The sequence below is a fragment of the Thamnophis elegans genome, chromosome 11, assembly GCF_009769535.1.
Source record: "Thamnophis elegans isolate rThaEle1 chromosome 11, rThaEle1.pri, whole genome shotgun sequence".
In the NCBI taxonomy this organism is placed as follows: domain Eukaryota; kingdom Metazoa; phylum Chordata; class Lepidosauria; order Squamata; family Colubridae; genus Thamnophis; species Thamnophis elegans.
The window spans coordinates 13,252,785-13,374,680 of NC_045551.1; the positions used below are offsets into that span (position 1 = coordinate 13,252,785).

The window sequence follows — 121,896 nt, forward strand, 5'->3', positions numbered from 1 at the left end:
TGAATTTAATCAGGCATTCTTCAAGTGTGGAATCCAGACTGAACTGGAGGAGATTTGCACAAACTAGAAAAGCCCCACTGCTTTTTACAAGTATAAGCCTTTCTTGGTATCAAAGCCATTGCAGGAGAGGATAGCAAAAGCGCTGCAACCAAGACAGAGAAATGTGCTGAGGAAAGTAGATATAAGGACCATTAAAAATAAGTTTCTGTTACAGTTTATCAATGCAAAGTATGAAGCTCTGACACGGCTGATTCTTTCTCATGTCTCATATCTTCAATAATTACCAATTTACTTCCCACCTTCCACAGGGAAGCTATGTTTCATTTCACAGATGCAGATGCTCTTACAATTAAATTGGAGAAGAATAATCACAATGGCCTACCTATTTCCTGGCTACTTTTCCTTCATTACCAAATTTGGCATTCCTCTATTCCAATATATTTTAAATGTAATCCTTGGACTCAAGGGATTCCTCTAGAACTAAGGGTCTGTGAAATCAAAATTATTTGCTAACCTATATGAAAAATAATAAAAGTGGTAGCAGTAGCAAATGTGTCCACTTTAATTTTTAAAATGTTTACTTATTTATTGTTAGATTTCTATCTCACCTTTATTACTTTATAAGTAATTCAAGCCAGTAAAATAGCTAATAGCAATAGCAGTTAGACTTATATACCGCTTCATAGGGCTTTCAGCTCTCTCTAAGTGATTTACAGAGTCAGCATATCGCCCCCACAGTCTGGGTCCTCATTTCACCCACCTCGGAAGGATGGAAGGCTGAGTCAACCTTGAGCCGGTGAGATTTCAACCGCTAAACTGCAGATAACAGTCAGCTGAAGTGGCCTGCAGTACTGTACCCTAACCACTGCACCACCTTGGCTCCTAATACTCCTTCCTCCTCCTATTTTCCCAGAAATAACCACCCTATGAGGTGGGTTGGGCTGAGAGAGAATGATGGGCATGAGCCTAAAGTCATCCAGCTGGCTTTCATGCCTAAGGCAGGACTTGAACTCACAATTTCCTGGTTTCCAGGCCAGCACCTTCACCACTACATCAAACCAGCTCTCAATATGATAAATAATATATTGATAAATAAAACCTGTACAAATAAAAATCCAGTTGAAGTCCTGGTAATTTTTAAAAGTGGGAAGTTTTAAACACTAAGACCCATCCTAGTCGTCACTTATAAAGCCCTTCATGGTATTGGACCTGGGTACTTGAGAGACCGCCTGCTGCCAATTACCTCCACTAGACCGATTAAATCCCACAGATTAGGCCTCCTCCGAATTCCATCCGCCGGCCAGTGTCGACTGGCGACTACCCAGAGGAGAGCCTTCTCTGTGGCTGCTCCGGCCCTCTGGAACGATCTCCCCGTGGAGATTCGAACCCTCACCACCCTCCAGGCCTTCCGCAAAGCCCTTAAAACCTGGCTGTTCAGACAGGCCTGGGGCTGAAGAACTGTTGCACCCGTCTCGAATTGGTATGACTGTTGTGCATTTTAAATTATGTATTGTTTTTGTGTTGTTTTAATTTTTCTGTTTGTATCCCCCTTCCCTGGTTGAGTTGTGAGCCGCCCTGAGTCCCCTTCGGGGGAAAAGGGCAGCATATAAATAAAATCAACATTCAACATTCAACAACATCCTGAGGAGGAAAAAATATATTCACCAAACACACAAACAGATGGAAGAAAACAGAAAAGGTAATCGAAAGAGTTTGCTACTCGATCTCAACATGACAATATTTTGGAATCCCACTTCCCAACTATTCTATGATTTTGAGAAACTCCAGTGGCACTGAAATGCTGGTGAAAGGCCTTTGCCAGTCTGGCTAACCCCAAAAGGACCAATCAGGAGCTGCACTTCACCTCTTCCCTTCTCCCCACCACAGGTTCATTAAAGGTTTTTGTTTTCCCCCAGGAAAAGCAGGCTACATTTGGGGGGCTGCTTCAGTGTTTGATATTTCCCCCTCAGAGAGTCAGGGGGCTTTACAGTCGGCGTCAGAATGTTCTGTCAGTCTGAGAGGAGCACTTTGAAGTGCTTGTGGTCTGAACCACATGTGCAGGCAAGATGTGCCTCTCCAGCAGCGGCTGTTGGCTCCTGAGGATCTTAGTCAGCTCACATTCCCAGAGTCATGTGACAAGGATCAATACTGCTTAACCCTTCAGCATTCTCAGAGTCTTCCTTTGAAAAAGTGAAGGCAATTGATGTTAAGGGGACCATAGTAGGATCCCTAAAACCATAGAATAAGTTGGAACCGGCTTCAGAAGCCACCAAGTTTTCTTACGCTGCTGTTATGACACTTCTAGAGCCAGAACAAATCTTTTAAAACCCTCAGTTTTGCTAGCCAAATCAGAAGGGTTTTCCAAAGTTTTGCTCTAAGGGATTATAGACATATTATATACATTCAATTAAAGTAGTTTTTTCCCACCCAAATTGGTGTCCTCTGGATGTGTTGGATTACAGTCATGTCATTTCCAGCCAGGATGCCTATGATGATGATTTTACTAAGTTAAAACTAGTCACCTTCACGCAAGATGTTTGGCATATAAGTTGAATGAATGAATGAATGAATGAATGAATGAATGAATGAATGAATGAATGAATGAACGAATGAACGAATGAATTAATTCTACTGAAGTAGTTTTAAGAATGCTGCACAAGAATGTTGGCATTGTATGGATGTTTGGCATATAAGTTGAATGAATGAATGAATGAATGAATGAATGAATGAATGAATGAACGAACGAATTAAGTTGCTGACTCAATTTGCTAAAAAAATTGTAAACCGCTTAGAGAGGGCTGAAAGCCCTATGAGGCGGTATATAAGTCTAATAAATAAATAAATAAATAAATAAATAAATAAATAAATAAATAAATAACTCTACTGAAGTAGTTTTAAGAATGCTGCACAAGAATGTTGACATTGTATTTAAGATGATACTGATGTGATAGTCACCGCAAGTATAAATAAGGACAAACCTCAGGCTTTTAGGATCTTATCTGTGTGACTCTTATAGTCAATGTCTTCGAGCCAAGTGTGAAAAGGTAACACAGACAGCAGATCGCATTATATACTCCCCTCCATGGGACCCAATGATCTATATCTTCAAATCAATATCTGAAATATAGACCAACAATACTTCTAACTAATTCTTCCCAATAAGGAACCAGGATCTCCAGCCTGGAAATCATTGAGATGATTGTTAGATATTCCTCCCCGCTGACAGACTGCAAGAGGTTTCCACCAAGGTCCTTTGTTCCGGCGGGAACAGAGGTTGAATCTCATTGGCTGAGAGGTCTGACAGATCCCTTTTAAAAGGGATCCGACCATTCCTCAGCCGGATGTTTACTTGACTTGCAATAAAGAGCTGTTGTTTACTGAAGTCTTTTGTGCCTCTTTTACCTGAGCTAGCAATGATGGTGCCACTTACCATCGTCATCTTCCCCCTCACTTATGGCTCACATAGAAAACCATGCCAGGCTTGTTGGAGGTTGAAGGAGGTCGGAGTTCCCTCCTTTTCACTGGATTGGGGAGAGACTTCCAAGACCTGCTGTGCAATCCGTGTCTTCTCTATCAGCTTTGCTTCTTTGCCTTTAGCTGGGCCAGGGCTCATGACGCAGATGCTGGATACAGGGCAGGATAGTTGGCTGCTTGATGGCCTTCCTTCCTGCATTGGAAACAGTCTCCCGGAATTCAGTGGGTCTTCTCATTAGGGACCAGTGGAGCACCTCCCATCTCCACAAGGCTGTGGGGTGTCTCTCGGGTGCTTGGCAGGGGCGACCCTCATGTGCAGCGTGCTGTCAGAACTCTATCAAGTCTTGCTCCATGTTAGTGGCCAGCTGGCACCACGCCCAAAAGTCATTAGGCAATCCTATTGGTTCTCACGCAACACCCGGCCGGTGGGAGAATTGCAGAGCTCTGATTGGATATTCCTCTGACAGTGCAGGTATAAAAAGCTGTCAGAGGGACCACTTGCGTTGCTAGTTATTGTGTCTGTTAATAAAGTCCGTTGCTTCAAACTGACTCTGGTCTCCTCAGTGCTCAGATTAAAATACATCCCCCTCTCAATTGTTGTCAAGCTGAGAGCGAATAAGCAACTAGGTGCAGGTCCGAATCACTTTTGACACATTTTTTTGCATTGTAAGATTTCATCATTTGCTCCCTGAAGATGCCTATGGATTATTGTTATGGTTCATCACACAGCCAGCCAGATGTTCAGACTGGATTTCACATTTCTATCCACCTATTGAGTCCTTCTCAAAGACCTGGGTTAGGCAAATGTTGATGTTTTATTGTGTTAGAGGTATCATCGCATGGCGTAAGTTATTCCAAGTTGACTGATGGTCAATTTGTCAGTGCCAGTGGTGTTCAAATTATTATTACTACATATTATTATACACACAAAAATGTAATAATAATAACCCACAGGTTTCAAAGAGCAGCAGTAATAGTATAATATGGAATCTCAGCATATGCTTCTGATCTATTTTCTGATTGATTGATTGATTGATTGATTAGGTGCCATCAAGTTGGTGTCAACACTTAGTAACCATATAGATAGATTTTCTCTATGACAATCTGTCTCTAATCTAGTCTTCCCAGAGTTCGCCATCACCACTAAGTCCCTCCAACTTACTCCTGGCCATCCTCATTGTCTCTTTTCTTCCACTTTTCTCAGCCTGAAAGTTCTCCAGAAAGGTATTCATTTTATTTATTTGTTTTGCAAACTTACATGGCTGTTCAACTTAGTCAAATAACTCAGGGCAGTTAACAAGACATAAAAACAAAACATACATATGAAAGAACAATAAAAGCTAAAAATATTCAACTCTTCAATCAGCACTGGGCAAAAACATAAACTGGACTCCACTAATATCCTGGCCCTAAAGCCTGAGGGAGGAGCCAGGTTTTAAGACCTTCCAAAAGGTCAACAGGTTTGAGGCCACCTGAATGCATGTGCATTTTTTTCTTTTCTGCTGTGCTATATTTGAAATTCTGCTATCTTGCAGATGCAAGTAATCCTTTTTAATGCAGTTTCCCTTTGGATGCTTATAATTACTAATGGATTTTCCAGCAGGCATTATCGTTTCTGTTATGGAATTTCTACAAAGGGAAATAAAGATCCTGCATAACACTTAAGTACATATAGAAATAGTTGCGGAAGCAAAATGCCAGGACAAGTATACCTAAGTGGTTTTGATAGGGGAAGAGGAAACACACAGCTTTCCTTTCCGGATATGTTGAGTTCCCAGAATTTTCATCCAACATGGCTTTTGTATCCAATATCCCCCACACCCCCATGGGACTAGGTAAAGGGTGCTACCCTGCTGACTGGAAATTTTGGATGTTGTAGAAAGCAATAAAACTTGCTTAAGTGAAGTAAAAGTCATACAATGAAATTTTAACTGCAACCCTAACTCCTAGAGCCCTAAAGCATGTAGCCGTCTAATCCCCATAGTGAATTACAAACCTGTGCAAAAGATAATTTCTCAGCCTCTGCCATGCTAAAGTAGTTCATTTGCAAATATCTCCACTGCTTGTTCATTGTTTATTATGTGGCAATTCACATCATATTTCAGTAAAAAGGAACAAAGGTAAAATACAAAACATAGAATATAAAATCTGAAACCTTAACAGGAAGATTACAACTGTATAACTAAATTGCAAATATAATTTTATACTTCATTTGTTGCAGCCAGGAAATCAGTGAAATATCCATTATAGGCTCTGTTTTGACACTCTGTCACTATGTGACAGAGCCAAGGTGGCGCAGTGGTTAAATGCAGCACTGCAGGCTACTTCAGCTGACTGCAGTTCTGCAGTTCGACTGTTCAAATCTCACCGGCTCAGGGTTGACTCAGCCTTCCATCCTTCCGAGGTGGGTAAAATGAGGACCCGGATTGTTGTTGGGGGCAATATGTGTAAACTGCTTAGAGAGGGCTGAAAGCCCTATGAAGCGGTATATAAGTCTAACTGCTATTGCTATTGCTATTGCTATGTGTTGGATAGTTTGTTTTTCGGACCCTAAGTCACAATTCGGTGATGATATTTTGCCCCACTTATAGAGGGCACCTGCGCATTTACCATGAGCAATCTGAATTTGGTTCAATGTTGTTCATATTGCATGGGGCTAGTAAAATCCAGATGGTTGTTCCAAGATGCAGGAAAAGCTTTGATATTGTGTGTGTGGGGGGAGATTTTTTATCCAGTGTTGTTTCCCCTTGTTAGGAGTGTTGAAACCATCTTTTACAAGTGCTTTAGCAATAGAGATGGCTGGGTGTCTAACTCTCAGTCCGTTTCACTCCAAGCATGTCTTTCAGTATTGGCCCTTAGGAATATCTCCACTGTTTTTGTCCTCTGAAGTTAGAACCCAATTGCCAGACATGTGCAGAACATTGAAATGTTGAAAAAAAGTCAGCATTATATTTTAATGATTTCCTTTGTTGTCTTTCTTTAATGAAAAGGATTTATCCATTTGACCATTTCAAATGGAGTCATATTCATGCGTGGATTGCAGAACAATTGCCTCCTCCTTTAAAAAGCTCTGTACACCTGCAACTACCAGACTACATCTGTTGCCGAATTTGGATCTTTGTAATCAATCCTCCCACCTAGCCATGATTGGATGATGACGGGAGAAAGGGAACTAGGAGGTAGAGAAAGCTATGTATCTCCTCCGTTGGCTGCAGGGACCATCTTGTATAACACAACCTACTGAAATATAGTTTGCATTTACTCAAAAGATCCAAGGCTGTAGCAGGTGAAAGACAGGATTTTTTTTTTTTTTTGGTTTTAATAAATTTTATTTTAAACACATAAGCACATCCACAGAAACAAACATATAACTTAAAAACAACATAGGAACAATAAGTTCCATCGTATATCATACCGCAGTTCCGAATCGGTTTCTTTGCGGTTAGTGTTTTCTCTACTATACATTTCTATCTTGCATTCATAATCTCCTTGTTCGTTATCCATTTTTATGTACAATTCTTTATTTATTTATACTCAGCTATTTATGACCAAATATTATTTACCTATATTATGCTTTATATTTTTACTGTCATTTATTCTCTTACATACAGTTATAGGTATATATTCACATAATTATTCTTTTTCTTTGCCATTCTTATATTATTATTATTCCATTTGAAAGGTTATAAGGTATGGTTTGAAATGCTTTGTTTACCATCCTTCGCACCTGCTGTGAGACCACCTTGTTTTCTCTTTCTTTTCTTTTCTTTTCTCCCTCCCTTCCTTCTCTACTTCCTTCTTCCCCCCTCTCCATCCCCTTCTTCCTTCCCTTACCTCTTCCCTACCCCTACCCTTTTTCTTCTCCTTCCTACCTTCTCTCCTTCTCTTTCTTTCTCCTCCTCCCTCCTCTTCTTCTTTTTCTCTCCCTTCCACCCACCTTTCCTTACCTCTTTCTTCTTCCCTTACCTCTCTTCCACACTTCTTCTTCCTCTCCTACTGGGAAGACAGGGTTTAACTCAGTGATAAATGTTTAGCATCACCCTCATCTGAAACCAGTCATTATATATATTATCAATGGGAACTCTATCCTGCTGCAGAGTTGAACTATCTCATGGGGAAGGATGGAGATGGAACAGAGACCTATTCTCCACGGTACTGTACTGCTTCATGGCATGTAAAATATTCTACTTCCATGCTTAAAATGTATTGGGAAATATACATGATTGAGCCTTAGGAATAAACATTCAAAGCCTGTATGGTACAGTGGCTAAGATGCTACATTAATCAGGAGAACCAGGTTCTAGATCTCCCTTTGGTATGGAGGCCAACTAGGTAACCTAGTTTGTGATTATCAGATGTATATAATCAAATATTAATTGCATTTTGTACTAAAACAAGGATTAAAGGTAAAGATAAAAGTAAAGGTTGAATCCGACTCTAGAGGGTAGAGTTCATTTCAATTTCTTATACAAGGGAGTGTTGTCTGAAGACATTTCTATGGTTATATGGCCAACATGACTATACACCAAGGTGCACGGAATGCTCTTACCTTCCCACCAAAGTGGTACCTATTTATTTGCATGCTTTTGAACTGCTAGGCGGGCAGAAGATGGGGCAAGTAATGGGAGCTCAACCCATTGCATGGCATTCAGGTCGGACAACCCAGAACTATCAGCTTTCCAGATGACAAGCTCAGCTGAGCCATCACATCCCCAAAAGGATTACACAATCCCAAATTGCCAATGAAATCGAAACTAGATTGAAACTAAACCTTTTCAAATATTTTGCCAATAATTCCTTAGATTCCTGATTTGAATTGTGAATTTGCCTTTTGTCTTAAAGAATAATAACTCCACATTTTGAGTTGGAAAACATCTTGGACATTTTCTGGATGGGGTTTTCTTTCTTGGCCAACTTGCCAAAACTTTTGTGGGTGGGATTCTTTTTCTTTTCTAGTTGCTCCAACAGCAAGCAGAGAATATGACTCACACTTGCAATCTGATTTTCTGCTTTCATGATTCACCTTTATGGATGAATTTACGTTTCTCTCAAAAGCCTTGATCAAACAGCCACTTTCTGCTGGCTTCACTACTGAGGGGGAGGTACTCTCAAGGGGCTGTCTTTTGGCAGCAAATTTGTACTGAACTCAGAATTTGCTATGATTCATCAGCCTACTTAGAAAATAATAACATTTTGACTGTAAAGGTCAGCTCTGTTAAGAAGGGCCAGATCCCACAATGCTAAAAATATTATCATCTTCACCATCTAGCTTGGATTCTGGCCTTTGTAAATAGGATTGTGTTAGTCTGTGGATTTCATTATGATTTTTAGTATTGTTCTCTGGTCCCTTACAAACAGGCCAGCACCTTCTTGTCTTCGTGACAACTTTATTCAGTATTTTTTCTCTGCAAGCTTGAAAAGATATGGTCCAGTTTCATTCTGTACCAGGACTGCATAAGTCAAAGGCCGTATTTCTTCATGAGAATGTAAATAGAATCCATATACTAGCAATATTGATGTCTAAGTTCAAAGTATGTGGAATCAATATCAGAGTGGACAAACACTCTGTTCTATCTCTCGTTTTATACTATCCCATATTCTACTCTTCCCCTCAACCTCTTTTCCCTCATCCCCTCATCCCTTCCTTTCCCTTTTATCATTGAGCAACTCATAGTCCTAGGGATATGTCAATCTGTAAAAATCTGATCTGAAAAATGTATTGTATGCTTTGGTGAGCAGTGTAAGAATCCAGTTTGATACCTGTCTGCCAGTATGGTTTCAGTGTCTGAACTTGCTTTATGATGTTTACAAGGCCTCTGAAAGGTCTGTTATCTGCTTTTAAATATGAAGTAACATGGAGTTCTGTTCCATGGCTCTTCGCAAACACTTGGTATGGTAGTTTTATTTGTATGCCGCCCTTTTCCCTGGGGGGACTCAGGGCGGCTTACAATTCAAAAGGAAGGGAGGACATACAAATTAACACATAAGACAGTACATCGTTAAAAACACAACATTCATACAATTCGGGTGGGTTGAGGTCCTTAGTCCCAGGCCTGTCGGGATAGCCAGGTTTTGAGGGCTGTGCGGAAGGTCTGGAGGGTGGTGAGGGTACGAATCTCCACGGGGAGATCGTTCCATAGGGTCGGAGCTGCCACCGAGAAGGCTCTCCTCCGCGTGGTTGCCAGTCGACACTGACCAGCTGATGGAACTCGGAGGAGGCCTAATCTATGGGATCTAATTGGTCGAGAGGAGGTAATTGGCAGTAGGCGGTCTCTCAAGTACCCAGATCCACTACCATGAAGGGCTTTGTAGGTGACAAGTAGCACCTTGAAGCGCACCCGGAGATCGACAGGTAGCCAGTGCAGCTCATGGAGGATAGGTGTTACGTGGGTGAAGCGAGGTACACCCACGATCGCTCGCGCGGCCACATTCTGAACTAGCTGAAGTCGCCGAATACTCTTCAAGGGCAGCCCCATGTAGAGCACATTGCAGTACTCCAGCCTAGATTCCGGGATTACCCACTGAATCATGCTATAATGCAAGTAATATAGGCATCCAGTAAGTGCTGATATCAAGGAGTACCAGGGCAACTATTGCAAATAAAAAACTTTCTTCTAGACTCTAATGAACATATAGAGATAGCATATCCCCCGGCTTTCCCAATTTCTTGTTAGAAAGAATGAATGCTTGCTTTTACTTTGGTAGGACAGAATTATTCACATTTATCACTGCCAGATTTTCTTTCTTTCTTTCTTTCTTTCTATCTATCTATCTATCTATCTATCTATCTATCTATCTATCTTCATCCCTAAATGCCATAGATGTACAGATTATAAAAACAAGGTGAGCAAATTGAGTTAAAATTATAAGATGAGATAAAATAGGGGTGTTTAATGATGTAAAAGTATGTAACAGCATTATGAGGATAGCGGGAAATTTGAATCCGTCTTGCACTGCATCCAAAAAAAAGGTTCTTATGGGGGGGAAGGGGAAACAAGTGGAATTTGTATAAAGGTATACCTCTAAAAGAAAAGCTAGCAATATGGGGAAAAAATCTTTTTTCTTTGAGAATACAATTATTAATGCCATTGATACTAAATGGCAGAAATACACTATGTAAAATAGAGAATGGAAGGGCGATAAAGAGAGGGACAGAGAGAGAAAGGAGACGGGAGAGGGAAATAGAAGGAGGGAAAGAGCAGGAGAGAGGGAAGGTGTGGAAAGAGAGGAGAGGAGAGGGAGAGAGCAAGGGGAAGTAGAGAAGAGAGAGAGGGTAGAGAGAAGAAAGAAGGCAGGGAGGAGGAGAGGAGGAGAGCTGAAGATGAAATAGACTATAATATGGTGTATGGAAAGCAGAAGAGCAAATAAAAATTGAAGAGGCTTAAATGCAAAAGGAATTGATATATTATTGAATACTTAAAAAATGCTTGTTAAGATGTGGATTATATTATATGTATCATAAAAAATAAAAAACTTTTGACTCAATTCTCCAGCTAGCCCTTCGGGAGTTTTCCACAGAAGAGTGTGGAGAATAATAGAGCTAAGAATCTGTGGGAGTTCCGGATCCAGAAGGAGAGGCAGGCATTAGATAATCAAGCAGACACTGTAGTAATAGACAAATTAATAGACAAAGTCCAGAAGAGCTTGGGAGGCCAGGCAAGCGAGGCGAAGTGCCCCTCAACGTGAGTGATGTCATGTTGGCCATGCCCACCCAGTCACATGCCCACCCAGCCACACCCGCTAAACCAAGCCACGGCCACAAAGTCACGCCCACAGAACCAGTAGTAAAAAAAAATTGAATCCCACCAATGGCTAAAACATATGAAGAATGGTTACAGGAATTGGGATGGCTAGTCAAGTAAAAAGAAGGAGTAGGGGGAGACATAATAGCTGTGTTCCAATATTTGAGGGGCTGTCACAGAGAGGAGGGGGTCAACCTATTTTCCAAAGCACCCGAAGGCCAGACAAGGAATGATGGATAGAAACTGATCAAGGAGAGATTCAACATAGAAATAAGGAGAAATTTTTCCGACAGTGAGAACAATCAACAAATGGAACAGAAGTTGCCTTCAGAAGTTGTGAGAGCTTCATCACTGGAGGCTTTCAAGAAGAGACTGGACAGCCATCAGTCAAAAATGGTGAAGGGTCTCCTGCTTGAGCGTTGAACTTGATGACCTACAAGATTCCTTCCAACTCTGTTATTCTGAATCTTGTCTCTCTCCCTCTTATTCTCTCACTCTCTCAACACCTGAGTTCAGACTAGCACAAAATAAAACAAATGTTAAGATGTATGGAATTGCCCAACTTTTGAAACAGAATAATAGTCATTTTATTAAATTAAAATAGTTTTGATTGATTTTTTCAATGGTAAAACATTCAGGCATTTAGAATGAGGCTAATCTACCACCACAGATTATACAGATGGGGCATGAAATATACCTTAATAAATAAACTGCATTAAACTGTATTTTTTGCAGGATCCTTGGTGCTTTCTGAGCTTGGCCCTTTCTTGCAGAAGTTTCATTATCAAACTAGATACTGTAACATCATCAGTGCTAGTAGGGAGTGGTATTTGCTGTTATGTTATTTATTAGTAGCTTTCCTTGTCAGTGTTGGTTGTTCCCTGTTTAAACTGTTAATTAAACTTGATTAGAATCAAGATCATGTGAAGTAGAATCAAGATCACATTTTCCATTCATCTCCCTTCTTAATCCTGATATGGTAGTAAACCTCCCTTAAATCCAGCTTTGAAAATTTTTTCCCTTTGGCTAGGTGTGCTAACATATCCTTCATGAGTGGGAGCGGATATACATTTGCCATACTGATTGAATTTAAATTTCTAAAATCAAGACGTAAGCATTTGGAGCCATCTTTTTTCTCTCTAAACAACACTGGGGCTGCAACTTTTGATCGGGCTGGTTCAATGAAACCCCTTGCTAGGTTTTTTTTCAATGAATGCCCTCGGTTCTTCCAGCTTCCTCAGAGACAAGCTATACATCTTGGGTTTAGGGAGTTTGGCTCCGAGTAGGATTTCTATCGCACAGTCAATGGAGCGGTGAGGTGAAAGCTCATCAGAGGCCTTTTTGCTAAAAACCTCAGCCAATTCCTTGTATTCTTTGGGTATGCCCTGGGTTGGCATAGTGTAAGCGGGCATTGCTGTTTCTAGGTGCTCTGCCCCCTCAGTTTCTCTGTCTGCATTCTCAGCAAAAGTCATGTGCATCTGCACTCTTATGGTGCCTTGCTTCCAATTAATTTTGGGGTTCCATTGTTTTCATCCATGCAAGACCCAGAACTAGGGGCCATTCCATGCTAGGTGCCACTATAAATGTAAGCATTTCCTCGTGGTTTCCGATGGCTATCTGTAGAGACTCAGTGGCAAATGAAGTTGGCTCCCCCCTGCTATTGACCCATCTAGTTGGCAAAAAGCTATGGGGCTTTTCAGTTTCCTTACATTAATCCTCAACTTCCTTACCAGGGTTGGGCTGATCAAACAGCAGGTGCACCCCAAGTCCACTACAGCTGAGATTTTCATCCCCCTCTCCCAGTTGGGGATAAATAGTCTCAGGGGCAAAGTAAATGGTTTAATTGGTTTGCTTACCAGTGGTTCATCCTCTGGATCGCTTCTGGATGAGTATGGTTCCTCCTGCTGCAAAGCCGGGGTTTCCTCCTCAAAGAAGGGAAGGGGTGGAAATTCTACTGTCTCCCTGCTCCTCGCGGCCATCTCCTTTTCGCGCTGGCCAGGTTTCGTAGGTTTTCCCCCCAATGGGCAATCTGGTTTCTTAGCTAGTGCCTGAGAACGGCATTCTGAAGCTTGGTGCCCGTCTTTTCCATACTTGAAACAGACTAAGGATTTCAGAGAAGGTGTCGTTTGTTGTTTAAAAGGTTCTTGTTTCCATTGGGGTGGGGATTTCTTCCACATTCGTCCTGCCCAATACTGATTTCTGGCCATCGATCTCTGCCTCTTCAGCAATAAGATACCACTCATGTAGATGGGTTGGGGCACCTCGGGCCACACAAGCATTGTAGAGGTCATCACTCAGCCCATCCTTGAACCAGGATATCGTCTGGCCAGTTCACATGACATGCCAGATCTCGGAATTCTTCAGTATACTCTGCCACTGGCCGGAGTCCCTGTTTCACAACTTTAATGCAGTCGCATGCTTTGCGGTCTGCGAGGGGGTCCTTGAACCGTCATCACAAGGCCATCATGAACCGATCAAAGTCCCGCAGTTCTGGTGCATCGGCATCATGTAAAGTCACCATCCATCTAGCAGCAGCTCCTTCCAGGGCTAGTGTAACTACTCACACTCGGGCTCCTTGGGTTCGAAAATCACACCCATATTCTTGCATGTAGGTGAGCACGTGTGCCACAAAGAATCCCAATTTTTTCAGGTTCCCATCAAATTTTACCCCCAAGGAAGGAGTTTTCCTTTCTAACTGCAGGTTTCGGGGTTGGTTCGGAGTGGCCCCCAACCCTTGCTCCAACTGGGGGGAGGGTTTTCTGGGTTCCTAGATGTTGCTGCTGTGCCGTCAGCTTGATCAGCAGGGACCAGAGGGGGTTAGTTCCCCTGGCGTCACCCCCGTTTGCTGCCCTTCCAACGCTTCTCGGATGCCAGTCTGGCTCCCCCCAGATGTTGAGATTTTCCAAAATTTCTATCACCAAGTGGGTTACATGCCTCTTCAGAGGATCCTCTCTCAGTGCGGCTTCATTTAGCTCCTCCTGGTCAGAGGGGGCTTCTAACTCCAATTTGCACCCTGGTTTTCGGCTACCTCGGGTAAGAGTGACTCCCCTGGTCTTCCCTTCCCAGCCGTCTTTCGTCTTGATTCCGATTGACCAACGGGGCTTTTTGGGGTCCTCCAAGCTCACTCCGTTCTCTCCGCCAGGATACAAGGAGCAGGTCTCTGGTTGTGGAGGGGTTTCTATCTCCCTCCAGCAGTCAGTTTCCCCTTGTTCACTGTTATGCTCAGACATGGTTTGCTGGGTCCCCTCGGTAGAGTAAAATGTTGCCTCTCCTGGTTGACCACTTTGCAGAGAGATGCTGCTTTTTTGTAATGGCTCCTCTCCTAACTTGAGAAAGTAAAGACTCTTAAAATGGATTATTTCAAAAGAAACCTTTAATCAAGCAGGATGGAAACCATTAGAGGCAAAGCAGCATCTGAAACCCTTTAGGCAATACAAGTGGGATTAAGCTGATAATGACCCCTCCCCTTTGCAGAATGCAGATTCTGACCAATACACAAGTGTGAAGATGGTTCCTTAACTCTTCTGCCCTGGGAGTCAATAAAGCACACGTTCCCATGGCTATTTCTAGTTAGACATCAAAGTTATATATCCCACATGGCTACCATAAACATCCCTCCGGAGATGTTGGGACCTTCAGTCTCCCGGTGACAGGAAACCAGTTGTAAAGTTGTAAAACTCAGTTGTTTCAGATGATTTAACTCCGAGGCTCCCCTCCTCCCAATTGAACAGCAGTATCACTTTTAGGGATCTGACAGTTCAATTGCTGGAGATCTTTTTCCCCCCTAATTCCATGGCTCCTTGCCTTCTGGTTGGTTGCTATAATAAAAGTGAATAATCATACTGCCAGCCCTTGTTTCAGTCCCAACAATGAATCCAACAGATTCTATTATCAAGATGCTAAATTAGCACAGACCTGCCTGTAATCTTACAGGACATTATGTTTTTACAAAAGCTGCATTGAAATGAAAAAGAATTACTCAACAGCAGGGGCCAATCAATCTATATAGGAATGGAGGGAGGAGAAGGTATCATCTGGACCGTTCTACTTGAGACTTAAATGCGATTATATAGTGTAGGAGAAGAAGGATATCTCTTGCTCCTGCTTTTTCCTTCTCTGCTAGTTTCGTAAAGATGGAAAATTGAGTGCTGAACTCAGCATCCCATTTTACCCATTTGAAGCTTTGCTTAAGGTTAGGCACGTAATTTATGAAGTGTCAGGCCAAAATGGTTTGGGTAGGGCCCATTTTTATGCTTCAGTTGTGGTTTAATTCTCTTTCTTTCTCCTGCAGTGTCTGTCTCCTTAATCAGCAGACTCATGTCTTCCAGAGTTTATTTGTCTAAAAACAGCCGAAGGCACAAATTCACTAAAATATGTGTGATTCCTGCCTTTTCCTTACTGTTTTTTCCCCTCTCCTGATTAGAGGGGAACTCCCTTTTCTTGGGATTTGGCCATGGAAATACCGTATTTTTGGGAGTATAAGACGCACCAGAGTATAAGACGAAGCAAGGTTTTGAAGAGGCAAATTTAGAAAAAAAAACATTTTGCACTCTGCAAACCTGCCAAAAATGGGGATTTTTTCTTTTTCTTTTTTCAAAAAAAAAGGGGGGGGCATGAATAGCCTTTAGGAGGCTTATAGAGTGCTCCTGGGGGCTGGAGGGGCAAAACTGAGCAAAAATCGGTCTGTTTTTTTGCTCATTTCTGCCCTCCCCAGCCCCCAGAAGCTCTCTGAAAGCCTTCTAAAAGCTATGCATGGCCATTTTGGTGAAGGAGGTGGGGAGGCAAAAAAATGCTGTATTCAGTGTATGACACACCCAGATTTTCAGGCTCTTTTTTGAGGGAAAAAGGTGCATCTTATACTCCGAAAAATATGGTACTTGTTTGCCAAACTGTTCTGCATGAGAGTGTTTTAAGACAGTGTTTCTCAACCTTGGCAACTTTGAAGATGTCTGGACTTCAACTCCCAGAATTCCCCAGCCAGCATTCGCTGGCTGGGGAATTCTGGGAGTTGAAGTCCAGACATCTTCAAGTTGCCAAGGTTGAGAAACACTGTTTTAAGAGAAGGTGGGAGAAAGGTTGCATCTAAGAGGCTCAGAATACAAAGGAAGATTAGAGACCTAAGATCTAATATAATGTCATCTCGGACAGTAACTACACATTAGGATCCTAAAAACTCTTTGCTGGGAAAGAGAGAGAGAGAGAGAAAGAAAGAAATAAAAAAGACAGACAAGAGGCCCCCAGCTCAGTCATCTCCTCAAAGTCCGCTGTGGGTCTGTGTCTCGTAAAAGCGTTCTTGGGACTGAGGCTGTGTTTCCCTTGGCTGGCACACCCAGCCTGCTGACTCCTCTTGACATGCAAAGGGCGGACATTCTGATGAAGATCTTTCAACCCTCTTTGCCAGGAAAACCCAAAGTCTCTGCAGAGAAATCTCAGTAGAAGTTCTTCGTATCAGACTTCAGATTGAAAAGAGGGAAGGTTTTTCCTTGGTTCGGGGGGAGTGGGGTGGGGCGCCAGGGTGGGGGGTCTGAGACTTTAATTTTGAAGCTTAAGTCTTGCCAGTGTGTAAACATAAACCGGCTAAAGCAGTGCCCTGAAAGTGTCCGAATATCTGGCAAGATATGGAGCCAGTTACAGCATGCTCATTGCTTATTGGAATTAATGCTGAACTAATTAATACAGATGGGCTCTGCAGATTTTGCTGTTGCAAGCCCTTTTCTTTTTCATGACATCAACACAACAGAACAAACGTTTCCCAATCTTGGAAATTTCCTCCCTCCTTGAATTTGCTTTATTACTCAAGGCTAATAAATTCCATGCGGAGACTATCATGGCCATATTTGAGGATAATTCTTGAGAGGAAGAATACCAGAATATCCTACAGAGACCTCTGTGTGAGTCAGCCAGAGACCCTAGCAGAGGACTTGGGTCAGTCTCCACTTGTCTGGACAACTCTGCTCAGGACAGTGGTGGGTTTCAAAAATTGTTCGAACCTACTCTGTGGGTGTGGCCTCCTTTGTGGGAGTGGCTTGCTGCCCATGTGACCGGATGGGAGTGGCTTGCCGCCCATGTGACCGGATATGAAGATGCCGACGACACTTGTCAGAACCACCTTAAATTACCTCACACACAGCACTGGCATGCATAAGAATATGATGTAAATTTGTTTTTTAAATGGCATATTTGGTTTGCGTTAAAACAATGTCAACATGCGCAATGTTCTGATTGCACCACAAACGCAGTAGTCATCCTTACCTTTCACAGAGGCACTGAGTTTTATAAATATGAGCATGATAGTGTAGAATAATCATATCCAAGGACCAGTGGTGGGTTTCAAAAAAATCTGGAACCTCTTCTGTAAGTGTGGCCTGCTTTCCGGGTCCACTGGTGGAACCTCTTCTAACCGGTTCGGTAGATTTGACGAACCGGTTCTACCGAATAGGTGCGAACTGGTAGGAACCCACCTCTGGCTCAGGACCCCTATCTGGACTCATTGGAGCAGCGCCAGGGTTGGTGAACAGGAGATTGGATTTCACTAGATTGAATATCAGAAGACTGATGTTCTAAAAGGAAGCCCTTTATAAAAGAAAGTAGAAATGATAGTAATGATAGCAAAGATCCCTATGTGACAGGTAACTTTACTACATTAATTGTGTAAAGATTGCATCAAGTTTGTATGCCCAGAATGTTCCGTCAATTATTCCTATGGTAACTCTGCACATTTTAAATTTATAATAATAAAACATTTAATTAGTTTTGACAGAAGGGTGAAATTTGTCATGTCATCTACTTCAGATAACGCTTATATGAGCCAAACAGAAACTTCCTGCTTCAATCACCAAACAGCTCCAACCAAGTGATTGGGATAAGCTCCAGCACAAGGCCTCCTGAAATGAACCAAACTGCACTTAAAAAAAAAAAATTAAGCACGTAAAGCAAAAGTTGTGCCTGTCTGCTGAGTCAGACTATAGCTCCAATAGGCCAGTGTGTGATACTAAATGGATTCCTTTCATTAACTCTTGGTAACATCAGGGACTGGACCAATTACCATAGGAGCAACAATGATATTTTCAAAGCTTTCATAGCTTCAAAAACAAAAAGATTATGGAGACTAAGGTGCATAAAATTATGCATGATATGGAGCAGGGGTGGGTTGCTAATCCCGTTCCAACTGGTTCAGTTGGAACGGGGCCGGTGGCGTCCTCGTGCACGCACGCAGTTCACGCATGCGTCTTAGCGCCTGCGCGATGCTCCAGCTGCTCGCGGAGACTCGCGCAGGCGCTGTATGTGCCATCCAGCTGCTCGCGGAGAATCGCGCAGGCGCTGTATGTGCCATGCGCCTGCATGGAAGTGCAGTCCGGTAAGGAGTGCGGGCGGGCGGGCGGGCCCTTCGCCGTTCCCGGAAGTTACTTACTTACGGGTTCGCCAACCAACCGGTTCGCGGGGACTGCCGCAAACCGGTTGAAACCCACCCCTGATATGGAGCCAATAAATACTCAGACATTGTTCTCCTTTTATAATGGAGCCCGTGAAACTGAATGGCTGAAAATTCAGGGTAGATATTGAAATGTTTCTTAACATAGCACATAGATAAAGCGTTGAGTTCAATGTTTCAGTGATTGCTACCAACATGGACAACTTAAGTGGGCAATGTAATAAAGGATAAGGTTGTATTTACTATCAGAGGCCATATGCTTCTCAAAATGTCAGTCTTTATCCTTGACCTGCTTGGGAGCTCCAGAAGTTGGGTGACTCATACTTACCGTCTGAAAAATAGGAGCAGACTCTATTTAATCCAACACATTAACTAAGTATGCTCTGAAATTACACTAGAATTAGAAAATATTGCCATGTATGCAGAAATAGCCAAGGGGTTCCTATTTTCATGCAACCAGAGCAATTTAGCTGAGCCCAATTAATAATAGTTGATGTACATGTCAGTTATTTTCATAATTAATATTATATGTACACTTTCCTGCACATTAATTTAACAAACATATTTTATTTGTTAATTCGTATTTATTATCATTTCTTCTCTTACACTCCATGTCATACTCTTTCACGTTTTCTGCTTTTCTCCAGATGGGTCCATTGAAGCTGCCCGTCACAGCTTTGTTCAATCAAGGTTTTCACGTGATGCTTTTTTGTAAGTCAAATAAGATGTAAATTAGGGTGATATATCTGATAACAGCAAATATATGAAGGGTAATTAATATCCAAGAAATTAATAAAAAAATAAAGAAGCACAGTTGGCATGATTGTTTAGAATGGAAAAACCAAGGTTGGAAAGAAGTTTTCAATGTGAGGCAAACTAATTTTTAGTAATGTCAAGTAAGTCTTGGGGAAAATGGACATGCAAGAAAAGAAAGAAAGTGAAAGAAATAAAATGGAGTGACTGTAGACAGAGAAAGAGCAAATTCTCTATGAAATGGTTAATATCACAAAAAGTGTGTAGAAATTGAATGTAAGGAGAGAAGATAAAAATAGAAGAATGCTGGTCTATCTTTGACGGAGATGGATGATTCAAAAACTTGTAAAATTAAAATAAAAACGAAAAAGCAGGATTAATGCTATTGAAATCATCGTGAGAAAAAGTTAAAATATAGATTGATTGGCCCCTGCTGTTGAGTAATTCTTTTTCATTTCAATGCAGCTTTATGATTTGTTTACAAGAAACATATATTAGAAAAAGATCTAAAATATTTGAGTCACAAAAATGACTTTTTGTTCATTTTTTATAAACAATTGTTTATTTATTTAAATTCATTTAAATTTATTCAACAAGAATAAAAAAAGAAATTGAGTTGTTTTCAGTACAAATCCTCCACTTTATCAAAAAAATCATGGCAGGCTTGTTGGGGTGGAAGTTAATCTATAGAGGGTTAAGACTTTGTTATTGAAAAAATATGCTCTAAATGATGATTTTATAAAGGACCCATGGATAGATTATTGGACTTTCAGTATGAAAATTAACATCTCGGGACAGTGGAATTGGATGGTTTCCTCATAAATAGATAGAACTTCTTAGAAAAATATTAAAAATATACAAGGCAAAGTAGCAAAGATTCTTTTTGATTTAATAAATAATTTGGAGCTTGTTGATGTATAGAGATTTAAAAATAGAGACTTCTTATTTTTCCAAGAAATATAGCTCTTTTCCAAGAATAGATATGATCTGAATCTCTAACTATTGCTATTCATAAAGTGTAGATATTATAACAGTTTCTCAGATCACATTCCATTGACATTATATTTTGAAAAGAAAAGTGTCTCTTTTAGTGGAGATTGAATGAGATGTCATTACAAAAGGATATGGTAGTGGAGAATTGCAAAAAGAATTTAAGAGTTTTTCCTCCAGTAATCTTAAAGGTACAGTAATAAGAATAGTTTGGATGCAAATAAAGCTTTTCTAAGAGGATATTTTATATGTTGTAATAGTGAGTTTTAAAAGAAAAAGCAAGATAAAATACACATGGATATTTTTATAAAGTGATGTATTAGGGCACGAAATAAATTATTTAGAGTCTTGGTGGCACAGTGGTTAGAGTGCAGTACCAGGCTACTTCTGCTAACTGCTGGCTGCCTGCAATTTGGCAGTTCAAATCCCACCAGGCTCAAGGTTGACTCAGCCTTCCATCCTTCCGAGGTGGGTAAAATGAAGACCCAAATTGTTGGGGACAATATGCTGACTCTGTAAAACCGCTTAGAGAGGGCTGTACAACACTGTAAAGCAGTATATAAGTTTAAGTGCTCTTGCTATTTAAATATATAAAGGCATTTCAAATAGATGTTGGAATTGTGAACCTTTTGCCATGTTGGTTGACATGTAAAAAAGCTAAAGCAATTGGTGCGATGATTGTAACTTTGAGGATGGGCTTTTTCCAGCATCATTGTAACTTCAAACTGTTGTTAAAGAAATAGTTGTGAGGCAAAGGCTACATGTGGAATCAGAATGGCACTTTGGGGGCATTTCGGGATGATGAGAATATGCTCCCTACCCACTAATCCTTGATCATCCTTGTTGGTTGTCATTTTGCATTATGAGCTGGTCAGACCAGAGCTCAGTCTGTGGTTTATCAGCCATAGTTCAAGAATCTATACTGTATATCTGACAGTATAGAGCCGAGGTGGCGCAGTGGTTAGGGTGCAGTACTGCAGGCCACTTCAGCTGACTGTTATCTGCAGTTCAGCGGTTCAAATCTCACCGGCTCAAGGTTGACTCAGCCTTCCATCCTTCCGAGGTGGGTGAAATGAGGACCCAGACTGTGGGGGCGATATGCTGACTCTGTAAACCGCTTAGAGAGGGCTGAAAGCCCTATGAAGCGGTATATAAGTCTAACTGCTATTGCTATTGCTATAGTATTGTAAGCACTTTCACTTTTGCCCCTTACTGGTTTAGGCAGAAATGGAATGAAGACAAACCAAACCCTTCTGGCCATTGCTTCCAAAACAATGCACAGAGGAATCTGGGAATCAGCATTTGTTGCCTATATAAAGTTAGGAAAGGAAGGAGAGACAGTGTAGGGAAAATTGCTGCTTTCGACTCTGTTCCTCTTGTGACTATGCTATTTTGCTTTTAAATTTATCAGCTTCTTGGGGTTCCACCACAAAACCGCGGTAGACTAAAGCGCACTCGACGAAAGCGCGTACGTGACGTCATCACAGCGCGACGAAAACATCGCGCTGTGAGCGGTAAATTTAAAATTAAAGCAAAAACCTTACCCTAACCCCCCCAAACCTAACCCTAAACCTAACCCTAAACCTAACCCTAAACCTAACCCTAACCCTAACCCTTAACCTAACGCTAAACCTAACGCTAACCCTTAACCTAACCCTAACCCTAACCCTAACGCTTAACGTAACCCTAAACCTAACCCTAAACCTAACCCTTACCTTTATGTGAATCGGCTTGCTTTAATTTTATTTTAATTTTATTTTAATTTATTTTTAATTTTTTTTGTCGAGCTGCTGATGACGTCAGGTACGTGCTTTAATCGGGCGCGCTTTAGTGGACCGCGGTTTTGACGGGTCACGGCTTCTTCATGACAGGATAGAGGGTAAAAAGAGAAGAAGTAGTGGTATATTGTCCTCTAGATAAATTTGCTTAATTCCTCATGCAGTCCTGTGATTGGACTGATGACATGAAGAAGAAAGAGATACCAAAGCCCAAAATTCAAACATGGTTTGTTTACTTATTTATTTTTATCCCACCTTTATTATTTTTAGAAATAAGTCAAGGTAGTTGTGGGATACAATATAATAAGTTGCAATTTTCCATTATATAGACTAGCATATAGCTTATGAACTACATACCCAAGGTACATCCATGTTTAAATTTGCTTTCCAATTGTATTGCTGATAATATCCCATAAGCCTTAACTTTCAAGAAAGGGCCTCTAAATGTACTAAGCATTTAGTACATTGAGGCATTTTTAGCTGTTCTCAAGAGAAAATAGTCAAGCCAACCATGGGCAGGCTGAGAATGTATCTAAATCAAACCTATTTTGATGTTTTTGTCTCCAAAATGTTACTTTCACTTGAGAAATGGTCTTTTCTATGGCTATGTTGCAATTCTTGTTAAATAGGGGAACCGATAAGGGAGGCACAAGGGGGATGAATGCTTAGCAAGTTTGCAAATGGGCTTGACTAGCAGAAGGGCTTGACTATCTTTAAACATTTAGGGGTAATAATAAATTATAGGCAGTCGGAAAGCATGTGACCAGACTGGGCCTATCAACTGGGCCTGGAAAGGAATTAAGTGACGCAGGGACGTGCAGTCACTAGAGGCAAGGGAGGCGGGGCCTCACCAGTCTCCTCAGGGAAAGGAAAGGATTTTAAATAATTTTCTTAAAATAATTAAAGCCAGGGTAGTTGCTACCAGATTTCAAGTCACAGTGGCTTGGTGTCTGCTCTCAGTATTAACTAGGAGGAGGCCAGAGAACTAGGGGCCTCTTTTGCATAAGGATTTTTTCGCCTTTTAAGAATTAAGCAAGGGTTAACAAGCGAAGAATTCCTTATGCAAATGAGGCACGTGTTCTCTCACCTCCTGTAGAGGGCATTTTTAGAGGCTTTTTAGAGTTTTCTGGGAGCAACTAGCTCAGTCTGATTTCAGAGCTCTGGCTTTTCAAGAGGGGAGGGCAGGGCAGGGAAAAGCAGAGTTGAAATCGTCTCTGAAACAGCTGGAAAAGGTGCGTGTGTGGGGAGGGGGGAGGAATTCCAAAAGTTTGATTGGAAGGCAACAGGGAAAGGGGGGGGGGTATGGCAGAGGAGCTGCTTTCAAGCCTTTGGAAAATATATCCAATCCAACTTCTGTGTTTGTGTCTGAGAGTGAATGAATGAGAGAAGGATCGAAATTCTCTGTGTGTGTGTGTCTGTTTGAGAGAGGGGGAGGGAGGGAGAAAGGGAGGAAGGAGGGGGAGGGAGAAGAAAAAGAATGGGAAAACTTATTTTGCAAGGGGGGAAAATGCTGTCGCTTTAAATCGGAACTGAGCAGGCCTGGCTGTGGAATTCTGGGAGTTGAAGTCCACAAGTCTAAAAACAGCCCCACTGGGGCTAAAGCTGACCGCACGTCACTGAAGTGACGTAAGCTGACGGAGGGGAGAGTGATTATAAAAGTATGCTTCTTCATTATTTGGGTGTGGTCTCTAGTCTGTGTGTATTGAGGACCACCAGCTTTTGAAAATGCTTCAATGAAATTGTTTTATATTCCAACAACTTTGGAGTTGAGTCTTACTCCTCACATAGTGAACATTCCTCTTCCCATTTTCCTCACAATAACAACCCTGTGAGGTGGATTGGGCTGACAGATTGACTGACCCAAAGTCACCTAGTTGATTTTCATACATAAGATGGGAATCTGGGAGACCATGGTCTCCCAGACTTTAGCCTACTGCCTTAACGACTAGACCAAACTGACTCTCTTTTTCCTACCCAAAATTAAGACAGCATCATTTTGTTCTTACAGAAGAAACTGTGGATGGTGCTAGCTCTAGGAAACAATTAGTGGAATGGAGCACAGAAATAGAAAAATATGTATTTTGAGCAAGCTTGACCTGTGGTCTCTAAAAAAAATGACCATTTTGGTGATATTACTATAAGTATTCAAAGCATATATATCATCAGGCAATTAGTCAATTTGCATCCAATACAGAGGTGGGTTCCTACCAGTTCGTACCTATTCAGTAGAACCGATTCGTCAAATCTACCGAACCGGTTAGAAGAGGCTCCACCAGTGGATCCGGAAATCAGGCCACACCTACAGAAGAGGTTCCAAAATTTTTTGAATCCCACCACTGTCCTTGGATATGTTTATTCTACACTATCATGCTCCTATTTATAAAATTCAGTGCCTCTGTGAAAGGTAAGGATGACTACTGCGTTTGTGGTGCAATCAGAACATTGCGTGTGTTGAAGTTGTTTTAACGCAAACCAAAGATGCCTTTTAAAAAACAAGTTTACATCATATTCTTATGCATGCCAGTGCTGTGTGTGAGATAATTTAAGGTGGTTCTGACAAGTGTCGTCGGCATCTTCATATCCGGTCACATGGGCGGCAAGCCACTCCCATCCGGTCACATGGGCATCAAGCCACTCCCACAAAGGAGGCCACACCCACAGAGTAGGTTCGAACAATTTTTGAAACCCACCACTGATCCAATAGCAACAGCAATAGCACTTAGATTTATATACCGCTTCACAGTGCTTTATAGCCCTCTCTAAGCCGTTTACATAGTCAGCATATTGTCCCTGACAATCTGGTTTACTGACCATGGAAGGATGGATGGCTGTCTCAACCTTGAGCCGGTGAGACTCAAACTGCTGAGTTCTGCTGACTGCAATTGGCGAAGTGTGTGCAAAGTGAACTTTCAGTAACATCGGCAGCAACCCCGCCCTGGGCAACTTGCATTCAAAATGTGCGTGAAAGTACTTATCTATTTATTTTATCTGTAAACCACCCAGAGTCACTTAGATAATGAGATCAGTGGTGCCTAAATTTGATAGATTAATAGAAATAAATATGCATTTTTTTTAAAAAAAATTGAGGCTTTTAGGAAGAGCATTTTGAACTATTGTGGAAACAGGATGGAACAAATTTGTGGTGAATAAATATGACCAACGTGGAATGTAAAATATTTTCATCTAGTCATAGGACATGGCATTTAGAATTCTGATGATAGAGCTTTTCAAATCGAAATAGATTTTGCATTCCAGTGGTATGCTCTATGTGCATTCTTTCACCAAACTGTCATTTTATTGTGGTGTTTCCCAGCAAATAAAAGGCAATGACAAATGCCCTTCAATTTTAGCTCATGTGTAATGGTGTCTTTAACTCTTGAGTTTAAAAAGGGCCCTGCAAATGCAGATAAAGGTAAAGGCTCCCCTCACACATATGTGCTAGTCTTTCCCGACTGTAGGGGGAGATGCTCATCTCTGTTTCAAAGCCAAAGAGCCGGCGCTGTCCAAAGACATCTCCATGGTCGATCCGGGGGGGCGGAGCCTGTTGCCGAGGAGGGCTCAACCGAGCTCCTCTCAGAGATCTGGTCTGTATATCTAAATAAGATCATAGATATCACCCCTTTTTGGCTAAGAAAGGGGCAGGGAGTAGCTCTGTGTGCTCTGTGTGCTAGGGTCTATTCGTAATTCACAGCCTTTCTCTTTTTTTTGGCTGTGGACAGAGATTAGATCCAGCGTGAGCGGAGCTTTTATCTCCAGCCAGTTCTTCTCAGCTGCCTTTTTTTGCAGCCCCAGACGGGCGAGCCCCCCCCCCCAGGACAAAGCAAAGTTGTTTGAAGCTAGGATTAATACGGGCGGGTCCCACCCCTGTGAGATTTATGCTTTTATTACTATCTTAAACACCAGCACCATTTGTCTTAGAGACTTCTTTGTTTAAACGGACTTCAAAATGGCGATTTCTCCCCGTTGGTGACTGATAGGGGATGTACTTAGCCGGTTTTACCTTCCTGCAGACTGCTCCTTAACAAAATAAATTTTTTTTTTTTTGGAAACAGAGGGGAGCGAAAGCGCTGTTTATTTGTTGATTTATAATGGCACCCAGGTCAAAATTGAAGCGTCTCTCTACAAATGTGCCTAAAGAATCTGTGAAGGAATTTAAAGAATTTACACTGGCATCGCAGCCCTTGTCTCCTACGCCCTCTACTGGAGAATTCTTAACACAGGATTTTTTTTTTCAAATCTTTAATGATTTTAAACAAGAAATTAAGGAATTTGTATTCGGGCTATATGGTGATTTAAAGTCTAAAATTGACCAAATGAAGGCGAATACGTTTGCAGCCGTGTCTGCCCTGTCAGATTATACCGCTGAAATAGAGAATAAATTGGAAAGTTTGGAGGAGGCTAATTCTAATTTGACTACTAATATTCAAATTTTACAACAAAAAATTAGAGACACTCAGGAACAGCTCGTTATGATAAACTTTAATAAGAAGGCATTTGCAATAAGAGTCAGAGGATTCCGCGAGAAGGAGCGAGAGAATTTGAAACAGACCTTTGTTGAAGCCTTCAGCCATGCGGTGGGAAGTCCGAGACTTAACTTTGATTGGCAGATTCGGAAAATCTATCGCCAGAATTCGATGGTAGCGGAACAGCGACAGCTCCCGAGGGACATAATTATATATTTCTCCACAAAAGAATCCAGAAACGCGATCGTGCAAAAATTTTACAATAATAGTTTGAGAATTGACGGCCAGAACTTGATTGTCTTCAAAGAGATACCTTTCCAGATGTTAAAGGCAAGAAGGGACTATACCTTCTTAACTAAAGAGCTTAGAAATCAACAGATTCAATATAGATGGGAGGCCCCAGCCGGCATTACGGTCACATTTGAGAATCAAAAACTTCGTCTTAATTCTGTTTCGGAGGCTCGAGATTTCTATTACAAGACTTTGAAGGCGGGACTTCCTGATTCACTTGGAAAAGAGGAGAGACAAGCCGAAGGAGAAGGCAAGCAATAGACCACATGGCTGCAAGATGGAGGGGGTAGCTCGGAGTTTGCAGAAAAGCGGAGTTTGAGGATTTAGACATTCTAAAATATTCACCAAAGTTGTGGATTGAATGGGGGTTTGCGACCTCTCTCCGGCAGAAAAAGGGGAACTTATTGGTGGGGTGATACTGAATGTATATATGTAAAATGCATATATTACATATTCTCCCTCGGAGAAGCAGAAAAGCAGAGTTTGAGGATTTAGACATTCTAAAATATTCACCAAAGTTGTGGATTGAATGGGGGTTTGCGACCTCTCTCCGGCAGAAAAAGGGGAACTTATTGGTGGGGTGATACTGAATGTATATATGTAAAATGCATGCAGAATGATTTATGCTGTTTAAATCTTGTTAGAAGGGAAAGTTTGAAGAGATTATTTTAAAATAGAAGGTAAACTGATTTTTGTTGAAACTAATTATTTTGAGCTAGATTTTAAACTAATGTTTGCATAAATTTGATAGTGGCAAATATTAGAGAAGCAAGGGATGAGGGTAAAATGAATGTGGAATGATTTACGTATATTGGTGGGGTGATACTGAATGTATATATGTAAAATGAATGTAGAATGATTTATGTTGTTTAAATTCTGTTAGAAGGGAAAGCTGGATGAGATAATTTTAAAACGGAAGGTAAACTGATTTTTGTTGAAAGTATTATTTGAATATGTGGAATGATCTATGCTATTTAATTTTTATTAGAAGGGAAAGCTTGGTGAAATTATTTTACAAATTTGGATAAATGTTTATCTGAATACAAGGTTAAGGAAGAGGAATGGGAGAGTCCACAGGAGGTCGGGGTAAATAACAAAGAAGCAAGAGACGAGAATAAAATATAGATAGAATGACTTACACTATTTAAGCATAGATAAAGATGGGGGGCTGAGCTCAACACAAAGAGTTTCTTCTTTTTTCTTTTTTCTTTGTTCTTTTCTTTCTTTTTTTTTGGTTTTTTTTTTTTCTTTAATATATTATTTTTATTTTTAATCCATATGAATATAAGATACTTTAGATAGAAGGCAGTGCCAGGTGTGGGCCCTGGGAAGTCGGGAGGAGTAGGGATGGGGATTTTTGGGGGGTGGGTGGGTGGGCGTTAACATAGTCTCAATAAGAACAAGAATGCACTTATATACGGTTGTTCTTTTTTTCTCCTTTTTTTTATTCTTTTCTTTCTTTATAATTTTTTTTCCCCTTGGTTTATTTTACTTTTTATCAGATTATAATAAACAACACTTGAATAAAGGAATACACCAAGGAGGGAGGTAGAGGGAAAGAGGAGGGAGGAGTAAGGAAGGAGTAAGGGGAATGTAAGGAGGGCGTGTTGGGAGTAAGGGGAGAAGGAAGGTTTGAGGGGAAAGGGAAGTAGGAGGGGAGCGTTAGAGGGAGGAAAGGAAAGTTGGAGGGGGTAGATGGGGTGTATGGAGGATGGAGGTGTCAGGTGGGGTTGTGAATGATGAGTTGTGTTTTCTTTTTATTTTATTTTCTTTTTTTATTTTTTATTTTTTCTTATAGCAAATACTCTGTATATAAGTGATTGTAAAATGGAATGTGAAAATGAATAAAATAAAGTGATAACGAAAAAAAAAATTATTTTCAGCAAAGACATCTCCATGGTCATTTGGCCAGCATGACTAAATGCCGAAGGCGCACGGAACACTGTTATCTTCCCATCAAAGGTGGTTCCTATTTTTTCTACTTGCATTTTTACGTGCTTTTGAACTGCCAGGTTGGCAGAAGCTGGGACCAGTAATGTCACTCTGTTAGGCTGCACTAGGGATTCAAACCGCTGAACTGCTAGACCTTTCTGATCGACAAGTTCAGCGTCTTAGCCACTGAGCCACCGTGTCCCTATTGCAAATGCAGTTACAGTCCTGCAATATTATCTTATTTTGCAAGTTTCAGGGAGGTGGTTTAAGAGTGACTGAAAGGTCTGGTCTGAATCCATAGTTGATTTTAGCTTTGAGAAGGTAAAGGAAGTTGAAAACAATTCTACCAAGTAATATTTTACAATTAATACCAATGATAAAGCACCTTTCTTCTGTCAATGGGGGCACACGATATAATTGTGAATAGAATTTCAAGGCATAGTTATTTTGGTTACAAAGTAATCTTGTCACTTGCCAAAATGACCAAGTCCATGCCTTCCCTATAACTTCCTTGCTCATATATTTTGATGTGGTATTGCAATTACAGAAAGTCAATGCCAGCTCTGCCACATTCCTATAAACGTCAGTAAGACAATGACTGATTTAAATTTTCCATATATGTACCATATACCTCAACAATCTTGAAAGAGAACCAACATTCATGGCAAGACAGAACATTTATTATGATCAATCAAAACCAAAGTATTTGCAATACCAAGTTCTTCATTAGGCAAGATGACAAAATTAAATAAAAGAAGTGTTTGAGACAAAGAAAGGTAGTGAAATAGAGCCAGTGTTTCAACAGTAGAATGTGCACTTTAATAGCCACATGATACTGAGTATGCTAAATGCATTAGTCAAGTATACTAAATTATATTTATGGTATATACTAAATCTAGACAGCATACTAAAAAGCAGAGATATCACCCTGCCAACAAAAGTGTGTATAGTCAAGGCAAATGTATGGCTGTGAAAGTTGGACCATATGAAAGGCTGAGCGCCAAAGAATTGAGGCCTTTGAACTCTGGTGCTGGAGAAGACTCCTGTGAGTCCCTTGGACTGCAAGGCAATCAAACCAGTCAGTCCTAGAGGAGATCAACCCTTACTGCTCTTATGAAGGCCACATCCTGAAGATGAAACTCAAATACTTTGGCCACCTAATGAGAAGGAAGGACTCATTGGAGAAGAGCCTAATGCTGGGAAAGATTGGGGGCAAAAGAAGAAGGGGACGACAGAGAATGAGGTGTCTGGATGGAGTCACAGAAGCAGTAGGCGTGAGTTTAAATGGACTCTAGAGGATGGTAGATGACTAGGCTGGAGGAGCGTTGTCCCTCGGTCACAATGGGTCGGACACAACTTTGCAACTAACAACAACAAAATATACTAAAGATACTATAGACACTAAAATATATTAGTAATGTATTCTAAATACATTAGTCAGTGATTAAGAGTTATCACAGTTATTATATAGAGAATAATAATAATATCTGCATCTTTTCCATTGTGAAAATGTTAAAGCTGTCAGACCCTAATCTGTATCTTCAATGTTGATTTTTTTTTCATTTTATGTTTCTTGAGATGATAGATCTATATTGTTCTTGTATTAGAAAATCTCATGTTAGAGAATATGATTTTTATTTTGAATACGGTACAGTATACAGAATCAAGAATATCAACCTTGATAGCATCTATTGGCTTTTGGAATTTATTATTTTCTATAACTGACTGTATATATCTCCCAGGAGCCCAGAAAGTGACCACTGATGACCAAATCACATACAATGATTTCAGCCTTTTTAAAGAGAGAGATGTTCTCACCAGTCTTGAAGGAAGCAATGGTATCCCCTTCCTTAAGAGGTTATCACTGGTTCCTTCCCTGCTGGATCAGTTAGTTCTGATTTCCTTTTGCAGACTTTGGTAGAAAAAGTGGTTGAACAACAGGAGGAAACTTCTTCATCCATTTCATTCTTATTTCAGACTAGGGTACAGCATGGAGACAATGTCCATCATGCTTGTGGATTATCTTTGACAGAACCAGGATATTAGTGGTGCTTCCATTCTAGTGCTTCTTCATCACTCAGTAACACTCAATATTGTCAACCACGATATCTTTTTGGACCAGCTTTACCATGGCTCCCTAGGACACACCATCTACCGGGAAAAAACATACACCAACCGCTACTTAAACACACAATCCCATCACCACCCTGCACAGATTTTTTGTAGATTAGGACATCCAGAAGGGGAAGTTGGTTGTTTGCTTCTATTTCCATAGTGAATTGTATTTTGGGGTGTCAGCTGTTGAGATGTGTGAGGAGGTTGTCCAGTTATTCTTTCCCGTGTGGCCAAATCACGAAAGTGTCATCAACATATCTAAGCCAGAGTTTGGGTTTGTGTTCAGATTTATCTAAGGCGTTAGTTTCAAAATGTTCCGTGTATAGGTTTGCGATGACGGGTGAGAGGGGTGATCCCATGGGTGCTCCTTCTATCTGTTTGTATCTTTGTCCATTGTGGATGAAGTATGTGTTGGTTAGGCAATGGTTAGTCAGGTCCAGGATGTGTTATGGGGGGGTTCTGTTTGTTCTGGATGGCTGTGAAGGCTTCTTTTATAGGCACTTGGGTGAAGAGGGATATGACATCGAAGCTCACAAGTAGGTCGCTGGGTTGTAGGTTTTGTTTCTTTATTGTTTCTATGAAGTGGAGTGAGTTTTGTACGTGCGAGGTGATGGATACTGCGTAGGGTTGGAATTGTTTGGCGAGGAATTTGGCAAGATTCTGTAGAAGTGAGCCTATGGAGCTGACTATGGGTCTGAGTGGTGTTCCTTCTTTGTGTATCTTGGGGAGGCCATAGATAGCAATAGCAATAGCAGTTAGACTTATATACCGCTTCATAGGGCTTTCAGCCTTCTCTAAGCGGTTTACAGAGTCAGCATATTGCCCCCAACAATCCGGGTCCTCATTTTACCCACCTTGGAAGGATGGAAGGCTGAGTCAACCCTGAGCCGGTGAGATTTCAACAGCCAAACTGCTGAACTGCAGTCAGCTGAAGTAGCCTGCAGTGCTGCATTTAACCACTGTGCCACCTCGGCTCTAGTAGAGTTTGGGGCATCTGGAAGATTTCTCTCTGGGAATGATTCTTTGCTGGATCTCTTCACTGATGGGAGAGGCTTTTATTTTGGATTTGGTGGTTTTTTCCAGGTAGGTGGTGGGGTCTGTGTTTAGAGGTTTGTAAGCGGGGTCTTGGAGTAGATTGGATAGTTTGACTTGGTAGTCAGACGTGTTCATCACCACTGTGGCGTTACCTTTGTCTGCTGGCAGAATGATTATGCTGTTGTTTTTCCTCAGGTTGGTGAATACTTTTTCTTCTTGTTGTTGTAAGTTGCTTCTGGGTGGAGTACTGGAGCAAAGGATGTTGGTGACAGCAAGTCTGATTTTATTGGCTTCATCTGGGTTGATTTTGGTGAGTGTAGCTTCAACTCCCCATATGGTATCTTCAGTGGGGATGCGTTTAGGGGTGACTGCAAAGTTAAATCCTCTGGAAAGGACATTGGTTTCAGCTGTGGTGAGGGTTCTATTTGATATGTTGTGTACTGTTTGTTTCATGAATTGCTGTGGAGGGGGGTTGGGCTTCTGTTGTTTTTCTAGTCTGTGGAGTTTGTTGGTGTGTTTGTCTGTCTTGTAGGAGGTTTCTGTTTCGGCTCGCCAGAGGGCTAATTGTTTGGATTTCTACCAGAGTGTTGGGTGGATTTTGTTGCTGAGTTTGAGGTGGAGAGTATGTAGGTCCTAGTTGGTTTGGTCTAGTAGGAATTTTTTTCCTGTGAAGTTCGTTTCTGATTAGGGCTAATTCAGTTCTTTTCAGGATCCTTTCGGTGGCTGAGGTTTTAGAATGGAATTTTAGTTGGAAGCATGGGGGGAACTGGCTTTTGTCTCGGCAGTTGTGTAGGAATATGAGGTCACATAAGATGGCGGCTCTTCGGACTTCAAGTTTCTCATAGGATCTGGTGAGCAGGAAGGTTTCCTCCCTGTAGAGGTAAGGTATTTGTTTTTGTAGATTTTCACGGGTGTAGCTGTCTTGTTGTATTCGGGTCTTTTCCCATGTAAGATTGAGATTGTCTTGGCAATGTTTCAGCGAGGTCTCACTCACCATCTTCAGGCTGGTGTTTTTGGCTTAAAGTGTGGTCAGAGCTGCCCTCTTCTATAAATCTTGGTGAGGATGTGTGGAGTGCTGGCTTTGTTTCAGTAAGTGGATTGATTGGCTGTGTGGTTGTATCATGATTGGTAGATTGGTGCTGATTAGTGCTGGCTGTGTGTCCATTGTTGTTTTGTGTTTTAACGGCTTGGGTGGTGAGTGGGGCTCATTTGTTGACTAGGGCTGGTTTCAAGATGTCTGGTAGGCGGGAGGTATCGTCACGTTTATTCACTGTGTGTGTGTATATATATATACTATACCACACACACACACACACACACACACACACATATTCACTGTATATATATAAAGTTACAACCCCCGGTATGCCCAAATATAGGAGGAAGTTCACTACTTCCATTCTCTGTCCATCGGCTCGTCACAAGAGACCATCCAGACAGAAACCCAATATTTTTACTGTTGCCTTTATTATATTTGTGTTGTATTTGTGCTGATAAATAAATAAAGGGAGACTAGTATAGATCTATTTCAAGCTATTTAGCCTAAGATGCAATACAGCACAGGTTCGAATCCCAGTAAGGGTATGGCTAGCTGATGAGAGCTAAATAGCTTGAAATAGATCTATACTAGTCTCCCTTTATTTATTTATCAGCACAAATGCAACACACACACACACACACACACACATATATATAATCTAAAACAAAAAATTGTTTCTGAACTGATAAGTATTTTTAAATGAATGTTCTCACTATGACTTTTGATGTTCAGTCCCAAACTAAAAGAGTTCTTAGAATAGTTGTCAAATTTTCCAAGGGAAAAGTAGTAAAACAATTCCATATGGGCATGTTGCCCTCTGTTGGTTGATGTTCCTCAGAGGAAGATCAATTTACTTTCCAGACCTAAACTGATGTTCTATGTCAGAGTTCCCCAACCTTTCAAGCTTTGCAGACCAACTGGGGGGGGGGGGGCAAAAGGGGCTGGTTCTCTGTGAGTGGCCAGCAAGCGCACATGTGCACAGCTCCATTTAGGGGGGGCGGTGGGCACACCTGCCCACCACTCGTGCAAATGGAGTGTTCCCACACGTGCTGGCCTGCTGCTCACGCCACTAGGAATGCATGTGTGCACATACTAGCCCCCCACTTCTGGAGTTTGGTTCAAAATGGCTCATGGGGGTTGCGGACCCCTATTCTATGAGCCTAGGAGGCTTTTTTTTTTTTGCAAACTGCAAACAGAGCCTACCGTCTCCCCAGAAGTACCACTTACTAGAAGACTTGAACAAGGTTGCCAAGGCAACCACTACAAGAAGGCCTCACCTTACCTGGGCTCCTCTGCAAAATACAAAGGTAAATTGGGTGTTGCTGGGCCCTGGAAGTGGGTGAGCAGCAGACCGACTCCGCAAATCCCTCCGATGACTGGATCAACAATGGGTTGAGGCCCATAAGCTGTAATTTTCCTCCCTTTGTCTGCATCTTCTTTAGATTCCCGTGCTTGGCTGAAAGACCAAGGCCTCAACCTGGGTTCCACCACAAAACCACGTTCGACTAAACCGCGCTCGACGAAACCACGTAGCTGACGTCATCAACAGGGCGACAACAGCGCGGAGACAGAAGCACGCTGTAAACCCTAAACCTAAAATTAACCCCTAAACCTAAACCTAACCCCCCTAAACCTAATCCTAAACCTAATCCTAAACCTAACCCTTAACCTAACCCTAAATCTAACCCTAAACCTAACCCTTAACCTAACCCTAAACCTAATCCTAACCCTTAACCTAACCCTAAACCTAACCCTTAACCTAACCCTAACCCTAACCCTTAACCTAACCCTAAACCTAATCCTAACCCTTAACCTAACCCTAAACCTAACCCTTAACCTAACCCTAAAGCTAACCCTAAAGCTAACCCTAAAGCTAACCCTAAAGCTAACCCTAAAGCTAACCCTTACCTTAAGTTGAATCGGCTTGCTTTCAAAGCGCTATTTAAAACGCCCTTCTTTCTCCGTGCTGGCTGTTGTCGCCCTGTTGATGACATCAGCGACGCGGTTTAATCGGGCGCGGCTTAGTCAAGCGCGGTTTTGACGGGTCACGCTCAACCTGGGGAAATCCCAAGGGGCAGAAGGGGTTGACTGGATGGGCAATTGGCTAAGACTACAAAGCATAACTGCCCCCTGCACAGGTAGCTTCTTTAGGCTCCCCTGCCTGACTGAACAGCGGGACCCAATGAGATGGGGGAGATAGATTGGTGAGGGCGCTGCTGCATCCCTGCAGTGGGTCATAAGGGTGAACAATGGGGGAATTGAAGTGGCCATAACTTTGAAACCGGATTGTATGTATCTTTTCAGGGTTGTCTTGTAACTTCAATTAGTTGCTAAGAGACCAGTCGTAAATCAAGAACTACATGTACAGTTCCATAGACATTTTTAGGCACCTCTGGACAAATTGTATATTTCAATGAAAACTGAAGGGAACAGAAGCTCTACAAACCTCTACCTGATCCAAAGTTAAACCTGTTATCTTTCATTGTATGTTTACTATTAATGTGCAGTTTTTACAGTTTCAAAACCATCACCTAATACAATAGCAATAGCAGTTAGACTTATATACCGCTTCATAGGGCTTTCGGCCCTCTCTAAGCGGTTTACAGAGTCAGCATATTGCCCCCAACAACAATCTGGGTCCTCATTTTACCCACCTCGGAAGGATGGAAGGCTGAGTCAACCCTGAGCCGGTGAGATTTGAACAGCCGAACTGCAGAACTGCAGTCAGCTGAAGTAGCCTGCAGTGCTGCATTTTAACCACTGCGCCACCTCGGCTCACTGCAAATACCATTTCAGTCAGTACTTTGCAATACTTTCTTCTGCAAAAATAACAGTTTCCAAATCTTGAGATGCCTGCTTCGTGTAGCAAAAGCCAAAGTACTTATCATGGTTATGTTCAGAGATTGAGAAGAATTCATATCCTAATCATCTGCACATTGCTTAGGTATCAGACAAACGATCAGCTGCCTCTGATCTGTTTGCAGAAAGTTCCTTAATAGCAAACTGAAAAAATTTAGCCTCAAAAATAAACTGAAAAATAAACTGTATTCAAATGAAAGCAATCTAATTGCTGAAATTTTAGTTTATTCCTTTTCAATAAACATTAGCAAAGGAAAATCAGAGAAAATCTTGTTTTCTGTTGTAATCAGCTTGATACCTACAGTCGTGGCACGACAAAACCGCGCTCGACTAAGCCGCGCCTGATTAAACCGCGTCGCTGACGTCATCAACAGGGCGACAACAGCGAGCGCGGAGAAAGAAGGGCGCTTTAAATAGCGCTTTGAAAGCAAGCCGATTCAACTTAAGGTAAGGGCTAGGTTTAGGGTTAGGGTTAGGGTTAGGTTTAGGGTTAGGTTAAGGGTTAGGGTTAGATTTAGGGTTTGGTTAAGGGTTAGGTTAAGGGTTAGGGTTAGGTTTAGGGTTAGGTTAAGGGTTAGGATTAGGTTTAGGGTTAGGTTAAGGGTTAGGTCTAGGGTTAGGTTTAGGATTAGGTTTAGAGGGGTTAGGTTTAGGTTTAGGTGTTAATTTTAGGTTTAGCGTTTACAGCGTGCTTCTGTCTCCGCGCTGTTGTTGACATCAGCTACGCAGTTTAGTCGAACGCGGTTTTGTGGTGGAACCACCTACAGTACACCAGAGGGCTGTCATCTCAACAAGTCAATCTCTTCCTCTGCAGTTCTAAACTCTTGCAGCCACCAACACCTTGTAGTCACCTCCAGATATGCTGGATTTATTTATTATCCTCATGATCTATCCTCACTTGATCTTCTGCTATCCCAGGTTTCTTTCCATAAATAGTTGTGAATCCTCCACGTCAATCTGCAGCATGACAGCAGTTGTCTTCTGGATTCTAGCCATCTAGTGGTCCTCAGTTTTCTCAGATTCTGCTTTTTATTCACCAATCCAGTGATTTTTTCCCCTTTTTTCTCCTTTAGAATTCTGTTTTATACCACTTTTGCCTGTAGTCAAATGTTTTCAATCTACCAATGAGTATGAGACTGAATTTCCCTATATAATAGGGAATCTCTGGAATCACCGGACACTCACTGGAATCTCTTCATTCCAGGATATGGGCTGGGATGAAGAGATTTAATAGACCAGTTGAGAGGGAGAGACTGTCAGAAGAAATATAGGAAAAATTCAGTAATCAAGACACTTCAGATGCCTTATCAGCATTAATCCAGGCCTGTTTTGGTAATGATGAAAGGCTAAAGGAATTGCTACAGAATATGAGCATGAAGGGGACGTGGCATTATTCCCTTTCACTCCGTTTATTTTTGTCTTGCATATCTAAGACATTATTGTTGAATCTATGGAGAAGCTAGCAGAATTCCAATACCCACTGATGATGCACACAAGGCCAATGTTTTTATTGGGGAGAACCTGGTCACTTGATCTCTTCATAAATGGCCTGTTAATGCCCCCCTTTTGAAGCAACAATTAAATGGTGTACTTGTGGGACAGAGAACATAGAGCACAGAATAATGTGGTTGGGAGAGACTTTGGAGGTTTTCTAGTCCAAACCTCTGCTCAAGGAGGAGACCCTATACCAGGGGTGGGTTCCTGCCAGTTCTAACCTCTTCTATAGAAGAAGTTCCACAAATCTACAGTGCCGTTTAGAACCGGTTCCAGCTCCCTCCCCCGCCCGTCCGCACATCATCAAGATGAAGAGTGAGAGGAGGAATTCTGGGAGTTGAAGTCCACAAGTCTTAAAGCTGTCAAGTTTGAACACCCCTGGGTTTTTTTTCCCTAAAGGGTTAGAGGTGCAAGGGTCTTGTAACGTGACAGCTTTAAGACTTGCGTGCTTCAAATGCCAGAGTTTCTAAGCCAACTTGACTGGAGGGGGAATTCTGTGAGTTCAAGTCCACAAGTCTTAAAGCTGTCAAATTTGAACACCCCTGGGGTTTTTTTTCTAAAGGGTTAGGGGTGCAAGGGTCTTGTAACTTGACAGCTTTAAGACTTGCGTGCTTCAAATGCCAGAGTTGCTGAGCCAACATTTTGGTTGCTAAGCAAGAGCGTTGTTAAGTGAGTTTCACCACATTTTACAAGTTGGCCACGCCTACCCAGTCACATGGCTGGCAAGCCACTCCCACCTGGTCACATGGCCAGCAAGCCACTCCCACAAAGCAGGCCACACCTACAGAAGAGGTTCTAAAAAATTTTGAAACCCACCACTATACAACAGTGATGGTGAACCTTTTAGATACTGAGTGGCCAAATTGCGCGCACGCATGCCCAAACTGAAAGGTGCACGTTTGTGCATGTGAACGCATGGATGGAGAGACACCATGCACAGATATACACACATGTATACACACATGCAGCAGAAACCCGAAGACCAACTGGCAGGCAGGAGGCGGGGCATACCAACACTGGCAGCGTGGCAAGAGGTAAAATCTTTTTCTTTCATGAGCTTCTGTTTTATAGTTTTCAGGAAAACAGAAGCTCACGAAAGAAATGCCACGGAGATCTGTCCTGGGGCGATGGCGCCAGTGCCAGCAGAGAGGGCTCTGCGCGCCACCTGTGGCATGTGTGCTATAGGTTCACCATCACGGCTATACAATTTCAGACAAATGGTTGTTCAGTCTCTTTTTGAAAGCATCCAGTGATGGGAGTTCCCCAATTTCTGAATGCAAATATTCCTTTGGTTGATTGCTCATCGTTAGGAATTCCCTCTTTAGTTCTGGGTTGCTTCTCTACTTGGTTAGCTTGCATCATTTCTTGTCTTGCCTTTTGATACTGTAGGAAATTATCACCCAGCCCTCTCCCAGAAAAACGAAATATCCTAGGTAATATTGAAAAGGCAGAATATTTCTCTGGATGTGAAAAGAAAGAAACATGTTTGAAAAGACAGAATAGCTGCCTGTAGCTTCCTGCCCATCCCCGCTTTGTCAATGGGCCATTAAGAAGGCCAAGCTAGTCCCTTTACATAATAAAGACTTCTCCACTTCAACTCCAGGGGGATGGGATTAAAGCAGATAATATTGGCCCCAACTGACCACATGGCATCTGAGAACTCAACCAAACCTGGATTCAAAACACAGCCTAGAGAGTTGCCCCTGCATGGCCCCATGGGAGTCTGACAACCAATCAGAATACATTTCTTAAACAGGAACAGGAAACAGAGAGGTGGGGCTGAACAGGTTATAAAAAGCCTAACAAGCCCCTCCCTCAGCCCTTCCCTTCTTCTCCACCAACATTGAAGCATGTGATCCCCTTTTCTGTTCAGGGCTCAAGCCATGTGGTCCTGTCCACCAATAAACCATCTTTCTAAGCAGCCTCCATGTCTCCAGTGTCTTTTTCCCCACTTGGAGCTGAACTCAGAAGGACATTTCTTTCATTAGTACTTTGGAAAATAGTTTGATCCCCTTGTTTTTGTAGGAGTCCCTCAAATATTTGGAACAATGCTATCACGTCTCTGTAGTCCTTCTGTTATTTCTCTAATACAGTGTTTTTCAACCACTGTGCCGCGGCACACTAGTGTGCCGTGACATAGTGTAAGGTGTGCCGTGGGAAAAACACCTGCCTATAGTCAATATAGGCACAGAGTTAAATTTTTTTAACATTTTCTAATGGTGGTGTGCCTCGTGATTTTTTTCATGAAAAAAGTGTGCCTTTGCACAAAAAAGGTTGAAAAACACTGCTCTAATATACTCTTTCTCTAAGCCCTGTGTTTACATTTCACAGTACAGTATAAATGAATTAAAAAGCAGATAATTCGCCTATCTCAGGAAATGCTCTTCTACCTAAAACCAACTGTCTTTTAGAGTTTGGACGTGGAAAACGTCAAACACTGAATTTAAGACAAAACTTAAATCTCTAAGTGTAGAAGTGTAGACATAACACATTTAAGCATGCAATATAATGAAAATCCAATTCACTATTGCCGCTAAATTATGAAAACCAAAGGATGCTGGACTTGGAAAAGTCACAAATCTGTACTGTATCTTTAATAGCCAGCATCTTTAATGAGCCTAGCCACGATCCAAAACTAAAAGCTTTCAAGTTTTTGGAAGTTCATTCACGAAAGCGCCACTTTTGCAAACAGCAGCCAATGTTACAGGTTCTACTTTTCCAAGCAGCGTTCTCGCTAGAAACCCTCTGCGCCTGCGCATCGTGTTGCGACTTGCGCCTGCGCAGCACGGCTCGCTTTTTTTTTTTTTTCTCCCTTGGTAACGGAACCCAGCCCAGCCGGTCCCTCTGTCGCCTTCGCTGGCCGCCGCCCTCTCCTTCCCTTGCCGCCTTTCCGGTTGACCGTCGCCGCTATGCAGGGGGAGGATGCTCGGTACCTCAAAAGGTAAAGAGGTTTCCCCCGCCGAAGGGGAGCGGGAGAGCGAGAAACGCGTTGAACCGGGAGTAAGAGCAGAAGGCCGAGCCAGGGGCCGCGGTTCTTCGGCTGGAGAAAATGGCAGGAGGGGAAGAAGGATGCCTCGGCCGGGATGGTGTTGAGCTCGCACCAGGTTGGGATTAGTGCCCAGTAGCTGGGCCGATATCAAGGGAAGGGACCCTAGTGGAAAAGCGGGGCCGGTGTGGGGGCGACACCAGCCTATCCTTTTCGGGCATCTTGCCCCTGCGGTGGCATTAGCTGTTTGCTAGGCCCCTTGGAGCCCCGATCCAAGAGGGAGAGCATAGACGGAGAGCGTTCTTCAGACGTCGGGGATGAGCTTTAGTGGGCAACAGACCGCTTCATCCGAAGCAGAGTTGCTGGTGCCTAGTCCAGTGATCTCCAACCTTGGCCACTTTAAGACCTGTGGACTTCAACTCCCAGAGTTCCTCAGCCAGCAAAGCTTTGCTGGCTGAGGAACTCTGGGAGTTGAAGTCCACAGGTCTTACAGTGGCCAAGGTTGGAGACCACTGGGCTGAGGAACTCTGGGAGTTGAAGTCCACAGGTCTTAAAGTGGCCAAGGTTGGCGACCACTGGGCTGAGGAATTCTGGGAGTTGAAGTCCACAGGTCTTAAGGTGGCCAAGGTTGGAGACCACTGGGCTGAGGAATTCTGGGAGTTGAAGTCCACAGGTCTTAAGGTGGCCAAGGTTGGAGACCACTGGGCTGAGGAATTCTGGGAGTTGAAGTCCACAGGTCTTAAGGTGGCCAAGGTTGGAGACCACTGGGCTGAGGAACTCTGGGAGTTGAAGTCCACAGGTCTTAAAGTTGCCAAGGTTGGAGACCACTGGCCTAGTCCAGTGTTTTTCAACCTTTTTTGTGCAAAGGCACACTTTTTTCATGAAAAAAATCACGAGGCACACCACCATTAGAAAATGTTAAAAAAATTTAACTCTGTGCCTATATTGACTATATATAAAGTAATTCTCCCACGGCACACCTTACACTATGTCACGGCACACTAGTGTGCCACGGCACAGTGGTTGAAAAACACTGGCCTAGTCCACTGAAGTAATGACATAATGCAGGTGCCGGCCTTGAAGCTATTCCAAGGCTGTTCGTGCCTTCCCAATAAACCAATACAGAGGCCTCTTTGGTCTCTGTATTATTTTTTATATATAAAGAAAAGGAGTTGAATCTGTAAAATGACTGCTGAGAAGGGGAAGCGTCAGGGAAAGAGATATAGGATGGGGAAATGATGATCAGGCAAACTGGATTGAGCTGCCTGACAGGTCATTGTTGAATGATAGGGGAGTTTTTGGCCTGATCTAATTGCACAATACTTTATTTTCTCATGATGTTGACTGATCTATGAGGTCTCAGAATTTGCAAGTCCAAATTTCGAATATGGTTTTAGTCTCGGATTGAAGGAAACTTGGAGGCAGCTTTTTGTTTACTAGTGGTAAGAATGATCTCTTCTGTCAAACGGGGGATAATATCTCAAGGTAAAATGGTATAAATTGCATTGCTCACAATGGCAAAATAATATATTGTACCTATTTACATCCATGGCAATGGCCATTCTCTCTACTGAGGTTCTCTATGGCTTTTTGGTGGGATATTGTTTCATTTTTAAAAAACTTGCATAGCTGACAAGCTGGGAGTAATATAAAGGAAGCATATGTAACAGCTGCTTTATAAAATATAATATAGATTATCTTGATCAGTTCAAACTTGTGAGGTACTGCAGCCTGCCAAGATACTCAAAAACTGTTTTTATTTCTATGCTTAGCTGATATAAAAATTGTAGGTTTTTTTATTCACTATTTAATTTTTACTTAACAGAAAGGTAAAAGGAGGAAATATTGATGTACATCCATCAGAAAAAGCACTTATAGTTCATTATGAAGTGGAAGCTACAATTCTTGGGGAAATGGGAGATCCTATGTTGGGAGAGCGTAAGGAATGTCAAAAAATGTAAGTTTACAGTATTCAAGCAAACCTTTGTTCAAAAGCCTTTGATAAAATACTTTGGATAGCTAATGTGTTGTCTTTAAAGTCTTTTTTTTAAAGATTGCATTAGAAAAATAAAATCTGAAGCCTTAATTCAATTTCGTATTTTTTATACATTTAGTAAGAAAAGATGTCAAGGTGTTATCTTTATTTTAAATCATTTAAAATACATCAAAAGTTCTTACTATATCCTCAAATATTTTATTAAGAGATCCAAAATATATATATATGCAACCAAGATTCATAGTATCAAAGGAAGAAAATGAATTTATTACTTAGTTAGATAATTGATTTATCCTTATGAAAAAAAGATAGAGCTTTTAGTATATTTGACTTAACCACCATTCTCCTAGGAGAAATTGTTTGCTTTATTTTAGTAAAATAATATTTTACTAAAATATTTTTTTATGATGGCAAGTCCTTTTTACACAAACTGATTGTGTTTGTTTTTCCTTTGCATATTGTACACTATATTTTGCCGTGGTTTAGCATGGCTAACTAAATTGTGGTTTATAGTCTGCCAGATTTTTCTAATTGCTATTAAGGCATTTGACAGAGTAGACCACAACCTACTTGTTAGTAAGTTAGAAAAATGTGGGATGGTCAGCATCACCACCAGATGGATTTAAAACTGGCTGACAAAACACACTCAGCCTGTAGTCCTTAATAGAACCAAGGTGGCGCAGTGGTTAAATGCAGCACTGCAGGCTACTGCTAGATCAGCAGGTCAGCGGTTCAAATCTCACCGGCTCAGGGTTGACTCAGCCTTCCATCCTTCCGAGGTGGGTAAAATGAGGACCCAGATTGTTGGGGGCAATATGCTGACTCTCTGTAAACCGCTTAGAGAGGCCTGAAAGGCCTATGAAGCGGTATATAAGTCTACTGCTATAGAACTACATCCACATGAAGGGAAATATATAGTGGGGTATCCCAAGTTTCCGTCTTAGGCCCAATACTCTTCAATATCTTCATAAATGATTTAGATGAGATTAGAGGGGGAACTTACCAGATTTGCTGGTGGCAGACTTGGACGATGAGGAGGTTAGGGAAGAATTTGGGCCAGTTTTGAAGCCTGGGGAAGGCTCTGATGGGTGCTCAGGGGGAGTCTGTTTTTTGTTTCTGCAAAGGCCGGGTCAGAACAAGACTATAGAAAGAATGTAGAGAAGAACAACAAAGATCATTAGGGGGCTAGAGCAAATGAAGAATGGTTGCAGGAATTGGGTATGTCTAGTCTCGAAGAACTAGGGGTGACATGATAATAGCGTTCCAATATTTGAGGGGCCATAAAGAAGACAGGATCAACCTATTTTCCAAAGAACCAGAAGGAAGGCAAGAAGCAATGGATGGAAACTGATCAAAGAGAGAAGCAACCTAGAACCAAGGAGAAATTTCCTGACAGAACAAATAACCAGTGGAATAGGTCACCTTCAGAAGTTCTGGGTACTTCATCACTGGAGGTTTTTAAGAAGAGTTTGGACAGCCATTTGTCCAGAATGGAATAGGTTTTTCCTGTTTGAGCAGAGGGTTGGACTAGAAGATCTCCAAGGTCTCTTCCAACTCTATTCTATTAATTCTGATATTTTGTACTGGCTCAAGGACAGGCCAAACTGTAACCAGTTTTCTGTTGATGTTTTTTTCAAATACATCAATCAGAAATCTAGATAAGCAGCCAGTCAGGAGCCCCCCTTCTTGGACTCCCATGACATGGATTAATCAAATATCAGCTTCCCAGGTTTAGATATGAGAAGCCAGTCCTTGTTCACTTGCCTGTGAGCTGCCAAAAGATATATACTACAAAGCATTTCACTCTGCCTCTAAAGATGCCAGCCACAGTCCTTGAGCCAGGCAAACATCAGAGTACCAACAAGACCAAAGCCATTCTGCTTGAATCAGCTTGAAGTCAGAATCAGGATTTTCCTCTGAAAAACATGGAACATAAATATTTTTCAGAATTGCAGTGAATTGATGTGAGCAGTCTTTTTTGGGTGTCTGCATGCAGTTGACTCAAACAGAGCAACACGGCAGTCTAGTGGTGAAGATGCTTGCCTCCCATTCGGAAGGTTGAGAATTCAGTCCTAGGCAACGGGAGATGTTTCTCAGGGTGCAAAGAGAAAATGCCTGCTGCGAACTCCGCATAGGTGTCAGGAAGGACATGTGGCCAGTAAACCTTCAGCTCCATTCAGTCATCCTGACTCCACCCTGAATTAAAGGATTACAGGGTTGTTAAAAGGGGGGAAAAGGGCAGTAAACTCAAACACCTTTTCTAATCTGTGCCTGTTTATCTGCTGAGGTTCTGTTGAATTTTTGTACCTGAATATATAGATAGATTCCTCTGTCACTTAGAGTTGTACCTATGCAGTTTGCTTTAGACGGCCAGTTGTGTAGTGTCTTGAAATAAGCAGTTGTTGTAGAGGCTATGGTTTGATATTTGGGGGAAGGTCATTAAGAGGTTGGTGAGGAATCAACTATGGAGGACACTAGAAGAAGTATATTGCCTGCATCCCTTTCAGTCAAGATTAAAGTCCAATTTAATTGAAATGCAAACAGCATTTATTGCTGAAACTGATGACCTTAGTTGAATCTGGAGGGCAGGATTGTGCTCTTTCTATTTCTGTTACACTCTATGAAACAGATCATACATTCTCAGAGTAAGTTATCTTGATGACACTAAATTATACACTATTTCACTACTTTGGTCCTGAACTGGTGTCTGAGCTTATTGTCAGAACTATATACTTACTTTTTATTTATTTATTTTTTATTTAAATATTTGTTTATTTTCATTTATTATTCTACCTATATTATTTTTTATACATGACTCAAGACAGCAAACATACCCAATATTCCTTCCTCCTCTTTTCCTCAAACAACAATCCTATGAAGCGAATTGGGTTGAGAGAGAATGAGTGGCCCAAAGTCACCCAGAGCTAGCTTTCGTGTTTAAGGTGAGACTAGAACACATAGTTCCTGGCTTACCTGAGAGACCGCCTCCTGCCGATTACCTCTCTCAGACCAATTAGATCGCACAGGTTAGGTCTCCTCTGGATTCCATCTGCCAGCCAATGTCGGCTGGCGACTCCCCGGGGGAGAGCCTTCTCTGTTGCAGCTCCGGCCCTCTGGAACGAGCTCCCTGTTGAGATCCGGATCCTTACTACCCTCCAGGCCTTCCGCAAAGCCACCAAGTCCTGGCTGTTCCAGCAGGCTGAGGGGAGCTGAGAAGCATCTACCTCCACAGAAATTGTGAATGTTGGTTTTGTTTTTAATATGTTGTCTTTGTCTCGTTCCCCCCTTTCCCTTGTCTTTTGTGAGTCCTCCGGGAGTGGGCGGCATACAAGACAAATAAATAAATAAATAAATTATAGCCAGGTGCCTTAGTTACTAGATCAAACTAGAGGGGGAGAAACAAGCTATAGGTAGTCCTTGACTTAATGAACATTCAGTGACCATCCAAAATTACTCACCCATGGTACCCTTCCCCCCCCCTCCCAGCCAAGCATCCACATACCACCCCCACGCTCCTTGCCTATGACATTTGCCTGTTCCTGCTTAAAGATTTGCATGCTCCTGGGATTACAACGGCAACCCGAACTCCTGGGATTGCTGTCACTAAGCAATGTGGTCATTACATTTTATGACAGTAATCCCAGTTCCTTTTGCTGTCCTGATAGATTTCCTTTAGTAAGATAGAAATGCTGCTTATCATCTTGACTTTCCTGAAATCTTATCTCCCAGGGGAGGAACAGGTTATGGCTTGTGGATATGGAGGCTGCCTTAAAAATGGCTGGGAAGCTACAACTTGTACAGAATGTGATAACCAGACTGCTGATGGCTGTTACAGAAATTTTTTTTATAAATCATTGTATAAATGAAGTTACTGCATTGGTTGCCAGTAGACCTTTGAGTCTGGATCAATTTAGAATGCATGGCATGGCACTGAGTTATCTTATCTGAGGTGGCGCAGTGGTTAGATTGCAGCACTGCAGGCTACTTCAGCTGACTGCAGTTCTGCAGTTCGGCTGTTCAAATCTCACCGGCTCAAGGTTGACTCAGCCTTCCATCCTTCCGAGATGGGTAAAATGAGGACCTGGATTGTTGTTGGGGGCAATATGCTGACTCTGTAAACCGCTTAGAGAGGCCTGAAAGCCCTATGAAGCGGTATGTAAGTCTAACTGCTATTGCTATTATCCAAAGTAAGTGTGCCTGTATTGCTATAGTTAGGTTAAGGTACAGTCTCCATTTGAAATGGGAAGGTGGTCATAAGATGGCTTCTTGGTTGTGGCACAGCTATATGGGCCACATTGCATCTTGAAATACATTTGGCTTTTTTACTTCTGATAGTTTGAAAGCTCTGAAAGGGTTTCTTTTTTAAGCTGGCCTTTGATGCCTTAATGCAGGGGTGTCAAACTCAAGGCCTACGCAGCTGTCCTGGAAACAGTAATCTCCCCCCCCCCCCTAATGTTGCTTCAGCTTGGACTATCCCGGCGGGCACGCATGTACACCAGAAGCAACGGGCACATGAGTGCACAGTCCTGCCCCATGCCATCCGGCTGCCTCCTGTGCACACACATGCCTGCCAGAATGGCAAGGGCCGGGCTAAAGCAACATGTGCGTCCGCTGTCTCCTGAGCAGATGCATGTCTGCCGGGATGGGATGGGTTATCGTTTCCAGGACAGCCGCACTTACTGGCCTTTCAGGTGTGTGTGTGCAGGGGGAAGGTGTCCAGAAGCAGGGACTCCACAGCTGGCCCTCCAAACAACAAATGTGGCAGCAGCAGGCAGAGTCAGGGAGGCATGTGATGCGCATCACTGGATGCGCCTGCACCATCCCACGTGGCTGGGACAGGGGAGGTAGCTACCTGGTGCATCCAGCAAGCTGGACCTCATGCCTTTCCCCTAAACTTCTGCCTCCAGCTACTGCTGCCGCTGCTGGCCAAGACAATGTGAGAAGCGTGTAGGCGGGTGCTGCCTACTCTGTCTTGTTTTTGCTTGCGGTTGGAAAGCAGGTCGCCACTGGGCATCTCAGCTCCCTTGTGGGTTTTTCTCTTGGCCGACACGTGGAGACCATTCCCCTTGCACACCTGATGCATCTCGGCACCGCTGTGGGCTGCTGCCATCACCGAGGCCGCTAGCAGCTCATGCAGGTCCATTAGGTTGCTGCCATTGCCACCCGGAACACCAGCCCTCCCAGCCCAAAGGAGGCAAAGCAGCCAGGGTGAAAGGCCAAGTAGATGTGGTAGAGCATGCCCAGGCCTTGCAGGCAAAAGACGGCCATGGCAAGTGGGGAAAACCAGATCCTCATTGGTAGCATGGCCACCCAGGTCCAGCTGGGATTGTATGCCTTCACCCATCTTTGCTGGGCCTGGGTAGCCATGGCACCAATGGGATTTGGCTTTCCTGTTTGCGGTGGCTGTCTTTTGCCTGCTGGGCTTGGCCATGCTCTACCACCTCTGCTTGGCCTTTCTAGCTGGCTGCTTTGCCTCTTTCGGGCTGGCGGGTCTGCTGAGCAGCAGTGGCGGCAGTCTGCAGAGGGGACGAGGTATATTGGATGCGTGAAGTGAATGCGCTCTATGCGTAAGCCATGGACAAGACCTGCAAGCAGGCTGAGGAGAAGATGACTAGCAGTGACCTGCTTTCCAACCGCAAGCCAAAAGACAATGGGACAGAGTAAGCACGTCCAGCGGTCCGCATAGACAGCCAGCCCAGTGTTGGCAGCGGGTTCCAGAGGTGCAGCATGCGCTAGCTAAGGGGCCGGCAGGTTATGGCTACAGCTGGAAACCATCCTCCCCGCACACAAAGGGCAGTGAGATCAGGGCAGGGCAGGGCAGCTACAGTCGACTTTCTGGCTGTAGCTGCTGTACCACCTGCCTCATTTCACCTTATCGCGCAGAATGAGCCTCCCGCTCCTGCCCTACCCACTGGAGACTCCTGGATTCCCTCCCAATTCCGCCCGGTCCCCATATGCAGCACCCACGTGAGTGACATCAAGCTGGCCATGCTGCTAGGCCACACCCAGTTTGGGGCTTTTGAGTGAAGGGCTTTGCTATAAATAAAACAAGGAAACCAAATGGCTCAATTTGGTATACCAAAATAGCAATAACACTTAGCGATTCACAGTGTTTTACAGCAGTTTACAGAGTCAGCATATTCCAACCAACAATCCGGACCCTCATTTCACTGACCTTGGAAGGATGGAATGCTGAATCAACCTTGTGCCTGTCAGGATCAAACCCCAGACTGTGCGCAGACTTTGCCTGCAATACTGCTTTCTAACCACTGCACCACCACGGCTCTTGATAAAGTTGAAATTTAAAACTAAATGTTGAAGACAGAGGTTGTGTGCAAGCTGAAAATAAAAGCTTCTGTGTTTTATTTTACAGCATTCGGTTGAAAAGTCTCAATGCAAATACAGACATTTCTTCCTTGGCTCGGAAGGTGGTAGAGGAATGCAAACTTATTCACCCCTCCAAACTGGCTGAGGTGGAACAATTGCTCTATTACCTGCAAAATCGCAGAGACACCTCATCTGCCAAAGGTGAGCAAAACAAGTTCAGATGGGAAACAAATTGTATGTGGTATAATCACTTTTTTCCTTTGATAATATTGGATTGGAATGGAAAAGGGAAGGAGAATGGAAGGGACCTTGGAGGTCTTCCAGTCCAACCCCCTTCTCAAGCAGGAGAACCTGTACCATTTCAGATAATTGACTGTCTAGAGTCTAGACTCTCTTTAAAATCATCCAGTGATGGAGCATCCACGATTTCTGGAGGCAAGCTGTTCCACTTGTTAATTTTCCTCATTGTTAGGAAATTTCTCCTTAATTCCAGCTTATCTCTTTGATTAGTTTCCAACCATTGTTTCTTGTCCTCCCCTCTAGTGCTTTGGAGAATAATTCGAACCATTCTTCTTTGTGGCAGCCTCTCAGATACTGGAATATTGCTAACATGTCAGCTCCTAATTCTTCTTTTCTTTAGACTAGCCAAACCCAAACCTTGCAGCCATTCTTCATATGTTTTAGTCTCCAGGATTTTGATCATCTTAGTTGCTCTTCTCTGAACTTTTTCCAAAGTTTCAACATCTTTTTTGTAGTATGGTGACCAAAATTGGTTTCAGTATTTCAGGTGTGGTCTAACTAGGGTTTTATAAAGTGGTACTTGATTTTGTCAAGTGATCTTCATGTGATCTTGATTCTATGCCTCTGTTTATACAAACCAGGATTGTATTAGCTTTTTTGGCTGCTGCTGCATACTGCGGGTGCATATTCAACTCATCATCCACTAGGACTCCAAGGTCCCTCTCACAATTACTGTTTTTAAGACAGGTTTCACCTAATCTGTACTTATACCTTTGATTTTTCCTGCCTAAATGTAAAACTTCGCTTTTCTCCACACTGAAATTCATTTTGTTGGATAGGGCCCATTGTTCAAGTTTGTCAAGATCTTTTTGGATTCTGAGCTTGTCTTCTGGGGTGTTGGCTATTCCTGCCAGTTTAGTGTCATCTGCAAATTTGATGAGTTCCCCTTCTATTCCCTCATCTAAGTAATTTATGAAGATATTGAAGAGTGTTGGACCTAAGACAGAGCTTTGTAGTACCCCCACTACTTATTTCTATCCATGTGGATGTAGTAACATTAAGGACTACTCATTGAGTACGGTTTGTCAGCCAGTTAGAAATCCATCTGATGGTGACGCTATCTATCCCACTTTTTTTTTAGCTTACCAAGAAGTAGGTTGTGGTCCACCTTGTCGAATGCTTGCTGATGTCTAAGTATACTGTGTCCACAGCATTTCCCTGGTCTACTAAATTTAGTCAGTCACTTTGTCAAAGGATGAAATAAGATTGGTTTGGCATGATCTGTTTTTAACAAACCCATACTGACTTCTAGTTATTACTTTACTTATTTCTAGATGTTGGCAGATCTGTTTTTTTATTATCTTTTCCAGTATCTTCCTGGGTATTGATGTTAGACTGATTGGTCTGTAGTTGCCTCAGTCTGTTTTTTTCTTTTCTTTTCTGAAAATGGGAACCACATCAGCTATTTTCCAGTCCTCTGATAGTTCCCCAGTGCTCCAGGATTTTTGAAAGATATGGTACAATGGTTCTAAGATAATATCTATGAGCTCCTTTAGAACTCTGAATGTCCCAGTGGGAAAGATCCCAGTGATTTATATTCATCAAGGTCAGATAGGTGTTCTCTTACCATTTTCTTATTTTAATTTTTATTTCTAGTTTATCTTTTGCAGCAGTAGGTTTGGTAGGTTGGGCTATAATTTCTTTTTGTGTGAAGACTAATGCAGACTGATGCGAAGAATGAGTTAAGCAGCTCTGCTTTCTCCCTACTACCTGTTAACTTCCTTGCCATCTTCTCTTTAGTGGACCTGCTGTTTCCTTGACTTTTTTCTTGTTATTAATATTATTATTATCTTTGACTTTTGTTGCAAGTCTTTGTTCATTCTGAGTCTTTGATTTCCTGACTTCATCTTTGCAGATTGTGGCTATCTGCTGATAATCAACCTTAAGTGTCCCTCTTTTTCATTTTTTGTACTTGTCCTTTTTGTCTTTCAGTTAGAGAATCTTTGTGCAGTCATGCTGGTTTCTTCTTGGATTTCTTGTTTTTCGTTTTCAGTGGTATTGTGCTGGGCTGGACCTTTATGATTACATTTTTCTGAGTTTCCCACACTTCTTGAATTATTTTCCCTTTTAGAATTTTCATCCATGGAATCTTTCCTAGGCTCTCTCTGAGTTTGTTAAAACTAGCTCTTTTAAAGTTTAAGATACTGGTTGGATTATTTTCTATTGCTTCTGTTTGCATTATATAGAATTGTACGATGTAGTCACTTTCACCCAAAGTCCTGGCAACTTCATCTCCCTCTATCACTTTTTCTCTATTAGTAATATTGAGAGGAAAAGGGCAGGGAAACAAATTGTATGAGGTATGAGCACTTTTTTCTTTGAGAATATTGAGAGGAAAAGAGCAGTATTGTTGGCAACCATTGGAATAATTGGTAGGTTTATGGAAAAACAATTATCACTTACGTATTGAAATGAAATTCAGCACTATTGGTTTTGATTGATTTATTGATTGATTGATGAAAATTATGCTTAAACATTTAGGGTCTATATATATTTATGCCTGTAGAAATGCTGATATCACATTTAATCAATTCCACCCACTTTAATTACTCTTTTTTCCTAAACATGATGAAAGGAAAGACCTTTAAACATTATTTAAGCCATTACTCTGTATTGCCTTTCCACAGAAAAGAAAGAAAAATCCAGTAAACCTAAAGATCCACCACCGTTTGAAGGGATGGAGGTAGGTACAATTGAATCCAATTAAACTTTAGTGTTTTTGCTAAAATTTATATTTTATACAAAAATACTGAAACTATTAAAAATGAATCTATTTTAAATAGACTTGCATCTTATATCTTTATTGTTCAGTTATGTATTATTTAAAATATGACAAATTATTACATTTTAAAAGAACTTGTAACATTTAATTTAGTTAATCCATTATTTTTTGGTTTTCCTCTGTTCTTTGTTTCTAATAATTATGGAGCAAAATAATTATTAAAGTTATTATAGTCCTCTTTTACTGTAATACCAGGGCTTAAGCTGTATTTGAATTTATATACTACTAAAACTGTCTGTTTTTAACCTTCATTTGGGTGAAACATTGCATCATAGGACAACAGGAATCATTCCTGTGGGATTGACTTTTTTTTGACTTACTTTATTTTATTTTAATTGAACTAAAACACAAAAAAAGAATCATCCTTCATTACATCTTGTAGAAAGCGTGTCGGTTGGTTACAGATAACTTTCATGCATTTCTTACACAGTCATTACTTATAGTTCATATTAGATTATATACTTTAAATCAAAAATCTTTGTATATCTTACTATTAATGTACCACAATTCTCATTTGACTACAATTATTTGAACATGCTTTTACCTCAAATCATTCATACTTAAAGACACAACCACATAATGGCATTCATTAGCTATTTCAAAAAATCCTCCAATAACATTACACCTTTATAACATCTTTTAAAGAAAAGTCAATTAATAAAGTTTCTAAACCTTTCCCCCCCTTTCCCCCCCCAATTCACTGTTTAGAATTTATATCCAAGTTACTTTTGCCAATACCGTAGCATGTATATATTGTTAAACAATGACCATTAGCATTTCCTTGTTGTTATTATTATAATTGGCTAAAAATCATTTACTATTTATGTCCCATCTCCTTTCGTCAGACACCCCCCCCCCCCAAAAAAAAAAACCTGTACACCTTTGAAACAAGATCTAAATAAAAAATTGTTAATAAAATTTATAGGTCTTTTTCCCAAGTCACAGTTTACAATTTATATCCAAATTTCTTTTACTAGATTGCCAATACATGTATATATCATTACACTGTATCCATTATCATTTCATTATTATTATTATGGTTAATTAATTGTTAGCAAATAAACATTTGATAACAATCTAAAACAATCTAAGAGTTACAAAATTCCTACTTATTAATCACCCAAATCAACTAATTTTTCATTATCAACTTTCATTGTCAACCTGTATCTTTCCAGTAAAAAAACAATCTTATCTCTCTTGCCAATTGTGGTGTCAGTCTTCTTTTTATCTCCTTTATAAGATTTTTATAGACTTCTCTCCGCACTTTGTTGCGGAGAGAAGTCTTTGTTGAATGGTCTCTCAGATAATCTCATTGCCCACCAGTTGCTACTATAATTAGCTTGTCTTTGGTTGTCAATCTTGCTTCTGAAAACATTTCTCTTATGTCTATCATCATTAGTATTTTTTTCCTTCTGTGTTTTGGAATCTGGGGTAGAGCTCTAAGTCGTCGAATTCCCTTTTCATATTCCCTTCTTTCCACTTTCACTCACAGTTGCTCCATTAATAAATTCATTTATTGTCTTATCTTTATCTTCTATATCTTCATTCTCCCCTTTAATTTTTGGGGCTCCAACACCATCATCTTTTGCTGTGAGGAAGACTAGTCTTTCCAACTTCTTCATAGGACAACAGGAATCATTCCTGTGGGATTGACTTTTTTTTGACTTACTTTATTTTATTTTAATTGAACTAAAACACAAAAAAAGAATCATCCTTCATTACATCTTGTAGAAAGCGTGTCGGTTGGTTACAGATAACTTTCGTGCATTTCTTACACAGTCATTACTTATAGTTCATATTAGATTATATACTTTAAATCAAAAATCTTTGTATATCTTACTATTAATGTACCACAATTCTCATTTGACTACAATTATTTGAACATGCTTTTACCTCAAATCATTCATACTTAAAGACACAACCACATAATGGCATTCATTAGCTATTTCAAAAAATCCTCCAATAACATTACACCTTTATAACATCTTTTAAAGAAAAGTCAATTAATAAAGTTTCTAAACCTTTCCCCCCCTTTCCCCCCCCAATTCACTGTTTAGAATTTATATCCAAGTTACTTTTGCCAATACCGTAGCATGTATATATTGTTAAACAATGACCATTAGCATTTCCTTGTTGTTATTATTATAATTGGCTAAAAATCATTTACTATTTATGTCCCATCTCCTTTCGTCAGACACCCCCCCCCCAAAAAAAAAACCTGTACACCTTTGAAACAAGATCTAAATAAAAAATTGTTAATAAAATTTATAGGTCTTTTTCCCAAGTCACAGTTTACAATTTATATCCAAATTTCTTTTACTAGATTGCCAATACATGTATATATCATTACACTGTATCCATTATCATTTCATTATTATTATTATGGTTAATTAATTGTTAGCAAATAAACATTTGATAACAATCTAAAACAATCTAAGAGTTACAAAATTCCTACTTATTAATCACCCAAATCAACTAATTTTTCATTATCAACTTTCATTGTCAACCTGTATCTTTCCAGTAAAAAAACAATCTTATCTCTCTTGCCAATTGTGGTGTCAGTCTTCTTTTTATCTCCTTTATAAGATTTTTATAGACTTCTCTCCGCACTTTGTTGCGGAGAGAAGTCTTTGTTGAATGGTCTCTCAGATAATCTCATTGCCCACCAGTTGCTACTATAATTAGCTTGTCTTTGGTTGTCAATCTTGCTTCTGAAAACATTTCTCTTATGTCTATCATCATTAGTATTTTTTTCCTTCTGTGTTTTGGAATCTGGGGTAGAGCTCTAAGTCGTCGAATTCCCTTTTCATATTCCCTTCTTTCCACTTTCACTCACAGTTGCTCCATTAATAAATTCATTTATTGTCTTATCTTTATCTTCTATATCTTCATTCTCCCCTTTAATTTTTGGGGCTCCAACACCATCATCTTTTGCTGTGAGGAAGACTAGTCTTTCCAACTTCTTCTCAATTCTCCCATATCCTTCCAATAGTTTTGAATTCCAGCCAAGATATTTTGGAATTTTAAGCTTTCCTCATCTGAATATTGATCCATGTTTCCAAAACAGAAGAAAGAAAGAAAAAAGAAAAAAAACCCTAATAGCCAGTGCCACTCTAGCCTTCCAGACCTCTTTTATTTTTTATTTTAGTTTGACTTAAACACAAGTTCTTTTATGCTTTTCAAAGGAGAAGGATTCTGTTTCCCCCCCTTTCTTTCCCCTGCCAAAGTAGTTCTCAGAGGCACCTATGAAAACAATTCGTGCCCTTGGCTCTTTATCAGTTCCTGTAAACAAGTTGCAAACCCTTCAGCTACAAAGTTAATGAAGTCAAATAAGGAAAGAAAAGAGATACGTTGTTTCAAAAACCCCAGCCTCTGACCTCCAAGTGGCAGTGTGCTAATTTTTCACCTAATATTTATCTCTAGCTTATAGGAAACAAAGTTCTTTAGGTTTCTTTTAGTGAGATTTAATAACAATTGTTAAAATAAGAAGGAAGGTTTTAATCCAGAAGTCAAAAAATAAAGCAACAAAAAGCAGAAAAAAAAGAATCAATCTGTTCACTTTAAGAGGAGAAATGAAAAACATTGCGAGCACTTCAATCCACAAAGAATAGTTACAAAGGAAAAAAAAACTTTCCACAGCAACCCAATTTGGGTTATTTTTGCCGCTCATTTCTTTTGCTTAAGGATCTAATTTGGCTTTAAAGAAAAAATTCTTTGGGCAGTCTTTAGCAAAATAGAAAAAATATCTCACCAGATGGACTCACTTTCTCTTTTCACTTCCTTCCTTCCGAAGCATCCCGATTTCATCAGCCTGTGGGCTGCCTGTTTACCGCCGGCTTGAAGCACTTCCCTTGGGTCGATCAGGGACTTTGTGATGTCCCTGAGACCAGCAAGGCTTTGTCTTCCTGATCACCATCTCTACGGGATGGTTTAGGTCTCAATGGACTGTCCAGTGGCAAAAGTGTCAATGGCGGTCTTGGAGTATCGAGACCGCACGTTGTGACATCGCAATGTGGCTCCTCCTAATTTCTAGGATTGACATTTTAATGATCTTCAGATAAGTTGTATAGACAAAGTTGTGGCCACTTCAATGCCACTACACTGCCATCAAATTATCAAGATTTTTGACACTTGGTGCCAGCTTTCCATAAGCAAAATCAATGAGAAAATTGGCAGAAGTCAGAAATCACTCCCATTCCCACTGCTTCTTTGTCCAACTGTTTACCTCTTTGGGATAAGGATATATTTCTGAAAGAATGAGCCAAAGGGTCATGGATTATCTATTATTAGCTATAATTTGTAGAACGATGCAGTGCTTTAGATTTAAAGAGAAGAAGGTGATATGGAGCATACCTAGACTTCTAATGTGGAGCTTACCGACAACTCCTTAAAGCAGCTACATTTATCATATTCACATGACTGCATTCTGCAATCACAATGCAATCCTGGAAAAGGCATGTTTGGTTTCAGATTTGCTGGCAGGTGCTGCGTGCATATCTGCATGCCCTTCAAATCATCTTTTTACTATGATTCTGGAGCATAGCAATGTGTTATCATTTTCTCTTTCTTGTATGTTAACTGACAAAGAAGCATTCCATTCCAAAAATAAAACCCATTGGGTTCAAGTTCTTTGAACTTGATTGTTTTCCTTTAGGCTAGACAACATCAGTTCAGGAAAACAGCCAAGCTCAGTGAAGAACAAGAACCAAGCAGTTAAAATCTGAGTTCAATATATTCTGTACAACTGTAATATAGGATAGTGCATTCAGATTCATATTATTCGGTATTAATTAATTATTTAATTTAATTATTTTCCCTTCAAATTAATCGGGTTTTATATTTCCCTCAGCTCTGTTTATACAAAATTTTCACTTTTTAACATGACTTATTGTCTCTTTAATGCATTTGAACTGTTTTCATGTTTAACTTTCCTTATAACTGTTACCTTATAACTATTACTTATTGACATCTTACATTCCTCTGTATTCTAATTTTCCTTGCCTGGTGTTTTCAGATTGATGAAGTAGCTAATATTAATGACATGGATGAATACATTGAATTGCTATATGAAGATATTCCTGATAAAGTTCGTGGCTCTGCACTTATTCTGCAGCTGGCCAGAAATCCTGATAACTTAGAAGAACTCCTCCTTAATGGTAATTATCAGATTAATACTATTACGATCGGGCTGGTTTTTGGCTCAATAAGTGGAGTAAATTTAGCTAATAGCAATAGCACTTAGATTTATATACCACTTCACAGTGCTTTACAGCCCTTTCTAAATGATTTACAGAGTTCAGCATATTGCCTCCAACAATCTGGGTCCTCATTTTACTGACTCTGGAAGAATGGAGGGCTGAGTCAACCTTGAGCCGGTGAGATCCGAACTGCCAAACTGCTGGCAGGCGATCAGCAGAAGTAGCCTGCAGTATTGCATACTAACCACTGTGCCACCGTGGCTCTAATCAGATAAAGGAATCTCACATGAAATACTAGTTCGTGTTCAGAATAACTGATCCTTAATTAAAGATGCAATTAATTAAAGAATTAAAGATGCAATTATTCAGAATAATCCAGACAGTGGTTATTCACTGACTCTTGAACTCATTAAATAATTGGCTATCATGAGGTAACACAGAAACTATTTTTGGTAATAGTGGCTATCTTGGTTTGATTAATTTGAAAATCTAAGAAAAAATTATGTGTGAAAACAGAAATTGTTTATCTTTGTTACAATTTAGCTGTGTCTTTCAGAGACATTCATAGTCAAAGATTTTTTGTTTGGTACGATTCTGAATTTTTTTTTTAATCCATGGTCATTCATTTTCTAGACTTTTTGGGGGGGATTTAAAATTTACGTACTCCACAGAAACTTTCATTAAAAGCACTAGTGTTTTTCTTATGTAAGTCAGTAAGGGGGAAGGTTAAGGTGTACAGTACTTTAAAGGTAATATTGACTCTGCACATTCCAGTGTCTATAAATATAGGAAATTATGTTAATTACTTTAAAAAAACCATCTGATGGGCCATTGTGAGGCTCACTCAGATTGCATGGTGGATAAGATTGCTGGCACCTCCTGCTTTGAAAGCAGGTGTGTCTCCTCACCATCCTTGGATCCAAAGTTTTTCAACAACTATCAATCAGTCTCTAACTTTCCTTTTTTAGGGTAGGCTATTGAGAATATGGTCAATCCATAGCTGATGAGAATCCTGGAGGAAATGGATTATCTACACTAAATGTGTTCAACCTGAGGCCTGATGCTCCATGCAGCCCTGGATAGCTACTAATGTTTTCCCATAAGATTGTTAACTTCCAACATACTATATTATATATTTTATATGTGACTCAAGACAATTCTTGTTTTTTCAGTGCAGCCCAGCCAAGTCAAAAAGTTGGACACCATAATCTAGATCCATTTCGGTCTAGTTTTAAGCTAGGATTTAGTATTGAGACAGCCTTGGTGAAGCTTGCTGATGACTTGGAGCTGGAATGTTGATGGCACACCCATCCTTGTGCTTTTAGGTCTTTCAGTGACTTCTGATCTGTCTCTATGTGTTGGAGATAGGAGCACTTCATTATTGTGCTTCTCTTCTTTCTCTGGAGGTCATACTGGATCCATAGCACCTATTCAAATAGCTTGGGATTGGGTTGCTTTTCTAATATCTACTGACTTTGACAGTCCCCTTTCAGCCAGGCTTACCTTGCTTTAGCAGTTGTACTGCTTTTCTTCTCCTTTACCTGAGCTTAAATGTAGTTCTCACATCCCAGGTCCTTTGGTCTATCACAGGTCTCAAAATGTTCTTTGGATCTTACATTGTGTGGGATTATTTTTCAGCAGTATAGGCTTCATGTCTGCACCAGATAATTCCATGTTGGGTTCCAGGAATTCCATTGCATAGCAGCATGCTGCTAGTATGCCCAATTCCCTAAGCTGGTTTTAGGCTTATGCAATGATCAATGGTATCATATCTTCGTCCATTTCATTTTGAGTGCACCAAACATTCTGGATGGTCCAGTCCAATAAGCATCCTCTCAATCCATGTTACTCTCTTACTCAACCTATTAATGCAACTCCCTTTTCCTCTCCATGAAGGAAAATGATGTGGTATCTTTTTTTTTTCAGAGTAGCAGGAGAAGTGTCCAACCCTAACTATTCTCATGGGAGTCCACACCGGACACTGAACCTTCCCGTGGATGCTCAGATCTCCATAGCTGACTATCCTAATAACTGTTTCTGAGCTTTCCTCCCCTATTTAGTACCACAGATATTTTTTCCCTGCAAGATTTGTATATGATGACTATATCAGTGAGCTGCTGAAAAAAAAAAGTAATGACCTATAGATGCCAGAATTACAATAGCTGTATTCAGTGAAGTGATGTTAATTCAAGCAGTATATTGAGGGAGCTCTCATCCTGTTCATCCATGACAGGCAGTAGCAGGAAAGGCTGATTCATATTTTTATAACACAAGGTTCTCCCTCTTCCCATCGAGCACTATCCTGAGATTGATATTCATATCGACAAAAAAGCATGCATGTGGGAATCAGGGATATTTCCTGCTCTTCGGAATGCCTGGGAGAAATCAGTTGATAGAATAATAATATGGCTAGAGAGCGCAAAAGATTAACTACTTTGTTCTCCAAGGCTGGGAGATTAGTTAAATCCTTAGTGTGAAGGAGGTTGGGGCAATTACTTTTTTGGAATGAGGATAGCCACATTGTTAAATAGCAGAAGGGTTAGGAAAAAAGAAAATGGTAAGCTTGTTATCAGGGCTTGCAATTCAAAGAGGCAATAGTCAATTTCCTTGGGAGAAGTGGTGAGACTAGCTTGAGGATTGAAAGATTCGCATGCTGGTCAGTCTTGCACAATTTTTTTTTAAATTACTAGGCTTATACTGAAATGAATAGGGGTTCTTCGTACCCTTAATTCTTCAACCCTGATTGAGGCTACCCTTTGTTTGATGCGGTCATTTAGCAGAAGACGTATAATGCATTATAAATATGAACTTCATGCTATTGTTGAGACAGTACTTTGCTTCTTACATTTTAGAAACTGCATTGGGTGCTTTGGCCAGGGTTCTGCGAGAGGACTGGAAACAAAGTGTAGAACTTGCTACTAATATAATATATATATTCTTCTGCTTTTCCAGGTATGTATAGTAACATGTAATATATGTAAATCAATAGGTTCTGGAACCTTAATATTTTAAAATAGCAGTGATTATTAAGTCATGCTTGTGGATTAATATAGGATTTACTCTGGTGCCAGTACTCTGATTTTAATTCTTTTTAATGTAGCTTTTCTCAGTTTCATGGACTGATTACACACTACAAAATTGGAGCCCTTTGCATGAATATCATTGATCATGAGCTAAAGAGGCATGAGCTCTGGCAAGAGGAACTTACCAAGAAGAAGAAAGCTGATATCCTTGTGTATTGTTGTTAGTAGACTAATGGACAGGCATGAAGCCAACTTATTCTTACAACTTAGAGCAGTCTACTTCATTTTACTCAGTTGTTGTATTCATTCTGCATTCTCATTTGGTTGTTTTTCAGATTCTCCTATCGTTTAATTTTTAAATAAAATATTATAGCAATGCTTCAAGATTGAATATATGATTTATGAGAATGGTACCCTTTTGGATATCTAGAATCTACTATCAAAGAATGAATAGCATTTTAGTATTTTTTCTGTATAGGTAGAAAAATGTTTTATTTTAGTGATTATTTTAGTTTGGCAATTGCTACAAGAAATTAGCTGTGGTCTGTCACAGTCCCTTATTTCAGGTTAGTGCAGAGAACATATTGGTTATTGGTTCAACCAACATATTGGTTCAAGAGAACTAGTATAAATCAACAAAGTAGCAGCAAACCTGCTTTTTTGAATAGCTATATTTATATTGGCTGGCAATTACTGAGGCTGCTCATATGTCACAGAAAACCAAAACATCCAAATAGTTCTAGCTTATTACAAACAATACACTGATATTCATTGCTTATTCATACTTGTTTCCTTCTTGCTCACAGAAATAGCTAAGCAAGTCATGGAAACCCATTCAGTGTTTGGTTTGTGTTGTGTATGAACTGGAATTCCAGGATTGTTGATAAGGTGTTGCTTTTGATTAATAGGAAAGTAATTGAGAGTTCCTGCTTATGGACTGGTTAATTGTTCTTACAATCAGGAAAAGCCAATGGGAGTGATAGTATATTACATGTGCCAGTAGGCTTCCTGAATAAGGTGTCTTATGACAGTGTTTTTCAACCACTGTGCCGCGGCACACTAGTGTGCCGTGACATAGTGTAAAGTGTGCCGTGGGAAAATTACTTTATATATGGTCAGTATAAGGCACAGAGTTAAATTTTTTTAACATTTTCTAATGGTGGTATGCCTCGTGATTTTTTTCATGAAAAAAGTGTGCCTTTGCACAAAAAAGGTTGAAAAACACTGTCTTATGATATATGCATATGGCTTCTTGTAATTACAGTGGGACACATGCATCTCCCTATATCAAAAAGCTCTTTATAGGTTTTGCATTTCTTAAGTGTTGAGCATATCCTTATCTCTAAATATCCACTTGATGAAGATCTTGAAAATCAAACACTGAAAAAAGAATATGAAAAAACCTTTAAAAAGTACCAAGGTCTGGTGGTTAAGCAAGAACAACTACTACGAGGTACAAATTTTGATTCCCAGTTCATTTCATTTTCATTTTCATTTATTGAACATTTATAGGCCGCCCTTTTCCCTGAGGGGACTCAGGGCGGCTTACAATCACAAAGGAAAGGGGGTGAAGGACAGTGCAAAAAGAAATGTGAACAAAAATAAATTAAACAATAAAACTCAACATTCACTCAACATTCGGGAGGGGCGAAAATAGGCTTAGCCCCAGACCTGACGGGCTAGCCAGTTCTTGAGGGCTGTGCGGAAGGCCTGGACAGTGGTGAGGGTACGAATCTCCACGGGGAGATTGTTCCATAGTGTTATTCAATATGCTATAGATACTTTCTCAGCATTTAGCAGAAATTATGGGAAAGTCTGAATGATTGCATAGCTTATTCTATTTGTTAAAATTGTAGCTATTTGAATGACGTAGAACTAATTTTAGTGGGGTATATCTTTGTTTACCAAACGTTTAATAGCTGTCTATTCCCTTTAAATTTAGCACAAAGATTTAAGAATACTGTATATAGGTTAAACCAATGACACATCACCAAGGGGTGGGTTGCTGTCAGTTTTACTACCGGTTCGCAACCTGTGCGCATGTGCGCTGTTCAATGGAAATTGTCCTGCACGCATTCGCCGAACAATTTACAGTGAACTGCACACATGGTCACTAAAATCCAACATGGCAGCGACATCAGTGGCAACGAGGGAACCGGTTCGGGGGCGTGTCAGGCCTGGGTTGCTGCCAGTTCTGCGACCCAGGCCTGTATTCCACTACTGGTTTGGCCGAACAGGGCCAAAGCAGCAGCAATCCACCTCTGGCCTCAGCTAATGACTATCGAAGTATGTTTATATAAGGCATGTTCACTGCCTTGGGTTATATATGGAATTAATAATTTCACATTGTTGTGTGTATACTAATAGTGGAGAAGCAAATTCTATAATGGGTGTCAAACTTGCAGCCAGAGCCTGGATGCGTCATGCACTGGCCACGCCATCCTCTGTTTAGTGAAGGGGAAAAAAGTCATGATACGTCACATGATGACAACGTGACACTGCGAGTTTGATACCCCTGTTGTAGAAGCTGTTTAAAAACTGATAATGTAGTATTGTAAATAAAAATATATTGAGCAGAAAAAGAGTTTCTGAGAATTTAATGTTAGATTTGAATGCTCATTAGATGAAAACACCGCACAAGTAAGTACTTTAATTCCTCCTGAAGGTCAGTGCCATTAAATAGCGTGCCAGAAAAATTCCAAGAGAGAAAAGGAGACAGACAGAGATCACCTCAGACACTATTCTTTCCTTTCCTCTGCATATACAATACAATACAGTACAGTACAGTACAGTACAATACAATACAATACAGTACAGTACAATAGCAGAGTTGGAAGGGACCTTGGAGGTCTTCTAGTCCAACCCCCTGCCTAGGCAGGAAACCGTTCCAGACAAATGACTATCCAACATCTTCTTAAAGGCTTCCAGTGTTGGGGCATTCACAACTTCTGGAGGCAAGTTGTTCCACTGATTAATTGTTCTAACTATCAGGAAATTTCTCCTCAGTTCTAAGTTGCTTCTCTCCTTGATTAGTTTCCACCCATTGCTTCTTGTTCTATCCTCAGGTGCCTTGGAGAATAGTTTGACTCCCTCTTCTTTGTGGCAACCCCTAAGATATTGGAACACTGCTAGCATGTCTCCCCTAGTCCTTCTTTTCATTAAACTAGACATACTCAGTTCCTGCAACCGTTCTTAGTATATTTTAGTTTCTAGTCCCCTAATCATTTTTGTTGCTCTTTCTGCACTCTTTCTAGAGTCTCCACATCTTTTCTACATCGTGGTGATCAAAACTGAATGCAGTATTCCATTCCAAGGCGTTATAAAGTGGTATTCCATTCCAAGGCATTATAAAGTGGTATTAACACTTCACATGATCTTGATTCTATCCCTCTGTTTATGCAGCTTAGCACTGTTTTGGCTTTTTGGCAGCTGCTGCACACTGTTGGCTCATATTTAAATGGTTGTCCACTAGGATTCCAAGATCCCTCTCACAGTTACTACTATTGAGCAAGATACCACCTATACTGTACCTGTGCATTTTGTTTTTCTTGCCTAAATGTAGACCCTTACTTTTTTCACCATTGACTTTAATTTTGCTAGATAGTGCCCAATGTTCAAGTTTGTCAAGATCCTTTTATATCTTAAGCCTGTCTTCTGGAGTGTTGGCTATTCCTGCGAGCTTGATGTCATCTGCAAATTTGATGAGTTCCCCATTTATTCCCTCATCCAAATCATTGATGAAGATTTTGAAGAGTACCACACAAACATCTATGTTACATGCACTGATAACCCTATGAATTTTAGATTGCTTGGCACAGAAATGTTCTGTATCAATTAATTCTCTGTCCCTGCTGTTCAGTTTAAATGTTTATCTAGAAAATCTGTGAATTTAATGCCAAGTAACTAAATCCCTTTCTTGGATAGGTGCAAACCATCTCTTTTGTACAGTTTTTCATTGGACCAGCTGCAGGCATCATGACTAATAAAATCAAAGCCTTCCCTTTTACACCACTCCTTTAGCCCCACATTAAACTCTGCTACATGCTGGCCCTTCCCTTTTTGTTCCTTATATACTGGTAAAACCTCTGAAAAGATAAGCCTACAATCTACACTACTAAGTTCATACCCCAAGCTCTGGAAATCATTCTTCACGGAAAGTACATCTTTTTGGGAGAGATCATTTTTGCCAAGATGTATAATAGCATCAACGTCACAGTCCTTACTTGCATTCTTGACTATCTTAAGAATATGCCTCTTGTCTCTGCTGGCAATGGCACTTGGCAGACACCTGACCTCTTTTAAAACCTCCATATCCTTTCCTAAATTTACATCCCTTACGATTGAATCACCAACCAGAAGGTGACTTCTCTTTTTGGATACCTTGATCTTCTTGTGCGACTGATGTCTGTTACCTGATTCACCCTTTCGCCTTTCCGAAGTAAGTTCTTCATTTTGGACCACGATCCCCTGCTTATTTGAGTCATCATTATCACAACTACCTTGACTTGTCACTTTAGTGTCCCCATTAAGGTCAGCAAGGGCGCTATATCTGTTATGCTGGGACACAGCAAAAGCTTTGCGTTTATGGTTCACAGCTCTCACCCTGCCAGATCCCATGGTTGTCCAAACTGCTCTTCTCTTGCGGGATCTTTGCGGTAGTGGGGGCTGGTAGCGTGGCATCTCCATAGTGTGGAATGGCCAAATTGGGCACCTAATTTCTGCTTGGAGAGCACAGATTAGAGATTCTAGATAGGTAATCTGTCTATGTAGACTAGTAATTTGTTTACAAAGGGGACAGTATCCAAATTTGAAAAGAGTACTGCAAAAGACAGGTGCAAAACAGCTATTAAATTGAACTAAGCCAGTCATTTTGAAATAAAACAAAATTGCAATCTCAAGCGCACTAATCCAGAATGTATTTTTGCTATTTTGGTTTATAGATATATGATTTGCATGCCATTAGGCGCGCAGACTACTACCTAGTCCTCTTTGTCTCTCTGACTCCCCCCTTGTAGCTAGCAGCTCCAATCACCAGCCTCAGGGAAGTTCATATACCCATCCTCTATATGTATCCTGATGTTTCTTCTTATATGTCTTACAAATTTTTGTATTTTGAAAGTCAGGAAGTATTGCAGTAACTCTGGAATGGGAAGAATATGATCCCCAGTATTTATTAATTAAAGTAGAATTTATAAGTATGTAATCTGATTGTAATTTAAAAGTGCAGCTAATTAATTTGAGTTATTTCTGCTCAAAATACAAATGAAATAAAATGTTTGGAAATATTAATATGTATTAATTTCTATTATTTTAATGAAGAACATATGTTTAAGAGAAGTAAAGTCACTTAAATCTTTTATTGGTTTAATCGCTAACAATTATGATTACGTTTTGAACAACCAAAAGGCATTGCATTGTAGTGGATAAAGAGGATGGCCTTGCTCAGAAGAAAGTTATGCTACCAAAGGAACAATCAGATAAAGGAAACATGACCAAGAAAAAATTGTGAAAATGTCTCAGGGAGCCCTCTGCCCCCTCCCCTCCCCAATTTTAGTGAAGATAAAAGAGGGGGAAATGTAGCACATTCAGACTTTCAACATTTTATTACAGCTGTTCTAATTAAAAAAATAGTTTAGTTCTTCACTGGATCTGTTTCTTGGTCTGGTCTACTTAATAGGGCCGACATGTATAAAATTGGTTTTTGAAAAGCTTTGAAGAAAGAAAAAGCACGCATTTGAGATAGACAATGCAGATGTGTTGATTTATCTTTTGAGTTTAATTAAGTTCAGTATGTTATACACAGTATATAGTACATGTACAAAAGAGTTGGTATTAATGGATATAATAAGAGGAAGACCTCATATTAAAATATGGGATAATCCATATTAATTTATATTATGATAATTAGAGTTTATTTTAGGAAGAGTATACATGTTCTCCAATAAACTTACATTTTGCTGAAACAGGCTAGTTAGTAAAACCAGTATATTCTTTTTTAGCAATTATTTTCTGTTTAACTTTGTACAGGAGATATTTGTGTTGGCCCAGATGCTTAAATAATTCATGAATTTAAAAGTGTCCAGAGAATACTCATACTCTTTCAATTGTGTGTTTTGTTTTTGTCTGCTGATGATTCAGTTGCTCTTTATTTGCTGCTAAATCTTGCTGAGGACACACGGACTGAACTGAAGATGAGGAACAAGAATATTGTCCATATGTTGGTGAAAGCTCTTGACCGAGATAACTTTGAACTGTTAATACTGGTTGTGTCATTTCTGAAGAAACTCAGCATCTTTATGGAAAACAAAAATGATATGGTATAATTTTATAGTTTTCTATTGAAATTAGAAATCAGACATTTTGTTGCTTTATTTGTTTCCGAGGGGAAAAGTCAGATAGTTGTTTAAAAAGACAGAACATCCTTACTATGCAGAAGAATCTCAAATTCATTAAGTGGAGCAAATGAATTGAAATTTCAGGTTTCTTTCCTAAAAAGACACAATTACTTGTAGGAAAATTATATCATAATGTATTGGAATAGAATAGATTGTTCAACTGGTATAATGGTCTCAGATATTCAGATGATAAAATCCTGTATACCACATTTTTCAGACTATAAGACACACTGGACTATAAGACACCTAAATTTACAGGAGGAAAACAAGAAAGAAAAAGTTTTTGGCCTCCGTGTGTTGCATTTTTGGTCTCCCTGGCCCCCAGCACTCTGCAGTGCTCCACACGTCCCGTTTTTAGCCTGCAGAGTGCTTCTGGGGGCCGGAAGGGCAAAAACGTGATGCACAAAGGGCTTGGGAGTCCAAAAATGGGCCTGTTTTTGGCAAAAACGGAACATGTAGAGCACTGCAGTGTGCTCCTGGGGGCCGGGAAGGGCAAAAATGAGACACATGGAGGGTTTAGGAGGCCAAAAACGCCTGTATTCAGTCTATAAGACCTAAAATTTTCATTCACTTTAAGAGGGGAGAAAGGTGTGTCTTATACTCTGAAAAATATATTAAATTATTTTAGATTAGTTATTGTAGTAAGTGTGGAATTATGTCTAAAATTTTATTGAGTAAATTTGTATACAACTAAATGAAAAGATGAGATATTTAATTTAGCTTTTAATCATGATCAAATGTGTCTTCTGAATTGATAGTGGTTATAGGTATTTGGCAATACCACTTTTAAAACAAAATGCAATTTTAAAAGTAATTTCAAATGATACATTTTTGAACATGATATACTTAAATTGAAGCAACATATTACTAATAATACCTTGTTCCCTAAAGGAGATAAACAGTATCTCAGAATGGAAATTGAATGGAAAATGGAAAAAATTGAAAATGTAACTATTTCAACTTAATATACTAACATGTATTGAGGCTAGTTAAATTATCTGTACTTGATGAGTAAAGAAAATCTATAAATAATTCATGAGAAATTCCAACAAGCCTTTTTAATATAATTATTGGTACATAATGAAGAGATATTTGTCTATCAATCCATTTTTTTTCTTCAGTTTGTGTTAAATGTTAGCAATATTTCAAAAAGTCTTTGTGTTTTTCCATACTTCTCCCATAGGTTGAAATGGATATAATTGACAAACTAGTGAAAATGATACCATGTGAACATGAAGATCTTCTGAATATTACGCTTAGACTTTTACTGAATCTTTCCTTTGATACAGGCTTGAGAAATAAGATGGTGCAAGTTGGACTTCTTCCAAAACTCACTGCATTGTTAGGTAGATTTTATTCTTTTCTCACTATGAAACTTACCATTGGTCCTAATAATCATGTTCCATTGTTTATTAGAATTTTATGAATTATATTTTTCTATTGATTAGCATATTAACATGTTAGTTTTAAATGCCTGAATATCTTTGGTTATGTTGTCATAACATTCCTGACATATTCTCATAAGTATTCTACAAGTATCAAAATATTTCAGTAAATTCAATAATATTTTTATCTGTAAAATCTGTTGATTTTATTATGATTTATTTTAGAGCCAGTTTGGTGTAGTGGTTAAGGTGCTGGCCTGGAAACCAGGAGGCTGTTCTAGTGCCATCTTAGGCATTAAAGCTCTCCAAATGACTTCGTTTGTCATTCTCTCCTACCCCAACCCACCTCACAGGGTTGTTGCTGGGGAGAAAAAGGGAGAGAGGCAGGAATATTAGATATGTTTACTGCCTTGAGTTACTTATAAAATAATAAGATGGAAGAAAAATCTAATAAAAAAATACATTTTCTGCAAGCCATCATCATCTTACACAAGTCATTGAGAAAAACAGATAGTAGATCAAGCCCTACATTTATTTATTATGCATCAATATAAATACAGATGCTGCCCTTGATGCCAGTCTGCTTTGCATCTCAGTTGAATTTTTTGAATCAACTGAGTGAGAAACTGGCATGCCATAAAGCAACAGCCTTTACCACCCCATTTCTTTGCTGAAATGAATCTGGGCCCTACAAGTATCAAATACATAAAATTAAAATAAAATTAGGTCATTACAATCCATTGTTTTGTTTGGAAGCATTCATGCCTGCTTAGAGAACGGAAAGGAAAGATGTTAGAGTGGTAGAGCATTCTGAGAGCTAGAAGGGTGCTGGAATTCGCTTTATCTTTCAGAATAATTATTGTATAATTTTATATATACATCAAAGTTATTAGTGATGTTTCACCAATGAAGCCAATAGGAAGCAGTCTTTTCCATGACATCATTTTGATACAGCACTTGTCCACAGCACTTCTCAAAATTACAAAAGTATTAGCTAAAAAATTTCTTCTCTCTGAAGTAATATTAAGTATTTCTGAATGACACTGAAATTATACAATATCTGTGTCTCATTTAATAAGGCTAAAAGAAATATACACCTTATCTAGAAAGTTGCTGGACCTCAGTATGGTTGATTTAACAATAGATTATAGCAATCAATCTCTCCAGCAATAACTTCTGATTTCATTTTCCCAGACCTAAATTATGACCGAACTAATAAGATGATCTCTTTATCTCATCTAGCAGGTTTCTAATACATTCAGATTGGATTCTCCAAACTGGACTAATTTGACATAATTTCAGAAAGATGTTCTAAGAAGAATAACACAAACTCTACAAACAAAGAATCTTGGTGCCCAATTTCCAATATCAAAGTATTACAAATTCAGAAAATAATGAGGTGAAAATAAGCAGGTTATTACTATAAAATCTGATCTCGCCCACCACCCTGCAGAACCAAGCAAAATAAAACAGAATTTTAAACAGTCAAATGAATTAACAATTAGAACCCTTCTATGTAACAGGAACAATGTAAGTAATGGGTATTCTGGTATTGCAGAACAACCTAATGGAAGTAACTGGTATATACTTCCCAGTTGTGCTATAATCTTGACTCTTATATTTTTATAGTGATTCTTCAGATTTTAAAACAGTGACCAAGAAAATACATGCTATGTATTCCTCAGAACATTCTAATCTCCACAAGTTCTTAAAGGTGCTACTTAAAAACATAAAATTTTACTAGAGAGTAAATGATTTTTTGAAATCAGGGCTCTAAATAATTATTTCTGATAATCAGCTCAAAATTTCACATTTTTTTTGTCATTGACATTTTTAAATTGGAACACTCTGACCCTTACTGTAAATTATTTTTATCTTTTCTCCATGTTATCAGTATCATTTTTTCATTCTCCTTAATCAAGAGACCTGCTAGGTTAATGTATTATATGTTTTGTTTTGTGTTCTTCCTCTGTCTCAGGTATGGCACCTTATTAACACTGTTATTTTTATGAATGGTCCTTTCAAAAGCTATTTTTAAAAAACTTTGTCCTTTTCATATTGAGTTTAAAACTATATATTAAGCAAGCAGTCTACACATATGTATGAGAAAGGAGTTACTTATTAAAAGCAGCAGTGTTTTTCTAATTAAGTCTAATTTATCCTATAAAGAAACATGCATTTCCCAAACCAATTAAGTGAGCAAACAATAAAAGTTAGATGCAGCAGAACATAACAGAAAGCATATGTCCTGCCTTAAGAGTTCAGCAATATCTTATCAAGATTGCTTGAAGTTACTCATAGCAGTAAAATGTTATGTTTCCTCTTGTTTTTCCAATTAAATGGAAAAACCTTCATTCTTACAGCAGTTCTGCTACAGCTGGTTTCAATATTTTGTGTGTGAATGTTGCCTGAGGTGTCTATTTCTTCCTAGCAGTAATTGGTTGTAACATATGAAGAATAAAAAAAAAATCCCTCTGCAGACAATGGTAACTATTCAAGAGATTTATTTTGGAGGTGGATTTTGTGCTACTATGTGCAACATTTATGTCAGCTCTCCCCCTCCATGTTTGTTTGTTTGTTTGTTTGTTTATCAAGCATATATAGCTGCTCATTTCACTGATAGCAATACAATAAAATAAACACTTAAAACAAAACCTTAATTACTATTAAAACAATTAAAATATAAATAAGTTCACAGGAGAGTGCTTTGCCCCATTTTTAAAAATTTATTAGATTGTTATCCCATTTTTATTACTTCAAAAGTAACTCAAGACATTATATTTCCTCCTATTTTCTCCACAACAAGCACTCTGTGAGTTGGGTTGTGCTGAGAGAGAACAATTGGCCCAAGGTCACCCAACTCACTTTCTTGCTTAAGGCAGGACTTAAGTCTCACAGTCTCCTGGTTTTGAGTCCAGCTTCTTAACTACTACACCAAACTGGCTCTTCTCTTGGATATTTTGACATCTCTAGTGACTTTCCTTGCAATGTCTAAATAAATTGTTTTTCAAAGTATTAAATAATTTATTCGAAGACAAGTACAGCAAAGTCTTTTATCTCCAAAACATGAATAGTACATAGTTAATACTTTTTTCAGTTATGCACATTTAAAGAAATCTAACTTGTGAGGTACCTGCCACAAAAATTAATGTACCGTATTTTTCAGAGTATAAGATGCACCGGAGTGTAAGACGCACCAAAATTTTGAAGAGGCAAATTTTTTTTAAAAAAGTTTTTGCACTTTGCAAACCTCCCAAAGACAGCCCATTTTTCGCAAAAACAGGACCGTTTTTTAAAAAAAAGACATGAATAGCCTTTAGGAGGCTTATAGAGTGCTCCTGGGGGGGGGGTGGAGGTGGGGGCCAAAAATGAGCAAAGAATGGCTTATTTCTCATGAAAACGGGCCCATTTTTTTGTCCAAAAAAGGGGCATGGATAGCCTTTAGGAGGCTTATAGAGTGCTCGGGGTTTGGGGGGCAAAATTGAGCAAAAATGGCCTGGTTTTTGTTAATTTCGGCCCTCCCCAGCCCCCAGGAGCACTCTGAAAGCCTCCTAAAAGCTATGCACAACCATTTTGGTGAAGGGGCGGGGTTTCGGGAGGCAAAAATTGCTGTATTCAGTGTACAAGACGAACCCAGATTTTCAGCCTCTTTTTTGAGGCAAAAAGATGCGTCCGATACTCCAAAAAATACAGTATGTTTCTAAGGAAATTATATTTTTGAATTCAGTATCTTAATGAATGACAGTGGTGTGGGTTTTTTTTCCTTTAAGCAACCAGAGTGATGCAGAATTGTAGATGCATTAAACTTTTGGTAGACTCTGCGAATTTTATTTTTCTCCTGTATGGTGCTTGGAGAGTCCAAGCATGGGTTAACTTCTATCTATCTGCCCAGAGACTGAATTCTTTGGCCACGCCTCCTGCTCTCTACTGAGTCTAGTTTTCCAACTCAGTGTAGCCCAGCAAGGACATATCCAAAGAATCTCCAGCAGTCTCTGAACAGATTAGTTTGGACTCTCCAATTTTTATTTTTATTTTATTGTAGTTGATTTCCTCTTCACATTTACCATAGTTTGTCATTTGGGAACAGGCTCCGTCGGAGGTGAATGTTTTTTCGTGTGTGCCATGCGCAGCTTTTGGATTTTTAATGCCAACTTTGGGTGAAAGTAGAAAGTAGTTGACAATATTCAGCAGGCATTTCACATATGACAGTAATTTGTTCCATTCATGTAGCTACCCAACTCACATAATGAAATGAAAAATACAAAAGCAATAAAAATAATTAAAAGCATAAGAAACCCACTAAAAACTATTAAACCAATCAGCAGGAGACTTAAACCAAATTCTCCAACTTAGGTACTTCTGGAAGTAGGCAACTTCCAGAATTGCTTAACTAGCATAGTTAACCCCCAATTCCCTAAGAGGTAGGGAATTGACACTGAGTTTGGGGAAGGCTGATTTAAACCATTGTGTTTAGAAATCATAGTACTTGGAGTCACGCATAACACCAAGTGAAAACCAAACTATTGTGGCTTAATATAATGTGTGTGCACATGTGTCAATCCAGTTATTGTCTATTTGGAATGGTTGAAGTTGGCAAGAGAAAGCATTTCATATACCAAGAAACAACTCCTAAATTTCTCTCTTAACACATTTTGACTCTTCAGAAGCATACATTTCTTGCATCTACGTATGAGTTTTCAGTCTCTGCAATGCATTCTCTAGGTCAGATGCTTCAAATTGCCTTTGAAGGTTGACAAGTCCCAAGTTAGAAAATCTAGCCTTAAAATTATAGGAATGGTGTCCTAATGAGCAGAATAAAATAGTTCTGCTCCACAACTGATATTTTGTGGCTTATTGTTCAAAAGCTTAAAATAATTTTAAACTTGAGATCTAAGATATGTATAGTTGGAACTTTAAATTTGTTGAAAATGTGGTGTGAAAATGGCCCAAGGGACAACATTTTTCCACTCCAGATGAACTGTTCCAGATGAACACAGCTGCAAATTGAAACAGTATTATTTCTATAAATCACTGAGTACATTTTATAATGGCAGTATCTTACATAGAATAGTCAGTTATGACTGCTAATGACTGATGTTTTGAGGATTAATTGACCTCATCTGGGAATGAACAAATATTTCAGAATTGTATTATGAATGCAAAGACAATTGAATGAAATTCACACAATATTTATTAATGAGCTCATTATTCAGATTTATTGCTATACAGGTAGTCTTCAACTTATGATCACAATTAAGGCTTTTGTGCTAAGCTGTTAAATAGGATATGGTAAATTTTTAGGTTTTTTTTCTTTTTTGAAGTACATTTTTATATCTAGAAAAGAAATAAAATCATTTATCAAACACGAGAATCAGGTAGTTCAGTAAGGCTGAACAACATAGGAATAACAGCTCAAGAAACATTTTTTGTTAAAATATTGAGAATCTCATGAAGGTAAAGTGAGTATTCTAGAAACTTTCCTTGCTTGATTTTCAAAAGTATTTTCATTATCTGAAGATTGAGGACAAATGTTTCTGAATAAGTACAGTACATTGTAGGATCATATGAAAAATTATCTTCATCCAAAATTGGACATTTATTGGAAAGAATGTTTATGTTCTATATACTTTGCTTAGAAAGATAAAATTTTATAGAATTTTTCCATAATGTAATAAGATTTTGTAAAGTACTTTTCATTCACATTTATGCCAGTCCAAAACATTTAACTGAATTGTGCCTAAAGTATTTCTATGGTCTGCACAAATAATTTTATTTTTCTACTTCACTCTGTATACAACTCTTTATCAATCCTTTCAAATCTTGGGGAAGCAGGAAATCCTAAGAAAAAGGGAAATAATTGATAATTTACAGCACCAAAATCCTTGCAACATTTAGCCTACTCTAAAGATAAAATACCTATGAGGAAAGTAAGCCACAAGTATAGACTTGTGGATAAATTGAGAATTTTAGGCCCCCCCAAATTGGATTTGGTTTATGTGCAAGTATACAGTAGCACTTTTAAAAGTGCCCTCATATTCTCATGGAGAAACCCATCTGTGGATAAGCTGATCCTTCAATATGGTGAAAATATTATGAGAAATGCATTACCTGTGGATAAATCAATTGTGTAAATTAAAACTTATGAAAGTTTCAAGGGTTATATATGGTTGGTGCAGTTTTCATGATACTGGGATGAAAAATTCAAGATTAACTTACTATGGTTGCCTTATTTGTGAGTATAAAGGATAATATCTGCAGCATATAATAGCAAAACAAAATTCTCTCTAAACTGGTTCCCTTGATTTTTTTCTTCTTAGTATGAGATTTCCTTGAAAATCTTTTACTTAAAAAAAGTCATAATAATTAAAAATAAAATTGTTCCTTCTATAAGCTTTGAAAAGAATTTCTAAATGTGGCTAAATGTAAATATAAGTAAATATGTATGTATGTATGTATGTATGTATGTATGTATATATATTTAGTGTCACAACCCCTGGTATGCCCCAATTATGGGAGGAAGCTAACTGCTTCCATTATCTGTCAATTGGCTCGTCACAAGAGTCCATCACGACAGAAACCCAATATTTTTACTGTTGTCTTTGTTATATTTGTGTTATATTTGTGCAGGTTCGAATCCCAGTAAGGGTATGGCTAGCTGATGAGAGCTAAATAGCTTGAAATAGATCTATACTAGTCTCCCTTTATTCATTTATTTATCAGCACAAATATAACATTATATATAGAGGATGTGTCGCCAGCTCGATGTCACTTGTGTCGGGGGTGGCCCGAGTGCTCTGCCAGCGGAAACAGGTTCCTGAGCTCCATTTTTGGCTGCGACGGTCTCCTGCCAGTGAAAATGGAACTGGCAGAGGCAACATGGGCTGGTCCATTGCTGTTTCAAGTCTAAGCCCACTGCAAATCGCATCTGACCCACGGGCCTTGAGTTTGACACCCCTGCTGTAATCTCTTGTATCAGGGTGGAGTCGGGACAACTGAATGGAGTGTTTACTGGCATCCCTGGATGCCCTTCCTGTCGCCAGTGAAGAGTTTGCAACTGATATTTTTTCATGGTGCCCACAGAGAGAAATATCTGCCGCTACTTAGGTTTGAACTCACTTTCTAATTGTAAGGCGAGAGCTGCACCTCTAGGCCATTGCACCACTCAGTAATTCATGTAAATGCTCATTGTTAAATGTTTTACTTTCCTTCTCCCCCAGGAAATGAAAATTATAAACAAGTGGCTATGTGTATTCTCTATCATATAAGCATGGATGATCGTTTTAAATCAATGTTTGCTTATACTGACTGTATACCTCAGGTAGGTATGTTTTTTTTCTTCATACTATTTCTATCTTAAAAGTCCTTAAATTAAAGCAAGGGTCAATAACAGTGGGTCTCCAAGTAGAGTTTATGGGCAGGGTAATATGATATTAATTCTGTAGCTGGTTTTGTCCTTTCAGTTTTGTTGAACGTTCTTTAATTCTACATGCAAATGCTGAACTATTTTTTTTTTGTATATTATGGTTACACTATTTAAATTATAATGATAGCATTTAAACACATCTTTAAAAAAAAGAATTTTATAAATATCTCAGACAGGGCAACTTTTGGGGATATATTTATCCTACTTTACTGTTGAGATTTTTAAATAAGACTGAGGTCCTTGTAATTTTATATTTCCATTCATTTTTCAAGAACGACACTAGATTGTATTGATATATTCAGTAACTTAATATTCTTAATTTGATTCATTCAAAATATTTCTTTTGTTGGTAATTCTGCTTAGTTGATAGTTTTCTGTTCCAGTTATATCTCAATGTTTAGTACACATATGTACTACATGAATCTAATTATTGCACAAATTAACCTTTGTTTAGTATTTTTGGAGTCCAGTCATTTAGAAATATTACTTCATTTTAAACAGTGCTATTTAGGTTGAATCATGTCCACAGTATTTACTTCATATTCTGTAATGAAATTTTGATACATAAATGTGGAAATCTCCCACCACAAATTTTGACTGTGAAATATATTTTTAATACAATATTGTTATTAATTTGTGATATTATTATTGGGTTATATTGCTTGTTATAAAGATCTTAGCATTCAGATTTCTTACTGTGAACTCTGAAACTTTCAAGAGATGTTGATGTTTGCTTTTTCAAGCACCTATAATTCAACATTTCAGCAATAAAATGTATTTTTATACACACACAGACACAAACACTCACTCACTTGCTTACCTCTCTCACACACACATCCATACACAGAGAGAGATTGCAGCATCATAAATGTTGATTTAGAAAAAAAAGTCCTGCTGAGTTTAATGAAGCATACTTTCCTGTAAAGTGTACATAAGATAGTAATCTCATATTCCTAGCATCTGTTTTGATTCAACCCTGAAAATAATATAATTAATACTAGACAACCTGTGACCCATTGGATCATCCTTTCATATATATTTGTGTGTGCAGAGGGGACTAGCAAAGATTGTATGGATATGGGAGACTTACCCCAGCAACTTAGAACCTTCCCTACAAGGTTCCCAGGAGGAAATTGCAAGTCAAAACTCAGTGCTGTGCTTCTACTGTCAGCCGCAATCACGTGTTCCCCATTGGCTTTCTTCCTGCAGGCCTCCCCATTGACTTGTGGGAAGGCATCAGGGACTGTTATAAATGAGGATCACATCACTGTATGAGCACTGTGGTGTTGAAATGGCAAAAACTTTCCAAAATTTCATTCTCATGGAAGTGATGTGTCCTGGCATTCTGTAAGTTAGTTCATTTGAGGTACCATGCGTGAAAATATTGCCCCATGATGCACTGTTTCACCCAGTTAAAGGTTACAGACATGGACATTTTAGTAATTCATAGAGTCAATTATATTACTATAGTGTTGTATTTCACAATTGTTTCAATATTTCTTTCCAAATGTCAACAAATTTGCAGCTTTGAACTTAATCTAATAACATTTTGTATTAATTGGATGGAATTGTCCCTTCATTTATAACCCATACAATTTATGTGTTTGGGCAGCATACAAGTTAAAAACGGTTCCACCACAAAACCGCGATAGGCTAAAGCGCGCTCGACGAAAGCGTGTACGTGACGTCATCACAGCGCGATGAAAACAGCACGCTGTGAGTGGTAAACTTAAAATTAACGCGTAAATCTAAACCTAACCCCCCCAAACCTAACCCTAAACCTAACCCTTAACCTAACCCTAAACCTAAACCTAAACCTAACCCTTAACCTAACGCTAAACCTAACGCTAACCCTTAACCTAACCCTAAACCTAACCCTAACGCTTAACGTAACCCTAAACCTAACCCTAACCCTTAACCTAAACCTAAACCTAACCCTTACCTTTATGTGAATCGGCTTGCTTTAATTTTATTTTAATTTTAATTTAATTTATTTTTAATTTTATTTGTCGCGCTGCTGATGACGTCAGGTACGCGCTTTAATCGGGCGCGCTTTAGTGGACCGCGGTTTTGACGGGTCACGGTTAAAAACACACCAGCATAATAAATATACAATGAAAACAAAAGCAGGGGGACTAATACACTTAACAGAATACAATTGCCACCAAGGCATACCCTTCCTGATCCAACACCCAGGGGAGGGGAATCAAACTCATGTTGTCACAGCAGCATCACATGATGTATCGTGACTTTTTCCCCTTTTGCTAAACCAAGCGTGGTTGTGACCAGTGCGTGACACATCTGGCCCATGGGCCAGGAATTTGACAGTCCTGTCTTAGAGGAACAGCTAGATTTCAAGAACTATTTAAAGGACAGCAAGTTTGAGGCAACTTGAATCTTTGCTGGGATACTATTCCAAAGCACAGGTGTTATCTAGGTCCCATTAGAAGATATTGTTATGAAGATAGGACCTGGAGTATGGCTACTCTGTCTGATTTTTTCAAATAGGAATAAACAATGAGAGAAAGGCAATAAGGCACTATACCATTAAGGAGTGCATAGGTTACAACTAGCACATTGAATTTCACTGAACGTTACCGGTAACCAGTGCAGCTCATACAGCAGAAGTGGGTCCATAATTTCTTATGACACCGCATTTGGGACCAGCTGCAGCTTCTGAGTAGTTTTCAAAAGCAGATCCATGAAGAATGCATTGCAGTAATCTACAGGCTAAGCGACTAAGATATAAGTGAAAACAACCTCAATCTAAGAAAGGGCACAGTTGGTGCACCAGATTAATCTGGGGAATATCATTTCATAGCGGTTCCACCACAAATCCGCGCTCGACTAAACCGCGTCCGACTAAACCGCGTAGCTGACGTCATCAACAGGGCGACAACAGCGTGGAGAGAGAAGCACGGTGTAAACCCTAAACCTAAAATTAACCCCTAAACCTAAACCTAACCCCCCTAAACCTAATCCTAAACCTAACCCTAACCCTAAACCTAACCCTTAACCTAACCCTAAACCTAATCCTAACCCTTAACGTAACCCTAACCCTTAACCTAACCCTAAACCTAACCCTAACCCTTAACCTAACCCTAAACCTAACCCTAAACCTAACCCTTACCTTAAGTTGAATCGGCTTGCTTTCAAAGCGCTATTTAAAGCGCCCTTCTTTCTCCACGCTGGCTGTTGTTGCCCTGTTGATGACATCAGCGACGCGGTTTAATTGGGCGCGGCTTAGTCGAGCACGGTTTTGACGGGTCACGTTCATAGCTGCTTTCTGTACTTTGAGCAGTTGTTGTAAGTCCTGAAAGACCCAGAAATTGGGCAGCAATCCTGTATGGAGCAGCTCTATCCCAGTTAAAAATAATAAGTTTATTGTTAAAAGTAGGTATTAATCATGTGATAGAAAATAAATAATAGCTATTTCTGCTCAGAATGTTGAAGCTATTTCCACTCAGAATGTTGAGTTGGTCACAGGAATGGCTCTAGGCTAGCTACTGGAAACTCATCTACTGGGCAAGGCATGTGAGCACTGCCTGCGTTCCATAGTCCCAGGGACATATACAGATGATATCATCATCATCATCATCATTAAATTATATATATGTGTGTGTGTGTGTGTGTGTGTGTGTGTGTGTGTGTGTGTTATATTTGTGCTGATAAATAAAGGGAGACTAGTATAGATCTATTTCAAGCTATTTAGCTCTCATCAGCTAGCCATACCCTTACTGGGAATCGAGCCTGTGCTGTATTGCCTCTTAGGCAGATGTGTTAACCACATCTACTCGACTCCTTATCAGCCAAGCCAGGGTGAAAGGTATATATTTAAAGTATATATTTAAAGGTATATATTTAAATATTTGGGCATACCAGGGGTTGTGACTTTAATATATATATATATATATATATATATATATATATATATATATATATATATATATATATATATATATATATATATTTGTTATATTTATGCTGATAAATAAATAAAGGGAGACTAGTATAGGTCTATTTCAAGCTATTTAGCTCTCATCAGCTAGCCATACCCAAGTTTGGGAATCGAACCTGTGCTCCATTTCCTCCCAGGCAGGGAGTTAACCATTTGAGCTACAGAGAACGACTCCTTATCAGCCAGCCAGGGTGGGAGGTATATACTTAAAGTCACAACCCCTGGTATGCCCAAGTATGGGAGGAAGGTCACACTTCCACTCTCTGTCATTAGGCTCGTCACAAGAGACCATCCAGACAGAAACCCAATATTTTTTACTGTTGCCTTTTTTGTTACATTTGTTATATTTATGCTGATAAATAAATAAAGGGAGACTAGTATAGATCTATTTCAAGCTATTTAGCTCTCATCAGCTAGCCATACCCAAGTTTTTTGGGAATCGAACCTGTGCTCTATTGCCTCCCAAGCAGGGAGTTAACCATTTGAGCTACAGAGAACGACTCCTTATCAGCCAGCCAGGGTGGGAGGTATATACTTAAAGTCACAACCCCTGGTATGCCCAAGTATGGGAGGAAGGTCACACTTCCACTCTCTGTCATTAGGCTCGTCACAAGAGACCATCCAGACAGAAACCCAATATTTTTTACTGTTGCCTTTTTCTTACATTTTGTTGTTCAAATCCCAGTAAGGGTATGGCTAGCTGATGAGAGCTAAATAGCTTGAAATAGATCTATACTAGTCTCCCTTTATTTATTTATCAGCACAAAAACAACATATATATGTGTGTGTGTGTGTGTGTGTGTGTGTGTGTGTATTTAATATACTGTATATATTATGATTTAATCTGTCAAATGGTCATCCTTACAATCAGTTGTTAAAATGTTCACAATTGGATAGTTAAAATCTGGTGAAGTATCTGTTCAGCTTGTCGCTTCAAATGTTAACAATATCTGGTTTAATATAACAATAAAGTGATAAATGGAAGTGATGCTCAAAATCTAAAATCTTTGGCAAAAGAGGGTTTTCTTTTAGGTACCTGATAAACAACAGGGAGCTTCTTTGGAAGGTTATTCCATAAGCCTAGGGCTACAGCTACTAAGTCCTGGCTGTTCCGGCAGGCCTGGGGCTGTTGAAGTATCCAGCCCCACTTTAACTATGAATGGTTGTTGTATTTTAAAATGTTGTATTGTCTTACTTACCCCCTCCCTTTTTATTGTAAGCCGCCCGGAGTCCTTCGGGAGTGGGCGGCGTACAAAACCAATGAATGAATGAATGAATGAATGAATGAATGAATGAATGTGAGAAGATCTTGTCATAGTTTTCTGCCTTCACTGAGGGGGGTAGGTAGGGAAGGAGCATCTAACAAGCCTTTGAACTGTTCACAATAAGAACAGAACTGATTTTTCTGAGCCGAGGTGGCGCAGTGGTTAAATGCAGCACTGCAGGCCACTTCAGCTGACTGCAGTTCAGCAGTTCAGCAGTTCGGCTTTTCAAATCTCACCGGCTCAGGGTTGACTCAGCCTTCCATCCTTCCGAGGTGGGTAAAATGAGGACCCGGATTGGTGTTGGGGGCGATATGCTGACTCTGTAAACCGCTTAGAGAGGGCTGAAAGCCCTATGAAGCGGTATATAAGTCTAACTATTGCTATTGCTATTGCTATTTTTATTACAGACTTTAGTCTAAAATAATAAATACTCAAATTTGTTCTTTGTTGCGACAATAAAGTTTGATATCTAAGCTTTTATAGTAAATGGTTATTTAGTAAATTGAACCCATTTTTCAAACTATCTGTAGCTGTTTTTCCCCTTATAATTAAACTCATTTATTTAATTTATGGCAAGTTATCTCTAATTTGTTAAGCAAATTGGTCTGAACAGAGATCAATATGGCATCTATGCCTTAATAAATGAAGAAATAAAAGCATATGATTTGCAGTTAAATTGATCAGAAGTGTCTGTTCAGTATTGTCTATATTTACACCACGTGCCATATTTACATCACTTGCCATTTACTTTGTTCACATGTAGAGACATACATCTATAGTCCTCATTTAGTGACTTCCTTACACAGTTGCTGTTCACAATATAATAATGATGAGGAAATATCTTTACAATCATTCCTAGCATTTATGACCTTAGTAGACCAGTAAACCAAAGGAAAGCTGAAGTAAGATCATAAGGCCACCCATGGTTTTACTTACTGACTGCTTTGCGTAACAAATGAGTTGCTCCTCTTAGTTGTGGTTGTTACTTATACTTGTTTGTACCATTGCTCCCTGGAGGCATGGTTAATTGATTCTTAGACAGTGTTTAGAAATAGTCCAAAATAGATGCTTACTTTTTCCTTTTCCTTCCATATTTTTGCATAACTATCATAAAAGCAAGACTGAGACTTAGATTCTTCCCTTTCAGAAATATAAACTATAAGCTTCCAGTTTATCATAGCTTTGCGGACTGTACAGAAGTATCAAATCAACTTTTGTTGTTTAATTCTGTTTAATCCAAAGTTCTGTTTGTTTCAGGTATAGAACTTCCAGGCTCATTGGATTGTGTTGCATCACTTTAATAGTTGATGAGAATGCAATATCACTAGAAAACTTTTTCAAGCCTTATGTAGATTGATGGATGAAATTGTAGTTTTGATCCCACTATCACAAGCATTATTTAAATAGGTGCAAATATAAACCACATGTTTTGTAACAGCACATAGGTAATAGTCCTGCCAATCAAAGAGCATGGTTGTACAGTGATGTCATAGCGATATTTAATATTTTTCCACAGAATAGTAGGCAAGCTGCAGCTGACTTATTCACATGTTTTCCACTGTGCTTTTCTGTTTGGTCCCTCTTTGATCTACTTTATTTTAGCTTAATGCTGGTAAATGTCCTCAGTTGACAGCTCCTTTAGCTTTTGTCCTCGATTATCTGCTGAAGAAACCAGAGCTTTACTTCAAACATTGGAGTTAGGGAATAGCCAGTCGGAGGCATGCAGGTCTGGCATAATCATTCAAAGATGTGTGAGCTGGGGATGGAGAGAACTGGACTGAGGTGTATGAAAAGAAAGCAGTTGGGGGTTGGCCTCTGGTCACTGGTAAATAAGTGAAGTCAGGTGCCAGAGAGTCTAGACACAGTGATTCTAGTCCTCCGCTGTGGCATCTGATACTCAACATGGGACTTGTCTGATTGAAAACTACTCTCTGTTCGTTGTACCCGTTGTAACCCTTTTATTGCTCTCCTCCTAAATGAAGAAAAGATGACAATGGTTGCAGTAAAAGCAGAACAAATTTAATTTTGATATTTCCTATTTGGCAGCAATTATACTTTCCTTTGAAGCGGCATGAGTAGCAATCAAATTAAATGAAGACATAATGGGAAACATGGAACTCATACTAAAGGATTATTCTAAAAACTTTGAACTACTCTAGATAAAATTACATGACTTCTCCTCCTTCCATTTTTTTTTTTGTATAAGAACTCAGTTTAGTACTGATGGCATATTCTAAGTATTTTTGTAATAAAAAGATTCATTTTCAGTTGTAAATATGCAGAAATAGGTTTATGGCACTTTTTAAAAATGTTTTAAGTTTCTGGGTATAATGGCTTCTTGATAATGTATTAAATATTCTTTCAACTTAATGTTTTATTATTTTGATTACAGTATTAGTTACCTACTGTAGCAAGTTTAACTCTACTCTGCTTGGTTTTGTAAGCTGCCCCCCTTTTTCATCATGGGATTTTTTTTTTTTAAAAAAACACCTTTATATTATATTACTGCATGCTGGTCTCTGGCTATAATTAAGTTTCAGGTTTCATTATTCTTACAGCAGGCTCTACTAAATAATAGGACATATGTACAGTACTCTACACATGCACATTCAGCATTTAGCCCCAGCCTGAACAAACCTATAGTAACTAGCAGCCTGGAGGATGATTTAGGTCAGAATATACTTCCTTTCGGAGTTTCACTATTGTGAAAGAGGCAATCAACGCTGGATGTTTGTTTTGGCACAGGCAGGGTAAAACAAACATCTATACTTAACTTTTCCCAGAGGGGTCTCAAATGTTAGCCTTCACCCAGACCTATATTAGAACTAAAGGACTCAAAGTCAGAGTCTTGCTGTTCATAAGATTTTTAAGTTTTATTACAGATATTAGAAAAGCTGTTAATTTGAAGAAAGCCAGTTGCAAAATGTATAGTTCAAGCTATATATCTGGCAGACCCAGATGTCCAAAGTTAAAAATAAATCTGCAATCCCATTTTATGGAAATGATATAATATTAATGTCTCTCCTAGGTAGAGATGATAAGATTACTGCACAGGTTCAGTTCATACTGTGTTTTAAATATCTTAACATTAATAAGTCCAAGGCCAAGCTAGTTGTCTTCAGGAATAGAAGGACTAAGTGTAACTGGAGCCTGAACTTTGCTATAGAGACCAGTTTAAGTCCTATGTGTACTTAGGAATTGTTTTCATAGAAAAGAATTTCTGGTTCCCACATTTCAATAGGAGTTTTTTAAGGACTACAGCCTTCCAGCTTTAATTGCCTCTTTCCCAATAGTGAAAATCTGAAGGGAAGCATATTCTACCCTAAATTATCCTTCAGGTAACTACTTACTGTTGTCATAATGCAGCTCACTGATCATAGGTCTCTTGGTTCCTAGTTCTAATCATCAAGGTGAAATAATTTAATTATTACATACAGTGTAGAACTATGCATAAATCTGATTTCCTGAAATAGTTTAGTTTAGTTTAGTTTAGTTTATTATTTATAGGCCGCCCTTTTCCCTGAGGGGACTCAGGGCGGCTTACAATTTATAGGGAAGGGGATACAAGACAATAAAACAATAAACATGAAAACAGTGCAAGTAAAAATAAAACACAACATTCATCATTCGGGTGGGGGCAGATTACGATCTTTATCCCCAGGCCTGACGGGATAGCCCGGTCTTGAGGGCTGTGCGGAAGGTCTGGAGGGTGGTGAGGGTACGAATCTCCACTGGGAGATCGTTCCAAAGGGTCGGAGCTACTACTGAAAAGGCTCTCCTCCGCGTAGTTGCCAGTCGACACTGACTGGCAGATGGAACTCGGAGGAGGCCTAATCTGTGCGATCGAATAGGTCGCAAGGAGGTAATTGGCAATACATCTTGGAGGTGGACATATCTATGCCAAGTTCAGCAATAAAGGCAGAGTTGGGTGTATCCCATATATAAAGTCATTTAGCAATTTAAATATTTGACTATTGGCTGAAGGTCTTGTTTATGGCCCCAAGCTGTGTTTCAAAGAGCAGACACTTATTGTGTCGTCTCATACTTTTGTAAACAAGTATATAAAAATTGTATAAATAATTTTAGTAAGTTACCACATTCTCTTAAAATTAAACAAATGACCTTTATGTATCTAGCAATAGCAGTTAGACTTATATACTGCTTCATAGGGCTTTCAGCCCTCTCTAAGCGGTATTACAGAGTCAGCATATCGCCCCCACAGTCTGGGTCCTCATTTCACCTACCTTGGAAGGATGGAAGGCTGAGTCAACCTTGAGCCAGTGAGATTAGAACCGCTGAACTGCAGATAACAGTCAGCTGAAGTGGCCTGCAGTACTACACCCTAACCACTGCGCCACCTCGGCTCTTGTCTTGCCTATAAGCAAATCCTTAAAACAATGTTGTTTCAATCCCAATCAGCAAACATCTCGTAACATACCTATTTTAACTTTGATCAAATAAAAAAAACTTTATATACCTTCCTTTTACTTCTAATATTTTTGATCCTTAAACTCTTCCAATAAATCTGTAGGACTTTATTTCATTTTACTTGTCCCTTCTCACAAAATTCTTCAAAGCATTAAAAAGGCTTTTTTGTAAATCCAATTTAGGAAAATTATTCTCTTCTTTTGTTACTTGTAAATCTGTATAATCATTAAGCCGATTTCATTTTTATGTCTAGTATAGCATCTTTTTCCATACCATTCTTGTAACCTGTCCTTTTTAAACCCACTCTCAGATCAGTCTCAGATTTGTCTGGTAAAACTTCTTCCTCTCTCATAATAACTTTTAAACACAAACTACCCATAGAGGTAGACAATTAAATTTAACTTCTAGGTCCATTATTCAGAAATATTCTTCAGTGTGTCCAGTTTTAAAATATTTTGCTTCATTCTGTAGTAATAGATCAAGTAATAGATCTTCTTTAATTTGTAATCTTTATACACACACACATGTACAGTACACACACATTATGCATGCATATACACACATCTTAAACTTATATCCTTTGCTAAGGAACACACCTGATGCTTTTTGACATGTTGATCTAAATGTTTCTAACAGGTGAAAAACAAATTCTAAATATGATTAGAGGGGAGTTTGTGAACCCAGTGTCCTTTTGAAGGCATTGACTGCAATTTGAACAAAGTGGCTATTTCATTGTCTTCCAGAATTCTAATCTGCTGCAGATCTCTGTCATACCGTTTCCTTTCAATGGGGAACTGTCTGAAACACTTGTGGGTGATCTCAAATCCTTTCCTTGTCTGGTGATGAATTATGAAGAGCTGATCTACTCACCAGCTCTTCTGCTGCGATTATTGACTATGTTTTTAGCAGAGTTGTCTTCAGTTTGTCATTTCTTCACCAGAAGTCCAATTTCCTGGAAAAGTCTATAATATATATTGTATTTTTTTGCACTATAAGACGATCCAGACCATAAAACGCACCTAGCTTTTGGGGAGGAAAACAAGAAAAAAAATCTGCCTCCCACCATCCGTCGGTATTCATCTGGCTAGCGTCCTTGCAGCAAACAGCCTGGTCAGCTTCAGCACATTATCGCAGCCTGATTTAGTACAAGCAGTTTATTGGCGGTTGGATCGGTCTCCCGGAATAACACTGATCAGCTGTTCCAGGCTGCGGGGATCGCCACTGCCCATTGCTGCTGCCGCCTATTGCCGCCTCCACGCTCCCATTTTTGGCCTCTGTGAGTTCTGTTTGCAGCCCATTCCAGATCGCTGCCACCACCTATCACCAGCAGTGAATGGCAGCAGTGATTGGCTGGGACGTGCAGAGGCCAAAAATGGGGCACAAGGAGGCCCAAAACAGCCAAAGGTTGGGGCCAGCGGGTGGGCAGGGCTTCAGTAACATTCGCTCTATAAGATACACAGATATTTCCACCCACTTTTGGGTAGTGGTGGGGAGTGGATCTTACAGTGCGAAAAATTCGGTAACTTTCCCTAAGGCCCATTTTTGCAATCAAAACTTTTTTTTATTCTCTATCCTCTTATGGAACAATAGGGAAAATTCTGTAAATGATAGATTTGATCACCAAAAAAAGCTAATAGAGAATGATATATATCTTCTTTGTTGCTGCTATTTTAATAAATTTTGCAGCCTTTCTGCCTCAACACTTTCCTTTTCAGAATGAAAGAAATACATCTTGGTCTTGATTAGTGATTAAGCAAGATTTTTAAGGATTACCATTCTATAAACTCATTTGTGTACCATTGCTAGTTGTTTGAATATGATACCAAAAGCCACATGTACAATTACTTTGAATTGCAGCAAGCTTCTTTAGAAACTTTGTACTGAACGTCAATGCTTTAATTTTGTATAGAAATCAAAGGTGCATTGAATTGGATACAGCTATTTTCCCCAGCAAAATATCCAATGAAGATTAATCCAATGATTACATAGCTTATGGGAAATTTGTCTATATTCAAGCAGCTTTCTGAACAGTGAGTTATAAATCAAGATCCTACTCACAAAGAGAAAGAGTGCAGTTTTACAGGAAATAGTTTGAGAGATAGAAATATATCTTTCACTTTAGCATGCTTTTCTAAGAAATACAAGATCCAGAGTACCTGCTGGCATTTCCTGTTAATGGGCAGAAAGAGCCAATAGAAGAAGTAGTCGATTTGTAGATTAAAGTAAGCAATATTGTAAGAGCCAATGGTTTTTAAATACTAAGGAGAGGTGAATGTCGTGCTGCTGTGATACAAACCCAATATCTATGGGAATAAATCATTCAGCTTCTGGTTTCCAGAATATGTATAAATACTGAAACTGTTTATAGATAATAAAGATATTAAACGAAGATCATTAAGCTAGTCCAGAACGTAGCCGTGTGAGCGATTGTGGGTGCACCTAGGTACACCCACGTTACACCTATCCTCCGCGAGCTGCACTGGCTTCCCATTGGTCTCCGGACACGCTTCAAGGTGCTAGTCGTTACTTTTAAAGCCTACATGGTATCGGACCTGGCTACCTGAGAGACCGCCTCCTGCCAATTACCTCCCAGTGACCTATTAGAGCGCACAGACTAGGCCTCCTCCGGATTCCATCTGCTGGTCAATGTCGGCTGGCGACCCCCCCCCCCCCCCCGGGAAGGGCCTTCTCTGTTGCTGCTCCGGCCCTATGGAACGATCTCCCCGTTGAGATCTGGATCCTTACTATCTTTCCGGCCTTCCGCAAAGCGACCGAGATCTGGCTGTTCCGGCAGGCCTGGGGCTGTTGATCTATCCAGCCCCCATCCTAAGTCATGAATGTTGTTGAATTTTTAAATTGTTGTTTTTTATTATTTGTTTATAATTGTTTATTTTTTATATTCCCCCTTCCCTTTCTATTTGTAAGCCGCCCTGAGTCTTCCGAGAGTGGGTGGCATACAAAATAAATAAATAAATAAATAAATAAATAAATAAATAAATAAATAAATAAATAAATAAATAAATAATAGCAATAGCAGTTAGACTTATATACTGCTTCATAGGGCTTTCAGCCCTCTCTAAGCGGTTTACAGAGTCAGCATATCGCCCCCACAGTCTGGGTCCTCATTTTACCCACCTCGGAAGGATGGAAGGCTGAGTCAACCTTGAGCCGGTGAGATTTGAACCGCTGAACTGCAGATAACAGTCAGCTGAAGTGGCCTGCAGTACTGCACCCTAACCACTGCACCACCTCGGCTCTATATTTATTTATTTAATAAATAAATAAATAAATAAATAAATAAATCATAAGGATTTAATGAAACCAATTGTTCCTCCAGTTTTTTAAAATGGCAAAAACTTCTTGTCTTGTATTCCCACCCACAAACAACCAAGAGTGAGTGAGTGAGTGAGTTAGCATCAAGGCATAATAAATGGCTAGATCTAAATAATTTTTTGGCAGCTCTCATTCTTGCACTTCGAGTAATGGTCTATCGTAATTTAAGTTATTTATTTTGCTGTTTTATATATTTGCTTGTGTATAATAATCATATATTCAGAAAAATATTTGGCACAAAGTTTAATCTATAACACTAGTGGCATTTGTTCTTTTATTGTAGATAGTGTTCAGTATGTTTCTTGCTCTTTTTCCTACTTTGTGTTTATGAGAGATTGTTTTACAGGAGATGGATTACAGAGAGAAATATGTTTTTTTACATTTTTTAATCCCGCCTTTATTATTTTTATAAATAACTCAAGGTGGCAAAGATATCTAATATTCCTTCCTCCTCCTCTTTTTCCACATAACAACCACTACCCTGTGACGTGAGTTGGGCTGAGAGGGTGATTGACCCAACGTCAACCAGCCAGCTCTTTTTTTTTAATTGATTTATTTGGTAAATTTATATACCCACCCATGTTACATACTTGACACTGAATGAGTGCAAAGTGGCATGCAAAGTTAAAGCACAAAACAAAATAGAAAAAAATTAAGAATCATTAACAAACATTAAAACAATAAAATTATTAAAAGTATACATAAAAAGATAATCTGTAGGAGAGTGCAATCAATCTCACCAACGCTAAAGCCATTCTTCAGGTTAAGAGAAGAAGATTAACAGAGTTGGAAAAGACCGTGTAGGTTATCTATCCAATCCGCACCCCGGCAGGAGACTCTACACCATTTCTGACAAATGGCAGTCCAGTCTCTTCTTTAAAGCTTCCAGTGATGAAGCTCCCACAACTTCCTAAGGCAAGCTGATTGTTCTCATTGTCAGAAAAGGCTCCGTGCCACTACTACTAGATGATCCCCAGGCCAGATGGCAAAGCCATGTTAACAAAGTGCCAAACCTTATAAAACATCCCCATCCATCAGTTGCCTCTAACTGCAACTTCATTATTTTTGTTCTGTAGACTGATAGTCTTTCCTAGCAAAAGATTTCCCTATTCTGTTAAAAGAAAAATTACTTCAATTAATGCTGCTACAAATAGATGTTCTGAAAATTTAACGGATTGAAATTAATGTGTTGCCAGCTAATGAAGATGCTGCTGGAGTGTCCCGATGAACGTGTTGATCTGGAACTCATTTCCTTCTGCATTAATTTAGCTGCTAACAAGAGGAATGTACAATTAATTTGTGAAGGTGAGTATTGACGAGTATATTCAAGGTTGCTGGCTATGAGCAAAAAAATAAACAACAGCTGGCTTTAGAGAGATTTCATTGTGTAAAACGTTGTCTTGCATTTTTGTCTTCTAAAATAATACAATCTTTGCATGCTTTGGGATAATACATAATTACCCATTATTTCACATGGCTTCCAAAATATATTGTGTTCAAGCTGAGTAATTTATAGGAAGGGAAGAAATGAAGTATTAGTATTTAAATATAATATTTTTAAAAACTACAAAAATTGTTTCTGCTTTCTGTTTGTTTTTGATTTTTAAGGACTGTGTGGACTGGTCTCTGCAGTTTTCTTAGCAAGGTTTTTTGAAATTGGTTTGCCATGGTCTCCTTAGTAGGACTCAAAGTCACCCAACTGATCAACTGTGCCTTAACCACAAAACTGGCTTCATTTTGGCTTATACATCAAGTTAAATTACCATTGAATTATTTAGTTTATTTCTTATAGTATTATGTGTTTATATATTCAAAACTTTATTTTCAGACTCTTAGTACTCTGAGGAATAATTATCAGTATTTCTTCTGGTTTTGTATTAAAATAATCTAATACATTAGAAAATCTGTTAATATTGTTCTTTGGGGATGTGATGGTATTACACCTAAAGAAAATTTTAGTTTAACCTTGTACATGAGATCACTGAAGGGGGCTTGAAAGTAGATTGTCTGGATCTATCGCATTTTTTGGATTGTAAGATGCACTCCCCCCCCCCCCCAAAAGCGGGTGAAAATGGCTGTGCGTCTTATACAGCGAATATTGCATCAGCTGCAGGTTTGCCATACCTGGGGGAGGGGGGAGGGAGCTGGTGCGGTGGCAGACAGTAGTGATCCCTGCTGCCTGGAGCAACTGATTGGCGGTATTCTGGGAGGCTGATCCAACCACCAATTGGCTGCGAATCCGATTGAGGCAGCAACGCAGAGGTGGGATTCAGCCAGTTCAGCCGAACCGGTTGTTAACGTTGTGTGCAGTTCGGAGAACCGGCTGATCCAACTACTGGCTGGCCTGGGTGCCTCTATGTCTGCCTGCGCTGCACAAGTTCGTCAAGCAGTTCGCCGAGAATGCCCTGCCGCAAGTGCGCCCTTCCCAGCCTGTGTGGTAGACTGGCACCAGGTGAGCCCAGAGGCACCGAAAGAGAGAGAGGTATGAATGGACGACACATGGCTTCCAGCATCAGAGAGGGCGGGCAAGGGAAGCGGCCGGGTTGCCAGGTTGCCACCACCTTTCATTGGGGCGCAGGTAGAGAGATGGGGCTCCTTTTGCCATCCTTTCTCCCGCAATGCTGGGCATTGCATGGCTTCCTGCCCTTCACTTAGCCATTGATGCAATTTGGGGGTGGCAAGTAGGGAGTGGTGGGGTGGTGCAGGGGAGGAAGGATACCCAACTCCTGGGCCAACTGGCTTCTTCCCAGCAGCTCTTTCTCTGCCTTTCAGCACTGGCCATCAAAGACGAGGCTTCTGTGGGCAGAAGAGCTGCGCTGCAATGGAGAAATTGGCAACGGAGAGGCCAGCTTGAGGGAACGAGGCCACTTTCTCCTCTTTCCCTGCTCCTCGTCTTTCTCTTGTGCCGGCCTCTCCATTACAGCATAGCGCCCAGGATCTGTTAGCCAAGGGCAAGCAGTTGAAGAAGGGTGCGTTGGGGAAGATTTGTGCAAAAATGCACGTGCTAGGGAGGCGAGTTGGCGATCCCAGCTGCCTGGCTCATGCGGGGCTTGCGGGAGCCTTGCTGGATGCTTTTGCGGTACCTCTGACAGCAATGGAAGGCAGAGACACTGGGGGGAGTGGGAGAGGCTATTCTAGCTGCCTGGATCATCGGAGCAAGTGTCCATTTAAGCAAGCGTCCATCGGGGAAGGTCTTGTCTGCTCATGTGGCGCAGTTAAAATCTGAAATCTGACTACCATTTCAATCAGCCATTCCTTTGTTTTTACTTTCACACAAACACACATACAGGTACATGGGGATGTAAGGGAGCATTGCAGAAACAAAATACAGTCCTGAGTAGTGCCGAAGAAAGTGTCATCTAATAAAGCATCCTCTTTATAAACTGTTCCCTATAAAGGTAAAACCTTAAACATGTCCCCCATAACAGTATGTCTGCAGCAGATCCCCTATAATAGTGTGTCATTCCTTCTGGATGAATGAAGAGACCCACGATCACTTAAGTTTGTGAATGGCTTAAAACATCATGGCACTCAATGAAGGACAAAATCATTGCCATGTCATTCAAAAAAATGTGGCATTAGCAATGCCTTAGGGAACTGAAGATAGTATCTTATATGAAGATAGCAAAGAAAGTGATATCAGTGATTGTGAGCAATTGAGCTTCTTAAATTCTGACATTAGCGATGATGAGTTTTTGGGGTTTCCAGAAAAGTAGAAGAGTGTTTGAATCTTAAAGTCTCCTCATTTGTTAATGACAGTGATGATGGTTCTTAATACCACTGTTGTGGTATTTACATGGTTGAAATATTCTGCTATATTTTATTAAATATATTACTATACCATTTGGTTCAGAATTTTTGTTTTCTTGTTTTTCTCCTCTAAACTTAGATGCGTCTTATAGTTCAAAAAATATGGTATTTCATTTTGGCTTAAGACCTAGATATGGCATAGAAAAAAACTTGGTTGTACGGATTGATGATCTTTAGAGGGAGAAAGGCCAGGGAAATATTTTCATGTTTATTCTTGAGGATCTTAGAATAGACATCATTGATTACAGACTACTGTTGGAATGGCTCAGTAATCTCTAAATTGGAGGCATTGCGTAATTCGATTCTACTTATAAGAAATTGGCTATCCAGAGATCGACAGTGAATAATGTCTATTTTATTCCATTCCATTATCTTTGAATTGTGGGACTCCATAGGTTTTATTCTTTATGTTCTGTTCCTCTGTATCTATACGAAGCCAATGGGGATAGTCATCCAGAGTCTTCAGTATGCCTTGTTCATCAATGTGTGTGCATCATTCGGCTCTGCCTCCATTGGAATAATTTTTATAGATGTCTCAGGCTGTGAGGGACTGGATGGGAGCTAATAAACTGAAGCTGAATCTGTACAAATCTGTTGTTGTGGTTAGGTGACTTGAGAATTAGAAGGAGTATTAGACAAGGTAATGTTCCTTCTGGTAAAACAGGTACATAGATTGGGAAATTTTCTCTGTTCAAAGTTTTATTGTCAAGGAGCTTTGCTAAGCTTTGGCTGATGCATTAGATGCAATGCTGTTTGGACCATGTCATATAACTCTCAATGGAACCATATAACAGCAGCCCTTAAGCAGTGGTTGCCTGTGAAGTGTCAAGGCCAATGTATGATGTTGTTACCATCTTACGAAGTCTTAAATGGCATGAGATCTAGGTAATTGAAAGATTACTATCTCTATTTCCATACAATTCTTGCATTAGAGTCAGCTGGAAAGGCTGGTGAAGTGTTGCTTGCAGTTTCACTGCTGAGTTTGACTTTTAGCACAATGGTTTTCCCAGTAATAGAGCCCAACTATGACAAGTCTATGAACTTTTTTCTTTGAAACAGTAAAATACGTGTTTACTCAAATAGTTTATGATATCAGAGCTGCTAATTTACATTTGGATTTATTTACAAGGTTTAAGCTATCAAATAATGGATTTTTTTTGTTCTTTTTTAAAAATAGTCTCAGAAACACACTTGTAGAAAAGCAATTTTTAAATATTAATGTGAATGAACTTTTAAATGTTCTATTAAAATGGGCTTTGTTAATATCCTGAAATGTTTTTGTCTTGCAGTAATATAATGAAAGTGGAACCTAAGTTGTAAGACTACAGGATAAGAATAACTGAGCTGAACTCAGAAAATCTGCTAGGCTGTAGTTCTATCTAAGAGTATCTGCTATTTTTGCTGTTTTGCGGGGATGTAAGAAATCATATGAAGACCCATTACTGCTGTATTTTTTTTGTCTTCAATAATACTTTCAAACCTAGAGAACCTAGAGCCACCAAAGCAATAAATCCTATGTATAAAACATAGAGAAGAAAATGATCTCAATTAACATAAATGGACTTAATTCAGCAAATAAAAGAAAGAAAATATTTCACAAACTAGGGAAACTAAAATTGGATATAATTTGTCTACAAGAAGTGCATATTCAAAAGCAACTTATGAATACTTATTAAGGCAACCAAAGCTGGGGAAAATGTTTACTTCATTGGCAAACTGTAAGAAAAGAGGAGTGATCTTTTACATCAAAGATACAATCCCAGTGGAACAAATTTATACAGATGATGATGGAAGAATTTTGATGGTGGAAATTATGGACAATAATAAGAAAATGCTCCTAATAGCAAACTATGCGCCTAATGATAAGCAAGATGAATTTTACAGAAAACTACACAGGAAAATAATGGATTTGGATTACTTAAATATTTGTATGATGGGAAATTTTAATGGAATTGTAGATAAGAATATGGACTATCTCACAAAAAACAACAAAGTCAAATAGAAAGATATTCCCTAAATCCTTTTTTAAAATGATCGATGAGACAGGTTTAAAGGATGTTTGGAGAGAGAGAAATCTTACTAAAAACAATATACTTTTTTATTCAAACAGACATTTATCTTATTCTAGAATTGATATGATGTGGGTAGCAACTAAATCGGCCTATAACATACAGGAAATTGAGATTGAAACAAGTACTTGGGCAGACCACAACCCAAAGATAATTAAATGGAAAGGACAAAGAAAAAGATCTAGGTGGACTTTAAACAATACTATATTAAAAGAGAAAGACTTTGTACAGAAAATTGAAAAGGAATTGGCCTTTTTCTGTAAAAAAAAAAAATAGAAAAGAGGAGACATCAATGTAGAACCCCTGGGACACAATGAAGGCCTATACCAGAGGCCTGATAATTGATTATACAAGGAGGAAAAATATAAAGAAAAAGACAAAGAACTTGATAATGAATATAAGTGTCTTGAAAAAGAACTACAGAACTCCCCCAAAAGAAGGACATTAAAGTAAGAATGGATATGATTAAACACAAAATTGGGTTAATGGAAACAGAGGAATTAGCTCAAAAAATTAGAGGTGCTAAACAGAATTACTTTAAAAATGCTAAGGCAGTGTGAATTGGCACTTTATGCTGTTACAACTGGAACAGATGGGCTTTGGTGAGAAATTTACTCAAGCCATACAAACTATATATTATAAACAAACAGCTAAGATAATGATAAATGGAGATTTGACAGAGTCTATTGAAATAAAGAAAGGGACGAGACAAGGCTGCCCATTATCACCATTACTTTTTGTCTTAACGTTAAAAGTTTTAAATAGAAATGTCAGAGAAGGAAAAGAAATAAAAGGAATGAAAATCAAAAAGGAAGAATACAAGCTGCAAGCATTCGCAGATGACTTGGTCTTCATTCTAGAGGATCCATTAGAAACAGCACCTAAATCGATAGAAAGAATAGAAGAATATGGAAAAGTAGAAGGATTAAAAATAAGGACAAAACAAAGATCTTGACAAAGAATATGCCAAGACAAAAAGAAGAGTTGGCAGAAACCTAGGGAGATGCAAGTTATGAACAAGGTTAAATATTTGGGGATATATTTAACAGCAAGATGCAGCGCTCTTAAAGCCAACAACTACTATAAAAAATCTACAACTTTTGGTGATAGGGAGAATATCTACAATTAAAATGAACATTCTACCTAGAATTTTATATCTGTTCCAGACAAATCCAATTAGACTAAGGAAGGAATATTTTGATGACTTAAATAAAATAGTGTTGAAGTACATATGGCAGGGAGGAAAAGCAAGAAAAAAACTAAAATTGTTACAAAATGCAAGAATAAGAGAAGGATTGGGCCTTCCCAATTGGGAACTATATCATCAGGCAGCAAATTTGACGTGGGTTAAAGAATGGATAACACTAAGGAATACCAGATTATTAACCCCTGAAGGACATGATCTATTGTTGGAATGGCATGCCTTTTTATGGTACAAGGGAACCATAACACAGGGGTATTTTAGAAGACAATACCTACAGGAGGCTTTGCTACTAAATTGGGAGAAAATTAAAAGACAATATTATTTAAAAATTCCAGTCTGGCTAACAACTATTGAAGCCTTTTCATACGCAATAATATACAAAAAGAAACAAACAGTTAGATATGGTGAAATATTGAATGCAGAGGGTGAACTTAAATCTATGCAAGAAGTGGAAAAGGAAGGTATAAAGATGAACTGATTTTCATATGTGCAAATACAATCTAGATATGACAAGGACCGTAAAAAAGAAGTTAGATAAAATTTTGATGGGTACTGATGAAAAAGTAATTTAAAAACTTTATGGACACTTACTTGAGGTTAAGTTAGAAGAAAAACAAGTTAAAGGAGTTATGATAGCTTGGGTGAAAAATTTTGGGCATGGGATCAAATTAGAGAAGTGCAGAAATTGTGGTTTCAAAATTACAAAATGACAATGTCAACAGTATATAAAGAAAATTTGTATAAGATGTTTTAAAGGTGGCATCTACCCTCGACAAGAATAGCAAGAATAAATCAGAAAAGTGTTGGAAATGTTATCAGACACCGGGTTCATATTACCATATGTGGTGGGCTTGCGCAGAAGCTAAAAGATATTGGACTAAGATCCACACATGGTGGGAAAAATGACACAAAAACATATAGACTTTAAACCAGAGACTTTTGTATTGGGAATTATACCAGAAATATATAATAGAGACTTGAAATATTTGATTGTAAATGTTTTAACAGCAGCTAGAATTGAATTTGCAAAAAATTGGAAAAATGAGAAAATAGCAACGCAGGAAGAAATTATTCCAAAAATTATGCAATGTGCAGAAATGAGTAAATTGACATTTGAAATTAAAGAACAAGAAGATGAACAATTTTACAATGTTTGGGATTTGTTTTATCAATGGTTACGTAAAAAATCATGGTAATGGAAAAAGTGGGAGAACTTTTTATATTTTAAGAATAATAGAATGATATATGCAAAACTATAAGGGTTTAGCACTGTTAAACGGATTAGAACGATGTAATGGAATGATGCTGTGTGTATGATTTCAATATGTAGAATATTTTGTTTAAAATGTAGGAATAATAATTGGAGTTGAACTATTGATGCAAAATGATGTTGTATGTATGGATTCAATATCTAGAATATTTTGTTTAAAATTAAGGAATAATAATTACAGTTGAAAAATTGACATATAACAATAATGTACTTATGTTTATCTAATGAACACTTTTGATTCGATATATAATTGTAAGTGGTGACCATGGAAAGGACACACAAAATCTTGTAACCAAATGACATGCTACATGAAATGGAAAAAGGTTGTATGTGTTTTATGTTTTTTTAATATATATATATATTAAAAATACTTTCAAACAAGTTTCATGAGAAGATGTTAGCCTACCTTAATATCATTTTTGTTTCCCTTATTTAAAAAAAAACAGTTTTATGGTCGCAGTTGTGAAATTGGAAGCATAATTAATTGATACATACATTTTTCATTTATATTCTTACATTTTCAGGAAATGGGTTGAAGATGCTGATGAAAAGAGCACTGAAATTCAAGGACCCATTGTTAATGAAGATGATTAGAAACATATCTCAACATGATGGACCAACTAAAACTTTATTTATTGTAAGTGTAATGGCTTTCATCTTTTCAAGTTCTAAATTTGTGAAATGAGATATTGGAAGAAGCAAACTTATTTTATACATAACAAATGATCCTTCTCAAATGATTGCATATGCCTTAATTCTACTGGAATTGCACAAGCATGTGGAATTTAAGGGCTTGTTATATTGTAGCACCTTTCACTTCTCCAATTCATAATTGTCAGTAATTTTACAAAATACATTTTTGGTGTCCTTAACTGAACATGCACAGATACTAAATTATTAACTATGGCAATTATAAAACTAATTTAACATTTTTGGTTTTTATGTGCATGTGCCCTTTGAAAAATTAGGGTGTCATCATTTAATAATCTGTAATAGTGATTTTATTATTATTCTTCTGCAGGTGTTTTCTCTTTCCACCCTGATAGAGAAACATGTGTTGCTGTTTAGGATTGAACTCACAATATTTCAAGGGACACAAGCATTTTCACCTCTAGGCCACTGCACCACCCTTCCTACTTTCTCATTAATCATACTGTTAGTCACAGGTTAGGTAATAATTTGGCAGACTTTCTCTGCCAAATTTCTTTTGGCTTGCTTTCACATTTCATTGACCCACCAAATTTCTTCTCTTTCTGCATCAATTTCCAGTGTGGATCTTTGTGACTTCGGGGTGCCTCTGAATGTCATACTTTCATCTTCCACGGCAAAGTTATGTTATCCCAGAATACAGATAAACTGCATTGTTGAAACCTACAAACACTGCAAGAGGCAGTATGGTTCATTTAACCTATGATTTCAACAGGTCTTGGAGGTTCTGATAGCTCTGCATTGATTTTGCACCATATATTTCTACAGTATATACAGAATTTTATCTGGTTTTCAGTTTTTGAATCTTTCAATTAGATAACCCCTATTATATGCCCACTGGATCTGGTTAGCCAATTAATTTTTACTCAGAAGAATATAGCTGTGTTATCCTTGCCTGTTATCATTGCCTATGTGCTTTGTAGCAATCTCTAAACTACAGCATATATCATTTTTCCCTCTCTCTCATCTTTTATTTCCCAAAGTTTAGTTCCTAATCTTTATCTTCCAGTCTGCCCTTTGACTTTTGATAGGAATGTATCAACCTAACCACATACAAAAGCAGTTTAAATCTTTGGTTGATCTCCACTTAACTGCAATGATAATCTTTCTTGTATGTGAGAATGACATGTTAAAAGAATGATTTACTCTTTAGGGTGATCTTTAATTCTATTCCAACAAAGTGGTCTTGTGCTCAAAATCTCTTTTCTTTCAAAGGTAGTATCATTCCAACCATCCCAATTCTATTTCCATTCATGTAAACTGGATTGCATATTTGTTAGATTTGTTAGATTTTCAAAGACAATCTCAACTATTTGTTGAGAATGAGGTTTCCAGTTTTATTCATTGTGGAAATATTATTGAAGGAATACTTAAGGTCATACTTGTCCTTTACATAGGCTGTTCCATCTTGGCTTGAAATTGGCATCTGATTTTTCGCCTTTTAGGTAAGATTATTAGGTACCTGTATATGTAATGTAAAGAGACCATAATGAAGGATAACAGGCTCTTATCTGTAGCCTTTGTTCTTCCTACAGCCATCAGTGCATTTACACAATCCAGCCACGTTTTTGCATTCTGCATTTCTGATGCTGCTAAGTTGTCCTAAGAAACATAGAGGCGATCTAGAGCCCCACCTACAAGATATTCAGGGGGTAGATTTCCCACCTAAAATCTTCTTATCTAAAGAAATCCCCTGACATAAACTCTGCACAGGTATGGAATCCCATATGAATGAACGCACAGGTGATTACTCAGAGAATACCATTGTAGGTGTGCACTCATTTCAATATTAGCACCCTGTATATTCCTTGTAAGTATAAGAACTGACCTGCTTAACAAAATTGCTAAAATAGTGCATATAAACTGAATTATATATACTAAATATATCACCAGAATTCAGCCATCCATCCAGAAAAAGCAGCAGTTAAAAGTAGTAAATAGTCTTTCTTTTTTTCTTTTTATCCAAGTCACACCATTTTTCCTGATGTGAGTAAAAAAGAGGATGGAGAAAATTGAGTTTGAAAAAAGTACAAAACTATAAACTGATTTTAGGCCAATTCAGTTTTTATAACAATAGAATTAATTAGTTTACATCAGTTTTATTAAGCATTTAATTAAATATTTCTTATCACTGTAAATCATCAACCTAGCAATGATTTTGAAAAAAAAAAGTATGGTTGAGTTAATGCAGTAGTTCTCATTGATTTTCTAATGTTTCTTCTTTTCCATCTCTCAAATCTTGCTTTATTTGTTTTGCTTAGGATTATGTTGGTGATCTGGCTGCTCAGATATCTAATGATGAAGAGGAGGAATTTGTGATAGAATGCTTGGGAACATTGGCTAATTTGACCTTATCTGATTTAGACTGGGAACTTGTGTTAAAAGAGTACAAAATGGTACCATATCTGAAAGATAAATTAAAGCCAGGTCTGTATCTTTAGCTTTTTATCAGAAGATACCACTTTATTGACTTCACATATTGAATACCATTTTAATTCCTTTTTGAACACTGCACACTTCTGTTGCTGTTAGTTGCGAAGTCGTTTCTGGAACATTTCTGTATTTACATTGTTTTTATTAAGAATTATTTTGTTTTTTCCTTACAATGCTTGTAAACTTTTTAAAAGTTTAATTTTCTTTTATTTGCTTTGGATATATCCTGAAATTCTCCAAAATTGTATTAATTTGTCAGAAAACATCTTCTGTTTCCATGGACACCCTTTGTATTGGTTATGTTAAAAAAGAAAAAGAAACGTTTTTACTGGAGAAGGACATCAGTAAGATAAATACTTTCTTCTCCAGACAGACAAACCCAACCTCAGAAAAATAGATATGACTTTATATCCGATATATTACTATTCCAAAGGAAGATGGAGGATTTTGTCCATTTTTAGTCTGAGCAAACTCAATAAATTAAACACCCTATAATGATAGAGAGCCGAGGTGGTGCAGTGGTTAAATGCAGCACTGCGGGCCACTTCAGCTGACTGCTATCTGCAGTTCGGCAGTTCAAATCTCACTGGCTCAGGGTTGACTCAGCCTTCCATCCTTCCGAGGTGGGTAAAATGAGGACCCGGATTGTTGTTGGGGGCAATATGCTGACTCTGTAAACCACTTAGAGAGGGCTGAAAGCCCTATGAAGCGGTATATAAGTCTAACTGCTATTGCTATGATTTCACAACACTGACTTGAAGGCATACGTGCACACAGAGAAACACATAGGCTTTCATCTTTGTCAGAAGTTGTGTTTTTCTATTTTGGAGCTAATTCTTCCTTACCTGGTGGTGTGTAATCAGCTCATGCTTCACGGTGCTGCCTTTTGTTACCCCCACATTGCACACTGCAATGTAACAGTGAATACATCCCAATCTACCTAATTCAAGAAATTACATTATTCAAGAAATTACATTTTTTACACTCTGGTTTACTTATTATACACAAATTATTTATCTGTCATTTTCATTTGCTAGAGGCAGCTCATAATCTACTTTTGTAAAAATTTTATTGCAGTCATCCACCAGCACAAAGGAATTGGTATTCAAATATTCAAAACTAAACTGACAATTTCAGCACAGTTAGAAAAGATACATATAAACAAAGAATTTTGATAAAAATACAATATTAAATCGTATAGTATAAATCTTTATTATGGTCAAATACCAGCAATACACATTACTTTTTGCAATATATTAAAAAAGTACTGACATTAAAATATATTTTAAAAGTATTGACATTAAAAGTGGATAATAACATATATGTTCTCAAACTGTTTGGGTCTCTCCCGGGTGAAAAGCCAATAGGTATGGGAGTAAATACAATGGTTCAGAAATTATTAGAGATATGTCCAAATAATTGGTACAAGATGACAACTATAATTCTGTATCCAATTTTTTTCTTGTGGACATTGCAGCAACACAGAATTTTGCTACTGCATACGTGGTAGCTTGTGTCCTGGAGGAGAAAGCCTACATAAAAATTGTCTGCCCTCTCTAGCAATCTCTCTAATAAGGGGAGAATGTATGCAGACCTGTTGTGGCCCAGCACGATCCGGTTGAGCTGCTGATGGACTCGGATAGCGAGGAACCATATGAGTCTGCCCTGGACGATGTGATGTGGAGGACCCTGGGCAGGGTTCAGACTCAGAGCAGGGACCAGAGAGGCTGGTTGGCCACCAGGAGGCGCCTGAGGCATGGAGCAGTGGGGAGGATCAAAGGCAGTTTGTCCCTGATGCTAGATTGAGAAGGGCTGAGAAATGGAAGCAGCAACTCTGTAGGAAGACTCACAGAAGATGATTAAGCACAGGTGGTTGTTGATTGGCCCATCCCAAGAGAGATTATAGGTGAGGCGTTGGGAGGGGACATTTGCAGAAACAACCATTCAAATTAGTAGTTAAGAAAATCTATCTGTGTATTCTAGCCGTGTCTGTTCGTTTGGACTATCTGGGTTGCTTCATTGAACGTGAGTTGCCTGGGCCCTCAGCCAAAGGATTCCTTATCTCAGTAAACTAAACAGTGGCAAACAGCCAAGCCTGTGTTCTAATTTATTCACAGGCTGGGGGGCGGGGGTTCAGAACACAGACAGAACGCAGCTCACTGTATACTAGAACATGTGAGATATCTTCAACTTCTCCTTTACCACATATACAAACCTGTTCTGCTATAGGTGTTCTCTTATACCTGCGCTGGAGGAGTGCTGAAGGAAGAATGTTAAATTTGGCTCTGAAGAAAGCTATTCTTTGTTTTGGGAAGATCAGGTCATTAAGATATCTTGCCGATTCCCACACACACTGTTTGATTCTGTCCCTACTGTGGAGAGGCAACCTATTTAGTTCTTCTTGGAACTCCATGTCCTTCATTCTATTGAACACTACTTGCTTTACTTGGTCAAAGCCTAGGGACATTAAGAATACTGGTGAGGGTCCATAAGAACCCAGCTTGTGATCTCTTGCCTGTTTCCAGGGGGAGGGGAAGTTGTCAGTCAACACTAGTAGGGACCAATCCCTCTGGAAAGAAATGCATTTTAAGCCAATGAAGGCTTGCCTGTCTCAATTCTTAACTGGGCATTTGGAGTTCCTTTGGGTGCAGCTAAGATGGCTCGCAGGAATTTGGTTTGTATGGTTTCTTGCAAGTCTTTCTTTGCAAGGATTCCTGTTTGTACCCCATATAGAATTTGCGCCAATGTTTTGGCCTCAAAAAGTTTTAAGGCAGTGGGTACTAACTGTCCTCCGCCTGTGTAAAAGAAGTGTTTAATTGCATTTGAGGACCTGTTGGCTGCTTGCAATGCATGATCCAGGTGTTCCTTCCATGTCCCTTGGGAGTGGAAAACCACCCCAAGGTATCTAAATGTTCTCACCTGTTCCAAACTATGTCCTTCTATTTTCCAGGAGTATTGGCTAGGTCTTTTAGCGAAAACTAATTTTTTTGATTTATGAAAGTTAAGGACCAGCTTGTTTTGCCTGCAGTAGCCGAGTATTGCCCCAATTGCTCTCTTCAGTCCTACAGGAGTTTGTGAAATAATAGCAGCAGCATCAGCATATAGGTGAATCAGAATTTTGCCTTGTGCTAGGTTAGGAGGATGGAGATCAGGGTTCTGTAAGGGGATTGATATAGATCAGGGGATTGATATAGAAGTTAAAGAGGGATGCAATCCTACCGTACCCCTTTTTGTACCCTTACTGGGCCGGTTAAAGTCCCTTGGGGATTGCACCTCACTTTCAAGGTGGAATTGGCATACAAGTTTTGTATGAGGAAGAGGAGGCGTTTATTGATAGTAGTGCATTTTAATTTCTCCCAGAGGGTGCTCCTGGACATTGAATCAAAGGCCTGCTTAAAATCAAGGAGGGCCACATTAAATCGAAGAATGCTAAGATGCTTGTTTGGCTATATGTGCAACAAGGAAAAACATTGAAATTAGCAATCTGAGTAGATAAAAAAATTATCCCAAGAGATTTGAGGATTATATTATTTTTTTATTTACTTTTGGATGAATATAATTTAATAATATACATGTTTTCATTCCTAACCTCCCAGTTGAAAATGTTCCAGACTTTGAATGTTCACTCAGCATTAGGTGGTCATCTGAGCATTCATACAATTCATCCAAATGTCCAAATAGACACTTTTTTTGGCATGGTTGAAGAGGTTAGGTTAATCTGAAGGGGTGCATGCTAAGAGGAAGATGAAATTTCTGCCCAAAATATTCCAAATGATAACATGTGCAGGTGTAAATGTAAATATATGTGAATTCAGTGATGACCACTTGAAGAGCCACAATTACAGCTAAACAACCTGTGCTGTCAAAGAAAGCTATTTGGAGAGTATATGGATGGGTTAGGTTCCTATATTAATCCTGTCTCATGTGTTTAACTAAAATAAATCATGAATCACTTTTTACTGAGCCACATGAATGATAAAATAATCCAAGCTTCCTTCTACTTATAAGCAAAACATGTCATTCCAAGAATGGAATGTTCTGGGGAACACTAGAACATTCTATTTTTTTCTTCCCGCTATGCTTCCAGTCATCTTGGGGGTGGTCCAGAGACTTTCCAGAAGTAAACCTTCTGGAAGTAAAAATAGTTCATATTTGAAATGGGGCCAGACTCAGGGAGGACAAAGGAGACAAGTGATGATACATGCATCATGATACAAATAATGTGACATATATTTTAGATGTTCGGCAAGATATAAGGGCAGGTTTGCCATCATGATGTCACCATGCGTTATCATTTTGTTTCGGGCTTCCTACAAGAGCCTGTTGGCCAGATTGCAGCTGGAGCAATCTGTTCCTGTTCCAAAAAATTATACACGCAGAATTGCTGGATTGGCATGATCTAGGAGTAAAACAAAATGTGCCAGTGTTCCCTGGAATGTTCTGTTCTTGGAGCAGTCTGACCAGCCCTGCTTCTTTCTTTTAGTTTCCAAATGACTGAGCTTGAATCCTCAAATTAAGGTGATGCAGAAATGGATGGACTGGGGGAGGAAAATAATTATTTTTGAAGTGTCCATGGATTTAATCATTCAAAAAGCTACAATGAACACAGAGCAGGATGATTTAAATTTTATATTAATCTAGAGCAGTGTTTTTCAACCTTTTTTGTGCAAAAGCACACTTTTTTCATGAAAAAAATCACGAGGCACACCACCATTAGAAAATGTTTAAAAAATTTAACTCTGTGCCTATATTGACTATATATAAAGTAATTTTCCCACGGCACACCTTACACTATGTCACGGCACACTAGTGTGCCACGGCACAGTGGTTGAAAAACACTGATCTAGAGTACTGTATTTGTAAATAGGTTATTTAAGAATTGGTTCAACAGTTGTGATGACATAATTTTACATTCAGTATTCATGTAGCAATAATGGTGTCCCTATAATTTAACAAAGTTTGCTCATATTTTGAGAGATGCTGTAAAAGTCTTTGAGCAAAGAGGCTTGCATTTCAGTAGGGTGCTGTAACATAACTGCTTTATTAAATTTACCAGGTTCAGCAGAAGATGATCTTGTCTTGGAAGTGGTGATAATGATTGGGACTGTATCAATGGATGATTCCTGTGCAGCGCTGCTAGCTAAATCAGGAATTATTCCAGCACTTATTGAACTACTGAATGGTATGTAGCAAGTGTTGCACACTACTTTTTGAGTGTTTGCTCATTATGCATTAATAATTACTTAATGTTCCCCAATTTTTATTATCAAAATTTAGCAATACTGTGCTGGAATCAAGGTTTTAGTACAGCGTTAGGAAGTTTCATCCCATCTCGCACCAATAATGAGATGGAATTTTAGCAAGTAAAATAGTTTGTGGAGTGAACAATTTTTTAGAAGAAATTAAGGCTTGGTTGAGTGCTCACAGCCTAGAATTTAAAATGCAATCTAATTTGGTCCATCTTGTTTTAAGAAGGCATCAATTGTATCTGAAATTTTGAGATTTGAATTTCAGCCCTGTTTTTATATGGTGTGATTTAAAGACGAGGACTAACTGCCACTATTTATGATTCTCTTGCTGGCATAGAACCAAAGTAGTTGTGTTCCAAATCCATATTTCCGGCATAATCTTGGGGGAAAAAACAGTGAAAAGAGTTGGCAAAGGAAGACATTCGTTTATTTTTTACTTTCCTTTGTACATTTTGTGTATTATTTTGCACAACAAAATGTTGGCTAGAATTTTAAGTTATAAAATATAGTTTTACTCTTAAGATTCCTGCACTCATGATGCAGTCATATGCAGAGAATGAAGAGTCAAGGAAGCTTTAAAGACTGGTGGGGATCAGTGCCTAGGACCCAGCAGGACAACTGGGGAAGACCTGTCCCAAGCTATTGAGATATCTGCACACCCATGTCCCAAGTGAGACTCATCTGTGTAAAAGCCACAAGAACGATGATGGAGTTAGAACTATACAAATCTGGAAGGCACAGAAATAAGATGCTTCAGGGAATGTTTTCTTGGGATTAACAATCTGTTCAGGAGTCCACTGGTGTTTTTGAGTGGAGCAGAAGTCTAAGATGAGCCAGTACAGCCCCACTTACTCAGGAAGAGGTTTGGAATAATAATCATAAGTGGGACTATACTAATTCTTTTGTGTTCCTAAATATCCATCTTTTCTGTAAAGCAGTTGCTTCATTCAGAATTGATTTAAAATTGAATTTTAAATAATGACATGGTAGTGGTATTTTTTTGGACTACAGAAAACCAGTGAATGGACTGTATTCAGTTCATAACTAATCCCAATTCTTTATGTCATATTTCTTGATGAAAACTGAAGTAAGCTGGATTGACCAAGACAGATGTTGTTTTTGTTTTTCTCAGTGGAAGTCACATGAAATTCTGGAACAAGAAATGTATTTCCCTCTTTAGACAATTTGTGGTGTGTTTTCTTGCCTGAGGAGAAGCAAATGTATGTTGGGATTGCACTGAGATATAATATAGCAATAGCAATAGCAATTAGACTTATATACCGCTTCATAGGGCTTTCAGCCCTCTCTAAGCGGTTTACAGAGTCAGCATATCGCCCCCAATAACAATCCGGGTCCTCATTTCACCCACCACGGAAGGATGGAAGGCTGAGTCAACCTTGAGCCAGTGAGATTAGAACCGCTGAACTGCAGATAATAGTCAGCTGAAGTGGCCTGCAGTACTGCACCCTAACCACTGCGCCACCTCGGCTCTTATAAGGTGTGTGTGTTTGTATGAGTAAAAGAAGCAGGGAGAGCAGGTATTTAACTAAAGAGAGAGGGCACCTGCATCTGAAAAAGTTGCCACTGCTATAAATTTAACATAGTTTAAACCTTCATTCTTTTATAAGTAATTAGGTGCAGGATTCATTAAATATGTTTTGAAAAATTATTATTCCTAGTTTTTGTAAGATGTGTAGATAGGTACTATACGTTCATGTGGCTTAGATTGCTTGTAGTCAGTGATTTAAAATATGACACAGGATAACCTTCTCTCTTTTTATAGCTCAGCAGGAAGATGATGAGTTTGTGTGCCAAATCATTTATGTGTTTTACCAGATGGTCTTCCATCAAGCCACTAGAGATGTCATCATCAAAGAGACTCGTATCCTTTATCAAGGGTTCCTTTGCTATTAGTGCTTTTAATGGAAAGACAGATGGAACTGGCATTGAGAATGCATGCAGTGACAATGAAGTGTTTTTTTTCTCTCTCTCCCTCTCCCCCATTCATGTGGAGTTCTTTTTGACTTGCGTATTTTCCCCCAATTGAGAAAAATCAAAGGACTGTAACGCATGTAGTGACCTATGGGATTGTTTGTTTTCTGTCCCACAACAGAACTTGTGAAACAGAGAAAGCCTATATATTTCAGTGTTGTTTTCAAAACTCATTTACTGCCCACCCAGATCAATACCTGAGTTTTTTTATTAGCAGATGAATGAGTCCCCTTGATTATGCTGTTATTAATTGTCAGGTTGAGATTGGCTTTCTTCATTTATAAATGGAAAGGAGCAATAGGCTGTATCCATACAGCCCTGAATTTGGTATCTTTCATTTATGTATGCAAGGTAATAGGCCATCAGTTTATAATCCTTCTAACCTTTTCTTGATCTTCATGGGGTAGTTAAACAATTGGATTACAACAAATAATAATAGAAAATATAGATAGATGGGATGAACTAAATAAATACCATTCTGGAATATGAAGGTATCAGATGAAACAGAAGGATGAATCAGTGAGCAGACTGACTAATCAGGTTATAAAATTATATTGTTTCAAGCATATGCAGTTTTCTTTAGCCCGCAGGTAGGAAGAATTGTGTGATAAGACGACACATATTATAGTTTAGCTAGTTGTAAAAATGCTTCAGAATTGGCTATATGACTGGAATATATAACTTCCATGAATGCAGCTGGAGAGAGAGAATGCTTGCCACAAGCTAGACCAGTGTTTCTCAACCTTGGCCACTTGAAGATGTCCGGACTTCAACTCCCAGAATTCCCCAGCCAGCATTCGCTGGCTGGGGAATTCTGGGAGTTGAAGTCCGGACATCTTCAAGTGGCCAAGGTTGAGAAACACTGAGCTAGACCTTTGGAAAACTTCCAAGGCTTTATCCTAAGCCTGCTTTCTATTTGCTACCTTACCTGAAGTAGCAGGACAGGAATAAGACATAATTTTGAAGGATGGATTTTATTTCTATTGCCTTTTCCCTTTTCATCTACATTATTATTGAAAACAAAGTTTCCAGTAGTATAGTATGGTGTAGCGTAGTGTAGTGTAAATAGTGCATAGGTTCCTGTTCTGTTGAAGATGTAGCTTAGCACAAGGCAACCTACAAGTGCTTACTCTGCCCTATGTTCTGTTGAAATTAGGGGCTGTTTATCTTCAAATAGATTCGGTTGTGAATTTGTACTAGCCTCATTTGTATTTTGGCCCTTCCTTATCCTCTCCATGTGTAAAGAGAGTATCTGAAATAGGGTCTTTTTAATGATAATTTGATATTCCATATGTACACTTCACATGGATAGAGGAGTATATTCCATTGCATAGACTTACCGTCGCCAGTAGAACGTAACAGCAGGAGTGCAGAGCTAATCTGTCTATATTCTTTATGAAGCAGAGCAGACCACCCTTCCTTCCTCTTTTAGGATACTTTTAGTGAGTGTAAAATGACCTTCCCTTTCAAAGGTAATTGTTTGTGGGGGGAGAAATTATTTCTTTTAAAATAAATATAGCATATCTGCTCAAAAAGGATTGTTCCCTTCTTATATAAATTAGAATGAATTTTAGGATTAGTATATATGTTTCCTTCTTTTATTTCTTTTGATGTATCTTTTACAGCAAAAACATACTAATCACCAGATTCTGGCTCCCAAAATTGTTTTAGATCCTTTACTCTATCTTCTTAGAGGCTCCTGCATATCTTATAGACTTGATGCATGATAAAAATTCTGAAATCCGTAAAGTCTGTGATAATACACTGGATATAATAGCAGTAAGTGATTATTTTATTCTAATACAGGTAGTCGTCAGTTAACAAACATTTATTCAGTGACGATGCAAAGTTATGATGGTGTTGAATAAGGAGACCGTGGCTGGTCCTTGAAGTTATGGCCGTTGCAACTTCCCAGCTATCATCAGAATTTGGGTGCTTGGCAACCAGTTTTCAATTATGGTGGTTCCAGTATCCTATGGTTACATGATTAGCATTTGCAATCTTCACTGCAGGATTCTGACAAAGTCAAAGGGGAAACCTGCAGGAAGTCATGAGTGGAGATCAACTGATGTCACACCTAATAATAACCATGAAGGATTTGCCTTACAATGGCAACTGAAATTGCCCAAATTTGCTGTATGATCACATCGCTTAGCAACAGATTTCCCAGTCTCAGTTACCAAGGACTACCTGAATGAACACTTATTCTCAAGAGCAAGACGAGAATTAGAACAATGATAAATGAAAATGTATTTACAAATTGCACCCACTATGTAACAAGAATATTTCAATGAAATATATTCATTATGCTTACTGGTACCATATTTATATATACTGGTACGGTATTTATAGGCAAACTGGATATAGGACTGATGAATGCTTTAACATGAATATGGAAGAGGTTTTTTTTTAATTGTTCAAGGAATACTTATCTAATATATGATGTGGATAATATTTACTTATAAAAACAATTGTAATGTTATCTAGAGCATAATATATCAATTTATTTTTTAAAATGCACAGAAACACTGCTAAATGTTTATTTTCACTTCTTATTTTCTTGAATAAGTCAAATATTGCAAATGATTAATTACAATATTTTCATATTAGCAGCCTCTAATGGATGTAATGTTATAACATTTTTAAAATGAATTTCTTCTGAATACTTTTGCATATTTTTTTTGCATGACCTTCACAAAATAATTTAAAATTTATTATTGACTGTAAGGCAACGTAGCACTCATTTGAACCTGGGGCCAAATTTAGAATTAAACAAAAGTATACTGTAAAAGTTGTGCTCATCTTAGTGTTAGTTAAAGACCAGTTGCAGAATGCCATTTGTCTTTTTGATTGCATCTTGGTTCCATCTCATTGGCTATGTGAGGTAGAATCCTGGATTAAAGATGGCTCTTTTCAGACCCACCAGTGCTACTCCTAAGTCTTGTTTTTCGTTGTATTGTCACTCTTTTTTATAAATAAGTTTTAACATTTTGACAGTTAGTCTCACAGGCAAAATAAATTACATTTAAAACCCAAATTCTGGCACCAGATGTTCAAATAAGAAATTAATTACTGCTTGCTTTTTGTTTGCTCTTTGAGTTTGATCTTCTTCTTTTCCGCTTCCTCATCTTCTTGCAATACTTTTCATATAGTTTTGAAGGCAAGGATAACATAGAATGCCTTTGAAATCTTAACATTAAATTTCTAAATGGTCAAAACAGGAGTATGATGAAGAGTGGGCTAAGAAGATACAAAGTGAGAAATTCCGATGGCACAATTCTCAGTGGCTAGAAATGGTGGAAAGCCGGCAAATGGATGAAAATGAGCAATACCTGTATGGGGATGACCGTATCGAGCCCTATATTCATGAAGGAGATATTCTAGAAAGACCTGATCTTTATTACAGTGCTGGTAAGGCTGACACAAAAAGCAGCATACATCTCTCCTTCCCATCCCAGGCTTCTTGAAGTTGCTTCTCAGAACAGATAATGCAATATAGTGCATTCCTCTCACATGCATGTTTGATATCAATATTAAAGTTATCAAGGCAAGAGATTTTTTCTGTATATATTGACAAGCAAGGCTCGCATAGGTTCTGAGGACTATTTTGTCAATCTGGTGGCAGAGGCTATACTTTACTTGGAAGAAGTTTTTAAAAGTTTGCTGGTTTGAAGGGGTTGAAATAGATTAATAGCCTATTACACACAATACAGGTAGTCCTTGACTTACAACCATTTGCTTAGTGATTGTTCAAAGTTACAATGGCAATGGAAAAAGTGATTTGTAACCATTTCTCACACTTAATGACCATTGCAGCATTGGCAACTGGCATGTATTTCTGATGGTTGCAGTATGCCAGGGTCATGTAATTAATTGTAGCAAGAAAGGTCATAAAGCTAAAAAATCACTTAACAAATGTTGCTCTTAGCAACGGAAATTTTGGGCTCAATTATCATAATGCCCACAGATACTTACATGTAACGAAATGCATGCGTGCATGCATGCACATATACCTGGGTAATGCCAGGTCTCTTCCTTCCTCTAGCCCCACTTGATGCAGCTTCAAATTCAGAGAATTTAAAACTTTTTTGGAATAGGATATAGCAACATTCCTTAGGTTTGAAGTATTTGTAATTTCTCCTAAACATTCATACTTTCCCTTCAAGCTGATTGCTTTTTAAAATTATTAGCTACAATTAATTACTGTAATAGAAGGCACAGAGATGCTTTTGATTGCAGCAGCATATAAATATATTCAGTAAATAAAAATCAAATGGATCAATAATTAAGATATGTGAGATTGTATCATATTTTGAATTTACCTACTCCATTCCAGTCTATTTTAAAAAACAAGGCAATTTTAGAGAATAATGATATTAAATTAGGAGTGAATGGGTAGAAGAAGATCGATGCCCTGTAGCAATTGCAATTCCTAGCTCTGATCTAAATTTTATAGTCATATACTCTTGAGGTCTGCTTAACTTACATTCTTGCAGCATGTGCCTCTCCAATGGGATTTAGAAATAAATAAACATGTTTCTTCAATTTATGATGCCATTTACATCTGGTTATAAAATAAACAGATAATAAAACAGAGAAATTTACATGTTTTCCTTTGTATTTTTTTTAGTGTTGTTACAATATGCTTGCATATATTTGCTTGGATTGGAGAAGTCTTCTTTAAACAATTCTGATTTTTATTTGCATCTGTTTTATCTGATGCTAGCTTGTTGTCACAAATGCTAAAACAATTGCTACTTGAATTTATCAAGTAATATTTCAGTTTCAAATTCCCATTTGAATAGAAACGTATAATGAACTCTGGAGTGTGTGCACTTTATGTATATGTATGTATGTATATGTGTGAGGGTATATATCTCTATGTGTATATATAATATTTATTGTGTATGTGTGTATGAATATGTATGTTATTTATTTCAAAGGACATATTTCAGCACATATTAAAGTTGCCAAGAAAAACAGTGCAAATTGTTAACTTAAGCCAGTATGCTGTACTAGAATAGTTGTAATGTATAAATAGAGCGGCAGGTAATCCTTGACTTACAACAGTTCATTTAGCGACAGTTCAAAGTTACAATGGCACTGAAAAAAGTGACTTATGTCTGCTTTTCACAGATACCACCTTTCAGCAACCCCATGATCATTTAACAACTGTCCATGCATCAAAAGAGTTAAATTAATTTTTCACTTTGAGCCCTTCAAAATCCATGAATCCACTTCCAATAGTTTTCTAAAGGTTTGACTGAAAATATTGAGACAGTTCAGAGGTGAGTTGCTCCTAGTTTGGCCCGGTTCGGCTGAACCGGTAGTGGCACTTTGGCCTGGGTCGCAGAACAGGCATCAACCCAGGCTTACCATGCTCCCGAACCGGTTCCCTTACTGCCACTGATGTCGCTGCCATGTTGTTTTGTAGTGACCGTGCGTGCCCAGTTCACTGTAAATTGTTCTGTGCATGTGCAAAACGCATGCGAAGCGAACCAGTAGTAAGACCGGCAGCAACCCACCCCCGAGACAGTTATATAGCTAGTAGAAGTGACAGATCTACGCACTGACAATGTAGTTTTTCATTGTAGTACATGAAACTAATGCAACTTAGTAATTCCAAAATAAAATGACCCAAGTCTCTGCTTTTAACATTTTACTTTAGAAATACCATATTCATGCCCTATTTTTTCTTGTTTCATAGATGGACTAATAACACATGATGGAGCAATAAGTCCTGATTTCTTCAGTGATTACCATCTTCAGAATGGAGATCTTGTGAACCAGCATCCTTTCTCTGGCAGGTAAATTACTTCTAGAAAAAGCTAAGAATATATTAGTGAAATCAGAATTCGTACATTTCCAAACAAATCCTTTAGAATATGAAGCAGGGTTTTAGCCTGCTTCATAATGCCCTAGAGAAGGTTAGTAGCAGGGTACCAAAGACATTCTGACTGAAAACCCCAAAACCAACAATATTTGAAATAGCTTTCGTAGCTAAATTCACATATACCGTATCATAGGCTTTTTTCATACTCACCACTAGTCACTAATGATCCATTGGATATTTTGCTTGTCTTTATTAAAATCATTTTATCAAACAGAGAAACAAAGCTGATTGTAAAGTTCAATACAACAGAAGAAATTATGAAACATCTTTTATTTATAAACACATATGTGAAATTAAAAAATGGAAATGAAAAGGCCTAGGGATCTTTTAAAAAATTAAGATATTGTGACTCCCTAAAATAATAAACCAATTTCTGTCACCTCTACCCTTATACAAACAAAACACCTGATCTTATTGGGACTTAGAGTTGAGCAAAAAATTAATTGTACTACTTATTTTTAATTATACATTTTAATACACGTATCCCAGGAGCTCTCAATCTTTGTGGTGTCACAGCTACCCATTGTGGACTTGTGAGGGTAAAATGAGTAGCAAAACTCAGAACAAACTAGAATCATAAAGCTAGAAGGGACTTTGAAGGCCCTCTAGTCCAACTTCCTGCTCAAGGCAGCAGAACCTACGCCATCCTGCATGAAAGGTTTTCCAGTTTATTCCTGAAAACTTCCAGGGATGGAACACCTATAACTCTAGAAGGCATGCTGTTCCATTGGTTAATTGTTCTGACAAGAAATTTCTTCTTAGTTTGAAGTAGGATCTCTGCTAAACAAACTTCCACTCATCACTTCAGGTGCTTTGGAGAAAGTTGATCTTCTTTTCTCTGTGGCAACCCTTCAAATACTGGAAAGCAGCTATCAAATCACTCATAATCCTTCTCTTCATTGGGCTAGACATACCTAGTTCTCTTAGCCATTCCTGGAGTTTCGCCTCCAAACCCCTTATCATGTTTGTTGCTCTTCTCTGCACTCTTTCTAGGGCCTGAGCATTTTTTTTATCATGGTGACCAGAACTGGAAACAGTATTCCAAGTGTGTCCACTTCTTGTCTGCCCATGTCTGATCAATTTTTATTCCATTCTGTCTAAGGACTATCTTGACTTGGTTCCACCACAAAACCGCGCTCAAATAAACCGCGCTCAAATAAACCGCGTAGCTGACGTCATCAACAGGGCAACAACAGCGCGGAGACAGAAGCACGCTGTAAACGCTAAACCTAAAATTAACCCCTAAACCTAAACCTAACCCCCCTAAACCTAATCCTAAACCTAACCCTAAACCTAACCCTTAACATAACCCTAAACCTAACCCTTAACCTAACCCTAAACCTAATCCTAACCCTTAACCTAACCCTAAACCTAACCCTAACCCTTAACCTAACCCTAAACCTAACCCTAAACCTAAACCTAACCCTTACCTTAAGTTGAATCGGCTTGCTTTCAAAGCGCTATTTAAAGCGCCCTACTTTCTCCGCGCTGGCTGTTGTCGCCCTGTTGATGACGTCAGCGACGCGGTTTAATCGGGCGCAGCTTAGTCGAGCGCGGTTTTGACGGGTCACGTCTTGACTTGACTGTTCAGAAGCCCATGACAATTTTGCTAAAATTAAGATTCCTTCCTTCCAAGACTATTTGGGAGCTGCTGCCGCCATCACTGCAGTTCTTTGAAAACATTCTGCCACGTGCAAATATGTGATTCTGGATGATTTTCTTCAATAAACAAATGAACAAGTATAATATTTTTGTCTCATTTGTTTAATTGATTCTCTTTAGTTTTAGTATGTTTGTGGAAAACAGGTCATACATTAGGTCATATTTATGCAGAAATATTGAAAATTCAAATAAGTTCATAAACCTAAAAAACACTATATTTGTTAACAACATTCACACTATTAATAACTTGAAACATTTTAATCATAGTTTAATCATAGAAGCATAACTCTTGATTGTGTGTGTTAAATGGTGAGGAGTTTCTCTATAAATATTAAGTACAATCTTCTAAGATTTGATTGATAATTTTCAGTTGTAGACTATGATAAAAGTATATGATCTTTGATTGGATTAAGGTATTATTCAATAATAATTGTTTCTCTCAGTGGACATGACTTTCCATTTGTATTAATTTATATTAATGAAAACTATAGCAGTATTTATAATCTAGATACAGTAATTTTATTTGCCAAATTTGTAAGGCTGTCCAGTTCCATAAAAATTGAGGAATTAAAGTTTTAATTTTCTGCATGTCCCAGGAGAAAACTGTCAAAAACTGTTAGCTTTTGAAACTTAGCAGTAATTCCTATGGCCTTACTTCTCACTGAACTTCCTCCAGATGTGCTGGTAAGAATGAACCAGTTCTTGAGTTGTAAGTCATCTGGGCTGATTTAAACAAAATTTGAACACAATATAGAAGTGTTATTAAAGAAATGTATGCTTATATACAAATCTGAAAAAATAAAAATTATAATAAATGGGAATGGAATGTGCAAATGAAAACCTGTTTGTTTTAATGAGTTTAACTATGACCTTCTCAGTTTCAATCCAAAGGAAAGAATTCTGATTTTATTTTTATCCTCCCCCTCTTCCCAAAACTGCTTACAGAAGTATGTGAGACAGAAACAAGGAAATACGATGTTCTGAAGTTGACTGGTTGAAACCACTTGAATTAATGTGACAGCTCATTAAATAGAACAGTTTTTAGGTGGACTCTGTTTTAGTTTGCCAAAGTGATTTTTCTTGCAGGAAGTAGCCTGAAGGTTTATTTTAATTTCCAGACTGTGGCTTTGATCTCTCTGTTCAGTCACTTCTCAGGTTACATGGCCATTTTTTGTTCACTGTAGTAAATCAGCCACAGTTAAATGGAATAAAATTTCTTCCTTAGTGATCACTTGTTGTTAAATGCCAAGTTATGGCCAGAAGAATCCTTGGAGAGCTCCATATGGTAACAAGAGGGAAATTTGATTTAATCATCTTGTCTTTTAAAAATTTTATTATGTTTTTCTTTTTAAGGAAACTGTCTAACTGTATATCTGAAAATTCACTAGCATTTGTAAAGCAAGACTCTTAACAAAAGAGCTTTTCATTGATAATAAACATATCAGAGCATTTTTGAATAATTCCAAATTAAGGAGCAAGAGTAATCTTATAATTTATTTCTTGAGTGTTACCGGTATATACCTCTTGCTCCAATTTTTTAAAATTAGAGTATGATTGTTCAATTGGTGCAACATGGCTTTGACAGTGGGGGCGGGGGGGGCGGAGCTGCAGCCGGTGCAGCTGGAGCGTATTTGCAGTAGTGCCTCCCGGTTTTATTTTATTTTATCAATTTTTAGTACTCCTACTCAATTCTTTTTTATTTAATTAACATTTTTTGGTGGAGATAACAGCTTTGACAGTAGCCCAGCAAGAAATTTTACATTTGTTCAAATTTTACATTTCAATAAATTTCAAAGTAAATAAATGCTGATACAAACTCTGTAGGCTATAAAGTTGAACAGAACATTTTTCTGCAAATTTCAATATTTGTATGTAATTTTTACAGAAAAGTATGAATGTGACTGGTGCAAAAATTTGGACACTTTTCTAATTGATTCAGTTCTATTTTAACTGCATACGTGTTAATAAGGTTCTAAAATATGATTGGCTTGTTAGGGATAGTGTTAGTCTTGTGATGACAATTCCAAACTGAACAAATAATCTGAACTTCTTTGGTTGTGATTGCTGTTCTGTCTACTTTCAACAGTCACGGGCTGATCTACTCACTTGGCTAAATATATGGCAAACAAAAAGACTTCATTCTTGTAAAATGGGAGGTCTCTACAAAAATCTCTAAGCCAGGCATGCCCAAAGTCCGGCCCGGAGGCAATTGCGGCCTGTTTTCAAATTTTGAGTGGCCTTCAGCCTCTTCTCCCCACCGACTTAGACTGTTACGGCGTTTTTTCCTTCACCGCACATTAATATTAATGGTTCAAAAAATGTCAGGCTGAATGGTCGGCCCCACACATTTTCACCTCACCAAATCTGGCCCTCCTTGCAAAAAGTTTGGACACCCCTGCTCTAAGCAGTTTCAGCTAGTAATTTCAAATGTGAAAAACATTGTTTAAGAAATAGAAATTACGTGGGACAGTAAAAAGTCTTACCAGTGTCAGCCAACTAAACATAATATAGGCACGCATTTTCAGAAGGTATTATGAAAATTGTTAGTTCTTGTGTGTAAATAGAATATTAAGCTATAACCATCTGCCATTTCATTTTTTATACATACTGTGAAAAGATCTCTAGAATTTATATAGTTTGAAAAAACAACTTTAGATAATTTTCAAGTTTCATTTTTTATTTTCATGACTGCATACTGGCTAGTTATATATCTCACTTTTCATTCAGGTTGTTCATTTCTAAAAATTGCTCTGCATATTCACTAAGGTTTTGTAATTAATGCAACTTATGTTTTTAGAAAAAAAGTTGAAAACCGCTTTCTTGTAGATTTGAATCTTTACCAGCATGTAACTTAGGATATGAATTATTTCTTGTAATCTACTTATAAATGCTTTAATACATGTATGATTTAACATTGCAGAATGACATATATGAGCTACTGCATATGTAAGTCATTTGGAAATCACCAAAACATCACAAGCTCTGAACATTAAGACACTGCACTTAATTATTTACATGTTTCTTGAACTAAAAGGATTGATTTGATCATGACTTAATTAAAACCATGATTCTCTCTCCCTGCCTAATTAAAAATATGTTGAAGGGTAGTTTTGTGTAAGCTGAAATTGATTGAAACTGTCTGGAAAGAACTAGTGGTAACTAAAGAAAACAGCTTGCCATCTAGTGGTTCAAGAACAACTTCTAAATAAACAGCATTCTCCTTGTCTAGCAGAGAAATGCAATAAGTTAGGCACGCAAGTTCTACCATTAAGGAACATCAGAACTTTATGATTGCCCTTTCATCAGATAAGATAATTGCAGATAGGATAATTGCTTCTAGTTTTTCATTTCTTGGAAGATTAAAGAGGAAAATAACAGAATAACAGAGTTAGAAAGGACCTTGGCGATCTTCTGGTCCAAACCCCTGCTGAATCAGGAAATCCTCTAGTATTGGAACACCCACAATTTCTGTAGGCAAGTCGTTCCATTGATTAATTGTTCTAACTGTCAGGAAATTTCTCCTTAGTTCTAGGTTCCTTTTCTCCTTGATTAGTTTCCATCCATTGCTTCTTGTCCTGCCTTCAGGTGCTTTGGAGAATAGATTGACCTCTCTTCTTTGTGGCAGCCCTTAGATATTGGAATACTGCTATCATGTCACTTCTAGTCCTTTTCATTAAACTAAACATACCCAATTTCTGCAACCATTCTTTGTATGTTTTAGCCTCCAGTCCCCTAATCGATCTTCTCTGCCCTTTTTCTAGAGTCTCGACCACTTTTTTATATTGTGGCGACCAAAACTGGATACAGTATTCCAAGTAAGGTCTTACCAGGGCATTGAGAGCTGAGGTGGTGCAGTGGTTAGGGTGCAGTACTGCAGGCCACTTCAGCTGACTGTTATCTGCAGTTCAGCGGTTCTAATCTCACCGGCTCAAGGTTGACTCAGCCTTCCATCCTTCCGAGGTGGGTGAAATGAGGACCCAGACTGTGGGGGCGATATGGTGACTCTGTAAACCTCTTAGAGAGGGCTGAAAGCCCTATGAAGCAGTATATACATCTAACTGCTATTGCTATTATAAAATGGTATTAACACTTCATTTGATCTTGATTCTACCCCTCTGTTTATGCAGCCTAGGACTGTGTTGGCTTTTTTGGCAGTTGCAGCACACTGCTGACTCATATTTAAGTGATTGTGGCGCAGTGGTTAGAGTGCTGTACTGCAGCCACTTCAGCTGACTGTTATCTGCAGTTCGGCTGTTCAAATCTCACCGGCTCAGGGTAGACTCAGCCTTCCATCCTTCCGAGGTGGGTGAAATGAGGACCCAGACTGTGGGGGCGATATGCTGACTCTGTAAACCGCTTAGAGAGGGCTGAAAGCCCTATGAAGCGGTATATAAGTCTAACTGCTATTGCTATTGTCCACTAGGACTCATAGATTCCTCTCACAGTTACTACTGTTGAGCCAGATAGCACCCATTCTATATTTGTTATTTTGGTTTTTCTTCCTTAATGTACTGTTAATTTTTCTCACTGTTGATTTTCATTTTGTTAGATAGGACTCAGTGTTCAGGTCTGTCAAGATCCTTCTGTATCTTGAGCATCTCTTCTGAAGTTGGGCTATTCCTGCCAGCTTGGTATCGTCTGCAAATTTGACGACTTTCCCTTCTATCTCCTCATCTAAATCTTTGATGAAGATATTCAAGATTACTGGGCCTAAGACAGAATCTTGGGGTAGCTCACTGTAAACTTCCCTCCATGTAGATGCAGTTGCATTGAGGACTATACTTTGAGTGTGTTTGGTCAGCCAGTTACAAATCCATTTGGTGATGATGCTGTCCAACTCAGGGGTCCCCAAACCCCAGGTCGTGGCCCACTACTAACTAGGTTCAGAACTGGGCTAAAAAAGTGGTGGATGAGCATGTGCAAAGGGAGCTGTGCATGCTCACCCGCCGTTCACACGGAACCATCCTCTCTCTCCTTCCTGACAGTCTACAAAAGTGGAAAGGTTGGGGATCACTAGTCTAACCCACATTTTTCAAGTAGCAGGTTGTGATCTATTTTATCAAATGCCTTACTGAAGTCCAAGTATATTATATCAACAGCATTTTGCTCATTCACTAATTTTGTCACTTTGTCAAAAAATGCAATAAGATTTGTCTAGCATGATTTGTTCTTGACAAACACGTGTTGTTGGCTTCTGGTTATGACTTTGTCTCTAGGTGTTTACAGATTCCTTGCTTGATTATCTTTTCCAGGATTTTCCCAAGTATTTATGTCAGGCTGATAGATCCGTAGTTTCCTGGATCCATTTCCCCCCCTTTTTTGAAGATAGGAATTACATCAGCCCTTTTTCAGTCATCTGGTAGTTCATCAGTGCTGCAGGATCTTTGAAAAATATGGATCAGTGGTTCTGAGATCACATCTGCCAATTTCTTCAGAACCCTGAGGCATAAACCATTTGGTTCTGGTGATTTGAACTCGTCTAGAGCAGACATGTGTTCCGTTACTATTTTCTTGCTTATTTTGACTTGCGTTCCTAATCTGCATTTTACAATTTTTTATAGGTTAAACTGTTTTTTTTTCTTTTTCTGTAAAAACAGATTGAAAAAATGAATTAAGCAGTTCTGTTTTCTCCCTGTTGCTCATCACCTTCTTGCTACTCTATTTTCTCCCATTAATGGACCAATTGTTTCCTTGACTTTTTTCTTGTTTTTACATATTGAAAGAAGTTTTGTGTTGTTATTTTTTTTTACTTTTATCACAAGCCTTATTTCATTTTCAGCTTTAGGTTTCCTGACTTCATCTTTGTAGGTTCAGCTATTCAGATATTCATCCTTAGTTATATGCCTCTCTTTCCACTTTTTCATTATAAAAGTTGTATTACTCTGCAGTAATACGGTTACAGATGTTATAGCATTTTATCGTGAGTTATTAATGTCATGTATTGCATAACAACTTAGAAAAATGGCTTTGATTATAATAACAGCTAAATCAAACATAGTTTATTTGGTGTCTTGTGTACAATTGATATTAAATAATTTACTATTGTTTATTGTTTTTCCCAAGCCTTTTTGCATAGACAATGTATTGTAACTGTATTATATAATATGTTGACTGTGTCTTTTCTTTCTAGTGTTGCAATGGATGGATTTGGCCAGCCCATAGGTATTCCAAGCCGCCCAACTACTGCTTATGGGTATCGACCAGATGAACCTTACTACTATAACAACTTTGGATCCCGATAAAGAAATCTACCATATTAAACTTCCTGTACTGTTGAATTGTGTCTTAATTAGGGCATTTTTTATTGTCAATGCATGATGCTACTGTTTACATGACTGTGATACATGTTTGTTGTTGCCCCAGGAAAATGTTAGTAATTCAAATTCCCTTCCTTCTCCATCTATGCATTATTTCTGTTGGTCCCCCCCCCCCCCCCAGATGTTGAAGTCTATTAACTGGAAAGTTAATGTTATGTATATTGAGCAATTAATTTAATTACCTTAAAATAGACTGGGTGATTGTTAGACTGTACGTCCAGGGTCCATGAGTTAAATAAATGACTTTTTTGTTTTTGAATAAAAAATTAATTGATGTATAAAAGATATAACTGGTTTATGCTTTATAATGTCTTTGAAAAAACTGAGTAATATTCTTAGTACCTTTCCTTTCTGTGAGATTTTACCCAGGATGTGATAAGTTGTACTGATGCCATTTCATAGCACAGATGTGATATATATTTTAAATTGAAAATCAATTGAAATTTCATAATGTATAATGCTGTTTGCAAATTGTAGGATGAATTATAACTTTGGTACTTATCCTATATCAGAAATGTTCTGCACAGTAGCCAAAAGAAGCTAGGGATTCAGTTAACCTTAACTTTTTTTCAGGAACAGTGATTAAATAATATAATATACAGTAATTTTAAAATATGTAGAATTCCTTTTTTCACCAACTTTCCCAGCAATATTCCATTATAATTTTTTTTAATTATCTAATTTCCCTGGAGTCAAATAACAGCAAACAACTTTGTGCAAGCACATATGTAGGGTCTCTGCACCTATTAACAAAAACACTTCAGAGACCGTCTAGATCAGTGTTTCTCAACCTTGGGCACTTGAAGATGTCCGGACTTCAACTCCCAGAATTCCCCAGCCAGCATTCGCTGGCTGGGGAATTCTGGGAGTTGAAGTCCGGACATCTTCAAGTGCCCAAGGTTGAGAAACACTGGTCTAGATCACAGTTTTTCAAACTGGCACCTTCTAAATTTGTTGCAATTGCAACTCCTACAATCCTAGCCAGTTTTGGCACACTGTCTGAAAATATTCATGGCACTGAGGTTGGGGAAGAAGTGCCTCGGATGTTCAGTTTTGCATTCATTCTCTCTAGAAGAGTAGTCATGTATTGTGA

The 121,896-nt window shown here is 38.8% G+C and overlaps 1 protein-coding gene across 1 annotated transcript; it reads left to right on the forward strand.

Moving 5' to 3' along the window:
* Nucleotides 1–40,197: 40,197 nt before the first annotated feature.
* Nucleotides 40,198–121,408, forward strand: KIFAP3 (kinesin associated protein 3). Its single transcript, XM_032226678.1, has 20 exons — nt 40,198–40,338; nt 42,209–42,340; nt 48,753–48,907; nt 51,634–51,689; nt 56,803–56,944; nt 59,839–59,938; nt 60,087–60,211; nt 61,364–61,462; nt 66,148–66,326; nt 67,588–67,750; nt 75,007–75,107; nt 89,393–89,501; nt 97,074–97,186; nt 99,519–99,684; nt 104,747–104,872; nt 106,723–106,821; nt 108,625–108,710; nt 110,153–110,342; nt 112,639–112,738; nt 120,617–121,408. Exons 1-20 carry the CDS (start codon nt 40,307–40,309, stop codon nt 120,726–120,728), a joined length of 2,385 nt encoding a protein of 794 aa, XP_032082569.1. The 5' UTR covers nt 40,198–40,306; the 3' UTR covers nt 120,729–121,408.
* The last annotated feature ends 488 nt before the right edge of the window (nt 121,409–121,896 follow it).

Excerpts from the sequence above, each read along its gene's own strand:
- KIFAP3 (XM_032226678.1), top strand. The coding sequence starts at position 40,307 with ATGCAGGGGGAGGATGCTCGGTACCTCAAAAG. Across the intron at positions 51,690-56,802 it reads CACCGTTTGAAGGGATGGAG|ATTGATGAAGTAGCTAATAT; the intron begins GTAGGTACAATT and ends TGGTGTTTTCAG. Across the intron at positions 106,822-108,624 it reads TGTCATCATCAAAGAGACTC|AGGCTCCTGCATATCTTATA; the intron begins GTATCCTTTATC and ends CTATCTTCTTAG.